This window comes from Phragmites australis, chromosome 15 (assembly GCF_958298935.1).
Source record: "Phragmites australis chromosome 15, lpPhrAust1.1, whole genome shotgun sequence".
NCBI lineage: Eukaryota > Viridiplantae > Streptophyta > Magnoliopsida > Poales > Poaceae > Phragmites > Phragmites australis.
This window is the reverse complement of record NC_084935.1, coordinates 14,508,543-14,652,721: the sequence shown is the minus strand read 5'-3', so window position 1 is coordinate 14,652,721 and position 144,179 is coordinate 14,508,543. Positions and strand designations below refer to the sequence as shown.

General features: G+C 43.9%; 4 protein-coding genes and 1 long non-coding RNA gene across 5 annotated transcripts; 3 read left to right on the top strand and 2 right to left on the bottom strand.

The window, feature by feature from the left end:
- The first annotated feature begins 796 nt into the window (after positions 1-796).
- LOC133893301 (uncharacterized) lies at positions 797-3,567 on the top strand. Its single transcript, XR_009904470.1, has 2 exons — positions 797-993; positions 1,957-3,567. It is a non-coding gene; the product is annotated as an uncharacterized LOC133893301 (long non-coding RNA).
- Positions 3,568-50,808: 47,241 nt separating this feature from the next.
- On the top strand, positions 50,809-52,196 carry LOC133892045 (cis-prenyltransferase 4, chloroplastic-like). The gene is made up of 3 exons (XM_062332784.1): positions 50,809-51,229; positions 51,324-51,391; positions 51,495-52,196. The coding sequence occupies exons 1-3, from the start codon at positions 50,906-50,908 to the stop codon at positions 51,949-51,951; spliced, it is 849 nt and encodes a 282-aa protein (XP_062188768.1). The 5' UTR covers positions 50,809-50,905; the 3' UTR covers positions 51,952-52,196.
- Positions 52,197-52,652: 456 nt separating this feature from the next.
- Positions 52,653-94,083, bottom strand: LOC133893523 (two-component response regulator ORR7-like). The gene is made up of 5 exons (XM_062334552.1): positions 94,014-94,083; positions 93,874-93,916; positions 52,939-53,020; positions 52,789-52,859; positions 52,653-52,683 (listed from the first exon to the last, which is right to left on the bottom strand). Exons 1-5 carry the CDS (start codon positions 94,081-94,083, stop codon positions 52,653-52,655), a joined length of 297 nt encoding a protein of 98 aa, XP_062190536.1.
- A 38,891-nt stretch (positions 94,084-132,974) lies between these two features.
- Positions 132,975-134,236, top strand: LOC133893268 (uncharacterized). The gene has a single exon (XM_062334256.1). It carries the CDS (start codon positions 132,997-132,999, stop codon positions 134,194-134,196), a length of 1,200 nt encoding a protein of 399 aa, XP_062190240.1. The 5' UTR covers positions 132,975-132,996; the 3' UTR covers positions 134,197-134,236.
- A 360-nt stretch (positions 134,237-134,596) lies between these two features.
- LOC133892524 (uncharacterized) lies at positions 134,597-141,651 on the bottom strand. The gene is made up of 3 exons (XM_062333363.1): positions 141,213-141,651; positions 135,858-136,009; positions 134,597-135,091 (listed from the first exon to the last, which is right to left on the bottom strand). Exons 1-3 carry the CDS (start codon positions 141,408-141,410, stop codon positions 134,953-134,955), a joined length of 489 nt encoding a protein of 162 aa, XP_062189347.1. The 5' UTR covers positions 141,411-141,651; the 3' UTR covers positions 134,597-134,952.
- Between the last annotated feature and the right edge of the window lie 2,528 nt (positions 141,652-144,179).

Here is a 144,179-nt window from a genome sequence, read left to right as displayed (position 1 = left end):
GGCAAAAGTCATTTTAAACAGATACCGCTACTTAAAAAAATACTGGTGCTGTTTATGTTGCTAAGTGTTTAACAAAGAGTCAATTGGTCAAGAAGCGTCTCCCCTAGCTATACTAACTCACCATTGCTTGAAATCCTGTATAAGAAGTCAAATGGAGAACAAGCAAGAGCAGAAGCAACTTACAAGCCGGAAAAGTCAATATCCAGTACCCAGATAGACCATAGAATGTACCCTAGGGTCCAGAAGTGTCGGATCTTTCTTTTGTTTGGCAAACTATCATTCTTCTGTAGCGGGTATATTTCATAACCTTTTTTTTTTTTGCAAAATGAAAATAATTGCAGAAGGAGCTTATGTACTGCTGATGTTCAACTGTAGGTTTGCTTTTGCAATCTAGTTGAAATCTACCAATGCACTAAACTATTACATGGAATTGTATTTCTGTAGAAGCAAGATTGATCCGTTAAAATCATATAGCATGCTTGCTACTACTCCATTCCTAACATTAAAATATAAAGTTGGTGTTGGCTCGATACTAATTCAGGTATTAAGGGCCTAAACGGATCCAAGTGTAATACCCGGAATAATTGTTGTCTTTGATTTTTATTCCCTTCAAGTCACAGCGAAAGGAAGAACGAAAGGAAGAAATCACAAAAGAAAGAAAAGAAGAAAAAAAATCAGTTTGGGGATTGTTTGGGCCGCCCATGGGCTGGCCCTAAAGCCTAGCCGCCCCTCCCATGTACCCCATGAAACCCTAGGCAGCCCCTCCTCCCCAAATAGCCCCCCTTCTCACCCTCTCTCCACCCTTGGCCGCCCCCTCCTTCTGTAGGATGCCTGCTGGGCGTTCCCCCCCCCCCTCTCCACCTTGCTGCTGCAAAGAAACAAGAAAGAAGAAGAGAAGAAAGAAGGGAAGGGCAGCAAGGAAAGTAAGGAGAAGAGGGGAAGAGGAGGTTTGAAGCTAGGGATTTTGGGATTTTCTTACTGTGGTTCCCTAAGGTAATAATTTTCTTACCGTTCTTCATGTTTTGATTGATGATTATGGCCAGTAGATCTTGGTTTGAGAGGTTTTGGTTAGGGGAATTTGTGGTTTGGGGTCGAACTGAGTGCTCTGCGCGCAGGTAGATTGAGCAGTGTGCGTATTCTTGATGTTTCAGCGACCTAGATTATTTTTCCTATGGAAGTGATCAACTAGAAAGTTATAGCTAACTTCTAAACCTAGCTACCAGTGAAATGTCAGAATTTTTGTCCAAGTAGATTAGCAGATATGAAGTTTTAAATTTGGCTGTCAGATTCTGGCGAGATTCTGAACAGTAATAGATCTATTCAGTTTTTGGGCATCTTAGAGGCCAAACAAGTTTTTCAGAATAACTAGGAAGTTGTAGAGGATTTGTTAATCTTTCCAATGGTGTGTAGTATGAAAATTTTCGTTTGATATAGCTCCGGTTATGCTATTCTGAATTTTCTGCAATCGATCATTGACAGATTTCAGTATTGAATGTTCAGAGCTCGATTAGGCCATGATAATGATGTTTTCTGTAGATTAAAATTATACAAAAGTTGAAGCTTGTGTTGCGATACATATGTACACAAAGTTTTAGATTTTTTGGGTTTATGGTATGGTAGATATAAAAATGTAAAGCTTGCTGTCTGAGATTTCAGACAGATTCTGAAGTCTGATTTTAGTTGTAGTTTAGGCCACCTTAATGGCAGTATAAAAATATGGTATTTTCATGAAAGTTGTAGGTATTGTTCTGTAGTTTCCAAAAATGTATTTTTTTTTCCTATCATTTCTGTTGTAAATAAAAAGATACGAAAAAGTGAAGCAACATTGTTGCAGTTAAACGAATGTGACGAGTGTCGGTTTGTTCGTTGGATGGGTTGCGGGGTATAGGACTATATTCCTTGCTGTTTGTATTTCATGTGGTATGATGTGGTGTTGATATATGGGCGCTTGAGCAGGTGGTGTTGCACCGATGCATGTATGTCTTGTCTTCATCGTCGGTAAATGCAAGTGAGCGTGGCGGTTGTTGGCACAACTTTAACTTGTTATTTTTGCTACCTCCACTTATAATAATGTAGCACACAAGATTATACTCATTAATTTGGATAATTATACCTACTTGCTCTGGATCTGTGAATTTGGCTTAATCTTTTGGTTATGGTTGATGGAGTCTTATGCAATAGTGATGATGCCTTACCGGTTTAGTCATTTCTAGCACAACCTCATTATATCTAATGGTTAGTTCACTTGAGGATCATGATGTCGGTTATGTAGAAGCTTATAGAAGAGGACATGCTTTGACTTGTAGGTGGGCATTTAATTCTTTTTGGAAGGTTGTTTCATATGTCTAAAACTAGTTGGAATATAACCTTTTGAAACCTTATGCATGTTAAATGATAAGCTAGCAAAAGCATATTTGTTATCTTTCTGTGCCCTACATAAAATTAAACTTGTAATATGTGGTTATGAAATGGGGTAGGCCTTGCTCTTTCAAAGCAAGTTTAATGTTGCTGTATGTGTATGTCCTTGTCATCTGCACTTTAACAGGAAGAAGGAATTATGGATATGTGTGGATGGAAGTGGTTTATATTAATTATGTAGAAAATGCTTTTATGTTGATGTATGTTCACGGTTGTGTACTATGCGATTTATATTTTGGCATTTGAAGTATATCATGTGCATTGCACTGTATTGCATTTCATATGCATTGAAAGTTATGTCGTAAAGATCACGACCGTACCAGTACACATCGTACATTTTCCGAGGAGGGGTGCGATGTAAAAGAAGACATGTCATTGCATTCGTATGCATGTCATATGGATTGATTGTTGGATATATTGAAGTTGCATTGGAGGTCATTATGAGAAGTGACGCTTCTCCATGGATATATTCATTGTGGTATGCCTTGTGAACTTATGAAGGTATTGAAGTCCTACGTGGATTTGCATTGCATAGTATCCATATGCATCATATTGTGTTACAGTAATATTCCATATTCAATTTGGATGTGATGAATGGTATGTAGATGTTTGAGTAATTTTACTAATTGTAGAAGGTATGTGGGTGCGAGTGAGTTATCCTTAAAACTGTCATTTATTATTAGTGTGGCTTGAACTCTATTCATGATGTCTTGGATGATTATATTATCTTACAAGTCCTATTTAACTCTTAGAAGTTGAAATCATTTATTGATGTTGATATCATGCCATATGGTATAGATAGTTTTTTTTTCTATCTTGCTTATGTTATAGTTATGTTTGCTATGAACATGTTTTTATTGATCTCCTTTTAGAAGTAACTATTTAACTTGCTTAAAAATGAGCATGATGAATAATACCATGTCTTTTATACATGTTTAAGTTTTAAAGTGATGCTTTAAATACTGTGGTTTAAATAGCTTGTTAAAGTGATTCGCTTGCTGAGATTACCCAATCTCACTCTTGCAATATTCCTCCCCAGGTTGTTCTACTTGAAGCTAGCATGGAGGGAAGGGATTAGAAGCACGTCTTGCACTTCATGTATTCACTTAATATCACCGAGTTGTAATAATAAATTATGTTTAGTCATTAGAGTCGTGTGTTTGAGGTTTACAGTGTGGTTGTGATATTCTGCATATCTTGCTTATCTGTGTTAATGCTTCCACGATGCTTATTTTCATAGAGGAGATGCTGCCATTTTTTTTATTTATTATGGCAAGTTGTAGGTTGCGTAGCTTAGTGACATCCCAGGATTCTGGCGGCCCTGGGGTGTTACACCAAGTCAGCATACACATCAAGTAAAATCCAGAGCATTATACTTCATAATTGAAATAACAGTAGAGCCAAACAAAGTAGTGGATCGTTTAGAATGCAGGAAATTCACACGAAACATTATTCCAAACAAGCCTTAGTCAAACCTCAATGAGATGTGGACCGAATTACTTACTGAAATCTACTTAAAGCAAGCATTACCTTTAGGCGCTCAGAGAGAAAGACAGGCTAATCTGTTTGTACTTGTGCACTTAGGCAGTAACTTGTTGCGGATGGTCTTGTGGAACAACACCGTGTTGTTTATCTTCTCCTACGCTTCCCTTTTACGTGTAAGTAGAAAAAAAATTAGTACTGACTGAAGAATACCATATATATATATGCACATCCTAAGTGAACATTGTGAAGTTGTGCATGTTGGACTGTAGATGAGACTGACTTCCTCTCATGTATATATGCACAGAAAAAAACATGCTAGAGTAAAATTCCACACCTTCAAATAGCACATTGTTTCTTTCTAACATTTACTTCCTCACATACATCGCGCTTGTTCTCTGCCTCTCACATGTTAAAAGAATGCCTTAACATAGCACATTTGGTTTGCATTGTATCTTCATTGAAGTCACAATGCATTTGACTCGCCGGAAGAATCACAACCTTTAGCATTTTTTTAGGGGCACACAATCTTCAGCATCAGGATTGCCAGTGGGCGTCAATTATATATCCTTCCTATTAATCGAAATATTGAATATCACTTGTTGATCCTACTATAACGGGCTAGGTAGCAATTGTCAGTGCAAAACTGTATCAATCTAAAAGGCAAGAATTGCTGAAGTGTGGGGGAAAAATATCACTTTCAAAAGAAAATTTTCCTTGCAATCTTATCTATTTTTTTCTCCAAAATCATATACAGAGGAAAAAAATTCAAATGAACAGAGTGCACCAGTGCTTCATTCTAAACACACTCAAAGCAAAAAGAAAATTAATTGGTCTCTAGATGTCAATTTCTTCAATCTTTCTCCATAACACCTATGATCCAAGAACAGTCTTAATTATTGCAATAGATGGACTAGCTGTTGTACTCGTTGAACTGTGAAGTTTTGTGTGTCCTTATTAATTTGAATAAAATGAGGCATATATAGAGTGCTTTTCTGTAGGATGGGAAAATAAACTCATATGATGTTATGCAGATTCCTATGAACACTTGAAAATTCTACTGTCTCCTGATTTCAAATCCATTTTCTTCTACATTGACATAGTAAATTAAGCATTAGATGTTCTGTTATGTATTGAGCTAATATATTATCTGTTTATCAGCCCTACAAAATATTGGAATCACAAGTACAAGCACACAAGTACTGGAATGCACATGCAAACAGTCATTTACACGTCCTGTTGGCCACAAACTTGGGTTCAGTTGGTCCACATACTGTGACGGTCATAGTTTTGAGAATTACACTACATGTTTCTTTCAGAATTGCACTAACCCGGAACAGGGAGGAAGAGGAGGGCGACAAAGACGAGAAGAGGTGGCTCTTTAACGGAAGGAGGTCTGATCTAGATGGCAAAGGCTTCGTACAATGAATTATATGCTTTGTTCTCACGAAAATCTACAAGAACTAGATGTGAGGAGTAGAGGAACCCTAGAGGCAGCAGAAGAGGAGGGGAAGAGAACTCACACCATCGCCCGGGAGGTGGATGTGGAGGCTGAGGTGGAGACGCTGTCCGCGGAGGTGGATGCGGAGGCCGAGGTGGATACAGTGGCGTAGGTGGAGGCGTTGTCCGCAGAGGTGGAGATGACAATGGCGGCGACGGTCATGAGTCAAGCGTCGCGGCCGAGGAGATGGTGAGGGTTGCTGGCCTCTGTAGATGGGGCGTGTTTTGCCCATGGAAACCGAGTGGGTCGGGTTGGAGACCCCATGAAGCGGGCTTCCAAATGGGCTGGTTTATTGGCCCATGAAAAAGTTTTATGTGGGCTTCCTTCACGGGAAAAGGCCGGAAACTCGGCCGGGTTGAAAGGATCGAATGGTTCAAGAGGGATTGAATTGGGTTTTAATTCAAAAATTACTTCTACCAATTTCTAGAACAAGTAGCAACCTTATCCTATAAGAAAGATAATGCAATTACACGAACAAACTAGAACAAGACAAACAAAAATAAGCAAATGAAAACACGAAGTAAATGAGGAATTAAAAACTTGCATAAATATAAATGCTTGAAGTATATGCGGGAATGTAAATGAGATGGGCAAGAAGATACTAATTTTTTTCCGAGGTATCGAGGAGTTGACATTCCCCCTAATCTTCGTTAGAGCATCTACCAAGGATATAGCTCCCCTTGAGCCACCAAGACTCAAGTTCTCCCTTATGATTGCCACTTCTCCATCTCTGAATTGACGGACATCAAACTAAGTACATCGCTCTTCTTGGGGCTCTCACAAGAACTCTAAGAGCTCATCAAGATACCTCCAGTCACCAAAGACCGGCTAGGTGTTGCCAACCACCAAGAGTAACAAGCTAATAGCTTCATTTGACTATGGTCAAGCCTAAATTACAGCTAGATGCACACTTGCTACTTCTATGCATTAATGATGTCCTTAATATTCAATTAAGAACTTTAGAATTCACACTAGTGCATTCTCTTGCCTCTTGATGACACACACAGTGTATAGACTCATCTAGGTTCGCAATACATCGGACCATTCGATGTGTAACTTTTCCAAAAGCTAGCCAATACCAACTGTCACGAGCCGTTACTATTTTGAAATACTCCAGCGAAGCCTCTGAAGGTGATATGCCCTAGAGACAATCATAGGGATGATTGTATCGCACATCTATATTCATTTACTTCTGAATAATATGTTATTCCAAGAATGACTATCATTTACATTGATTAGCAAGTATGTGACTTTCTCGTGGAACTCTTTGTTTATATCACGATGTTATTCTAATTTGATCCCTGGTCATATATCATCGTGATGATTTATAAGATTAGCACATATATTGATTGATGATCATGTTTCATAGATCATAGGTATAGAGATACTTAATCAATAATGTGGACATTTATGTTAGAAAATATGATGTTGGATAGACCCACTTTGAGATACTTCTGGGATTGTTATTTATGATGTGCCATCAGTTGTTATCTTAGATGGTGTACTTGTAGGATCCTTATACCTAAGATCACCATTGATTCCCGGAATGTGTAGTGACATACTTTGGGGCTGCAAACGTTATTCTGTAATTAGGTAGTCATAAAGTTAGTTTTTGGGTTTGTTATGAAACATGTCGTGGGGTGTGAGCGATCAAGATGGAATTTGCCCCTCCTTGATAATAGGATAGATATCTCTGGGCCCCTCGAGGTAGTTGGATTGAGAAAGTGCATGGACATGCCAATATGATTAAAGAGTTAATCATGATAAATCCACTATTTGATCGAGTGAATTGTTGAGCTATCACAAAGGTGGCACGTATCTCGCCTTGAGCTTGCATGGTGTCGCGAGGTGAAGGGATCGGTGCATGTGTATATCAAGGTTCAACCGATGTGATCTTTGTGTATAGTCGGGAGTCAACATGTCCTGCTAGTGACCACTATTGAGTTTGGTTTGAAAAGGGTTTCCAAATCATAGCTGTTTGTACATAAACCTAACGGGTCACACACTTAATGAGTTGGAACAAAACATGCAAATTAGATTCGTATATGGGTTTGATTGGATTGTGATCCATGAGGTGTAAGAGTCCTAAAGGGTTTCCAACGTTGGAGTCCATTAGTGAGCTCTATATAAGGAGAGGCGTGGGGTGGGTCGTGCGGAGGTGAGCCACTTCGAAACCCTAGACACAACCCTTCACACGATCTCCTCAAACCTTAACCGCGAGTGCTTTGTTAGCACATCGACGCTTGGCGATTTCGCTTAGTTCGTGTGGATATAGTAGAGACTCTTCTACTATTGCAGTGCTGATCTCCTCGGCGTGAAGATTGCAATGCTTCTGTGCGGCTAGTCGAGGACCTACTCGGCAGGTCAAAGAACTGGTCGAGAAGTACGACCACCTACTCAGAATTGTTCGAGAACGTGACAGACCTGCTCGAGGAACTGGTCGAGAAGCATGACCACCTACTTGGAGCTGATTGAGGAGTGTGACCACCTGCATGGGGCTGGTCACAGATCTAATTGAGAAGTTGCTCGATGAGTTTAATGTACATGATGTTGGATCGGTCTACTCCAACTCTTCTTTCACTGCGCTACACATCAAGTGGTAATGATCTATGATCTCCTACTCGCATAATTTCCTAGGTGAATGTAGTAGAAAATTTTATTTTTAGACTAGCGTAGCCAACCCGTTCCCCAACAGCCTCTTGTTCATACGCTGGACCATCCGACATGCACAACCACGCTAGACCGGCTGATTACATCTTCTCTGGAAAAATTGCTCCGTTGAAGTCACCATGGGTACGCTAGACCATCCGGCGTGTAAAACCACTTCTTCTGTAGAAATTTGAATTATGTAAGGATGCTCTGGCATGTTTCAATCTCAACGTTGGACCATCTGGCCTGTAGACTTGAACCATCTCTTCTATATCAAAACACTTTGGCGAGTACAATTTGCAGAGTGCCAGCCATCTAGCGTTTGCAATCTTTTCTAAACTCGTCCAATTCAAACTGTCTTGAGTTCTATCTTCTCAGCAACTTGTCCCTGGGCTTCTCTGAGCTACCTAGTACTAGAATTTCTCATGTGCACATCCAACCAAGTCTAGACTCAACTAGATCAAGCTACTACTCTTAGCCTATCTTTATAATATGGTCAAAGAACTAAAAAGAGAACCTATGCTACTCTAAGTGTCCTTCATCTCCTTGTGACACTTAGAAGTAGAAGATCCTTAATCTTGATGCTCATATCCTTTGATCATCCATGAAATCAATTTTAGGGACCAAGGTTGCCCAAGTATCATTGTGAATTAAATTTTTGATACCCTTCAAAACAAACTTTTAGTCACAATGATACGGTTGTCATTAATCACTGAAACACTTATCGGTTACCTAGGGGCTTAGATGCTACAATATTCCCCTTTTTGGTGATTGATGACGACACAAATAAGAAGATAAATATATGAATTGCAGTACATCCTATCATACTAGGTAATTAATGGTATATAACGATTAAGCAAGGAAAAGCCTAGCACTACAACAACCTATCATGGTAGATGAAAATGAATTAAACAAGCACGAAAGGGAACACAATGTGATGACAAGCAGAACACATCAATAGAGAGAGGCAAATAGCAGGTCATTACATCAAAATCTAATAAGGTCCAACATTCTGAACCTAACTACCCAAGATCCCCCTGAAACTAAGACTCCCCCTAACTCTAACACTCTCTCCCCCTAGGACTCCAAAACACTTCATGGAACAATCGAGCTCGGTGGCAGCGGCATCGATGATAGGAGAGAGGGATCCTGCTGAAGGCTGAACAGAGAGGGGCAGAGCAGGAATCTCTGTTGACACTGTGTCGGGACAAGGGTCAGAGCTAGAAGTACCATGACCCTGAACTGCCATCTCCTGAATGCTTTGGCTCCGCACTGCTCAAAACGTAGGATCTATCTCATCAAACACAAGCTGCGAGACAGCGGGAGGCACAACTGGCGGCTGCTAAATAGGAACAGTCGGCTGTAGAGAGTCTTCAAAACTAAGAGGCCCAATGGTCAAAGGAGTCATCAACAGAGTAAACACTAGTCCTTGAGAATTCCCGGTAGGCTAAGAGAAGACCCCGGTGGAGAAGAGTGCTGAGAGCGGGAAGCCTGACAACGGAGTACCCAAAAGACCGTTGACACTGCCTGGGAGAGGACTCAGGGCCAAGCAAGTGCTCGAGGTGTAGTTGGCAGTTGAAGTCCTGAAGCCTAAACCAGAGATCACAAACAACTTGAGATGAAACTGAAAATCATGAAGTGCTATTGGAACAAAGGCCTGATCTCATCATCTATCGGAAAGATGCCTCCAAGAAGAGCATGATGTGGGGATGCGGTGTTTGGGTGAACAACCACGTGAAGGTACTTGAAACTCGCCTGAATCCCTAACACTGCCAATATGTTGGTCCTATAGAGTCTGAACTACTCTCCTTGAAACATGAACTAAATGAAATCCCTCTCCTGTGAGATTGAAACTATGGCATAGAAAACTCTGATCCACTCATCAACATATCTGTTCACATCCGTAAGCAAAGCTGATAATCTAGGGAAGGCATCACTGTGTTGTCTCATGTCCACTCCTCATGCAGCCAACTGCATGTAATGTCAGTTGAGCGTCTTGTGCTCATTCAGACTGACCCTCCTCCTCAAGTAAGACATGTGAAATCCCTCCTGTAGAAGATTCCAAAACCTGGGATTTACCCCCTCATCACTCTGCGGGGTAAACCACTCTCCAACTGGTACAAACCTTAGCTTCTTGATCTTTGGTGACTTGAAAGATGTCAAGTCACGCAAACAAACCTTTGTCTATACCTGAGGCTGCTCTGTCTACTCCCCCTGAGTCTACTCCTCCTCCTCTATTGCTGGCTCCTGACAAGCCCGCTTCTGGCTACCTAAACCCGTGGCAGACCGAGTGTGTGGATCGACACGGCTGAGAACTATCTCTAATCTAAAAACCTCGCTGAGTATCAGATGCATCTACATCAGCTATCACTTGATCCCATTCCTTATGTGCCTTTGTCTTCTTTTTCTTATGCTGCTCAACTGCCTTGCCCTTTTCGCAGCACTCATGACCCATCTGTCAGATTGAACGATGATAACAAGATAAGTGAACCCTTCGGGTTTAGGAACAAGACACTAGAGATGATCAATTTGCATGGATGTCTCGATTTGATCAAATCTAGGGCAAGACAATATGTAATCTGAGTAAAAATTTCTCACCACAAAGAAAACCGACGAGGGAACGGTGGTGAGAGAGGAGCACGTTGGCCGAACAACTACAGCGATGGCGAATGGCAGCACTGGACGCTGCAGCGGCGGCGGTGGCAGAGTGCAAGATGGCGCTAGGGCAAAGCGGCTCTAAGCTATTGAGGTGAGCTGCAGTGGAGGTGGCTAATGTGGCGCACTGGGCCACATGGTAGTAGAGGCATGGTGCTGTGGTGAAGTGGTGACGGCGAGGCAAGCCGGTGGGAGGCTCAAGGGTACGGGCGATGGCGTAATAGATCAAGGACGAGAGGGATGCAGTTGAGCCCAAAAGCATATATGATAGGTGGGAGCCTAAAAAAATGTGAGCGCCAGATGATCCGTAGCTAACCATCTGAACACCAGAGAAATATTTCCAGAACGCTTTCCAAACTGAGCTAAATCGGATCTTCAAACACCAAAAGGTCCGGTGAAGAAAACTGTGCATGCATCAAACTATTTACCAAACATATTAGAGGCAACCATTGACTTGAGCGACGAAAGGTCTGGCGAAGAACTCTGAGCAAATGCTAGACCTTTTTCTAGGGATACTGCAGATCTGACAGAGCACTGAGCCCTAGATGATCTGCTGAGAAGAAAGTAGGGAACGCCAGACCATCTGGTGAGAAGAGAAACATTCTGCTGAACTAAAAGCTCTCACTGAGTCCAAACTTCAAATAAACACATAACAAAAATACATGTTTGCCAGTTTGAGTGAACATCTTACCCTCTCAAATACTCATTTTCAAATATTGCCCCAAAAGTCTATACCATATATAATTTTCGAAATAGGCAATAAGAACCAATAAGAAAGAAAGGAAAAAACTCCAAGGAAATGTATGAGACATATTGCCTATGAATTCAAAGATTAAAGCTTTAATTCGCTAGGACATGACTCAATAGGCACTAAGCACAAACATCTTTTTAATCACATTTATAGAGGTGTATGTCCACATTGAGAGCGAACAACAATCTCAAAGAGTGATATTCTCCTTTGTGATATCTCTACCACCAATGCACATGCAATACAAAACAAGTGCATGAAAGTAAACATGAGTGCAAGTTATATGACATGTGAATGCATATCATAAAATAAATCTATCTTGTCATATTACTTTCCTTCTCAAACTTCTTCATGGTGAACCCAACAACATGCCTTGAGTGAAACTAGAGGACCACCAACTCAAGTAAAACCCATGTTCACTACTATCTTGAGAATGTTAGAAAAGCGCCCATCATGAATGCATCTATATGACAAGGCATCATATGACGTTAGAAGCATCTATCACGTTTAACTCACTTCGCAATCTATAAAATGTGGCTTCATCTAGAGGTTTTGTGAAGATATCTGACAATTGATCTTCTGACCTTATACTACCAAGAGAAATATCATTTTTAGCCACATGATCTCTAAGGAAGTGATGACAGATATCAATGTACTTTGTACGAGAGTGTTGAACGAAATTGTTTGCAAGTTTTACGGTACTCTCGTTGTTATAAAGGAGTGGAACCTTCTCTAGATGAACATCAAAGTCTAACAAAGTTTGATTCATATAAATGATTTGAGTACAACATGCTCTGGTGGTTATATATTCGGCTTCCGTGGTGGACAAGGCTACGTAGTTTTGCTTCTTAGAACACCATAAAACTAGGAATCACCCTAGCAAGTGGCACCCACTCGAAGTAATCTTATGATCCACATGACATCCGACAAAGTCCGAATCTGAGTATCAAAAGAGTAAGAAACTATCGCCTTTGGGGTACCACAAGCTTATGTTAGATGTATGCTTTAGGTATCTAAGGATCCTCTTAACAACCCTAAGATGCGACTCCTTAGGATTAGCTCAAAAATGAGCGCACAAGCATACACCAAATATAATATCCGATATATATGTGGTAAGATAAAGAAGTGACCCAATCATAGAACGATAAAAGCTTTTGGTCAACTAGTTTACCCGTTTCATCCATGTCAAGATGTCCATTTGTAGCCATGGGAGTCTTGATTGGCTTGCTGTCATCCATCTTGAATTTTTTGAGAATGTCCTTTGTGTAATTCTCTTAATGGATGAACCTCCCTTCCTTAAATTGCTTGATTTGAAATCCAAGGAAGTAGTTGAACTCATCAATCATTAACATCTCGAACTCCCTAGACATCATGTCACCAAATTCCTTGAAAACTTTTTTTAGTTGAACTAAATATTATATCATCAATATAAATTTAGCATAAGAAAAACTAATTGTCAATGATCTTGTGAAAAATATAGTGTTCATCCTCCCGATCTTGAATCCTTGATTGATGAGGAAGTCGCATAGACATTCATACCAAGCTCTTGGGGCTTGCTTGAGTTCATAAAGTGCCTTGTGCAACCTATAAATATGATTAGGATATCTAGGATCTTCGAAACCGGGGGTTGTTCAATATAAACAAGTTCATTAATGAAGCAATTTAAGAATGCACTCTTCACATCCATTTGATAAAGTTTAATATTAAGATATGAAGCAAACGCAAGAAGGATACGGATGGATTCAAGCCTTACCACGGGAGCAAATGTTTCACCAAAATCCAAACCTTTAACTTATGCAAAACCTTGCGCGACAAGTCTTGCCTTGTTGAGTACCGCCACACCATGTTCATCTTGCTTGTTGCGAAAGACCTACTTGGTTCCAATCACGTTCTTATCATGAGGTCTCTCTTCAAGAATCCATACTTCATTGCGGGTAAAGTTGTTGAGTTCTTCTTACACTGTAATCACCCAATTCGGATCCTTAAGAGTCTCATCTACATGTGTGGGTTCCAGATAAGAAACAAATGAGTATTATTCATAAAATGAAGCATATTGATGAGAGCGCGTTTTTACTCTCTTAGATGGACTCCTAATGATCAAGTCAATGAGGCGATCCTTGGAAATATGCATTTGCTTCACTTGTGGCTCTTGAGGTGTATCTTGAGGTGGTTCAACATCTTGAGCTTGAGCTTGAGTTTCCTCTTGAGAGATATGTACATCATGTGATGGAAGCGGTTGATCATTTTTCCCATCATTTTGATCAACTTGGGGCACCATGAAGGTGTGTGTAGTGGAAGTAGAATGTATATCTTCATCATTCTCCTTCGGCTTGATATCCCCAATTACCATCTTCTTCATCGTGTCTCTCAAGGGTTCATCACCTACATCATCACAAGAAAAAACCTTCTCCTTGGAAGTCATTAGATTCATCAAACTCCACATCACATGTTTCCTCAATAAAACCGGTGGTATTGTTGAATACTCGATATGCTTTGGAGTTAGATGAATAACCAACAAGAAAATCAATATCACAATGATGCTCAAACTTTTCTAGGCATTCTCTTTTTTTGAAGGTAAAGCACTTACACCCTAACACCAGGAAGTATGAGATATTGAGTTTCCTTCCAATAAGAAGCTCATATGGTGTCTTCTTCAATAGTCAGTAGAGATACACTCGATTGGATGCATGACACGCCGTGTTGATTGCTTCCACCTAAAACTTCTTCGGCGTACCATACTCATCTAACATTGCTCTTGCAAGAGTGATCAATGCCTTATTCTTGCTCTCCACCATACTATTTTGTTGAGGGGTGTATATTGATGATAACTCATACTTGATGCCTCTATCATCACGAAATTTTTCAACTTGTGTGTTCTTGAACTCCATCCCGTTGTCCCCTTGAATCTTCACAAGTGTGGCCTCAAACTCATTTTGAGCCCTCTTCGCGAACTTCTTAAAGATCTCAACGGTCTTGCTACTGTCATCTAAAAAGAAAGTCTATGTGTATCTTGTATAATCATCAATAATAACAAGGCAATAGAGATTACCACCAAGACTTTTATAGGTAGTTGGTCTGAAAAGATCTATGTGTAGAAGTTCTAGGGGTTTTGATGTAGACATCATGGACTTGTGTGGATGAGAGCTTGCAACTTGCTTCCCCGCTTGGCAAGCACTACACAACTTGTCCTTCTATAATACCACATCCTTCAAACTAAATATCATTCCATTCTTGATCACCTTCTTTAGTTGGCTCATTCCAATATGTGCAAGTCGACGATGTTAAAGTCAACCCATTAAAGTCTTAGTGAAGAGGCACTTTGTCAAGCTAGCTTTATTAGAGAGAAAATTCACAAGATGGATATGTCCATGTCTAAAGACTTTAAAGATTAGATCATTATGCTTCTTGATAGTTATGACAATATTAACATCACTAAATAAGCATGTGAAGCCTAGATCACATAGTTGAGCTATAGAAAGCAAATTAAAGCTAAGAAACTCTACTAAATGCACATTAGAGATAAAAAGATCATTGGATACTGCTAGAGCGCATGTTCCGTACAAGGCTCAAAGCTTCCCTGGTCTTGGGTTCGGTTGGTGTGTATGTCCCACGGCGAGAGCGGGCGGCCACCAACTAAACGGGTCGGTGTGAGTGGTAGATAAATTTTATATGATTGAAATCTTATAAAAACTTATTTATGTATAATAATATGTGTTTCTTTTCTCTCTTCTCTTCAATCGAACTGTTAAATTAGAGAATATATAGTTGAATCAAAATCTCACAAAAATTGTTTATAGAAATGTCTTATATAGAGTTTGTTCCGCGTGAGCGAACATGCAATGCCCGGCTGGCGCCCCTGCTGCATGCGTCAGCCCATTCTCGCCTCGCATGGCATGTGCAGAGATTCCGGGGGCCAAGATGCGAAGGAGCTGAAAGCAAGTCGCACATGGTGGACCCGGGCTCCCCTTGTTCATGCATTATTCGACATGCATGCCGGCCGGCCGGAGCAGCTTCATTTGCAGTATGGGGGAGTCACACTTGTCCACTCGATTCGACCACTGAGTACGTGTCGGCGTGTTTTTGCACATACGTCCCCTTGCACGGTCAGATAATTAATTTACTTGCAGATGCGTACTCGTGTGACGGGATCGATCTACCATGTTCCGGTGCAGTGGCCGTGGGCCATCGCCAGCGGTTACAACGGTAATGCTATACTCTTTAGTTGTAGCAATTACGGTCTATCATGTGTAGCTCATAAAGAGTGCTACTAGCTATAGGGCAACAACAAGGTTAGTGGTTATGACCGTAACACCAAACTTTTTAGTTCCAGCTATGTGAAGCCAGTAAAGAGTGCTACCAATTATGGGGCAACAGTCAGGTCAGCGGTTACAACCGTAACGTCAAACTCTTTAGTTCCAGCATTACGGCGCACCATGTGAAGCCACTAAAGAGTGCTAGCAACTATGCAGCAACAGCAAGGTCAGCGGTTACAACTGTAACACCAAACTCTTTAGTTCCAGCCATTACGACGCACCATGTGAAGCTAGTAAAGAGTGCTATCAACCACTACCGAAAACGATGTGTATACCGAGTGCCTACATGTATGCCGAGTGCTATATATCGGGCACTCGGCAAACAACCACCTACGCCGAGTGCCAGACGAAAGCACTCGGCAAACAAATAGGCACTCGGTAAACACATCAAAAAACACTCGGCAAACCATAGCACTCGGCAAAATTGAGAACAAACACTCGGCGAATTCGGGCACTCGGCAAACAGAGCGCCACGTGTCCCTCCGTTCGGCGGCTGACGGCGAGTCACCCCTTTGCCGAGTGTCGTCTAACGGACACTCGGCAAACATAAATTTTTGCCGAGTGCTCGATATTAAGCACTCGGCAAACCTTTTATTTATTTATTTCCTTTTTGGTTTCCTTTTGTTCTCTTTTCTTTCTCGTAATAACAACCAACCAAAGGCCGCCACATCGATTCCGATACTACTACAGTATAATTTAAGAATGATATTGTTATAAATTTGGAGTTAGAATTCAGTCGTGCTTGAAGATTGAGATGCAGCAGATGTGGACTCCTGGGAGCGGCCCTTGGAATCAGTTGTGCTCTGTAAGAGAATAACAATTCTTCTTCCTTGCCTTAAAAAAAGGAATTTTCAATGCTTGCCAAGTGGAATAAGCAAAAGCAGATTAGCTTGACACACTAAGCTGCCCTTCTGATCTATGGGTTTTGCTTGGTTCATCGTTAAGTGCATCAGAGGAGGTAGCTGGTAGCATAGTGAGTAGTGGTGGAACAAAAAAGCGACTTCATTTGGTGATTCTTGGATGGATAACATGTTTGCTATGTTCCATCGAAATCTAACTTTATGGACAACTCTTTTTCATAAGAAATTATTTGATGGATATAAGTCAAATTTGATCTGCAAATACATAAAATAACGAACAAAAATGGGTAGAAAAATATGAGACTTGCCATAGTGTCATGATATGATACGTAGAGGCCGAGATAAAAAATTGAGAAGGTTTCGCAAAAGTTGTCACGTACGATGCTTAGAAACCGAAGCATCTCCGAGGAAGAATCGTGATTTCGAGAGGGAACGGATCAGATTTGAACCCGAAGTGACGTTTGAATTATCGTTTGACCTTGAAACTTTTTTTACACTCAACATAGAACATAGCATATTTGATGTTAAAATTTGGCATTTTTCTGGGTCAGTTTGCTATTTTTAATTCATTAAGTGCTTTTCTAGGTTTTTAATGGATATAAGTCAAATTTGATCTGCAAGTATATAAAATAATGAACAAAAATGGGTAGAAAAATCATATTCATGTTTTTGAGTCTATTTTTAGGCCTTAACCAAGAAATGAAAAGAAATTTAAAACATCTGGGCGGCAACACTCGACCAGCAATATTTAGCTTATTGGTTTGTAATTCTAAAAAAAGCAAACGAAGTCAGAAAAACATGAGACTTGCCATAGTGGCATGATATAATACGTAGAGGCTGAGATAAAAATTGAGAAGGTTTCGCAAAAGTTGTCATGTACGATGCTTAGAAATTGAAGCATCTCCCAGGAAGAATTGTAGTTTCGAGAGGGAACGGATTAGGTTTGAACCCGAAGTAACGTTTGAATCGTCGTTTGACCTTGAAACTTTTTCTACACTCAACATACAACATAGCATATTCGATGTTAAAATTTACTATTTTTCTGGGTCCGTTTGCTATTTCTAATTCATTTAGTGAATATGTAGTAAAAAAAAAATTTCAGGTGTTTGCCGAGTGTTTATGCTTTACACTCGGCAAACCACGTGGTTTGCCGAGTTCCTCGATCTCACACTCGGCAAACAACTGGTTTGCCGAGTGTTCTATATTTGACACTCGGCAAAGATATAACACTCGGCAAAGCAGCGAATATAGGGTTTCCCGACCCCGCGCGCGGGGACAGATCGAAAACTGTCCCGCGCGCGACTCCCCTCCTGCCGCCGCCACCTCGGCCCGCCCCCGCCCCCGCCCCGCGTCCGCCGCCGCCTGGGCCCGCCGCCGCCAGCACCGCCGCCTCGCCCCCCCCCCCCCGCCGCCAGCGACGCCGCCCCGCCTCCGCCGCCAGCGCCCCCGCGCCCATCCCACGCCGCGCCCCTCCGCCGCCAGCGCCGCCTCGGCCCGCCGCCGCCCCTCCGCCGCCGCGCGCGTTCGCCGCCTCGGCCCTCGGCCCGCTGGCCCTCCGCCGCGGCCCTCCGCCACGCTGCGCCTGCGGCCCTCCGCCGCCGCTGCCGCGCGCTGCCCGACGCCGCCTCCCCCGCGCCGGCCAGCACCACCCCGCGCCGCCCCCCTCCGACGCCCGGCCCTCTCTTCCGCAGCCGTCCTGTAGCCGTGCTCTCGGCTGCTGCTGGCCAGCCAATCGGAACAGGAGCAGGCAAGAGAAGAAAGGAGAAGAAGAGCAAGGTAACAACCAAAAACGACCCCTTTGGTGAAAACATACTTCTGTGAGATCGTTTATTGCTCAGATACTTCTAAGTTCTAATTTATGATGGAATTTTGTGACTGTATCGGACGAAAGTGAGATAAAAATGCATGGTGCATTTCAATGACTGTTAATTAGTACATGGGAGTCTTAGATTATTCAAGTATTAGATGGTTTTCATGAGTTGCGGCAAAAAGTGGCATCAAAACATTCAGCAGTGATTGGTTCATGAGCTGTGTCATGAAGCAGGAACTTGACCTCGAGGCGCCTCAGTTTACTGTATCTCTCTGATGTGCCATCAATAAAAGCCTCACTTCTGCTAAGATATCTTCCCTTGCTTTTGTCAAAGATTAACACTCCTGTGTAAATATAGGCATTCCCTTATCTCCCTAATTAGTCATTCCAAAATAGGAAGTAATACATAGTAATGGTCCTGTGAGCACAGGTGTAATTTGAATAAGTTATTTAAGCATTTTGGGATTGAAAATTTGAAGTTGAAAATTAGATTTGAAAAAATATAGCACCAAAACTGAGCAATTTAGTAGTATCATTTGTGCTGGTCGGTGTGTAAAACTAAACAAGATGGGGGAACTGAGCAATTTGGTTATATCCTTGTTGCTCCATGGAAATGTTTTCAATAATTACCTAGCAATAGAGTAATGTTTGCTAGATATCGTATAGTTTGCTTTTTCACAGGCTCAGAACTAATTAATCTTTTTGACTTTGTCAGAACATGAACCTTCGAAGAAAATTGTCCAATATGTTCATTAAGGTCGATTATTGAAAGCACCCAGCGTATATTCTTTTAGATGATTTTAAATACAATCTTCTACAGTAGGTCTAGTTTTCTAAGTTTGCCAAAAAATGTACTTCTACCTGTCTATGCAAAGCATTTCATGACAGCAGATACAAATTTATTAATTAATTCGACCTAACCATGGTAGCATAATAGCTATGTTACAAATTTATTAAATTTATTAATTAGTTCGGCAAGTAGTTGGACTGTATATTAATCCATAACCAAATGACCTACAGAATCCATGTGCACGTGTTAAATTAAACAGTAGTTTATGGCGGCTTTTGAGCTAGAAATTTACTTGAAGATATAAAGGTCCATCGAGATTTATGTCCCACTAGCTAAAACAAATAAAGGTTCAGCATGTTGTGCTAAATACTTCTGCTGATGCTTTGACTCTGGCAGTTCTGAGACATAAGTTCACACAACCACTATGCATTACATTAATTTACTTTTTATATATAGCTTTCTTCTTGATGTAAATTGTTGGGTATATATATACTTGAAATAAACTAGGATACACACATACCCCGAAGCGCTTTAGTGCATCGATCATCGCGATATGGTATGAAATGCTCAATAAACATCTATCCTTGCTCGTGGAGTATCAATGTATAGGCCCAGCAGGAGGCATCGAATATTGCAACATTGCAATATGGATGCTGTTTCACAATGGAATATTGCATTTGGGATTATATCTATGTACAGATAATAAGCCACATCTTCTTTGAATTTACCAGTGCCACACCCAAGCGAAACGCCATGCATGCAGAATACATTCCTTCATGTTCACCAAATAAGATTATAAGAATATTAGTGTGACTAGTGCCAGGATGTTTTCATGGGATATGAGACTCTAGAGTGGTTTAATCTTAATCACCATCATTTTACCTTCTTTTATTCAAATGTTTAGCCTAATATATGGATGACAAAAACTGAAACATTACGGCATTCTAAACTTGAGACTAATATATATGGCATTTGTATTCTATCTCATTTACCATATTTCTTCCATTAATCTTTCATGCTTACAATGCTAAATATAGGTGCTGTTTTCCATGGAAATATGAGACTCTAGAGTGGTTTAGTCTTAATCACTATCATTTTACCTTATTTTAATCAAATGTTTAGTCTAACATATGGATGCCAAAAACTGAGATATTATGTCATTTCTAAACCTGAGACTAAAATCTGGTTTGCATGTACAACTACTCTATATTTGCAAATTTTCTTAAATTAGAACAAGCTGTTAATTTAGGGTTTAGGATGTGCATGTCGCGTAACCTATGCGTCTCCCGTTTGAAAGAGTTATGGTTATAAATATGCAAGTCTTTGCATATCTATAACCGTAACTGTTTCGAATTGTCCACATTTTTTGGACAGCCTGAGGATGTGTAGATTGGGTTCGTTTCAATGCTCTACTCCGATCGGAGACAGAGTTTCGGCAGCGTCTCCCCGTTGTTCTCCGGATACACATTGTCTTGGCTTGTTGCCGAGACGTGTATTTGGAGAACAGCGGGGAGGTGCTGCCGAAATTCTGTCTCGGATCGGAGTAGAGCATGGAAACGGCCCAATGTACACATCATCGGGTGGGATTAGGACCTATCTTTACCTATTAGATAGTTTGATGCATGCCGATTCCCTCTTATGGTAAAACACAAATATTTGATGGAAATAATTAATTGTATGTGTATGTTTCCCAATATGTTAGAGGATGGATGATCGTGAGTGGATGTACACTGGCCGCTCTAGTCAGGGTTTTTTGACCGATGAATGGATCCAGAAGACCGATGCATTCTTGGAATTAGCATTTGCTAGGCCAAATGGACCTCGTGGAACTTGGTGCCCCTGCAGTATTTGTGCAAACGCGCGTCAACAAACAAAGGAGGTCATGGGTCAACACCTTTGTAAGAATGGGTTTATGCCACACTATACCCGGTGGACCTACCATGGTGAGTCCGAACGTGCCAGAGAGGAGGTGGTGCGTCAACGCACCAATGACTATGATGTCGGGGTCGGAGACATGCTAGATGACTTCCATGACGCACATTTTAATGAAGCACGTATGGAGGACGTGCCGGAGTGAACCGCAAAGGCCTTTTATGATATGTTGTCTACAGCGCAGCAACCCCTTCACGGGCATTGCAAGGTTTCTCAACTGGATGCCATCGGACGCCTAATGGCTATCAAGTCCCAGTTTAGCTGCAGCCGAGAATCCTTCGATGCAATGCTGACAGTTGTTGGTAGCCTTCTCCCGGAAGGTCACATTCTGCCAAAGAGCATGTACGAGTCGAAGAAAGTCCTCCGTGCACTTAAGATGCCATATGAGCAGATACATGCTTGTCCAAAGGGATGCATCTTATTTAGGAAAGAACACGCGGACGCAAAGTATTGTGTGAAGTGCAATTCCTCTAGGTATCTTGAGGTAGACTCTGGTGATGGTCAGAAGAGGCAGCTCGCAATCCCCGTGAAGATCCTTCGGTATCTTCCATTCGTACCGAGAATCCAACGGCTGTATATGACTGTGGAATCTGCTAAACAGATGACATGGCACAAAGATGGGCGTCGATACAATCCTGACAAGCTGGTACATCCATCAGATGGTGAAGCATGGAAGACGTTCGATCTGATTCATCGTGAAAAAGCTCTAGAGGCTCGTAATGTACGAATTGCGCTCGCAACTGATGGGTTCAATCCATATGGTATGACTTGTGCCTCATACAGTTGTTGGCCCATGTTTGTTATTCCCCTCAATCTCCCCCCCGGCGTCATCTTTCAACGACAGAACATATTCCTGTCGCTGATAATTCCGGGGCCTGAATACCCGGGGAAGAATATGAGTGTGTACATGGAGCCGCTGATGGATGATTTGGTCCGTGCTTGGGAGGATGGGGTCTGGACATACGACCGAGCTACAAAGACAAATTTCAAAATGCATGTTTGGTACCAGTACTCCCTGCATGATCTACCGGCGTATGGGATATTCTGTGGTTGGTGTGTGCATGGGAAGTTCCCATGCCCAGTATGCAGGGCGGCTCTGATGTTCATTTGGTTGACAAAGGGTGGCAAATATTCTTCCTTCGACAAGCATCGACAATTCCTTCCTCTTGACCATCCATTTAGACAAGACGTGAAGAACTTTACGAAAGATGTAGTTGTCGAAGGCTCAGCACCACCTAAGATGACCGGTGCCGCGGTTCGTGCTCAGTTAGACGCTCTCGAGTCCAATGCCCAAGGAGATGGATTTCTGGGATATGGTGAGCAACACGCCTGGACTCACAAGCCATGCTTGTGGAATCTCCCCTACTTCGATGATCTTCTTCTTCCACATAACATTGATGTAATGCACACTGAAAAGAATGTCGCTGAGGCCATTTTTGGCACAATCATGGACATTCCTGAGAAGACGAAGGATAACGTTAAGGCTAGAGTCGATCAAACGAGATTATGCAATAGACCACAGCTAGACATGGCTCCTCCCAAAGGCGGGAAATCGTGGACGAAGCCAAAGGCCAATTTCGTTCTTACAAGGGCCCAAAGGAGGGAAGTACTTGAGTGGTTCCAAACCTTGATGTTCCCTGATGGGTATGCAGCGAACCTGAAGAGGGGAGTGAATTTAGCTACTTTGCGAATCAACGGGCTCAAGAGTCATGACTATCACATATGGCTTGAGCGGCTACTGCCGGTGATGATTCGAGGCTATGTCCCCGAGGATGTTTGGCTAGTGCTTGCGGAGTTGAGCAATTTCTTCCGCCAGCTTTGTGCCAAAGAGTTATCTCATACCGTGGTAGCAGACATGGAAAGACTGGGGCCTGTGTTGCTCTGCAAGTTGGAGAAGATCTTTCCACCCGGCTTCTTTAATCCGATGCAACATATGATTTTGCACCTCCCGTATGAAGCACGAATGGGGGGGCCCGTGCAGGGCCGCTGGTGCTACTCAATTGAGAGATTCCAAAAGATTCTTCGAAATAAATGTAAAAATAAATGCAAAATTGAAGCATCCATAGCTGAGGCATACATCCTGGAGGAGGTGTCAAACTTCACAACAAAATACTATGCTGACAATCTTCCCAGTGTGCATAATCCACCCCCTCGTTACAATGTTGGAAACCCCGAAGATGAATCAAAGCTTAGCATCTTTAGAGGGCAACTTGGCAGTGCAAGTGGTGCGACTAACAAGACCTTGCAACATGAAGAGTGGCGCACTATTATGTTGTATGTCTTGAGCAACCTATCCGAAGTGGAGCCGTACATGCAGTAAGTGCTCAATACATTATTTCTCAACTAGTCACAAGTTTGTGTCCAACTCCGCTTCTTCTCATTGCTATAGGGAATTCAATGAGCAATTCTGGCATGAATCAAGGGAACCTACCCTCGAGGAAGCTTCGGCCCTTCTTAGAGATGGTGTGGGAAATGACATGCCCGATTTCATTTCTTGGTTCAAACAGAAAGTACTTTCTAACTTGGCTATTACACCAACTTGATTTCATTTCTAACTTGATTTCATTTCTTACATGCTACTAATACACCAAGCTATCCCCCTTAAACTTGTAGGGAACAACCGACGAGTCTATGAGTGCCGACTTGAGACAAGTTGCGGATGGTTGTGCCTATAGGGTCAGGTCATTTAAGGCTTACGATGTGAATGGATATCGCTTCCACACAGCAAGCCACGAGCAGAGTCGGCCCAATCGTAGAACAACAAATGCCGGAGTTTTTACTCCAGGCTTAGATGGGGCTGAGTACTACGGAAGAATTGAAGAAATATACGAACTGAATTTTGATGGGAGCAAACCTCTGAATCCCGTCATATTCAAATGCCATTGGTTCGATCCAGAAGTAGTGAGACGGACCCCTAATCTTGGGCTAGTCGAAATTCGACAATCAACCGTCTTACCAGGAGACGATGTCTATATTGTGGCTCAACAGGCCACGCAAGTTTATTATCTCTCGTACCCGTGCAAAACCGTTGAGCGTCTTAAGGGTTGGGATGTTGTGTACAAGGTACCGCCACACGGTAAACTACCAGTCCCAAACAATGAAGATTACAACATAGACCCCAACACATATGATGGAGAATTCTTTCAAGAAGATGGGCTCGCAGGGAATTTTGAGATCGACTTGACGGAAGCTCAGGGCATGGAAGTAGACAATGAAATTGGTGCTGACGAGGACGAAGAAGACGAGGTTGAGAATACAAGGGACTTGGAATTACTTGAGCGGTTACATTTAGACAATGACAGTGATGACGCCATTCCTCCTCCCGAGCATCAGGATGATTATTTCGACACGCGTGATAGTGATGATGAGACTTATGATCCAGCTGATCCCGATGATGATGATTATTTCTAATAACTGTATGTTTATTTGTAATAACTGTATGACTTATTCTTTCTCATAGCATTTTTTTTAGTATGCTTCATTTATTTACATCAAGTTGTAACATCCGTACTAATTGGTTTACTTGTTCTCATAGCATGGTGGGCGGTATGAGGAAGTTAACGTCGCTATACAAAAAGGCGACGGGGAAAGCCACGGATGCAGGTGACGGGTCCGGAAAGAGACCCCGGGGAAGACCTCCAGGAAGGCCGAGAGGCGGAGGCAGGGGTGGAGGAGGTGCTTCTATACCTGCTGTTGAGGAGGAGACTGAGTCGCCTCTAGGTGCGGCTGAGTCTGAGTCTGACTCGCCTATACCTACGGCTGCGACTCAGTCTGGGGATGAGGAGGAGCAGGTAGAGGAGGAGCAGGTTGACCAGGGGGGTGGCTCTAGCTCTACTTCTTCTCGTGTGTGGCTGCGTGGTCCTTCGAGCCTCCCGAGGCGACCGGTGCCAATGGCTAGACGCCCGCTCATTCGACCAGATGGAGAGAAGTAAATGGCTCTCTCTACTCTCATTATTTTTTTGCCTTTGTATCTTCAATATTTCAACACATACTAATAAATTGCCTTTACACTTGTGCAGGAACTGGCTGAGGGTTGGAGAGGGTGACCACTCACGCCATGTAAACGGCATCCTTGGACTTTTGATCAAGGAGAAGTTCCCTGGCATGGTTACTTTGGGCGGAGTAATCGAGCCGGCATACACATGGGCTCACTATGCAGCCGCGCCGGACGCCCGTGACCGGGAGGGAAGGGTGTTTCCCAATAGAGCCGAGCGGGTGAAGGCCGAGCTGTGGGTAAGTTTCGTTCGCACTACATTAGTCAATACTAATCGCATGGAAATTATTTAACTAATGACTGGATCCGTCGCGTCTATATGCAGGATTTTTTTAGATGCGAGCCGGGCTTGGAGGCTAGGGCAGCTGCTGTCATCGACAAAGCTGCCAAGAAACTTGTTAAGGATATGCACTATGAGGCGCGCGTCCAGGCCGTGATCAAATTTCACGCGGAACACCTTGGAGCGAAGGTGACAAAAAAAGACGCTAGGACCATATCTCTGACCCGGGAGCAGTACCTGAAGGTAAAGTACAATAAAGCTTATTGTTCCTTAGATTACTAACACTTAATTTCTTCTTCTTATATATCATGCACTTGATTATTTAGGTGCCTCCGGGGTGGTGCGCCGGAGACCTTCCGTGCTGGTTTGTGATCGTGGACAAGTGGTGCGCTCCCGAGTGGGAGGAGAGTCACAATGCTTGCCGGAAAAGGCGATTGTTGATGCCTGGCGCGCCACACCATCAAGGCAACCTCAGCCTGACTGGTTTCGCGGCTAGATGGGTATGCAATAGCATCTGTTGTTCCCAAGCTCAGTTCTCCTTAATTTCTGTGCGGGCGTCCCCTTTATGAATGTTATTGCTTTTCTGTTGCAGTCGGCAAAAAATGATGGTCAGCCTCTCTCCCAGTTCAAGGCTTATGCTTTGGCCCATAAGTCGAAGGCGATGCACGGGGTTGCTTATGACCCGAATGACCCGGCCTCAGCGTACACCAACGAGAACATCAAGGCTCGCCTGGATGGATACACATCGATGGCAAAGGAGGTCCACGGCCCAGACTTTGATCCGAGCGAGCAGGATCTTGATGGGGAAGTGGTTATGAGGGCGGGAGGAGGCAAGAAACATGGCCGGTTCTGGATTGGCGACGGCACACTCGATACGGCCACCACTCCCTCTCTCTCTCAGCTTAGAGCTCAGAGCACGAGCTCAGGTCCGGGTATACGCCCTCGCCCAGAGCCTACACGGATTGCGATGAACGAAATGCAGGTTAGTTCTGTTTCATTCATCCTCCACTATCTTTACATGCTTTGCATTGGAACGATGATGAGATTGCGATGACATACTGCAGGCCCAGTTGGATGAAGAAAGGAGGCTCCGGCACGAATTAGAGAGATCGTTCGAGGAGAGGATGGCGGCAGAACGATCCCAGTGGTATGCAATGATGACGCCCCTTTATGCTGCAATGGGTCAAACTCCGCCACCGATGCTAACCCCTTCTCGTCCACTTGCTCCACAGGCTCCAAACACTGGCGGCAGAACGATCCCAGTGGTATGCGATGATGACGCCCCTTTATGCTGCAATGGGTCAAACTCCGCCACCGATGCCAACCCCTTCTCGTCCACTTGCTCCACAGGCTCCAAACACTCCTGTGAGTTAGTTTATAACCTTGTAATCACCATTATTACCATTCTTACAACTATAGAGTGTTGTGCTAACTATCTACTTTGTGCAGTATCCATCAGAGGGATCGAATACGCCTGGAGCTGGAGGTTCGCACTTTGGTACTCCACCTCACTTTGGTTTGTTCTCCTCACTTTGAAAACTTACTTTTGTAACCCTATATCCATACTTACCATTTCTGTTTACTTTCAAATGCATACTTCTAAATTAGCGTTTTTGCTCCTTAATTGATGCAGGTTAAGGTGGTAATCAAGTGTTGAGTCCGTTACGGCCTGCTACATTTTCTTTTTGTTTGGACTATGTTTTGCTATCTTGTCACGACAATTTGTCATGTTTGTGTCACTTGCGACGGTTTATGTGATGTTTGTGTAATATGCGATGTTTATGCGACGCTTTATGTGATGTTTGCGTAATATGCGATGTTTATGCGACGCTTTATGTGATGTTTGCGTAATATGCGATGTTTATGTGAAGGTGGTAATCTGTGAAATATATGTATATTGTTTTGAATTGCAGTGACAGTTTTGAATCTGGTATGGATTAATTGTCGACCTGCTAAGTAACAGTTTGCCGAGTGTTACACTCGGCAAACAAGGCTATGCCGAGTGTTACACTCGGCAAAACGGACACGTGTCACAAGGCTGTTCAATCTGGCATTTTGGATGCCACTTTGCCGAGTGTCCACGGTATACACTCGGCAATGCGTGGCACGTGTCGCCAAACTGTGCTATTTGGGTGCTATTCTGTGCTCACTTTGCCGAGTGTATACACGGACACTCGGCAAAGTGTCCTAGTTTTTGCCGAGTGTATCCCTGAGACACTCGGCAAAGTGTCCTCGTGTTTGCCGAGTGTATCCCTGAGACACTCGGCAAAGTGTCCTCGTGTTTGCCGAGTGTATCCCTGAGACACTCGGCAAAGAGGCCGTTAAAGCATTGGCACCGTTAGGTCACTTTTTTTTGCCGAGTGTCGTATTTGGCTCTCGGCAAATAGGTTTGCCGAGTGCACGATATAAAACACTCGGCAAACAGTAGTTTGCCGGCACTGTGTATGCCGACAGTGATATACTGAGTGTAACACTCGGCAACATGTTTGCCGAGTGTTTTAAGGCCTTCGCCGTGTGCCCTAGGCACACGGCAAAGTCTCGAAATCCGGTAGTGAACTACAGGGAAATAGCAAGGTTTACAAATACGTTTGGTGCTTGAAAACCATATAAAAAATCACAATTATGACAAGAACCGAGCAAAATTCGGTGAGAATTTAGACAAATTCATTTGATTAAATTTGTAAATTCAACAAGAATTTGGACCTAATCGACGAACCAGTAAAGATCAGTTTACACCGGTTACCGACAACATTTAACGATTTATCGATTGATTATAACGATAATCGAACTACATAAATTCGAACGAATCTGTCAAAAATCGACTGTATTACAGTGGCAACTGACCACATTATTTGAATTTCAGTGAAGTTTAAGGAAAATAAAAAATTCGTAAAAATCACAAAAAATTCAAAAAATAGGAAAAAAAATATAGCATGAGCTTTGCTATGTTTTGTTTAATGAGAAAAAAATGGCATGACCTTTACTATATTTTAGCCATTTCCAAGAAAATAAATAAATACTAATAGCAATATGAGTATGACCATATAATTGTTTCATCGAACATATTCATATATTACATAAATAGCACCTCAAATTAATAAATATATCGAAAACCACGGTATGCAAATAAAGTAGGTGTAGAAAGTAAATTATCATCACCTTCAGTATCACCAGCGTCTAACGGGTGACGATTAAATTCGGCTGTATTGTACTCAGTGGATATGAGCATTATCCATCGTGTATATAGCAACTCTGTCTTAAACTCTATCGATGCAAAAGTGGTTGATCATTGTCCTTGTAATATGGCATAAAACTCAAGGTCTTACCACTCATAAACCTACTGAATAGGAGGCTTTGACTGAGCATCAGGGATAGGATAGTTATACGGATATGATCCAAAGCTACTCTCCATATCATAGTTGTTGGAATAGCTCGTATTATCTTATGATCTATCATGCCCCCCCCCCCTGTATGACATGCTTTTATGAGGATGAGGCACCATCCTGGTCCTTGTGGCATGTGAAAACTTACTCTCGTGAGTGAATTGCATGGGAGCAATGGCAGAGGATGGACGTGGAGGAGCACCGCCTCCCTGACCGTCATTGCTATCTGTCTTTGATCTTCTGTCATTAGACTCTTGGTAAGTTAGGCTCTTTGAGGCAGTATTCGTGCTCTCATCGCTTGGCACTTGTCTTTTATCCTTACCCTTAATCTTCTTGCTCTTCTTTGGAGGCACAATTTGCTTCTTCCTCTTTCCCATGTGTGTGTCACCTACCACTTCAGCAGCCCACTATGCTAGCGTACATTCCCGAGTCTACCATTGCAAATCAGTTGGGTTCACTATGTCTGTAACTAGGTGAGTTGGCAGAGATATGTCACTGTCTATATCCTCCTCATCAAGCTCTGAGGCAGCATTTGATCTACCGCTCTCCATCCAGTCCTGGAGCGAATTGTTCTCCTCATTCAATGTGAGCTCTATAAGTTGCTACAATGGATCATCATCAACAGTCGACCTGATGCTTGCATCCAAATCATATTGTATTCTTAGGTTGCAGTTTACATATACCAACTTCTAGAGCTTCTTGTAGTTTAACCGGTTGTGAACTTTCGTGTGGATAAATGCAAATGTACTGTAGCTCCTCTCACACCCACTAAATGAAGCGCATTGAGACACTAGGCACCTAGCAAACATCGTTAGTGTAGATGTAAACGATCCGAACATAGACCACCATTGCGCTGCAAGTAGGTAAAGTGATATAACATTTAGAAAAGTAGATAAAGTGATGTAACAGTTAGATATGTCAACGCAATTCATACCGGATAGAGTCCTACCGTCACATGCCATCCGTGAAACAAACGGACCAATGAATGACTGATATTTTTTCCAATATATTTTAACCTCATTAAGTGCTTCCACGGCAGTACCAACATCGGTCATTCTCTCGAATGTCTTCTGAAGATCTTCAAACAAGTTTGAACCCATACCATACATGTAGTGCATGTAGGGACTCAATGCAGTCGCTGCAAGTTGATGATCAAAGTATTAGTACCATAAGTATCAGTACAATAAGAATGCAAGTGGTAAGAGTATATCACCAGCATTCATGTAGGTCCCATTTGTCAGATCATATATTCTATGATCAACAATTGCCATGTACTTTTCAAAGGTATCCCTATCATTGTGATATAACGAATTGTACTCCTGCTTGACAATGGTGTATCTCAGAAGCACCTCGCTCAATGTTAGTGTCTTGTCTTGATCAGCAAATCGGGGGAAGGCATACAACGGCTGAATGGAATCGACAACCATTTTAAGATTCTCCCACCATGTTAAGCTAGATAGGCAACCATGTGCATATCTTCTAATGTTAGAACCAATGTAGTGAGACTGCTACAACTCACTACATGCCATCCATTGCATGAACCTATCCCTTCAGCGTAGAAAGCTTTCAAGAAATAGATAGTTTGTGGCAAATCTTGTGGCATTCCACCTCACCAACTCTTCACCAATCGCGGTCTTCATCATTTCATGGTGCTTTGAATGATTGTACAACCATCGCGATATGGACTTTTCACTTTGAATGACAATGTTGTGGTCTCTAAGTTCAGCAATTGATTTCAACATTAAATTTATCATATGCGCCACATAAGGTTGCCACACGATAACAAGATACTCCATTCTGAGAACCTGACATGCCTTCTTATAGTTGGACCCGTTATCAATCATGATCTGCACAATATTTTGTGGCCCCACATATTGACCACTGATCTTATCTCCTGCATAAATGAATCAACCAAATAAATATGCAACAATTGCAATACTAAGTTACCAACTCAGTAAAACAATTACCTTGTTCAGATACTTGGCACCTTGGCTATAGCCAGTCGCATCTATGGACTTGTGAAAAAACATACGACCTTTTCAATATAAAAGGAAATTAAGAATACTCATGTGTGTCGGTCTAGTCTAAGAATCACACATGATGGTCACACCATATTCTGGCCATTCTAACTTTCACTTGTCAAATATCTTCTTCAATGCACTCTCATTCTTGTTCAGGTACTTACCATCTATATCCTGACCAGTTGGTTATGGGACACCCACTCCTATTATAGAATAGATTGTCATAAGTCAAAAAGAAATAAATATGACAACAATAAAATTCATTACAAATTTTATCACTCACCCTATTTCTGTGTTTCTTTCACTACAACAACAAAGAATGTGCCATCCGCCCTTCTACCAGCAATACCTGCAGTGTGGAAAATTTTGGACCATGCCAAACCAATAGCTGCCATTGCATTCTTTCCCTTCGCACTCCATGATCCGGTGTCAATCCTCTGCTGCACAGGGGCTTCTGCTATAGGAACATTGTAATCCCTAACACTTAGTGTTTCCCTGATTGAAGATACCCTTCTAAGCATCCTCTTTAAAACATTGCCTCCTCTGGCACTTCCACTACCACCTCCATGCTCGTAGGTATCACCTGCCCTCCTCCTGAACTCTTCCTCCTTCCTAGACTGAGCCATGGCACACTGCACCAGTTCCTCTTCTGTCTCATTATTATCGCCTGTCAAATCTATGTTGGCAACTGCCTCTTACCTCCGAAGCCTCTCCTCTCCTCATACCTTCCCTTCATCTTATCTCTTGCGCTATCAAGCTCATGCCTGAAGTAATCATGCACATCTGGAGGCACACTATCGCAACTTATAACATTCGTTTCATGCCCTGCCAAATGTTCTTTCAACCTTGTGGCACCACCACCTTTCTTTTTCTTCTTACAGTAATTGCACCTAAATCCCAGGGCCAAGGTATCCCCATACTGCAACACCACATCTCTATCCACCATCGATTACTGCAAAACAACATATGTCATCTTATTAGCACTCCACAAATTCCAATAGCGAGTAAACATTGAACAAAACAAACTACTAGGTGCTAACCAACGCTTTCAAACACTAACTAACCCTGACAACCTAAAAACAGACCATGCATGTTAACCTAATAAATATGTACTATCATGTTGCTAGTCATGCATAAATGTCTCAAGAAACAATTAAATTCACAAAATTAGCTAGCCTTGCCAGTACAATATATTAATCGAGCGCATTGAGCCAAAAATTGACGGAATCAGGCCAAAAACTGAGCGAATCAAGCAATAAATTGGCTGGCTCGACCAAATCAAGAACTCACCAAATTGTCGACCGCCTAAGTGTGCGTACTGACCAATTTACATGAGAAATCACTATAGTTTAGCCGGTTACTGATCAAATCGCTTCAAAAAATGCTCTGCCTCAGGCGCTACCTTCTGCAGTCGGTAACCGCTTAAATTCGGTAGGTAACCGACCTAAATTGGCCAAGATTTGAGCTGTCTCTGCCGGATTTGCACGGAAAAGTAGTGGATTTGGCCGGGCTGGTGATGGAGGTGCGGAATTTGCTGTGGAACGAAGCGAGGGGAACTGAGCAAAGAGGAGAAGAGCTCCTACCCTTATCCCATTGAGGTGGGCCAAAACAGGTCATTTGTAATGTGCATTCGACCCGTTTTGGCCTTTTTCTAATTTTTGGCCTTTTTATGAACTATCAATGTTTGAGCACATAATCGTGATGAAAATGACATTTTTTTGAATATTTTTCATAGATAGTCTTAGAATTGTCTCTAGTGTTTTATGGAATTATTATTTTTTTCAAATACGATTTGAATTTTTTGACTTCAAATTCGAAAACCGGTCAATTTTGAAAGTCGGTGTGGACCAGTAGGACCGAAAATCACGATAACTGATCGGTAACCGACGAATTTTTTAACCCTGGGAAACAGCTGGCAAGAATTTGGGTCACAACGACCACAGATGTGACACCTGCTTTCGGATGTAAGCGAAGGGCTACTCTCGCTCTCCCTCTCGCCACCTCATTCTAGTTTCCAAGACAAATCATGCACGTAAAACACTTAAAATTCCAAAGGGTTAATTGCAATTTTACAACCTAAAATACCTACTTTTAATATGTCAACAACTAATGCCATGCCAACCCCTACTAGCTCCATTTGGTGGCTAAATGGTGCCATGGGAACCACCATCAGTGCCATTTGGATGGCTAAATGGTGCCACGCCAACCCCACCAGCGCCAATTTTCACATCTAGAAATTCAACTTGCGCCAGATCGGTAGTTTCTAAGAGAAGGAGGTCAAAAGCCACGTAGGATCTGCTAACTTGGCAAGTAATTATGACATAGCATAGTCGGTCACGTCATCAATCGGTGAGAGTTGAAACTTGCAAGTATGACGCATGGATCCATCTTGTCATATCTGTTCATAGTAATAGAAGTGTAGTTTTATGATAAAGTGATGCAAAGTAAGTATGGTTTTGGGAAATATGAGGTGAAAAATGTAGTTTTGTGATAGTTAAACCAGAAGAAGTGTAGTTTTGTGATAAAGTGATACAAATAAGTGTGGTTTTTCTGAAATAGGAGGGGACAGATATAGGTTTGTGATAGTTAAACTAAAAGAAGTGTAGTTTTGTAATATTCACTCTTAATATGTCAACAACTTATGCGTAAATATCTTAAAGTCCTAAGGTTTAGTTATAAAGTTATTGGCCAGATCAGGCCCATCCCAAATCCAGATATGGGCTCTTTTGATGACTCACGGCCCACGTTGGCGCTTGCCTCTCTATCCGAGGCTACTCGAATTTCAAGAGAAAAGTCTATTTAACCTCTTTCAACTATTGCGTAAGTCATATTTCCCTCTTTAAACATGAAAACAGACAACAAACACCCTCAACAATTGAAATTGGATAAATTACCCACTCTGGCTTATTAAAAGGTGGTTTTGCTGTTAGTGGTGCTGACATGGCAGCGGTTCAATCATGTCGTCATGGGATTTTTTTGTTCGGTAAAGGAAACTTTATTGGCTCTCAATATCATATCAAGATGCAGATTAAGAGTACACTCTCGCTCGCTGCATAGTTAAGATGCACACAACTCAACAAAATAAAAAACAAAAGGAAGCAAAAACAATATATTGTAGAGGAGCCTCTATCCGCGGCCTAGACTATCATCCAAATCAGGTAAAAAGCTCCATGACCACATGCACCAAGTGGGCGCACATAGCCGCCATCGTCTCTCAGTCCTCCTGCTGCAATTTTTCACACTGTTTTTATACTATGCGTTTTGACGGAATTAAACCCGCGACCTAGCCTCACGTGTGTACCCACCTAACCACCTCACCCTCGCGTGCCTTCTGAAGGGAGATGGATATTTTATCCTTTTAACCTTTTTACTGAATGTTATAATTATAAATGATGGGTCACAGTTATAACTCGTCACTCATGTTCATTTTATGATAGACACACAAACCAGTTAACCCGGAGTGTCTTTGGTAAAATAGGCATAACTTTTGCATATGGACTTTGATTTTGATGTTTTTTGACACTATGGACATCTATAGAAAAAGTTATATATGTTTCTCCATGACTTTGACATGTTCGGCGAATTTTTTGAGGTCACAAAAGGCTTGGAAGATTGAGTTCTCGCCCATGAAAGTTTCTGCATAGTTTTCAAAACGCGCATTTGTGTTCACAGCTGTCACTGTATACATCAAACTAGAGCATAAATGTACAATGGTTCCTATTCTAGTGCTATTGAGATGAAAAAAAGAATGAGAGAAAAATAAAATAAAAATAAAAAAATATTTTGGCAATATATCATGTATTATTGTTATCAATAATAGGTAGTATTGGCCATTATCATCTTAAGTGCTTCTGGTTGATCTATCCCACAGAAAAGGATCTTGATTTCATTTACGATAACCACTTCCATCTTATTAGTAAAGCTTCGTAATAGTATATGACTACATGCACTTGTTTAACCGGAAGGGCATGCATGCTAATTAGTGATGGGTCACAATTTGACATGTCACCAATAACTGGTATAGGAGACCCATCACTAATGAGTTGGTCATTGGTGACCCGTCACCAATGATTGGTCTAGGATGACCTGTCACAAATGAGTCATCATTGGTGACAGATCAAATTTTGATCCGTCACCAATGACTGGTCTAGGATGACCCGCCAATGATGAGTCGTTATTGGTGACAGGTCATGTTACGACCCATCACTAATTTTGTGTCTCCTTTGTCTTTTTTTCATGTAGTCACAGTTGCTTGTTCATAGTTGGCATTTCGCTATGAAGGAAAGTGCGATATAGAGAGTTGACACAAAATTTTCCTGACTAGGACAAATTCCATTGGAACTCATCGCATTCTTGAGACAGATTAATATGGATAAGACGTTGTATTAACTCATTCCATGCTACTAGTTTAGGTCCAATCAAATCCCTATAGAATGATACATCCGAAGGGAAGGACCATAACACTTTGTCAATTGAGTCATTCTTGTGTCTCGCAATGGAGTATAGGCTTGGGTGCTGCTCACTTAATGATGAGTTTCCTAACCAGCGGTCATCCCAGAACTGGATTTGGGATCCATCCCTTAGGATGAAAGAACCAAAACAAAAAAATGTTGTTTCACTTTCATGAGACCAGCCCAAAAGAGGGAATCACCTGATTTCCAATTGACTTGTGACAAAGGTTTGGAACCTAAATATTTATTTCTCAGCAATTCTTGCTAGATCCCTTCTTCGGTTTCTAGTTTAAAAATCCACTTACAAATCAAAGCCGTATTTTGAACATCTAGGTCTTCAATCCCTAAACCACCTTGATCTTTGGGTTGGCACATGACACTCCATTTCGCGAGACGATACTTTTTTTCAGACTTTCGCTTTGCCAATAGAATCTGGAGCCAAAGCAGTCAAGTTTCTTTAGTACAACTCGTGTTATAAGGAAAAAAGACATCATGTATGTAGAAAGACTACTCAAAATTGAGTTAAGAAGGACTAGCCTGCCTCCCATTAACAGAAGCTTACCTATCTAACTACTTAGTCTCTTTTCGAATATTTCTTCGCCCCCTTTCTAATATGCATTCTTGAGTTTTCTATAATGGATCGGGATTCCTAAATAGTGCATAGGAAACTCACCCATATTACATCCAAAAATGTTGGCATACTATTTGACATTGCCTTCAGCCACACCAAAACAGAACAATACTTTTATGAAAATTTATCTTTAAATCAGAGAGCTTTTCAAAAGCACAGAGTAAGGCCTTCATGTTTCTTGCTTTTTCCAGATCATGGTCCATGAATATATTGTGTCATCGGCATATTGCAATATATATAAACCATCCTTGATGAGGTGTGGCACTAGACCACTTATTTGCCCTTTTTTGGCTCTATCAATGAGGACTACCAACATCTCAGCGATAATGTTAAACAATATCAGAGATAGAGGGTCTCCTTGGCAAAGGTCCTTTTTTGTTTGGAAGTATGGGCCAATATTATCATTGATTTTGACTGATGCACTACCCCAGAGATGAAGGTCTCCATCCATTAGCACCATTTAGGTGGGAAGCCTTTCATCCAAAGGGTCCCTAATAGAAATGACCACTTAACTTTGTCATATGTCTTCTCAAAATCTATTTTAAAGAGGACCCCATTCATCTTTTTCAGTGAAGTTCTTTATTCCGCCCTCTCATAAAATGTAACACCCCAAATTTCAATTTTTGCAATAATTTAAATTTTTTGCTAGAAATTAAATAGGTGGTTGCAATTTTGTTCAATAGGAAAATTAATTTGTCCTAGGATAATGTTTGATGCATTCATGCCATTATAGATGCATTAAGGTTTTTATTGTGTGGAATTTGCTAAGTTTCGCTAGTTGGCGCTCGTTTAAAAACCCTTTGCGAAAATTGATTTAAAATAAAATGGAAACCCCTTTTTGGTTCAAAAGCATAAAAGAAAAACACTTCAAAATAACAAAAACCTTCTCGGGCCGTTTCTTCCTTTAAATCCGGCCCAAACGCACCTCTCTCCCCTTTTCTTTCTCCCTCCGAGCCTTTTTCTTTTTCTTTCTTTTCCCGCCGGCCCGTCCCTCTCTCGGGCCGTGCCTCCCCTTTCCTCCCATGTGGGCCGCCCCGCCCGAGCCGACCTGCTACGCTAGGCCGAGCCGCCCCCTCCTGCCCTCTGTTCCGCTGCCAAGCAGGCCCACCCAAGCCGAGCCGTGCCCATCCGCCCGAGCCGAGCCGCGCCAACTCGCAGGCTCCGCTTCTTCAACCTCTAGCGCGCCCGATCCCCTCCGCCGGCTCACCGCCGAATCGGCGCCTCCCCGCGCCCCGTCCCCTTCCAAAATCGGCTGGATTCAATGCCATAACTCCCCACCGAGTGATTCCGCCCGTTTCCCCCTTCTCTACCTCTCTCTATTGCCCAATCAAAGCAAGGAAACCGACACCATTGAACGCCATGGCCGCCGGCCCCCTCTCTTCAAATTCCGGCCGATGCTCTCCCTATCTCGCGTATTTAAGCCATCCATCATCTCCCTTGCGATGTCCCGCACATTTTGCACCAGTTTCCCCCTCCTTTTCCACTCGGATTCTTCCCCGACGCCGGCTTCTTCTTCACCGCCGGTGAGTGTGCGCCACCGCCACCATTTTCATGCCGCCATGTCGTCTCCGGCCTCTTTAACCACCTTCTCAGCTTCGCAGGAGAACGAGAAGGCTTCTCCGCCGCCCCTCGGCGCCTCTCCGCCGCCGGAGCCTTCTCCCATCGAGCTACGACCCCACCGGCCGCCCTCCTTCGTCGCCGGCCACCACCAAGCTGTGTTCAGCCACCGTGAAGCCTCGATGAGGACCCCCTGCCCCTCCTCTCCATTTTAAGCTTTTTCCCGTCACAAACGGAGCCCGGATGCGCACTTTGCGCATCTCCGGCGAGCCCCGCCGCCATGCGTCGCCGTCGGCTGGTCGCCGCCCGAGCTTGCACCGCCGGCCGAAGCCCTTTTGATTCCTGGCCGTCAGATCCGAGATGAACGATCTGGATTAGAAGCAAAATAACTCTTCGCCCAGCCAATCATATAATTCCACGTGTCGTCTCCATAATCCCAATCAGCCGCAGAGCCATGTCATCGTCCATATCAGCCTGCCATGTCATCCAATCTGCCTATGTGTCAATACCACGTCATCAAAGCCTTTATCCAGTCATTTCCGAATCATAATAAGTCAGGAAAATGGCAACCTTGCACTTTAGCCCCTAGACTTCTCTGTAACCACATAAAAACTCTGTACTTTTATAGAAACCCCTGGATTTGTTTTATAAATAAGATTTTCAGTATAAAAACAATTCGGTAATTCTCTGAAATTCAAGTAAAATTTGTAGAATAGCCCCTATAACTTCAAAAGCTCAATACTTTTTGTTCGTAGCTCCGATTTAGGTGATTTTCACGCTCAGACGATCGTAGTGTCGCGTAGAATCTGTTTATAGGGTTTTTTAATCTAGTTTTAGGAATGTTTGGTGTACTGTTCTTATGTTAGATTGTGTGCTCGTGTAGACGGTTCAGTCCAGGAGTTCGGCAACTTTCAAGAGGAAGATTTTGAAGGACCTGTGCAACACTTCGACGAAGGCAAGTGTCTTGACCATGTTGCAAACCTAGTTTCTACATAAAGCGAGTCTTTGACAAATATGCATGCTGTTTTACAAATGGGTAGTATAGCAAATACTAGTGTTAGATATAGGTGCTTTATCCATACAAGATCATCATGTTTATGCTTAGCCATGCTTTAGATGAACATGTAGCGTGTAGGATGATGAATCTTGAGTTATGAACTAAAAATTGATATAGGAAGAATATCATGGAAACTGATGTTGTTAAGGGAGTTAACAACAGAGATAATTGGGGTTTTGGGCAAGAAAGGGGTACTTTTCCTAGCATGGTTGGTTGTTTGGTAATATACCCTTATGGGGTTATTGGAGTTCTTGCCCAGACCATTTTAAGGACTGGTTCGTGGAGCGAACATCCATGGCAAACAAAGCAACCACGAGACCAATATGGTACGGCTTGGCCTAGTAACTAGATGTTCTCCCAGTGTTGTATGAGCCAATCGGATGTGTAGAGAAGGAAGGATTACTTCCCGATTCTACCCGGCACAAGAGGGGGCTTCTGGGGTGGGGGGTTACTCCACTTATGTACGGCAGTGAAACCTCAGTGGGCGAGTGCATACTGAGAGACTCTCTGGAAAAGCCTCGTAGTGATCTCTTGGCGCACACCCTGGAAATGTGTAAGGTACCATTAGATGCCGGTAACAGAGAAGATCACGACTCGTGGGTAAAGTGCACAAACTCTGCAGAGTGTCAAACTGAATATTCAGCCGTGCTCACGGTTATGAGCAGCATGGACCCTCACATGATTAGTCGGGTGGGTGTTTCTCTTGGTTTGGGAATTGAGTTGAATTCCCGGAGGTTAAAGAAAATCTTTGGGAATTGGGTTGAATTCCCGGAGGTTAAAGAAAATCTTTGGGAATTGGGTTGAATTCCCGGAGGTTAAAGAAAAATCTTTGGTACATATTTTCCGGTTAAAATAAAAATTTGTTTTCCATGGTTCAGGGCTAAAAATTGGCTTTTATGCAAATGAAACCCTAGAGAATAGGAAGCCTTGTATCAAGCCACCATATCGAATTAAATGTTTTCCCCCACTTATTGAGTATTGGAAATACTCACGCTTGCTGTTTCAGAAGGTAAAACCTTTGAAAAATTTCCTGAGGACGACTTCCCCGAGGATGATACCGAGTTCTAGGCTTGTGGAACTCTCGATCGGCTGCCTGTTGGCTTGGAGCTGCGCCGTTCCTTTTCCCGCTATGGTGTTCTTTTCTTTAGACCCGTGTGTGGTCATTTTGTAATAATTTAGTGATGTAATAAGAAGCACTGTGTCTGTTACACTAATGAAGTCGCTATATGTATGAATAATTGATCCTGGCATACATATAGTTTACATCTGGTTTTGGTCTTAAAATCGGGTGTGACATAAAAGCAGTTTGCGGAGGTTAAATTATCTGATCTGCTATGTTATTTATGCGATTTGTGGACACTTTTGTGAAAATATTGAAGCTCACATTCAACAAACATATTGGCCTATATTGTTGGATGCGACATGCTTCTTTGATATTTGGAAGTAGGGTGATTAATTACTCTGAAGTTTATACTATGAAGTGGTAGAGTACCAGAGTGCAGATAATGGAATAATGTCATTAGATCCTCCTTGATGACATCCCATAATTGCAGAAATTAGAAAAGAAAAAGTATAACAAACTTCCACACTTATAGTCTTTACCAAAAAAAAAGTTCATGTTTTGACATGACTACTTTAAAAGACTCAAATACCACCATAAATTCATCTCTACAGAGAAGGGAACCGTTAACTCGATTCTTGTTTATTGAAGGGGTATGCTGCATGTTCCTCAACTTGACGATCTTTCCTAAAGTAAACTTTAGGTATACCATGCCAACACTATAAACAGAAGCATGAGACCCATTCCCCATTAAGACGGAAGAATCCCGAGTGACCTGATAAGAAGAGAACATTGAAATATTAGCATAAATGTGTACATTAGCCTAATATCAATCCACCAACTTGTAGAGTGGTTCACTAAAAGAACAATAGGTAAATTATCATACCCAGTAGCTCCATGTCCAGTGTTGCCAATGGTTACATTGATAGACTTGGTGTTCTTTCCTCATCTTTGTTCATCTTTTTCTTTTTGAAGTTGGTGATGTGTTTGTTCTTGTTATTTTTCCCTTTGAACTTACTGTTAGAGGACAACTGCACCATATTTGTGCTAGACTGTTCATCGCCTTCTTTGTTATGCACATTCTTAGCCCGAACTTTCTCCTCAACATCAAGAGACGCGATCAGACTCTCAATATAGATTTCTTGTCTCTTGTGTTTTAGAGTAGTGGAAAAAATCCTCCACGAGGGAGGCAATTTGACAATGATACCCCCAGCCACAAACTTGTCAAATAATACACATTTTAGGAGTTCAAGTTACATTACAGTAAACTAAATCTCATGAGCTTGCTTGACTACAGACCGATTATCAACCATCTTGTAGTTATGATATTGCTCCATGACATACAATTCACTGGCTGTATCTGACGCACCAAATTTTGCATTCAATGTGTCTCATAACTTATTTGTGTCCTTTATGTGTATGTATACATCACGGAGCGCTAAGAACGCATCCCACAAAGAGTGTGTTGGCTTCCTCGAACTTCTTCTCCTCATAAGAAAAAAGAGTTCCTTCAGACTTGCCAGACGCAACCTAGTAGCAGTTCCAAGTCATAAGCCACATAGTAGCTTTGACCTGTCATCTATTAAAGTGCACACCGGTAAACTTATTCGGTCTTAGTACATCAGTAAAACTAGCCAACGTTAAATCAAAGTGACTACAATAAGGTTTTCAGATTGTAGGATAATTGTGCACTTTTAGATTTAATTTAATTTCTAAATATAACATGAACATAAACATAACAGCTATTATCATTATACTACAAGAGTATATCCTAGACATATATCTCTCTAATATATTCCAGAACGAAAGCACTAAGAAAACAGACATGCTAAACATGACGGATTACAGTGAACGTACCCGTCGACAGTGTGAGATGTAGAGGCTCCCGTGATGGCGATGCAGCAGACGACGATGAATGAGACATAGAGGAAGTAGACCGTGATGATGTAGAGGAAGTTGATCATGAATAGTCGTGGCGAGCGCTTTCCAGAAACCTTATTTACCTTCTTCCGGTGCAAGGGCGATAGGTTCTAGAGACCTGCTTTCTCGTTTGTCAGTGCACGCCGGTACGGCTGGACGGAGTATACTACGTATGGAGGCGCAACAGAGAGAGGCAAAACGCTAATTGCGTATATGCTTTATTGCAGCCGGCAGATATATAGAGAGAGAATTGTGTGGTTGAGATACGTCACGATCAAACTCGGTTACGTGCCACGATCGAATTCTTAACTGACATGATTTCATATATATGTGTGTTTGTCTATGCAACAAAAAGAATAAAACTGCAAAAAGAAGACGCACCTACGTAAGCAACTAGATCTGATTTCGACAGACCATTCATGCAGGTGCCATGCGCACTTCGTCTGCGCCCCCACCCCCACCCCCACCATGGCCCAGCATGGTGAGCAGGCAAGCGCACATGTATTCTGCTAGTCCTCTCATACACATATGGTAAATGGGTGGATGACACAATTTATTATAAGTTGGTCTTCCCCATCTCTAGTAAGGTGGGACTAAAAGCTATATCTCTATCTTTATTTAATTAGGCCTTTAAAATTTATTTAGAATTACATAAATATAATAGGCGAAGCTGATATATTCTAACATCGTAGAGATCTTACATGGCCAACAGGTCGTCCCACCGCGTTGCAGCTTGGTCTTCTGCTCCTTTTTCTTTCCTCTTCTCCAAATCAAGGTCATAATAGAGCTACCACACGTCGTCTTCTGCAAATAAGCTAACGATGGAGCGCTTTGAAGCTAACCTGGATGATCCCCAAAACAATTAAGAAACTGGAACAGAAATGAAGAGCAGCAAGATGCCCAAATCGAGCCCACATATATGGCTTTTGTGCCCGATGTGTGACATGCACAGAACGTGGCTTTCAAATGCAGCGTTTGGGTGGCCGGTGGTTTGCTAACCGCATGTCACTGTCTGGTCAATTTTGCCGCTTCCCTGCCATGGAGGAGGAAAAAGATGAGATAGGGCTGACAGGTGGAACCCACCACATTTTCGTTATCCCATCAACTTATCCCATGAGCTCGCTGAGACGAAATCTCATATGCTGGGCAGCGAACACCGCTGGTGCATACAAACAAGAGAAGAAAAAACACTTGGAAATCATTGATAAACTTGACAAAATATCTAATACACAGGGGTTGATGGATCAAGAAATAGAGAAAACAATCATGCTAATGAGAGGTTTGTTAAACTCCTCCGTGAAGAGATAAAATGGTACAAAGAGCGAAAGTGATTGATACTCTTCAGGGTGATAGTAATACGAAATATTTCTCATTGATAGCAAATGGCAAGCATAGGAACAAGATGAAGGTACAATTGTGGGGGAGTGGCAAATTAAATCCTACATTACAACGTATTACAAAGAATTGTTTGGTCTACCGGAGAACAGCCACTTCTCAATGATTACATCATAAAGAGAGGACATCCCTCAGGCGACAGAGGCCGAACATTACATACTATATTCCCCATTCACTGAAAAGAAAGTGTGAGATGTGATTTTCCAAATGGAGCATAATAAAACATTGGGCCCAGATGGCTTCTTAGCAAAGTTCTACCAGGCATAAATATGTGAACCATATTTGTGGCAATGTTAATGGAGATAGGGCTACTATTTGGTACTCACGGTTATGTCATATAAATTTTGGTTGTAAGTTGTATGTCTTGGCTTTTCAGCTTGAATTTTATTCTAATTTTTTTTTCATTATCAAAGGTTCTAAGTGCTTAAGTTGTGTGCAATCTAAGCAACCTCATAAGCCTCACAAGGCAGCCGTGGATAGAAATTTGGCACATTGGATCTCATACATTCTGACCTATACAAAATGAATGGTGTGTTGACGAATGGTGAACAAAGATATTTCATGACTTTAATTGATGATACATTTAGATTTTGTTATGTGTATTTGTTGAAATCTAAAGATGAGTCTCTAGACTACTCTAAAGTCTATAAGGCCAAAGTTAAAAATCAATTGAAAAGAAAATCAAAAGACTTAGGTTGGATCGTGGTGGAGAGTATTTTTTAATGATTTTGACTTATTCTATAAGGAATATGGAATTATTCATGAGAGAATGCCTCACTATTTTCCCCAATCAAACTTAATAAGGAAGAATCGCATCCTGACTGACTTGGTTAATGCCATATTGGACACTGCAGGATTATCTAAGGCATGGTGAGGGGAGCCTTATTGACTTCGTGTCATGTTCTAAACAGAGTTCCTACTAAGAATAAGGAGGAAAACTCATATGAAGAATGAGAAGAGAGAAAACATCACTTTCTTATTTGCGTATTTGAGAATGCTTGGTAAAAGTCAATATACCAATAACTAAAAAGCACAAGTTAAGACCTAAAATAGTGGATTATGTCTTTCTGGGATATGCTCATCGTAACATTGCGTATAAGTTTTTAGTAGTTAAATCTGAGGTACTTGACATGCTTGTCAATACAATTATGGAGTCTAGAGATGCTACTTTCTTTGAGAATATTTTTTCAATGAAGGATATATATAACACTTCTGGTAAAACCTCTAAAATAATTCATGAACCTACCACACCACTTGAGTATTCTAAACAAACATATGAGCTAGTTCCTGAGGATGATGACAGTGAGGCTCTAATGAGGAGTAAGAAATAGAGGATAATGAAATCCTTTGGTAACGATTTTACTGTGTACCTTGTGAATGACACTCCCTATTTCAGAAGCATATGTATCTCCAGATGCAGGCTATTGGAAGGAGACAGTTTGTAGCGAGATGGATTCCATTGTCACTAATGGGACTTAAAATCATTGATTGACCTTATAGTTGTAAACCTATAGGTTATAAGTGGGTGTTTAAAAAGAAGCTTAAATATGATAGTACTATTAAAAAGTATAATGCTCACTTATGGCCAAGGGTTATACCTAAAAAGAAGGTGAATATTTCTTTGATACTTATTCATATATCGCTAGGTTGATCACGATAAGAGTTCTACTTTTCTTGACTACCTCATATGGTTTTTTCGTTCATCAGATGGATGTTAAGACAATTTTTCTTAATGAAGAGTAGGATGAGGAAATCTATATGGATCGGCCTGATGGGTTTATAGTAGAATGCCAAGAGGACAAGGTATGTAAGCTATTGAAATCTTTGTATGGCCTCAAACAATCTCCTAAGCAATGGTATGAAAAGTTCGATAGAACTTTAACATCTGCGGGCTTTGCAGTCAATAAAGCTGATAAATATGTGTATTATCATCATAGTGGGGGTGAGGGAGTTATTTTGTGCATGTATGTTGGTGACATATTGATTTTTTAGACAAATTTTGATGTGATTAATCAGATTAAGTTATATTTGTCTAAAAAATTTGATATGAAAGATCTGGGAGAGGCTGATGTGATCTTAAACATCAATTTGATCAGAGGTGAGAATGTGATTACACTTTTGCAATCCCATTATGTTGAAAAGATCTTGAGCCGTTTTGGCTACATGGATAACAAGATCACTTCAACATATTATAATCCTAGCTTAATACTTTGAAAGAATAAAATAATTGTTAGGGATCAACTGAGATACTCCTAGATAATCGGATCACTCATGTAACTAGCTAGTGCTACAAGGTATGATATCTTATTTGCCGTGAACAAATTGAGCCGGTTTACTTGTAACCCGGGTGATGATAATTAGTGTACGCTTGAGCGAGTCATGCGTTATCTACTAGGTACTATGAATTATGAACTTCATTATACTGGGTACACATTAGTACTAGAGGGTTATAGTGATTCAAACTAGATATCCGATGTTGATGAGATCAAGGTCATAAGTGGATATGTATTCACTCTTAGCAGTGCTACTATCTCATGAAGGTCTTGCAAACAGACCATATTGACGGGGTCAACTATGGAAGAAGTACTTAGTGTTAGACACAACCACTGTTGAGGTAGAATGACTGCTTGAGCTCTTGATGGATTTATGAGTGGTTGAAAAACTGAAACCGGCTATCCTTATGAACTGTAATAATTAAATGGTTAATGTCAAAGTGATCAGTTCTAAAGATAACATGAAATCCTCAATACATGTAAAGATACGATTGAAATCTATCAGAAAACTGAGAAAATCCAGAGTAATAGCCTTGGATTATATCCAAACAGCTAAGAACTTGGCATATCAATTTACAAAAGGACTATCATGTAATGTGATAGATAATGCATCAAAGGAGATATGTATGAGACCCATGTGAGTTATACCATAGTGGTAACCCACCCTATATGATTGAAGGTCCCCTGAATTAGGATCTAAAAAGAACAAACTATTGGTTTAACTGAAGGAGAGTACAACACAACCCACTCGAGTGAAGATGCAATACTCTTGGAATATGTAAGGCAGGTTGGTTATTGCCTTAATGTATTCTGTTGGCTTTAATTAGAGAAGATGCTATCCTATAAGATATTATTGAAAGAACACACCTATATAAGTTTGATTGCTAGTCGCAATCTGTGAGCCTTGTGTGATCTCAAACTAATGAAGATATCAGAGTATGACTTATATGCTCCACCTGACGGGTAGCCTACTAAAAGCTAAGTATCAGTTATGACTTTAAGTGAAAATTATTTGCATAAAACTTGAAATTTAAGTCATAGTCTATTGTCCAAGTTGTGAATAAGTATACTGTAATGCTCTAGGTGGATATTCAACCCTAAGAGGTCTCTATCAAAACACCGATATATCAAATAACATTGAGAGAAGACAAATTACCGTGGGACTTTGAGATCTGATGGATGATTATTAGAATATATGTGCTTGTCTTATTATATTTATGTAATTCCAAATAAATCTCAAAGACCCAACTAAGTAGAGGTGGGATTACGGTGCATCTTGTAGTCTCATCTTGTTAGTGGAGGTGGAGGGAGACCAACTTATAAGTAATTATCCCCTCTGCCCACTTGCATGTGTGGATGAGAGGACTGAAAGAACACACATGTGCGCTCGCCTTCCTCATATCGTTGGCACCTGCGTGAATGGTTTGACAAAATCGGATCCAGTTACTTGCATAGGTGCAACCTCCTTTTATATTTTTATTCATTTTGCTCCATGAATATATATATATATATATATATATATATATATATATATATATATATATATATATACACATATGGAAATCGTGTCAATTAAAAATCCGATCGTGACGCATTTCAACCGCTCAATTCTCTATATATATCTATTAGTCGCCGCCACAAAGCATATACGCAATTAGGGTTTGCCTCTCTCTCTCTGCTACACCTCCATACACAGTCTACTCCATTCTACTATGTCGGTGTACTCCAACGTATGGGAGAGCAGGTCTTCAGAACCCGTTGCTCTTAGGATCCTGCATCGGGAGAGGACGAATAAGATTTTTAGGAAGCGTTCATTGCGACTGCTCACGATCTGCTTCCTCTACATCATCACGGTCTACTTCCTCTACATTCCCTTCATCGTCGTATATTCCATCACATCATGGGGGTCTCTGTATCTCATGCTACTGACGGGTACTGTCGGTGACACAGGAACCAGGGGTCCCTAAGTCCTGAGGCCAGAACAGCAGAGTGCCATGTGGCGCCCTCCCTTGGGGGATATCTCCCCGAGGTCTGAGAAGACCAAGTTCCAGGAGAGGGTGCTCGGGGTCATGAACAGTGGTCCCCGAGTACCCGAGTTCCCCGATGACCCGAGAAGACCAAGTACCGGGAAGAGGGTGCTCGGGGCCATGCCCAGTGGTCCCCGAGCACCCAAGTTACCCGATAACAAGAAAAGCCAAGTTCCGGGAGAGAGTGCTCGAGGCTGCAAACAGTGGCCCCCGAGCACCCGAGTCCCCCGAGGACCCAAGAAAAACCAAGTTACGGGAGAGAGTGCTCGGGGCCGTGAACAGTGGCCCCCGAGCACTCGGTTCCCCGAGGACTAAGAGAGGGCATATCCGGGAGAGAGTGCTCGGGGCTACGAATAGTAGCCCCCGAGCACTCACAGTTCTCCGAGGACCTGAGAAGTTCTTCACCGGTGGTCCCCACAGAGACTCAGTGGTGAGGTGTCAACTGGTGAGAGGCCCGATGCTGCATTTAAAGAGGGCGCATGGCCTGTCACTTCAAACCACTCCCTCCCACGCCTACTGTCAGTCCCTGCCACGGCCTGGCAGGGAGGTGTGGGGACACTTAATACACGGGTCCCATCGCGCGTCATCCGGCGCGCCTCGGGATAGCGTCGCAGAGCTCGAGGCACCCCGCCTGCCGCCCTGCTGTGTCAGGCTTGCTCTGACCGGGCGGGCACGCCGGGCTGCTCGGTGGCTGCCCGGTGGGCCCTCCCCACGGTGCCCGTTGAAAAGCGGCATGATGACGAATAAGACTGGACGAGGGCGCATTTTCAACCCTCCCCGTCACCTCGCGCAGCAGCCCATGATGGTTGCTTTCCATTTATAGCGCCTTGGAACTCATGCCATCCTTTCTAGGCACGCTACCATCCCGACAGGTACATAAGGCGGGGCAGGCTCCCCGGAAGACAGAGGACAAGTCTAGGAGCCTTGATGAACACCGAAGCACGGAACACATCAACGAGTCCCGAAGAACAAGGAGCACGAAGCTCTAGACTTAAACAAATATTCTTGTAACGCAGCAGATCCTCCGAGACACATTCTCAGAGCATTTATAGCATACACACAGGAGTAGGGTGTTACGCTCAGTGTGGCCCGAACCTGTCTAAAAATCGCCTAAGCATTTACTCTTTCCTGCATCTGATCATTCCACCTCCACCTGCATCTCATTTACTCCTATTTATTTCACCTATGAAGCGGGTTCAGAATTATCCCTCCGGTCGAATCTCAAAGGGGTCCTTCCGGATCCCTGCTTGAGGAGTTCACCCTCCGACAGGTACATTTACTATGATTCGTCATGTTTAGCATATTTGTTTTCTTGCTGCTTTTCTCTTGAAATATATTAGAGAGATGTATGTCTAGGATAGACTCGTACTGTATGATAATGATAATCGATTTATTCATGTTCAAATTATATTTAGAAACTAAATTAATTTTAAAAATGTGTATTTATCCAACACATGATTGCAACCTCGTGCCATTCTTCTGCGACAACGGCACTGTCATGTCACCGCTCTGCACCAGGAACCACACCAACCCGTCCTTTATCCTCTTTCTTTTCGACGAATCTCTTTCGTCCTCTCCAACGGAGAGTTCGCTGGCAATCTCCACCACGACTACAACACGCCCAAGGTGTTTGATAAAATGCCTCATCTCGGAAGAAGTTCTGTTCGTACCTGCCCCAGCAGGGGAGTACATTCACGTGCCCGTCCGCGTTGCTTTCACCTCGCTGAACATCTGGCAGCGTTCCTCCAGCTGCCTGCACTACCACTGCTGCATGAGCAAATGAGCACCAGCGCCTGCCGGCCGTCGTCCTGCAATACCGCACAACTTTCGCTAAACCCGCCGAGGCCCTGCTAATCCTTCCAGGCCGCACTCACAACCGAGCGGAGTACCTGCGAGGAGAGAAAAGGGAGAGCTATGGGAGGCTGGAGGCAGCCCTTGAGGAACATGGGTCGAGCTGACCGGATGAGAAGGAAGATGATGACAAGGGATGACAGTTTGTTCCAGAATGACATGTGGGCCTTAGTGGAACCTTTATTTATACGATGACTATCATGTGGGGCCCTGGAGTGACATGAGTGATGAGATGGCAAATTGGTGACATGGATGTCACGTTGATGCGAAGTCAGCAAAACTGGGGTGGTTTTGCTCTCAAAGGGGCTAAGTGAACGGTTTTAAGAGGTGGAGGGTGTTGGACATTTGGCATTGGAGTTGAAAAGAGAAATTCGAACTCTGGCATGAGTTGAAGGAGGTAAAAATAGATCCTTTTCATTTCCCAATCGCTAGCTAGCTAGTTGGTCTTAGGAGCTTCACTGCTTCATGTGGGGGGCTTTACTGTTTCAGTGTGAAGGATGTAGATGTCTAGGATTCTTAGTCCGCCCACTGTGAAGCCTAATCTCCCACCACCCACTCATCTCACTATACAACTCAATTTTATTATTCGGTCTAGGTAGGGTACAATATCGCCCGAAGTTTATTTTCAGGATTTAGAATTTACTAACTGCTTGTACTAAAAGACATCATTTTTTTGGTTACTACATGGAGCAGCTAGCTGGATATGTTTTCATGCACAATACATGTACTATTTCTTTTGTAGAGTATGGCGTCTACTATTTTGTATACGCGTCTGTTCTGTTAGTGATCCCATCTTTGTTGTGGATCGAGGTCCCTTCTCGATTTTCAACGGAGGAATCAATAGGCTACTCTTAGTTATATTACAGGCATCTAAACGACACTACACAAAGCTCGAAGCTGGCAGAAGCAATGGATTGGATGACCAACTATCGTTGTTTATTTACTGGAAACAAGTACTACATCCATTGCAAATATAAGTCCATCACTGACATTGATACATCAATAATGGAACTAGAATCAAATCCTAATGAGCTAGGTTTTTCTTTCTCCTCCCTCACCTCTCTCTTCTTCCTCACCTCCTCTTCCTCCCTCCACCCTTCCATTTTCAATGGAGTTGTAGCTAGTAGGGGGCTAGAGCCCCCAGCCCCCCTCCTCTTGCTGGATACTATCACTAATATGCTATTTTGACTAACAATATCTATAAAAATAAATTATTTTAAAAAAGAGTTATATGTTATGATAGTATTTTTTATAATAAATCTTAGTAACATTAGCCTTATGTTGTTTATTTTTATGATTTCTTTATTGATGTTCAAAGCTAAAGGTTTCACTTATGATGAATCTAAATGGACTTATATTTAGGATGGAATGAAGTAGTCTACATTGTTTAATGAGTTTCAGAAATGTCGTGTTCTGGTTGGCTATCGTGAGATGTTAAGGATTGAAGCTCCTCGATTATGGTTTCTTTTTCTGTCCCTTGTCTCTTGGTGGTCACTTACCAACGTGAATCACATGGCAGTCACTTGGCGATCAAAGATGCCGCAGATTCACACAGGCATAGTCTCTAATAGCTTGCGCAGGAGCGGATTCAGCTCAAAAAATAAGCGGAGGCGTAATAGTGATTAGTCTTTTGTAATTTTATATAAAAAAGACTAAAATCACTGAAGTTTATTGAAAAACAAAAATTTAAGCAGGGGCCTGTGGCCCCGCTCCCTCTGTGCTGGTCCGCCCATGAGCTTGGACTACGTAGAGCGAAGCAGATCAAATGGCCAGAAATTTCGGGTGTTAGAGGGAGAGAAAACACTCGGTTGTTGTGTAGCAAAGCTGTAGCCACGATCTCGGCTCCCATGATGCTCTCGCGCTTCCTGTCTGCTACTGCTCGCCGCACGAGCCTCTCGCCTCGCTGCCTGCACTCTGCTGGCACCGGCGCCGTCGACGCTTCTTACCAGGCGCTCGTCGAGAGCGGGCTCCGGCCGGAGTCTCTGCCGCGGCACGTGGCGGTGGTCACGGACGGGAACAGGCGGTGGGCGCAGGCTCGGGGGTTGCCGACGGCGGAGGGCCACGAGGCCGGGCGCCGCGCGCTGGAGCAGACGGTGTGGCTCTCGCGCGCCTGGGGCATCCGCGCGCTCACCGTGTTCGCCTTCTCCCAGGAGAACTTCGGGCGCCCAAAGGCAAGGTCACTTCATTCCCCCCCTGACCAGCTTGCATTCGATCGTGCCGAGCTTGTGCTCGATTACACCGTTCTTGCTTTCTTTGAACCTGCAGACGGAGGTAGACTACTTGATGGGCATGATCGAGCGGACGATCCGTGATAACGTCGACGAGTACATGAGGTGAGCACTTAATCGTACCGCAAATCAGTGGCACTTACACACCACAAGATTACATGTGAACTGCGCAAAATGTACAGCAAGTGGTTCTATTTGTTGTGTGCAGGGAAGGAATTCGGGTGCACGTCATCGGCGACTCCTCAAGACGGCCAGTTTCTCTGCAGAACACCGCTAGGGAAGCCGAGGAGGCGACAAGGAACAACTCGCGGCTCCACCTGATGCTGGCGACCTGCTACAGCGGGCGATGGGAGATAGTGCAGGCGTGCCGAGAGCTCGCCCGGGAGGTCCAGGGCAATCTCCTCAGGCCGGAGGACATCGACGAGTCGCTGCTCGCCAGCAAGCTCGAGACTAGCGTCGCGGCCGGGGAGTTCTCTTGCCCTGACCTGCTCATCAGAACCAGCGGCGAGCTTAGGCTGAGCAACTTCATGCTGTGGCAGTCCGCGTACTCGGAGCTCTTCTTCACCGACACGCTGTGGCCGGATTTTGGGGAGGCTGAGTACCTCCAGGCATTGAGATCCTTCCACAGCAGAGAACGCCGGTTTGGGCAAAGAAAACTACATTGAGAATGGCAGTGCCTCTTGTGTGCTTGTTAGAGTTACAGGATGTCTGTAGTCTGCACAACAAAATTCTGCCGTCACATGTTTGTGCCGTGTACACGATTGATTCTCTGGCATTGGGCATGCATTACAGTTAATGATTAGGCCCAGTCGGAAATTATCCATATTGGGCAGTTTCTATCTCTTTCCTCCCCAGGGGGGGTGGGCATCAGTTTCTGACTTGTGTTTTGAATTTGGTGACGGAACTTTGTAGGAGCTTGCAGTTCTCTCGTTAATTCTTGCTTACACATACAGTAGTGCATTGTAGATTTCATGAAGTCAAGGAAATTGTTGATGACAAGATACATGAGTCAATCAATCACACTTCAATAAATAAGAAAACAGGGTCAGCCAATGTAATTTTCCTTCGGACAGTATAACTCACGCACTGGTTACACATCTTGAGAACCACGCTAAAAGCCCCAAAAGACCACTGAAGGAAGCTGAGGAGCGAGCCACATTACATTAAAGCTTCTCCTACCAATTGATATTCTTTAAAAAAATCTTAGATTACTCTATGCCTACATATACTGGAGCTGTAAAACACTACTAAAAGTTCGACAAACAGCACTGCAGTAGCTAGCAGTGATCAGTCATTTCAGTGATCTTTTTCACTGCAGCATCCGGGTGGTTATGCGGGAGAGGTCTGCCGGCCTTGCGGGCTTGAGCTAGAAGTCCTCCGCGCCTTCTTCCAAGCACCTGAAATGGATGTTACAATCACACATCGTTATGATCTTGCAACAATTGACATTTGTCGGGATTCAGGGAAGACTGACAATCGCATCGGTTGGTTCGGAAGCAGGCCTGCTGATCCTTGTGGGTACGTTCTCGGAGGACATGATCACCACGGGGTTCTGCTTGAGCTCAGACCACTCCTGCTCAGTAATAGTATATTAGAACATGCCATTTGCGAGTTGCTGACGCACGAATCAGAACATGCCATTGTTTGCTTACCTTGACCTTCCTGGGCAGGTCGTAGCCAGTCATCTCCGGCATCCAATAGTCCGTGATGATCATGCTCACATTCGGCTCCAAAATCCCGAAAAAGGTTGTAGCCAAGGTTCAGGGAAGAGCATACCCCAATTGTAGTATATTTTTGTTTGGACAATCACTGAATGAACCTAGTTAGAGAGAATACATACTGTTGACGATTTGTAAACAGCTGATCTAACAAATTTATTGAAAAAATAGAGGATGCATTGAGTAGATGAATAATAAGAGAATAATGAGAGTTTTTATATAGGTTCGGGCCTCCTTGAGGATAATATCATATGTCATGTTTGTCTGGTATGGATCTAAGCCAGTTACAAAGGAGGTATGTAGCTAATTTAGATGAATCTAAACCTAGTTGGTGATTTTCTTGCTCGGTTTCGTATGTTTCTAATTTGTCGAAAGGTTTGAGCGAATCCTTCGACTTCTCTCAGCCCTTGTTCGACTTGTCTTGGCTTGTTTTTACATGGATCTCCCCTCCACAGGCCCCTGGCTCCATATATATATACACGGGGTCATTGTGTGACCTCTGAACTCCTTTTTGAGTAGGATTCTGTTGGGGAAAATCTTACTCTCCGTCCGACGGATTTTTTTGAAAGAACCACCACGGCGGAGATTTCACATGGTGATGAAAGAATTTTTCCTTCTTTTCTGGCAAAAGATCGTGATGACATTTGGAAACTGAGTGTCTTTGTTGGTGTAGTGCGCCAGCTCTCCTGGTATTTTGTGCCAACAGCCCCCACATGCATCGAAAGAGATTCTGAACAGGAAATGTGATGGGACCCTGGCACAGAAGATCATAACTATGAGTGGGACTCGGAACCGCCGCAGTGGCTAGTCGAAGAATCACTGAGTCTTCTTACGCTTTCTTCTGTATCATGTTCTTGGAAATAGGAACTTATTCTTTTGTTAGTAAAAAATAAGAAAGAATGTAAATAAAAATGGTGAAACTTCTTGGGAACTCGATACCGAGGAGATACCGACAACCTAACATGTCTAGTGCTACTCGCTTCCTCCTTCGGTTAGGCAAGGATGACTTCGTTACTAATCAGAGAGCTTAATCAGGTCACCCCTAGATCCGACGTGAGTGGGAGGCGTCGTAGCCCCCGGGCACTCGAGGACACGATAGTGAACCTTTGTCATATCCCGCGACGTCGTAACTTAGAACATAGTCTCCACATGAAGGAAATCGCTTTGGCACACGCACAATATGTTGTCGTTAGCTCTTGATATATTGTATTCATCCAGCCTCGACTGATTATCTAGAAAGAAAACTCAGATATGTAGTTAAAGATAAAAAAACTATCGACTGACCATTATAAATTAGCCGACCAGGGTAAGAAAAAAGAATTGAATACTCATACTTCCCTCTGGTCATAGAAACTCTTGTTTCCTGAAGTCAATTCATGTGTGACCTTGCCCAGGATTATTCGGGTCCACGCAATTGGTAAAGATACCCGGATTGCGGCTTATCACCGGTGTACCTGTCTCATAGGTGCCAGTCGTTTAGTTTAGGGAAGACAAAAAAGAACACAAAGAGATTTGAGCGACCTTACAGGAAATATGAACATTACTAGTATAAACTTACTCTTAGTACTTACACATAAAACTTTTGGAGTTGGTTCCTTGCTTTAAAACTTTTCCCTGCAATCGGTAATAAATAACTTGGTAGATTTTTTAGACTTGTAGGAATTTAAACACTTTTCGCATTTGACGGGAATACTTTGTGGTGGATGCGTTCAATAGATATCGTGATCTCCTTACTTATTCTTCCTTCGATCAGTTCGGGATGTGTTAATCACTAGTCGGAGCACTTATTATGACCATCCTTAGGTTCGTTTGAGTGGGAGGCATCGTAGCGCCTGGTGTAGCGAATATGACCCTTTTAGGGCATGTATGTGATTTTGATGATTAATGACAATATAGTCAATGGGACTAACATGTTTGTCAAGTATATGCCTTAGGATGTCTCATGGATGCAATACATGAAGAAGCCACTGAAGCCGAACTCAAGAATGATTAAATTGGACGAGTTCAGAAGAAAGTGAACTCACCGAATGGTCTAGTGCTCAGAAAGAAGAACTCACCAGATGGTTCGGTGCTCAGTGAAGTGTTTGACTCGGAGATGAAAAGTGAATACCTCACCAGATAATCCAGTGCTCTGATTAGTGCATACACTGGAGCATTTTGTCTCAGAAGAGGTTCTGTAGTTCAACACACCGGATGGTTCAGTATTAAGATGAAGTGCACATCGGAGCATTTTTTTTAGGAGCAAGTTCTTCAGTGTAGAAGAGTTTTGAACTCACAGAATGGTCTAGCGATAAAGAGAAGAATACACTAGAGGCTTCACCGGAGGATTTTCCAAAAGGTTTTTCAAGGTGTGAGAAGTTGTACACACCGGATGGTCCATTAATCAGAAGATTACACACACTGGATAATAAATAGTCAAGAAGTGGATTGGTCAGGCTTAAGTATACACACCAGATGGTCCCGTGATGGAGTTGAAGGTTACACCAAAATATCCAATGTTCACAAATGGTTTTGAATGGAGTTCCAATGGGTAATTTGTACTCTGTACACACCGGATGGTCCAGTGTTGGTACCGCTGTTGACACCGGATCATCCAGTGTTCACAGTTTGTTGGAGTCGTTGGAGCAACGGCTAGTTCACAGGGTTGAAGCTATAAATACCCTCACTCGATCATTTGAGCGTGCTAGAGTCCAGGGAAGCTCATAGACACTTGAGAAGATATCCAAGCCACCAAAGTGATTAAAGTGATCATCCAAGATAATTCAGCACAAGATTATGGAGTGATTAGTGCTAATAGGCTTAGGAAGAGTTGTTGCTTGGTGTTGCTGCCTAGATAGGGGATCAAGGAGTGACTCACCAACACCTTGGGCCTTGGTGGCTCAATTGTTAACCCTCCAACTTGGTGTGGAGTGGCGGCAAGTTTCTTGTACGGGGACACGAAGATCTTTACTTTGGTGGCTCAAGATCCGTAGTGAAGATGGTGACAAGGAACCGGAAAAGAGGCTTGTGGTGAGACCTTAACTTGGTGGCTTGGTGGCTCTATCCACTTGAGGTCCTAGTGGCTCAAGGGTCATGAACGGGTACCGTCCGGGAGCTATAGCCTAGGTAGCTACTCCAACGTGGATTAGGGGTAACGTTTATGCCATCGATACCACGGGATAAAAATCCCTTGTGCCGAGTTTGCTCTTTCTACTATCTTTACATTTCCGTATTTACTTCTTGCAATATATCCTTGTGTATTTACCTTCATAGAGTAGTTTGCTAGAATTGTCTATACGTTGCAAACCTTCGAATGGTAGAGTAGACACACTAGATGAACTTAGAGCACATTTAGATAAAAATTGATATAGGTTTATCTTGTGAAGTTTTTGGAGCCGATTAGTTTTAAGTGTCCTAATTCACCCCTCAACTAAGGATGTCACCGATCCTTTCACCCGGTCACTCGTGGAATGTGATAATGAACCTTTTTCGCTAGAATTGTCGCTGGAGAGTTCTTCATCAAAGTGCACCCAATCAATCACCGGTTCATCAGTGGACAGGGTAAAGTTGTCGTAGAACCCATCGTTTGAAAAACCGGTCCTCGGCATAGGCGTAGTTGATGACATGTTGCATGAAGAATTTTCAACACCTATTGTTATGATCCCCACGTACGGCGCCTGCTATCAATGATTTGTTAACTGTTGGGGGAAAATAAACCAGCCTGAGGATAATGGTTGAAAATTACTATCCAGGTTCCTACGGAGCCTTGATCTCTGGACCCTCAGCTAAAGGCTCGACCTCCAAAGTCATCAGGTCCCTCCACGGTGCCTCTTCGTACCAGCGAAGCCTTCCCTTGGCTTAGCCGACTCGTTCTCCCAAAGGCTTAGCCTCCCAAAACCCGGCCTTCCAAAGCCCCCCCCCCTCGAGACCAAGGTCTCCCGAAGCCTCGGCCTCCTGAAGCCCCAGCCTTTCGGAATCCTGCTTCTCGAAGCCTTCACCTCCCAGAGACATGCCGCCCAAGGCCCCCATCTCCAGTTGCTCGGGCTGGCTTCCCAGAGGCTACAGGGTGAGAGTAGACCTTAGGAAAGATCTGCCGGAAGGGAAGTACCGGTCATGCTTTGCCTGCAAGGAAGTAACTGGCATTAAATGCCTAGGCTGATGGACGCCGCTCTGACACTCCGGCGTAATGGAGGCTATCCTGACACCCCTGACAGTGCAGCGCCGAGCCGCATTTGGCGACCAGCTCTCCGCCTTCAGGGGCAGGCACCACGATAGTTACTACGGTAGATATTTGTCTCCGAGATAGGGTAGAAAGTAGTTATCCGGGATAAGGCCCAGTAATTCAGTCAGGTCCTAGATATTTGTACATTATGATAACTTGTACACCAAGCTAGATATGGCCCTATAAATAGGGAGCCATGGTCGCCTGGGAGGACGGGCAAGACAGCAGAAGGACACAGAGGTGAAAACACACCAAGTCACACTGTGATACTCCTCCCAAATCGATCCATTTACTCTACCATCAATACATTCGTGGTGTTCCTTCCTCTTAAACTTCGTCTCCAAGCTTGAGTCTCCTCCTTAAAAGAAACTCTTACTGTACTTGCTGGGGCAAGATGAACTCTTGCTCCAATAGCGCGCCGACCGTGGGGATTCAAACACAGAAGTGCTAAAAGAGGTAGGAATCCACCAGGAAAACCACCAAAGTGATAGCCAAAACCGCCATACCCATCGTTGCAAGCATGCAACCATATGCATAGCTGTCTCAGCCATATGCACCGTATGCATGCTCTAGCCCCACTGCCGTGTGGGATGGTGCTCCTCCGACCTTGGGCAACCCAGGACCCTGGGTCGGTACATGAACTCCAGATGGTGCGGAGGCCTTTCAACCTCCGCACGACGAAGACCTCACCGCCTCAGGAGAGGACGTGGCCGAAGCCACAGCCAAGCAGGCCGCTTTCCAATGGTTCTAGGCGGTCTAACCCAGGAGTGTTCTCACTTGGGCTTCGTCCCCAGGTATCCCCTTCAACCACACCTGGGATACCCCGAGCAAGCCAACATCTTCGAAAAGTCTATCCACCCAGTGCCCTCCTTGGGTCCCTCAGGCGAAAGAGGGTTCCAAGGAGACGGAGGGCTCCGGGGTGCGCAGACCCCGCCAGCGTCTTCGACGCCACCCTCGCTATGCCAACCGCGCGCAGGGAACCCCAAGCCAACCTCGTCCGAGCAGGCATAGTCAGAACCACTTTGGCTCCAAAAGCTGGTTCACCAGGTAACCTCGATGGTCTCCCAAAGGGGAAGGAGATCCTGGGGAAACCACAGGCTCCGGGACAGACCGCCTTCGGTAGCGACCCCAACAACAACTCCAAGCTCTGGTGCCCTCGGAGGCACACAGGTGCATCCTGCACGGACCAGAGAGCGGCCACAACACCAACGACTGTCGCACCCTCATGACCTTGCGGGAGAAATACCTCAGAAGGCAAGCAGAATACCTGGCCACGGAAGGAGCTGGCGAAGGACGACACAGGGTTCGGAGGCCTGGGGCAAACTCTCAGGCAAATTCCCGACCCCTCAACCCTGCACTGTCACTACCGACCCTACTACCAACGGTACCATATCCAGCAACAAGAACTGAGTCGGGGACACGCTGTCGCCAGGCTCCGGACGGAATACCTCCAAAGTCAGGCAGCGGCTAAGGGCCGAGGCGGTCGAGAAACGCCTCTCCCGACTAACCTTAGACTAAACCTCCAACATCCGTTGCCAGGCTTTGGACAGATTACTTCTGGGGCCGAGCAACGACTAAGAGCTGAGGGGGTCAAGCACCGCATCTCTTGGTCTAGCCACAGGCTTCGAGACCTCCAAGCCTCACAATAGAGGCCTTATTCCTACAAATGTATGCCCACTGTTAACTATCAGTAGTTTACCTAGTGATCCATCTTTCATACGGTAAGATTAGAGTATGTTGGAGGCCTCCAACCTTATTGTTAGAAGTCTTTTGGAATAGATAGCCACCAGGTAGAAACAATAGAACTTAAGTTACATCCTCATTTAGCATGAATTGTTATATAACCTATCTATGTTTTATACTACAACTAGCTTCTTATTGCTAACAGTAGACTACAAAACTTAGCTAGTATAACCATGCAAAATCCCTACACTCCCGCAGACGCATCGTGCCTAGGTTGCCTGGGGGGTAGGTTTGCCCAGGTTTCCTGGAAGGCATTGTGCGGCCTCGAAAGTGTAGTTGCCACGTATCAAGGGATTTTCTTGATAGACTGTGTTGCGGCGCCACCCGTAGGACATCTTCGGGTTGTGTGATAAGCCCACGTACCGCGGACGTAGGATGCCTAGGTCACCTGGAAGGCAAGACTGCCTAGATTTCCTGGAAGGTATCGCGTAGTCTCGGTAGATTGTGAGGCTCACACACCGCGGGCGCTGCTTATGCCTAGGTCACCTGGAAGGCAGATTATGCCCTGGGTGCCCTGGAAGGCATTTGCATAGCCTCGGGTGTCGAAGCCACGCCCCGGGGGATGTCCTCGGTGGCGGAGTTGCGGTGCTCTAAGGAATTGTGAGGAACCGTCCAAATAGTATTCTAATTAATCATTAAGTTGACCATTTACTTAATCATGACTTCAACGATTAATCAGAATACCGCTCTAGTAGTCCCCGCTCGTGTTTTGTGCTCAGGATCGGAACACATGCCTTACCAATATATAGCATCACAACAAAGCTTAAGAAAGAGCGAGTAATTAAATATTATATTACAAGTCTTTAAACATGCAGTTGTTTTCACAATTTACATCAAAAGGAAAAAACCACTACGCAGCGGAAGAAAACTATACAACAAAAGGATATGGAGCCACATGCCCTTAGGCTCCATAACAAAACACTGAGTTCGGAGTAGAGTGTGCTACTCCTACCCACCACCCTGATCGGCAGGCCCAAAGTAGCCGAACACCGCCTCTTCCTCGCCGACCTGTGAAACCTGCATCAACTTAAGGGCAGCACCTTGAGTACGAAGGTACTCGCAAGTCTTACACAGTATAGAGCACATATATATAGCTCGACTCCAAGGATCATGCATTAGCTAGTAGCAAGGATTAAACATGCGGTTAAGTGAATTAAAGCGGTAAGCAACCTAGACATATGTGTGTGCAACTAACTTAACCAACATATATGAAACTACCCTGCACCACCAATTGAACATTAGTAATTGTAATCAACATGTGTATCAAAAGTATAACAAGTACTAACTCTGACCACTCCCACATAGCCACCATGTCCATACCACCACCACAAACCCGAACCACAAATCCACAACGAACCTCTACGACCGATAGGGATGAAACAATAGCATGCTCATGACCGAGAGCGCGGAAGTTCGAAATATTTATACACCTTACAGGGGGATACTCTTGAACCCACACGACACGAGGACCATATGGCTTGTGCCACCCGCTAAAGCCCCAACCGGGTACTTGTGACAACCTTTCCCAACCAGCCCCAACCGTGTGGGGCATGCATCGCTTAGCGTGGTGATACTAGAACTACTCCCGGAGCAAACTAGTACCGCTTACAAGCCCACCCGCTGACACCATCGATGTTCACGCCCACAAAGCCACAACTGCGAAGGTATTCAGCTCGCCTTACCATTAGATCGGCATGTGGTGAGTAAGGTAAGTGCTAAAACCAACGGTACCGACAGACGGCCTTAAACGATGCAAGCGGTCTATGGTGCTTGGGTTTCCTCTCCCGACCTACCCCCAGGACTTTTCTCTGAGGTAGACGACACCCCTAACACCGCCCACATCTCGTCTCATACTCACCACTCACCAACCATCTCACCATCAGCATGTATTTGTAATCAATAGTAATCCCTATACTCGCGAACAATGGAAAACACTATCGTTCGACTTCTACCGAAAGACCTAAGCATTGCTAAGCATGTATATCGTACTCGTACCTAGACATAACATCATCTCTAGGCTACAAGGAAATTACTTGAACAATTGACCAAGGTAGAAAGATGCAATCGGTATAGGTTCTACCCAAGGGTACCTGACACATGCATACATACATAAGCATATTCATCAATTGAGACTTGCAAATTTGACATGGGTGAAATATGTTAGTTGCTTGCCTTGCTGCCCTGGACCAGAAAGGTGGGGCGTGTCGGGATCGAACTGGGCCTCCGGGATTGTCGGATCGGCGTTCTCTAAAAAAACTAACGCATGCAATGCCTGAGTATGGATGAAATGCAACAATGCATGCCATAAGATGCGTAAAACATGAATTGTCCAAGTGGTTTCATAATTTTCGGAGATGGTATTGATTATCGGTGATTTAAATAAGCAGAAACACATTTAATTAACTCATCAATTATCAAAAGTATTTTATGTATTTCCAACACTTTTAACACATAGTTCATACTCATACGAAGCTAACGCAACTGGTCTCACATTGTTTGGAGTTCGGAGGAATTAATTATGAACTTTACAAGCCTCAGCTCGCCTGATGAATAGTAACTACAAAATTCTGCGGAACCGTCGCATTTTTCTGGACTATCCGCACATTTTCGTGGATACTCCGCACTGCGGAACCTCAAAAAAATTGTCCAGAGGTTCCAGACTTTCCAGAACTTGCCCTATTTGGGGTAAAACTTTGCCAAATCGATTTGCGATCTTCTCCAATCCAAAGGGGGATACGTTTGCGAGAGTTTAGAGAGTCTAGAACTCACTTAACCACCTAGCAACTCAATTCCCAAATCAAATCTCATCTAAAATCCTCTATTTTCTTCTAAACTTCAAGAACACTCCAACTTCGCCAAAAATCGCTCCAACTCGAAAACGATCTAACCAAAATGTGAACACACGCCATGGATGCCTAGTAGACTCACCCAAGGTGCTTTTGCCCCACTTGGTGACCTTCAGAAAGAAGCGGAAAGCTCGGGACGGAGAAGAATAGCTGGAGCTCCAAAGTTTCAACCTAAAAACCAAAAGAGGTCAAAACCGCCTCGAATCTTTCGGGGAGGCAAAAACAAATTGGATGGATAAGTAACCCTCGAGCGTGTGGTCGCGTGGGTACCACACACGTACCTCGGCTTCGCTTCTTTAGGCGGGAAACCAAAGGGAAAGGGGGAGAACTTGAGAGAGAGAGAGAGAGAGAGAGAGAGAGAGAGAGAGGGAGGACAACTTCACTTTTGCCTCTCATTTGTGTTGGCCGGTTGGATGAGGGAGTGGAGCACGTGTGGGAGGGAAAGAGAGAGAGGGGATGCTACCCTTAGAGAAAGAGAGGGAGATCTTTACCACTGTAAAGGGCCCACATGTAAGTGATCAATTCCAATTTTGCTTCTAATTCTTTTATCTCTCTCAAGTTCCCTTCTCCCACCTCATTAATCCAATCCATAGTGAGGTGCGCTAGTGTGCTAAAAACTTGAGAATTTTTTTTATGTCGCGATTACAATCCCTAGTAGCATCTGATCCTATATTCGCAATTCATATTTCAATCTAGCGATCGGAAGGGATCCAAATTCAAATATGAAGCTATTGATGCATGTTTAATATTAAGCATGCAATTACGGATTTCGGGACATGACAGGAATGAGGTCGCAAGGAATCCTCGTTGCACGACATGCCTACACACCGTGGGCGTAGCATGCTTAGGTCACCTAGAAGGCAAGACTGCCTAGGTTTCCTGGAAGGTATTGTGTAGCCTCTATAGTGTGTAGATGCTGGTTATCAAGGGACATCCTTGGTAATGTAGTTGCGGCGTCCCCAGGGGATTTCTCCGGAGGCGTGACAAGCCCACACGCCAGTAAGCATTGCTTGCCTAACCCCAAGGTCATCTGAAAAGGTTTTCGGAGGGTAGGCTTTGCCCTGGTAGGAAGTGGAGCCCACACACCGCGGGCGTAGCATGCCTAGGTCACCTGGAAGGCAAGACTGCCTAGGTTTCCTGGAAGGTATTGTGTAGCCTCGATAGTGTGTGAACGCCGCATATCAGGGGACTACCCTGATGTGAGGATGCGGTGCTCTGAGGAATGCTGTCGCAAGGAATCCTCTCTGCACGACATGCTTATGTACCGCAGGCGCAGCATGCCTAGGTCTCCACTAAGGCATCAAGCCTAGGTTTCCTCGAAGGTATTGCATAGCTTCGGTCATATAAATGCCACGCGCCAGGGCACATCCTTGGTGGATAGTGTTGCGATGCACCCCGGGTGTTTCCTCAGGAGCACGACAAGCCTATACACCACGGGCGTAGCATGCCTAGGTCACCTAGAAGGCAAGACTGCCTAGGTTTCCTGGAAGGTATTGCGTAACTCCGATAGTGTGTAGGGCCTTTGACATTAATACATGCCAAGGAGTCTTACAAAACCTCCAGCAAAAATGGAGAACCTTACAAAACCTTCGACAAAAATGGAGATTCTAACAAAACCTTCGACAAAAACAGAGAGTCTTACAAAACCTCCGGCAAAAACAGAGAGTCTTACAAAACCTCCGGCCAAAAACTCCGCTGGGCGGAAAGGTTCTGAAAGGACCTAACGAGAAGAGTACCCTGGCATCTTGAAGACAAATGCCTCCGTGCCGAAGGGATACAAAACCCGCTGGCCTCCAAAGGGCACAACACATAGATGAAAGGGGTATAAAAATCCCCCTCCCTACAGGAAAAGGTTTGACCCGCGTGACTCAAACACGTATGGTAAAAGGTAAAATCATTACCCTACCATCTCCTTTAATGACACTTTTCATACGTCATTTTATGAGTGTTATGCTAACATTTAATAAAAGCCCATGCTGTGTGGCACGAGAAACATAGTGGAACCCTCGACTATCAATTGCAGAGGTCACAAATTCATTACAGCGAGCCGGGCAGCGACTAAGGGCTGAGGGGGTCGCGGACCACCTCTTTAGCCCAGCCTTCGGCTTCACCTCCGACACGCCGTCGCCGGGCTCCAGACGGAGTACCTCTGGAGCCGGGCAGTGGCTAAGGGCCAAGGGGGTCACGAACCACCTCTCCCTCCTAGCCTTTGGCTTCTCCTCGGACATGCCGTTGCCAGGCTCTGGCTAGAGTACCTCTAGAGCCGAGCAGCGGCTAAGGGCCTAGGGGGTCATGGACCACCTCTATCTCCTGGCCTTCGGCTTTGTCTCTGACACGCCATCTCCAGGCTCCAGACGGAGTACCTCTGGAGCCGGGCAGCGGCTAAGGGCCGAGGGGGTCACGGACCACCTCTCCCGCCTGGCCCTCAGCTTTGCCTCCGACACGCTATCGCCAGGCTCTGGACGGAGTACCTCCAGAGCCGAGCAGCGGCTAAGGGCTGAGGGAGTCGTGGACCACCTCTGATGCCCAGCCTTCGGCTTCGCCTCCGACACGCCATCACTAAGCTCTGGACATAGTAGCTCCAGAGCTGGGCAGCGGCTAAGGGCTGAGGGGTTCACAGACCACCTCTCCCACCCAGCCTTCGGCTTCGCCTCCTACACACCATCGCCAGGCTCCGGACGGAGTAGCTCTGGAGCCAGGTAGCGGCTAAAGGTCGTGGGGGGTCGTAGGCCACCTCTCCCACCTAGCCTTCGGCTTCGCCTCTGACACCCCGTAGCCTTTGACCTGGGCAGTCGCTAAGGAACCCGAAGGGTCAAGGGCCACCTCCAAAGCTTGTCTCCAAAGGTCCCAGATGGACTTCACTGAGTCAGAAATCTGGAACAAATTGGGAAGAAGGCCCTACCAGTGCCAAACCCGAGGAGTACGCAATAACCAGGAACGATGAGGTCGCCACTGCTTCACCCGGACCTCCTTAGTTACCCTACATATCTACCACCATCAGATTCCCGAGGCCACCTCTCCCCAGAAGGAACGAAACCAGCGACAATCTATGCGAAGGCTCGGTACCTCTGTCATCCAGAAAAACTAGCCATCGCCTACGAAGGGGACGAAGAAGCATGGCTCAAAGGCAGGAAGGCACACACACACATACGGTCACACATTCGAAAGATCCCCTTGCACTCCGATACAAAAGGAGACACGATCGTCCCTGAAGGTCCATATTATATTATTAAACAAGTAGTGACAGTACAGAAATTGCCACGAAGAAGATAGACCCCGACGGAGCAAAACAGGGTGAGAAAGAGTACAAGGTGACTAAGTCAAGCCATGAGCCCACAGCAAGGCCATGGTCAACCATGACACAGGGATGCCTCACAACTCAACCAAGTACTCCCTCCTGGAGACCGCCTTCACCTCCTACGGGTCCGGGCAGGGGCCACGCATTGGACAACATATGCGCCTCATCTACGGCCTGCCACTGCGGAAGCCGATATAGTAGCCGGCTCCCGAGCTATCGAAAGACAAAGAAGAGTCCGAGGAGGTCACCGATAGGGCCTTCTCCCTCGCCTTCCTAGCTTCCTCCTTCACCGTCGCCTCCGCAAACGCCTGCTCGCTCTCCCCTCGCAGGAGATCCCAGTCGATATTCTCATCGTTATCGGAGATATCGATGATCTTAACGGGCATGGCCTCCCCAGCCAAAGGTCGGGCCAGAGCGGCAGGCAGCCGTCTCCCCTGCAGAGATGGAAGTGGTGTGGCCACTGGCACCTATGCTGACGATCGAAATGGTCGGGCTCCCGAAGAAGCCATCGAGATCATCGACATCTCCGAAGAGGATAAGGAGGAAGACGATGCCATACTCAAGTTAGGGTTCACTACTCGCTCGTAGGACTGAGGAGAATCCAACCAAGTGACATCAGCTTTATACCCAGGCCAAGCAGCAACGTAAGCCCGGAAGATGAAGCGGAACCAGCACCGCGGTGTCCCCCATTGAATGCCTGAGGGGATCATGGCCATGCCCTGGTCGTCCCGCCAGCACGTGGCAGCGTTCCACGACGAATGCCTCATTTTCTCGCACGGACGTCCTGTCACATTAATAACCCCGACAACTTTCGGCGTGTGATAGGGGCATGGGCACAAGACCCTAAACGACCCCCCGCATTGTCCAGTCAGAATGCGGTAGTGGCACGTCTCATCCTGCCAGGCAAACACGTAGGGTCCACCAATCCTACACGTAACCTCTACTCTGGCGACCTCAAAAGGCAGGAAGAACCATATCGAAGGAATCCGGATAACCTGTATCGGTCTCAGCATGGACCCCGGAGTACACCACATCCATCGACGTCCCTCTGGCCCGGGGTCCCAACATCGTGCATGCCAGCTCCAACAAGCCCCGGGGTAGATCACCACCACCAGTACGCCATCAGCCTTGGGCCTCGCCATCGACACCCACGGTTCCCCAACAAAAAAACTTCTTAAGGATAGGGAATTGCCATCGGGCATCTTTGATACTATACCAGGCTAGGTTTGGTTTTCCTATGCATCCTCTCCCCCCTCCGAAACATCGGGGCTCGAGAATGAGGGGTTACTATTGGGGCATAATAAACCAGGCTAAGGATAATGGTTGAAAATTAGTATCCAGGTCCCTCCGGAGCCTTGATCTCCGGACCCTCAGCTAAAGGCTCGACCTCCGAAGTCATCAGGTCCCTTCGTGGTGCCTCTTCGTACCTGTGAAGCCTTCCCTTGGCTTAGCCGGCTCGGCCTCCTGAAGGCTCAGCCTCCCAAAACCCAGCCTCCCAAAGCCCCCCCCCCACCCGAGACCGAGGTCTTCCGAAGCATCGGTCTCTTGAAGCCCCGGCCTTCCGGAGATTCACCTCCCAGATATTTGTACATTATGATAACTTGTACACCAAGGTACACATGGCCCTATAAATAGGGAGCCATGGTCACCTGGGAGGACGGGCAAGACAGCAGAAGGACACAGAGGTGAAAACACACCAAGTCACACTGTGATACTCCTCCCAGATCGATCCATTTACTCTACCATCAATACATTCGTGGTGTTCCTTCCTCTTAAACTTCATGTCCAAGCTTGAGTCTCCTACTTAGAAGAAACTCTCACCGTACTTGCTGGGGCAAGACAAACTCTTGCTCCAACATTAATTGAGTGATCTAATGAACTTGTTGAAGAAATAGGGGATGCTTTGAATAGACGGATCACAGGAGAATACACGGGTGTTTTTATATAGGTTTGGGCCTCCTTGTTTATAGAAACCCTATGTCATGTTTGTTTGGTATTGATCTGAGCCAGTTATAAAGGGGGTATGTGTAACACCCTAAATCTCAATTTTTTTGCAATAATTTAAAATTTTTCTAGAAATTAATTAGGTGGTTGCAATTTTGTTGAATAGGAAAAGTTAATTTCTAAATTTAATTGGCCTAGGTTAAATGTTTGTTGCATTCATGTCGTTGTAGATGCATTAAGGTTTTATTGTGTGGAAAAAGTTTGCTAAAATTCGCTTGTTTAAAACTCCCGTTTGAAATTGTGTTGAAAATCAAATTGGAAAAGGTTTTGGAAATTAGAAATTTCATTTTGGGCTGATTCTCTCTCCCTCGGCCCATCTCCCCTCCCCTTTCCCCTTCCCGCGCGGGCCTCCTTTCTTCCGCGCCAGCCCGCAAGGCCAGCCAACCTCCCAGCCCGCTTAGCCGGCCCCCTCTCCCACCTCTCTCACCACTGTGTGGGCCCGACTGAGCCGAGCCGCGCCGATGGAGCCGCCCGCCCGCCGAGCCGGCTCCTCATCTCCTTCCTCCCGCCGTCGGCACCCGAGCGCCCAAATCACTGGCCGTTTCAAATCAGCCCCACAAGCCTTTATTCGAGAATTAAAGCCCGCCACCGCGATCCTCTCCCTTCCTCTCCCCATTTCCGCCTATTTTCCCTTGTATTGCTCACTATTCCGTTGAAAACAGAAGCTTTTGTGGCAATTGGGGCCGCCGGCCAATCTTCTCAAATCCGGCCGTCTCCCTCCCCCTCTCGGCTATTTAAGCCCTCCACCAACTCCCTTGCGTCGTTCCGCACCCGAAGAACCCGTTTCTCCCCTCTCTTGCGCTCGGATTTGCCCCGGTCGCCGCCTCCGCCGTTGCCGCCGGTAAGAAGCTCGACCGCCGCCCTATTTCTACATGGCCAAGCCTCAATTGATCTCGTTCTTTGCTCAATCAGTGTCGCAGGGCCTCGATCAACGTCCCCTGTCGCTTTTTGGAGCTCTCCGCTGCCGACGAACCTACTGTGAGACTCCCCGTCCTCTCCTCTCTCTATTGCGCTAAGCACCATTGAAAACTGTGGCCGGATACGCATTTTGCGCATCTCCAGTGAGCTCACCATCGTCTTCACCGCCGCAGGCCACCGTCCACTCCATCCCGTGCTGCCGGCCACTGCCCCATTCAATCTCGGCCATCCGATCCCTTGTAAACGGTCGAGATTATATACCCCTTAGATTTTGATGTTCGGTCCTCCATGGACCCGTGGACCGGCCATAAAGCCGTGGTCCACGGGGCTCATGGACATATGCCGCGAGTTTTTCTATTGCAAAACAATTTGGCAATTGCGTCATAATTCAACTTTTTTATATAAAATCAATTCGGGTTTCTCTGGAAAATAAAGTAAAATTTGCAGAATAGTCCATATAACTTCAAAAGCTCAATACTTTTTGCTCATAGCTCCGTTTTGGGAGATTTTCACGTCCAAATGTTTGTAGTGATGTGTAGAATCTTCTTGTAGGGTTTTTTTTTCTAGTTTCAGTAATGTTTGGTGTACTGTTCTTAGGTTCTCCTTTGTGTGTGCTTTTCCGGTATGTTGATTAGGAGCTGAGCAGTTTGCAGTCTTCAAGACCAAGCATTTGAAGATTTTGAGTAGCACCCTGTCGAAGGCAAGTGCCCTTGAGCATTTCTTTACCCTATTTTAGGATTTGCAGGTGTAGTTTTATCCTTCATTATGCATGCTTGTCTAAATATGAAACTCCATGTTAGGGTTTACTAGTTTCCCTTGAATATTCCCTGTCGCCGTTGTTTATCCATAATATGGAATGGGTAGATATGCTAGTGCAGTCAGGGTTGGGGAAAAATGTTAATCTTGACTAATGAATCATGGAACAAGAATAGGGAAAGGGTAAATTTTTATAGCAACATGGTATAGGGATCCTAGCAGGATAGATGGTTTGAGGTGGCGCCTATGGTATGCTTGTGTTTGTTCCTGTGTGGGTTCCTATGGACCGGCTCTTGAACATGTAACCAAGTTAGATTCACACAACCACAAGGCCTAAATGGGTATGGCCTGGCCAATTAATTAGCCACCCCTATGGTTCTGTGGGCACCGTTGGACGGTTATGTGGCACAAGAGGGGGCCTCTGTAGCGATGGAATCATCTGTTAGCGGTGAAACCTCAGTGGGTGCCTGCAGGTTAGTGGGAGCTTTGTAAAGGCCTTGTAGTAAAACCCTGACTCCACACCCCGGAAGTTTGAAGCAACACAGGAATCATGACTTGTGGGGAAAGCTGTGCAAACTCTGCAGAGTATAAACTGATTAATCAGCCGTGCTCACGGTCAATAACGAATTTGGACTTCTTCAGGATTAGTTGGAATCAGGGTTTGGTCAGGTTGGTTAGGTAGCCAGGTAATGGGATTACCTGGTGAGTCTTGGTAGTCGGATGAAATCCGATGAGTCAATCCTATTGTCATAGTTATGTCTTCACTTAGTAAATAGGATACCTATTGTTGTATTCATAGGTTCATGTTGCTTAGTGCAGATAGCCTGTGTCTAAACTCCTCCTTGACTTAAACCACATATCATGTTTCTCTCCACTTGCGGAGTACAATCTTTGTACTCACACTTGTTGCTCCCCTCCCTTGCATTCTACCGCTGTTGAGAAGCTAGCACTGAAGCTGCTACCTTCAACGAGGACGACTTCGACCCAGAGCTACTTTTCTAGGCTGGCGTGCCCCAGTCGACGCCTGTGGAAGATGGAGTCCCTGCTGGCGTTGAAGACCTCTTCTTAGTTCCGCTGTGTTTTTCTTCTAGACCCTCAAGTCTTTTTGTAATAGTTTATTATCGTTGTAATCTTGGCACTGTGATGATACACTAATGAAGTAAGCACATGTATGAAACTTGATCCTGTCATACATGTGTTATGCCCGGTTTTTTCTGTTGAAAACTGGGTGTTACAATATGTAGCTAGCTTAGATGGATCTAAACCTAGTCGGTGACTTCCTTGCTCGGTTTCAGGTGTCTTCTTGGTTGTCAAAAGGTTTAAGCGAATCCTTCAACATCTCTTAGCCCTTGTTTGACTTGGCTTTGTCTTTCCATGGATCTCCCCTCTACAAGGTCCCTTGGACTCCTTTCCGAGTAGGATTCTGTCATACTTAAACTTAGGGATAAACTTTCTTGTTTAAGGGATATCCTAGAACCTGTAGGCGGTTTCCATGCATCTAGAGATTTCCCTCCCACAGAAGAAATATACTCGACAACATAGGAAACCCTAGGGTATCTAGATACGGTAGTTTTATACTACTCATCGTTAAGCCACCCATCAATACGTGAAATGAGGCTGTGACATATCAAGAACCTTAGCTCAGCCGAGAAATACTTGTCAACAACCTGCCTCTCTAAGTGATACAATAGTTTTATACTACTCATCATCCCATACAGAGCCCAATATCTCCGATTTTTTTAATATTACATTTTTGTACGGATATTACAGAAATAATACCGAAAATGAGGACATTTCAAAAGTAATAACTATTCACCCTACCGTATGGAGAAATATTGTTTTCACCGTACCGTATGGCAAAAATAGTATTTTCATCATACGGTTTGGTAAAAATTAGTTGTCGCCAAATCGTACGGTGAAAAATAAATGTCATCAATTGGGAGGCCAAAATATCCTGCAGCATGGACCCTCCCTCCTGCGTGGGCCTGTGAGCCCTATCTCCTGCGTCGTAATGGCCAAAATTTTTTGTTCTGTCAACGAAATATTGTATCACTTTTTTATTTTGCGATTGAACTTATTTCTAAAACGGAATGGAAAGATGTAAAATAAATCATAGAATCGCTTATCCGATAATGGGAGGTACCTAATAGATGTTACATGGTAGGCTACAGTAGTAGTTGTAAATCATAAGTTGCATAGAACCCGGTACAAAGGTTACATAAGCTGATGAACATTACATGTGACATGGGGTTTTCGTCGTAGCACGAATAGACCCTAACAATAAAGAGGTGCCGAGAATAAACATTGGCTTGTACGGTATGCCTAAAGAGTAATCTAATAGCGTGCCGCTACTAAACCAAAGATGCCTTAGGGAATGGAAATAGGCCGGGGTACAATAGATGTTCTCTACTGAGTGCACCTAGGATATTTGCCCTTTCTTTGGGCATCGGGTCTCGCCACCTTAGCACGACGTGCCCTCTCCCGCTTTCTTTCCCTCTCTGCTTCACTTGCTTGAGCCACGGCGTGCTCCTTCGCTACGTTCCTGATGCGCTCGTCCTCCTGCCCTTCATCCATAGTTCATCCTGATGTCTCTTGTACTTTCAATGTTGGTAAGCTTCCCTCCTCCACCGCATCTCCATGTCCACCCACCGCATCTGGTCCTCACAGAAGCACATCAGTGGTTTGACCACTTGGGGGATGAAAATCCCCCAATGTTTCTTGGGTGGGCTTGGTGGAGACGAGGAAGACATTTCAGTTGAGGGAGCTGAAGAAGGAGTGGTCTATCCATGGATGATGGAGGGGTTATTTATAATGGATGGGGGCTGGCGCATGGATTGAGTGCAAGGGCTTAGCGGGGGGGGGGGGGTGGGGGTGGAGCATAGGATGCTTTGTGAAACCTGGAAAAGTTGTGGCACTGATGCGTGGTAGAGATTCCCTTTGGTAGCTCTTGCTTGGTGTGGTCATTTCATTCTGCAAAAGTTGGGCTAGTAGTTATTGTTTCCTCTGCAAGCAAGGCTGGAAATCCAAAGAAATCATTGTCCTTATAAATAACATCTTGGTAGATTGGTAAATCCCAGCCATTTTATTCAAGAAAGTAAAGTACATCAAATCAAGGGCCATCGTAAGCATTTGTTGCCTGTTTGTGGCTACAGTACCTAAGGCAATATGCACTGTCTCGTACCCTCCTCGTACGCTAGTGAGCTTATCAATGCTGCAGTGTGTTGAGGTGACCCCATGCTGTCAACATTTCAGAATGACGTAACCTGTCGCTGCAACCTTTTTAGAGCGATGTGACCGTACGGTGCTAATTTGACAAAGTCGCTAAAGTAGTGCATCCAATGCATGCACTTTCTCCAAATTACATGCCTGCACTTGGTCCATACACCATCAGGACTTGTTGTATATAAATAGAACACAATCGATTTTCCACTCAAACATCTCGTGACTGTGACCCGCATCAAGAGAATGGCGTATCCTCATCGTCTTGATGGCCCCATCGATCCACCAACTCCACACCCCCATCTAGATGTCCAAGGCAGAGATTTGTACAGAAACCACAATGCTCTTCTTTGCCTCGTTTTGGCTGCCATGTAGACATGGAGATGATGTTGTTGTCCAAGTTTATGAGCATTTCAGTGACGCAGGCCGTCGCTTCTTCCGTTGTGCACATTTCAGAGTACGAAGAAATAGTACACACATTATTTCCTATTTTCTCAAAACCATTTGCTTATCTCATATTTCATTTTTTCTAGACGGATGATTGTGGGTTTCAGTACTTGATTGACCCACTGATCGATCCACACATTCAAAAATACATCTGTCACCTGCACGTTGTTATCGAGGAACTACAGGAACAATTGCGCCAAGAGAGATGCAGCAACGTCATAGGACGTTATATCCCATCTCGCATGGCAGGTTGGAGGAACAACTGGGAGTAATTAGGATGTGTTCTAGCGGTCTACCGAGGATTTAATTTCGTATTTGATCTGTACCGTGTTCTTTGTAATTGAATAAATTGTATCCCTGTGTCGTGTTGTCATCACATGATTCATTCTAGAGCTACAATTAATGTTAGTCCCCTACCTACATTGTTGTTTCAAGAATACGTAACACTTGGTACAAATATACATCATGAAAGAAACATGTAAGTCATATATGCAATGGTAAAATCCACCATACTAACACAGTAGAATACGATAGCAGAATAAGGTAGTAGCATCAAAAGGTAGTAACATCAGAGTAACTAAACTACTCTGTAAACTAGTGGTCTGAACTAATGAAATGAAAAGTGATCAAATGAAAATTATTAATCATAAAAGCAACACAGACTATTCCTGACCCCTACCCCGACCCCTTTCCTATGCCCTACCTCTGGCACGCTTGCGCCTAGGTGCTGACGCTGGAACGTTGGTCTCGTCCTCCTCCCGAGGATGCTCGTAGGTGGAAGGTGTGTACCAATCTGGCATGTGGCGCTCACGTCTAGGCAATTGGGGCTCATAAATGCCTTCTGTCTCCTGCTGCGTAGTCTGAGTGGGAGGTGGGGCACCATACAACTATGATTAGGCCAGCACTTCTGAGCCCCCTACATAGTCAAAGAAGGGGTTCCCACTAGAGTGCGGTGTACCCCCGAAAACCTGGATGGTTGTATCGATGCGGATCAAACCTGCATTTATATCGTGCACAAACAACAGAGTATTGGTGGAGAAAGTAATGAATCTAATATTATGGAAAAAAGAGCCATGACATACCTAGCGTGGGAATACACACAGGCGTGGCAAAACCAGAGCCTCCTGCATGCACAAGATGCGAAGGCTGAGGAGTATCGTAGCCATGCCTGGTCCAGCCATGGCCTCCTGTGAACTATGGGGCAAGCCATCCAGAGCCTCCGACGAAGTGGGGGCTGGCCCATCCAGATCTCCTGTGAACTGGGGGCTGGCCCATCCAGATCTCCTAGGAATTGCGGTGCAACCCATACAGATCTCCTGGGAATTGCGGTCCAGCCATGGCCTCCTGCCTGCAAAATTAGTAAAATCGATATCATATGGACCGTTACGCATTTAACTATTTGCATAGGAAACTATAATATTCCTAGCATAAATGTGCAACAATATTACAAAGAAAAAAATTACAAACAAAATATTTAATTTTTAATGAAATAAAATATTCTTAGACTAAATTAAAAATTCTTATAGTAATAAAATTACCTGATCCAGGGGCGGAGGCTGAGGACTAGCATATTGCTGGTGGTCGAAGGAGGGAGGAGGTCGTGGGGGCCGCTGAGTGCGACGCGCGGCCGAAGGGTCACGTACAATAACGTTGGGCTGCCGACGAGATGTGCACTCCACAATACGTCGGGCCTTCGTGGAAAAGGCATGAGAACACTTCAATGACATCATCAATTGCCATTGCAAATGAACCTTGCTTGCGTAGCCTCGTAGCTAAACTCGTCACCTCCTCGTCAATCTCTCTCACGATGTCGGACTGCGGTACACGACTAGTCATTAGAAATAACCATAATGTGAATGTTGAAAGCTGTAAGGATTTGAAGATTCCATGTACCGCAACGTGTAGCGCAACTCCTGCGTGTCCTGGGTACAGGGCAGCAATGCTAGCAGAGGAACGAAAGGGGGGGGGGGGGGGAGGGTCCACGACACGAATAAGACATGTGCGAGTTCGTGTACTGTACCACAGCAGGTATTGCTAATAACTTTAGTCGTCGTAGTAAGGGGCACCAAACTCGATCATGGCCGCAAGTGCATCACCCCACTACTGCACCTAGGGTTGCATCCTGATGGTCTGGTCAGCCTTGCTCCTTGGTGGTCCCTTAGTTGACAACCTACAATGGAAGCAAGAACACGGTCTCCTAGGGGGACCAGGACCTCTTTGCGCCATCCAAATTGGCGCATCACATGGTGCATGGCTTAGTCTTCGACGAATACGTCGAACACCAGTTTCTTCCTGGTCAGCCAAAATGCCGAGTCCTTGAAGCACAATTCGGAGATCCCACAGCCAGCGGATCACCGTAGCACGAAGTCGGCAGTGTACGGCTCCCAAACGACCATATCAGCCCTCAGGTGGTCGAACTACTCAGTGAAAGCCTCATACACTGAACGAACCTGAACTCCTGCCCACTGCGGTTGCAAAATTATAGTTCTTCTATGTTAGGTTATCAATTTTACAATGCTAAAATTTAAACAGTACTATAAATGGCGTACCCATCGGCGTGTCCACAGTGATCCCATAGTAGGCTTGTCAATGTCATCGCCAGCATACATCTCTGAGGTGCAATGCATAGGCACCACGAGTGGTCATCCTACCTGAAAGCGCTCGAACGACCACAACTGAAGCAGAAGAGGCATACCCGTCAAGTGGGAAGCGTTGCGTGTCCTCACGCAGGCGTCGCACGACGTGCGGTAGGTGGCACAAAGAACCGCCAAACCCCAAGACACCTGAGGCACGTCGATGGCTGCCGTGTCAGCAGTAGCCCGGGCATAGGCTATCCAACGTGTGTCCACAGTATTGCCATGGTTGGAGGTGAACATCACCCAACTGAACAACCATAGTAGGTAAGCCTCCAGGTGTCGAGCAACCTGATACTCCGTGGGATCCTCGGTCATCCTTTCCACCTGCATAATTCGATTGATTGTTAATACCGATAATAAATGGACAAAGGACATGCAATATGAAATTAGAGAAGCATAAATTACTAACTCTGAACTGCTCCAACCACTGCTTCTTGGGGCCATGCTTCTGATGCTCCTCAATGAGCGACACGTTTAGTGGCTCATGTAGAACTCCCTGAAACCTCTCAAACAAGTGCTGCTTCCAACCAACTGGAGTGACTGAGGGACCGATCAGTTCACCAGAAATTGGCAACCCGGTCAGCATGGAGATGTCCTGCAATGTGGCTGCCATCTCCCCAAACGGCATGTGGAACGTGTGTTTCTCTGGCCTCCATCGATCCACGAAAGCCGAAATAAGGGGAAGGTCATATGGAAACTAACATGATGGCTCCATCTGGCCCTCGTCCTCCTGACCCTTACCCACTTGATGCGGACCCATGTCCTCATCTATGGCCTGAAGCATCCGTGCAAGAGGAAGAAGTCCTGCGCGACCCAACCTGTAAATACATGACTTGATTAGTTACAAAAAATTAAATCACCTGTGTAAATTGAACCATATGTACGTATTAAACCATCTGTACAACCTGCTGAACTAGTCCGGGTGCAGTCGCCAAGCTGTCTTTGGTGCACAAATACGTAAAACAGGAATACTTAAAGCGTCATGCGTGGCGTGTAAGAAGCCACGGTGACGTGCGTTCACAAAACGGTTGAGAAGCTCGTACGGTGCCTCCATCTCAACAAAAACAAACCAATATAAAACACATAATTTTTGTAAATTGATGATCACATAATTAATATGTCAACAACATAAACATACACAAACTACTTTACAAGACAGAGAGAACATAAATAATACATAAATGAAAACACTTAGTTTTTACATCAAGAATATAGAAAATTACACAAATAATAACACTTCGTTTTTACCTCTACCTGCTAGGGTTAGGGTGATCGATCAAGGTAGTGGCGGGGGTTGTTGCTGTTGCCATGGTAGACTTGGATGGATCCCGACAACTCCTCCATTGGCTCACACACCAGGCATACACTACCCTCCAGGCGTTCCCCCACTGACGTTCCCCCACCGGCCACGATCTAGACCGATCATAGTAACCTCTTTTCTTTTTCTCCCTCATTGTTAGGCTCATAGTAACACTAATTAGGACACAACAATTTAACTGAGTTTATTGTACGTTAGGCTCAATTCATATCATCCTATCATGTAGGTGTTGAAACCGATCGTATGGCTCAAAGAGGTAATCCCTGCTATATGTGGTACTGTACCTTTGGTGCAATCTACTCTAGATGGAAGGAATTTTGTGAAGCTATCTATCTCTTTTGACATACGTTCAAGGGGAGAAAGTAGTGGGGATATCACTATTAGGACTTGTGACAATGCATCACCGATTTCGTTGCATTTTGAAAAAACCGCCGTTGGAGGGTGCTTAAAAGTGCTCGAGGAGCATGGGTTTTTTTGCCTGACTACAACTATTTTTGAATAAAAACACTTGAGGAGGGACTAAGAGGATTTAGCTTTGATCAATGAGAGGCTTGCTCAGTTCAATGAATATGATATGGTACAGTAATATGTTATCCGATTATTTTGGTATACATGACTATTAGCGTGTATTATTTTCATAATTTTATTTTCTTTTCTTATAGGATATTTTTGGTGATACCTTTTTCGGCAATTAGCTTTCATGCTATCTTAGATCAAGCCATGGAGCATCTTGGGTTAAGCTTTTATGGACCCGGAGTGGACTTCACTGCTGAAGACAACTACCAGACTGATATAAGGTTTCATTTAAGTGGAAATGAATCAGCTAATAAGACATTGTTTACTGTCTATGGCAAAGCATCGGGTCGTCCATGTGAAGCGAAAGAGAGTACACTAATTCATGCGCTAATGTATGTCGATAAAGTACTAGGATACAATATTCTAGATTTCAACTATGTTAAATATTAGAGGTTACGTGCTTCGGCAAGTGCTCAAGTGTAATAATGTATGGATATTTGGATAAGTATGTAATGTTTGCATAACTATATTGTATGACCGATTTAAGTTAAATTCAAGTTTCTGGATGTATAACTATGTTCTTGAAGTACTCCCTGTTCTATTCTGTTGAATGGGATCTATTGAAGAACTCTCTGTTTGTATACATGCCTCTGATCTGAAATTCGATCTCTTCTTGTAGAAGTCATTAGTTACGGGTCTTAGTTTTCACTCATCACTAATGTGTCATTAGTGATGGGTGTTCTTATCACCCATAATTAATGTTAAATCATTAGTGATAGGTGTCTGTAGCACCTGTCACTAATATTAAATCATTAGTGACGGGTGTCCTTATAACCCGTCACTAAATGTAGCCTTGGAGGTTCACTATCGGGGCCACTCATTACTGACGGGTTGTGATTAGTGATGTGTGTCCTTATCACCTGTCACTAATGAGTGATGTTTACTGTTATTTTCTTCACCGAGCAGCATGACCAAACAGTGTCTGTTCGCTGCGGCTGCTCAGCAAAGGAGCAATTTTTTTGGCAATTCTGTTGAGGCCAAATCAGATCTCGGTGATTTGAAGTTGGTGTCTGTCCTTGGACTTTAAAGGTTTGCCTCCTCCCTCTCCTCCTCCTCTTGCTCATATATGCATGGTGGATTCTAGGGTTTGAGTTGGAATCAACAATTTTGCTCATTCTCCCAGATCTTGATATATGTGGATTGTTCCCCTTAGTGTACATGCATGTGTAACCTACGTCTCCCGTTCGGGAGTTTTTTATTATAAATATGACTTGGTAACTCGTCATGTGGCCCGAGTAGTAGGTTTCTGTGCTCTTGTATGGTTCTAGAGATAATTTTGGTGGCGTCTCCTTGTTGTTCTCTGGATACACACCATCTCGACTCATTGTCGAGATGTGTATTTGGAGAACGGCGGGGAGGTGCTGCCAAAATTTTCTCCAGAATAGTATAAGAGCATAGAAACCTACTCGGGCCACATATCAGGACCTATCTTTGCCAACTAGAAATTAGCTAGGATCCTTCGCCATAGATAATATGTATCATACTTGGGATGTTAATTGTTGGCTTGAATATCACTAGAACACACGTGCACACTTAATTTAGTTAAATTGAGTTATAACTTTTATACTTATTCTACCTTCTCCATCATTTCTATTTAGAATTAATATTTTTTTCAATTTGTAGATGGTGGACCGAAGTTGGATGTACCTTGATTGCCATACTTGTAACGAGTACATAAGTAGGGTGAAGACTTTCTTGATTGTCACGGTGGCAGATATGGAAGGTCGGGGTAAAACGACAATGTGGTGTCCTTGATGTGATTGCAAGAATGAGAAGAAGTTCCCAAAACCTAACAATGTGTACAATTAATTGTTACGGCGTGGATTCAAAGAGAGATATCACATTTGGAACAAACATGGTGTGGAAGGCCTTAACGAAGGGGAAATGGATCAGGTCCTCTCGGACGGCAGTACGGATCAAGGACTCCCGCCAGACGGTGATATGGATGATTATCTCAGGGATGCAAACATATTAGGATTCAATGATGACTACATGGATTTCGTGGAGAATGTGGATCAAATGGTGTGTGATGCTGAGGGGCACAATGAGTATAGTGATGGTGAGTTTGCCAAATTGAGGGAACTCATGCGAGACTTGAAGACACCATTTTATCCTGGCTGTAACAAGAAAAACACGTTGTTGTTTGCGGTGCTTATGCATTTGCAATTGAAGGCAACCCATCATTGGTCTGATAGGATTTTCAAAGCATTGTTGCATCTGCTAAAGGACATGCTACCAGAGGGGAACAAGGTACCCAAGACCGTCTACGATGCGAAGAAGATAATTTGTCCTTTGGGATTTGTTGGGGGTCATTATCAAGGACCCCCGATGGCCGCTTGGCTTAGCCAGGTCAGCCTCCCAAAAGGCTTGGCCTCTCGAAGCCTCAGCTTTCTAAAGCCCTGGCTTTCCGGAGCCTTGCCTCCCAAAGGCTCCGCCTTCCGAAGCCCCGGCCTTCCGAAGGCTAGGTCTCCAAGGCCTTGGCTTCCCAAAGCCCCGACCTGCCAAAGTCACACCTCCCAGAGATTCAGCCTCCGGGAGGCTCGGCCTCCTACTGCCCGGGCCGGCTTCACGGAGGTTACTGGGTGAGTCATCAGGCCTCAAGAAAAATTTGCCAAAACGGAAGCACCGATCGTATTTTGCCTGTGAGTAGGTGACCGGCATTAAATGCCTAAGCTAGTGGACACTGCTCTGACACCCCGGTATGATGGTGCCTGCCCTGACACCCCTGACAGTGCGGCGTCGGGCCGCAGTTGGCAACCGGCTCACCCCCTTCAGGGGGTAGGCACCACGATAACTACTACGGTGGATATTTATCTCCCGACAGGATAGAAGGTAGTTATCCAGGATAAGGCCCAGTAATTTGGCTAGATCCCGGATATTTGTATATTATGATAACTTGTACGCCAAGCTACGCATGGCCCTATAAATAGGAGGCCATGGTCCTTTGGGAAAGGGACGGACATAGTGGGAAAGAACGAGCAAAACAGCGAATGCTGTGATACTCCTCCCAGAGTATCCTAGTGCACGACCAAAAACAGGATATGACTAACGAAGCAAATCACACCTGGTTCCCCCGAACCTCTTACAGGAGGACTCGTAGCATCCTCAACATCCGAGTCAACAATACCGAAGTCGAAGTCCACAAAGGCCACGCCTTTCCGTTGGCTCTGGCCGTGACCCGCAATATCTAGGGAGGCCCGGTCCTTCCCCCAGTCATCTCCGCCACCCTGGCCCTCACCTCCGAACTGATCCTTCTTGCTCCCAACCTGTCTCAGGCGCTTTTTGCGAACCAGGGGCACCTCTGGTGATTCGGCCGTCGAACCAGTATGCGAGCCTCTGGATGTTGAAGGTCGCCAGGCCTGGAGCATCCTCGCACAAACGGGGGGGGGGGGCCTGCATGAGCTTGTTTTCCTGCAGCCCTAGGCTCTGGAGGATCCTTCCATGCCAGATCCCCCACGCCAAGGTAAAAGCAGACACGGTTGTACCGCTCCCAGCTCCATGCCAGGGCCACCCGTTGCTCCTGCTTTGCGAGAGTAGGGGCCCAGGATCACCTGTGTGATCTCCTTTGCACGCTCCAGCGGGAGGCAGCTCTCTGGAAGAAAAAAGATGGCTCACATCGGCAGATCAAGAACAAAACTACAAAGGGAACTCACCAGTACTGACGGGCGGGCCGGAATACACCTTCGGCCACTCTTCTGCACCTTGCTCAAAAACGCAGTTCTAGCCCGTTTGAAGGGGCCGGATGCGCAACATGGTGAACTCCTCCACGAGGTCCCGCATGCTCGTCTTTTCGGCCACCCTCCGGAGAAGGGCCAACTGTGAGGTGAACTAGTCATTTGTCATCCCTGTCTCTAGCTCCGGAACATAAGTGATATCCTGGTTCATGAAGCGAAGGGGCGATGTAGGGCCGACGCTGTAGTAATGCCACCGCTGCAACCAGCCGGTATACCACCAGTCGTTAATGTCCTTCGCCGGGAAGGCATCGCGATACTGCGGCCGTATCTAGAAGTTGATACTCCCGAAGCTAAGGGGCCTCGTCGTCCCCTCGACCTTGATCAACTTTGGCTGGCAACTGGCAAAGTGGAGGACCGCGAAGAAATCTACCCTCCCTTCACACCCCTCCACCCACATGGCCCACTCAAAGGTGGCTAGGTGGGCAATGGCGTTGGCGTGGTGCTGCGGAAGCTCCACGTAGAAGTGGAGGAGCACCTATTCAAGCAATGGCATCGAGGGAAAACCCAGGCCTGCATCAAAGAAGGCTTCAAACACCACGAACTCATGAGCCAAGGGCTTCTGGACCTTCTCGCCCAGCGAAGGCCGAGCGACAGCTCAGGAGGGAATCTTCCCCTCCCTAACCATCCGGTCGAGCTCCTCATCACTGATGACAGACACTCCCAGCGCGGTGGTTTGCAGGGAGTGCCTTTTGCTGGCATGCCGGAGCTCCACTCCTGGTGGTGGCCCCATCAGCAGCGGGAAAGCCAGTGCCACCTGAGGGTCCCTCGCCACGGCTACTCCGTCCATCTCCCCTGCCGCCCGAGTTTCGACTTCACTCGGGGTACTCAAGTCGGCCATATGAACCGCAAGAGTATGGCAAAAGGCGCTGGATCACGAGAGAGAGAAAAGTAGGGATCAAAGGACAACTTGCATGAAGCAAAAGGCGCCGAAGACAAGGTAGATGAGAATGAGGAGTCGGTGAAAGGGTCTCTTTGGGCAATCCCCCTCCTGCTACAAATAGGGAGTAACTTGCCCCCTCCAGGCGGCGGGCGCACACGCCATCCTTTTGCCTGCTAGGCCGAAATCATGGGGTGAAAAATCGACTCCCTTGACCCCCCCAATGACAAGACGACACGGGTCCCACGCCCCGCCTGACAGGGCAGGACTACACCTCTTCCGAGGGCGCATTCAATGCCCCCTGTCGCCAACATCATCCAACATGCCGTTTTGTCCCCGTTTGAAGCGTTTGTTCTAGAACAAAAAGGAGTCCCAATTGTTGCGGTGGCACAAGGAGGGTCGTAAGAACAACGCAATGATACAGCACCCCTCAGATTTAGCTCAGTGGCGAACCATTGATTCCATATTTGGGTGGTTCGCTGAAGAATTAAGAAATATTAGGTTTGCTATGAGTACAGATGGCATGAATCCATTCGGTAACATGAGTACCTCATATAGCGCTTGGCCTATTGTACTGTCTATGTACAACCTTCCACCTTGTCTTTGTAAAAAGCGAAAATACATTATGTTGTTGAGCTTAATTCCCAGTCCGAGGCAACCTGGCAATGACATCGATGTGTACCTCAGGCCTTTGGTGGATGATCTTAAAGCACTCTGGTCTGAAGGCGTTGAGGTTTGGGGTTAGTACAAGCGAGAATACTTCACCCTACATGCCATGTTGTTCGTCACCATCAATGATCTGCTAGCACTTCGTAACTTGTCAGGGCAAAGTAAAAGAAAAGGTGAATCATGCCCCCAATGCTTAGATGACACTGAGAGTATGTGGTTGAATGAGTCAAAGAAAATAATGTACATGTGGCATCGATGTTTCCTTCCAAGGAACCACTGGTACCAGAAAATGAAGTCTCAATTTGACGGCACAAGGGAGAAAGCATCATCTCCAAGGCATTTCTGCGGGCAAGATGTCTATGATAAGGTTAAGGATATCAATGTTGTCCTTGACAAGTGAAAATGATCCTCCACGAGTGATGAAAATGGAATGTGGAACAAGAAATCAATTCTCTGGGAGCTTGATTATTGGAAATACTTAGACGTTCGTCACTGTATTGACCTCATGCACGTAGAGAAGAATATCTGTGATAGTCTTCTCGGTACAATGCTCAACATGAAGGGGAAAACAAAAGATCATGAAAATGCACGAGCTGACCTTGAAGAAATGGGCTTAAGGCTGGAGCTTCGTGTCAAGGATATGGATAAAGGGAAATTCCAACCCCCATCTTGCATCACCCTATCCAAGAAGGAGAAAAAAGAATTTTGCGAGTTCTTGCATGGTGTGAAAGTTCCCTCTGGTTACTCGTCCAACATTAGAAGACTTGTTTCAGTGAAAGAGCTGAAAATGATTGCCGGCATGAAAACTCATGATTGCCATATGATGTTGACGCAGATGATTGCGGTTGGAATTAGAAACATGTTGCCAATTGGTGTTCGAGAGGCTATCATGAGCCTATGCTTTTTTTCAATGCAATTGGTCAGAAGGTACTCGATCTAGAAGCGCTAGGCGAGCTTAAAAAAAGATGCTTTGAGACTCTATGTCTTCTCGAGATGTATTTCATACCATCCTTTTTCGATATTATGGTCCATCTCACAGCTCACCTTGTGAAGGAGATTTATTTTCTTGGCCCTGTTTTCTTGGATCAGATATATCCATATGAGCGATTCATGGGTGTTCTTAAGTCATACGTAAGGAATCGAGCTTTACCTGAGCGGTGCATTGCGCAGGGTTACTCTACAGAGGAGGTAGTGGAGTGGTGCGTTAATTACACGAACCCAGATAACCCAATTGGTGTGCCTCATTCTCGCCACGAGGGTAGGCTCGCAGGGCAAGGAATTCTAGGGAAACATGCAATTACTCCTGAGCTGAAGGCATACGAGCAAGCTCATTTCCTTGTGTTGCAACAAATGAGCGAAGTGTTCCCATATATCGACAAGCACAATTAGTTGCTTATTCAGGAGAATCCAGGGCAGACCGAAGCTTGGCTTGTGAAGCAACATATGCAAAGGTTCAACACTTGGTTTCAAGATCGAATCAATCAATCGAGTACTCATACAAGTGATTTGATAAGGAAACTAGCAACAGGCCCTAAATACACAATTACAACATATAAAGGGGACGATATAAATGGTTACACATTTTACATGGTTGCCCAAGATAGCACATACCAGAATAGCAGTGTCCGTATAGATGATCATGATAACAACATGCACAGGAGCACATACTACGGTCAGATAGAGGCCATCTAGGAACTAGATTACTTGGGATTTATGATACCTATGCTTCAGTGCTGTTGAGTACACGGGACAAAGGGCGTTACGAAAGACAAGTACGGATTCACTAGTATAAATCTCAAACTTGTCGGATATAAGGACGAACCTTTCATACTCGCTAAACAAGTTGCCCATGTGTTTTATGTGACTGACACGGAAAATAAGAAACTTCATGTGGTTCTCATCGGGAAAAGATAGATTGTCGGAGTTGAAAACATGGTTGATGAGGACGAGTACAATCAATTTGATGAAATCCCCCCTTTTGCTACTGCAATCATGCCACAGGTTGCACAGAACGAGAAGACTCCATACCTATGTTCCGAACATAACAAAGGAATCCATGTCAAGAAAGCACGAAATCGGTGAGTACATGAATCAATGTAACCTCAAATTAATTTGTAATATTTGTAATGTTTAGTGAAGTCTGAACTTCAATGTAACCTCAAATTTGTAATATTCAGTTAAGTTTGAATTTTAATGTAACCTCAAATTTATAATATATGTGATATTCAGTTAAGTCTGAAGTTCAATGTGTTGGGGCAAGAGTTCGTCTTGCCCCAGCAAGTACGGAGAGAGTTTCTTCTAAGGAGGAGACTCAAGCTTGGAGACAAAGTTTAATAGGAAGGAACACCATGAATATATTGATGATAGAAAATATAGATCAATGTGGGAGGAGTATCACAGCGTGAATTGGTGTTTTTCCACCTCTGTGTCTTTTTGCTGTCTAGCTCGTGTCTTTCCTAGGCGACCATGGCCCCCTATTTATAGGGTCATGCGTAGCTTGGCGTACAAGTTATCATAATGTACAAATATCTATGACCTGACTGAATTACTGGACCTTATCCTGGATAACTACTTTCTACCATATCTGGAAGACAAATATTCACAGTAGTAACTATCGTGGTGCCTACCCCCTGAAGACGGTGAGCCAGTCGCCAATTACGGCCCGGCGCCGCACTATCAAGGGTGTTAGGGTAGCCTCCATTACACTGAAGTATCAGAGCGGCGTCCATCAGCCTAGGCATTTAATGCTAGTCACTTCCTTGCAGACAAAGTATGACCGGTGCTCCCCTTCTGGCAAATCTTTCCTAAGGCATGCCGACTCACCTTGTAGCCTCTGAGAAGTTGACCTGAGCAGCTGGAGATAGGGGCCTCGGGAGGCATGGCTCCTGGAGGTGAAGGCTTCAGGAGACCGGGGCTTCGGGGGACTGAGGCTTTGGGAGACTGAGGTCTTGAGGGGCCGGGCTTCGAGAGGCCGGGTTTTGGGAGGCTGAGCCTTCGGGAGGCCGGGCCGGTTAAGCCAAGGGAAGGCTTCACGGGTACGAAGAGGTACCACGAAGGGACCTGATGACTTCAGAGATCGAGCCTTTTGCTGAGGGTCCAAAGATCAAGGCTCGGGAGGGACCTGGATAGTAATCTTTAACCATATCCTCAGGCTGGTTTATTTTCCCCCAACACAATGTAACCTCAAATTTGTGATATATTTGTAGGAGGAGATGACTGCCAAATCCTTACTTTGCTTCAGGATGCAGCCAGTATAAAGGTAACTCCCCTAGAGGGATGAGGTCATTAGTGACGGGTGATAAGGTCACGTGTTAGTAAAGAGGTCATTAGTGATGGGTGAATTTACCACCCAACACTAATTAACATGTCCCAGTGACGGGGTGGCAAATTGACCAGTCACTGTGACCCGATCATTAGTGACGGGTGGTAAGTTCACCCGTCACTGTGATCCAAAACATTAGTGACGGGTGGTAAGTTCACCCGTCACTAATGGTATGATTATAAATAGCGGGCCCGGGAGCCCTAGCCTCAATTTTGCCTAAGTCCCACCGCGCCCGTCGCCCATTCCTCTTATTTACACATCCTCCTCGATGCCGCTGCACCCACCTCCCTGCTCCTCTAATCCAGCATTGTCTATGGCCGCCAACACCAAGGACCTGGCATCATCGTCCTCAGTGCCAGCCCTCGACAACAACTACATCAATTGGGAACTGTTGATGGTGGAGGTGGAGGAGGAGGATGAGAAGGAGAAATCGATTGCCAAGATGAGGCGATCGCTTGCGCCATCCATGAGGCGGAACTCATCAGCGCAGTTGAGGAAATGGCAGAGGCCATCATCAGTGATGAGGACATTGCACACCTCTTGGCGGAGGAGTTGGAGATGGGCAGCGACTCCGACACTGACAACGGCGACGAGGAGGAGGAGGAGCAGGAGGAGGATGAGGAGATGGGTGGCGACTCCGACACCGACGACGAGGAGGAGGAGGAGGAGGAGGAGATGGGCAATGACTCCGACATGACCGACAACAACGAGGAGGAGGAGGATGAGGATGAGGAGATGAGCGGTGACTCCGATATGACCGACAATGACAGGAGGAGGAGGATGAGGAGATGTGCGACTCTGACATGACCGATGACTAGGAGGAGGAGGAGGAGATGGCCATCGCCAGTGGCGACTCCGACGATGACACTGATGAACTGTAGTTCATTACTTACCTAGGTTTATGGTGGTAATCCAAATTTAGCAATTTGGATTTAGCACCCTTCTTTTGTAGTCTGGATGGGTATTTTTTTTATGTAATCCGAACCTACTTTTGTAGTGATGAACTTACTTATCCTCAAATTTGTAATATGTTAAGTCTCAATTTCAATGTATCTGGATGTCCCTACAATGTGATTATGTAATTTGCGGTTGCATATCTTAAAATGAATGGTGATTATGGTATGAATGTATCTGGATGTGTCTTATTTGCAGGAGAAGACGGCTGCCAAATCCTGACTTTGCTTCAGGATGCAGCCAGTATACAGGTAAAACCCTTAGAGTGATGAGCACATTAGTGACGGGTGATAAGATCACACGTCAATAAAGAGGTCATTAGTGACGGGTGAATTTACCACCATTCACTAATTAACAAGTCTCAGTGACAGGGTGGCAAATCCACCCATCACTGTGACCCGATCATTAGTGACGGGTGGTAAGTTCACCCGTCACTGTGATCTGAACATTAGTGACGGGTGGTAAATTCACCCGTCACTATAATCTGAACATTAGTGACGGGTGATAAATTTACCCGTCACTAATGATATGTTTATAAATGGCGGTCCCAAGAAACCTAGCCTCCAATTTTGCCTAAGTCCTCTCGGTCGTCCCTGAGGCCGCCGCTGTCTCCCTGCCGTCCCCATCCCTCTCCCCGATGCTGTCTTCCCCTGCGACCTCGTCCCCGACTACCCCGACGCCGAGGAGCCCACATCGTCATCGCCTCCTCCTCGACGAGCACCCTGACGCCGAGGAGCCCGCGCCACCGTGCTCTGTGCTGCCATCATCCTCATCCGTCGAGGTAGGCCTCCCGCCGTCCCCTCCTCACCGATGCCTGCCGCCATCATCCTCATCCACCATTGTGAGTTACTTCTGTTCATTGCCATACTTTGTGTGCTGGGGGTGAATGCAAATGGTATGTTGGATTATATTACTCGATGATGACAACGGCTAAGTGAGGTTGTGTGTGATAGTGTAGTCTGCTTAGGTGCGCTGTTGTCTTACCCATTTAACACTCAGCGTAATCTACCTTGGTGATTGTAAGTCCAAGTCTACCAACTTGTGTGGTTAGCAAAAATATTGGAGCTCTAGGACCCTTTGGAGAATGCAAATGTAGGTGACTATACTTTATCCAAAAGGGTTCCTATTATTGTATAAATGCACTTTAGAAAACAGTTGCAGTCTAAACACAAAAGGAATTGAAATTGAAATTGATTACTACTACTATTTGCTACTGTTTCAGTTAAGCTTAAGTTTCAGTTAAGCTATTGTTTGCTACTATTTTAGTTAAGTTTAAATTTCAGTTAAGCTACTATTTGCTTGTCCTTCTTCTTTCATCTATACCTGTTTTTGAGCATACTTGAGTGTTTTTTGGTCTGAAGTGATGCATATGCTTAAATGTAGTTGTAAGCAGCCAAACTAATATGACCGGTTCATATGCTTCCAATAGTAATCATATGCAACTTCTAGTCCTATTTACCTATATGCAAGTTCTAGTCATTTTATTCTTGTTTATATGTATGCATATTGCTTTGATGATGACATTTAGGAATGAAATCTAAATTTGTAAGAAAATCCCAAAAATGAATTTAGGTTGTGTAACCTATTACGTCGTCTCCTGTTCGAGAGTGTTTGATTATAAATATGACTTGGCAACTCGTCATATTAAGAAGAAGACGCTCCCAAATTGTCCACGTACTTTGGACAGTTCGTGGATATGTGGCCCAAGTAGTAGGTTTCGGTGCTCTTGTATGGTTCTAGAGAGAATTTCGGTCGCATCTCCCTGTTGTTCTTCGGATACATGCCCTCTCGGCTCGTTGTCCAAATTTGGAGAACAGCGGGGAGGTGCTGCCGAAATTTTCTCCAGAACCGTACAAGAGCATGGAAACCTACTCAGGCCATATATCCTCGAATGGGATTAGGACCTATCTTTGCCTATTAGAAATTAGCTAGGATCCTTCACTTTAGATTAGAAATACATCATATTTTCATAAATTCGCATAAAAGTGAATATAATTACTAAGACTTATACAATTATATCTACGTATTCGTATCTACTAGATGTCTACCAACGAGTCATCGGGATCCTCTGAAGAAGCACAAGCTCCTAGTCAGACATCTGCGTAACCAGGTCCCAGTGGAGCAACAGTACAAAAGCCAAGGGCACAAGCAAAGTGGCTGATTGAAAAGATTACGTCACGAAAATCAATGATGACGGTGTGCCTATGGAGAAGAAGGCCCTGCAGATGTTGCAGAAGCTCACAGTTCTTAATGCTCGGGAGAGGGTTCCATTGACCCTTCTAAAGTTTGATAACCTCACTGTGGATCAAAAGAATGCTTGTTCAATGATGGTGCCAATATGTTTCTGGAGTTCCCATAGAACATGAAGGCGAAGGCTTGCAGGCTTCTATGAAAATGATCGTCAAACTTTGGAGAAGCCACAAGACCAAGCTTGTGAACGAGTATATGGCAAAAGAGTTGGAGCCCTTCAACAAGTACCCATATATTAAAAGAGAGGATTGGGAAGCTTTTGTGGTGTTAAAGAGCTCTGAGACGTTTCAAAATGAGAATTCAGCAAAGAAGCAGCTTCAGACAAAGAACAAGCAGAATCACAACCTGAGCACAGGCGGGTACGTGGGGAAAAGGGATAAATGCAGGCGGAGATGCAAAGCTAGCCAACGAAGGCCACGAGAATCCTTGGTTTCAATTCCTAGGACGATCACAATCATATCCGCGCGAGGAGTACGCTGTCAGATAGTGGAGAAATCACCTTCAAACCAGTGAAACCGAGTCAGTTGCTCAAAAGGTGAAAGAAATAGCTACCCACTCCTTCGAAGGTTCATTCACTGGGGTCAGGGAACATGATGTGCTCTCCACTACGCTGGGAAATCCTAAGCACCCAGGTCGCGTTTGAGGCGTGTCCAGTTCCCAGGGCTGGAAATTAGGCTTCCCCGAACACGTTGGGATTTATAAGAAGAAGAAGATGTCGGTTCCAATAGATGTGGAAGCATTGACCCAGTCAATCAGGGAGATCATTTATCAAGACGTCCTGCAAAGGTTTGCAACACAGGGAGTCATAATTCCTAGCGCACCAGTGGGTAGTAGCCTCCAGGGAGGTTGAACAACCTGCCTTCTCTCCATCTGTGGAGCCCGATACCATAGACCTTCTCGATGGGCCCACACCGTGCTTGCTAGTGATAAGACCTAGAGGCTACTATATTGAGGTTGCAAAAGGCCAGGTGCATCCAAATGTCCAGGTGTTACATACGGTTCCGATACGTCCTAGCTATGTCGTGGTCTTCGTAGATTTTGTACATACCAATGCCGTAACACAGATTTGCCCATCCCCCCAACGATGAGATACAAAAGTTGAGTCAAGCTCGTATTCAAAGGATCTAATGGAAGTGAGGGGACATCGTAGTGCACATGGAACCATCTAGGAGCAATCCGCCTGGACATTTAAGTTCCCTACCCCAACCTCAGCCTTCAGATGCGCTAGTTGTGTCGCCTTGGGACACTCCGCCATCTACAGTTAAGCAACCTGAGGGTAGCCTAGATAAGAAGAAGAAGCCTTTGCCACTCTGCCATCTACAGCTAAGCAACCTGAGGGTAGCCCAGAGAAGAAGAAGAAGTCCAGGCCAGGGTCCAAGAAGCAACTGCTGAAGAAATCTAAGTCCTCTGGTAAGGACTCATTCGTCGAGAAGTGCCAGATAGGGTAAGCTTGGACTAAGGCAAACCCAAAATTCAAGCTTGGGAAGCCCTTGCTGTCGGCAGATCCACTTTGGTGGGTGGGACAACCTTGTGTTGAGTTGCATAATTTCTATCTGCAAGGTTGTAGAGAGAAGAAGATTTCCATTGTCTTATGTTACCAAAATCGTCACTTTTTGACTAGGGACTTCTACTTCCTCGTGGGCTTCAACGACTTATACGACCTCTTTAACCTCGATGGCCTGGACATAGGGTTATTGCGATGCTTTACATTGTAAGCCCTTTCAAACTAGATGTTCATTAATTATTACCACTAAATTCTCTAATCTAACTAATTTCTTATCTGTAGACACTTGATACAAGAAACGAGGAAGAAGGAGCCCTTCGGATTCCTTGACCCCCAAAATATGTCGATTTCTATGATGCAACAACAAAGGTTTGTTGTGGAATATGTGGCAAGGGCAATGAGCCACTTTTTGAAGAGGGACTACCTGATGGCCATCCACAACACGGGTGACCATTGGATCTTACTAGTCATTGCCCCCAAGTGGAACTTGGTCTGGTACCTCGATTCATCAAGATCAGTGCTGGGACCTAACGGCGAACTGGGACAACGTGACTATACTGTCGTCAAACAAATCCTCAACAAGTAAGCTCTTTATGACTTAGGTTACATATTGAACTTTTCAAACTTACACCAAATGTTGACTATTGGATCCCTCTTCGTATGTAGGGCTTTTGACATGTATATGTATTGTGATCCAAAGTACGATCCGATGGAGCCCCACACACTGACACATAAGACCGCCTTCACGGTAAGTGCCAGCAGATATATTTGCAAATACTCTACTACTACATTTTTTCCTTTCGAACTGACAGTTTTTTCCCTCTCCAGTGCCACCACCAACCACCGGGCAACTGCTGCGGATTCTACATTGCGCGTCACATGCAACTATTCATGGCAGCAAAGGATATGAAATCCTCATATGTAAGATAATTGCATAGTCTTTTCATTGTTGCTTTTATTCATTACAAATATCTGATGATAAAATGATTTTGCTCACGCTAATTGCATACTTTTTCCATAACTACTTTCATTAAGCAGGAATTCGGCGTACCGGATGGCAACATCAATGAGTTTGCACTCTCCAACATTCGAGCACGGATCGCCTCATTCTTAATTACCGAAGTCATCTCTTTGAAAGGCGGGTTCTATTGTAGGGAGGCAGGGCTCTGACTTATGTAATTTTTGGTTGCACTTTCGACTTATGTAATTTGTAACTATCTTGATGTGGACTTGCGCTATTGTACATTTTGAGGACTTTTGATTATGTAATTTGTGGTTGCATATCTCGTGACTTTGTCCCTACAATGTGGGTCATATATGGATGTCCCTACAATGTGATTCACTAATTTGTGGTTTCATATCTTCAAATGAATGGTGATTATGGAATGAATGTATATCGATGTGTCTTATTTGCATGAGAAGACGGCTGACAAATCATGACATTGCTTTAGGATGTAGCTAGGAAACAGGTAAATCCCTTCGAGGGATGAGAACATTAGTGACGGGTGGTAAATTCACCCATCACTGATGATCGAGTCCCAGTGACGAGTAGCTTTCCAACCTGTCTCTGGGACTCCGTCATTAGTGATGGGTGGTAAATACATTCATCACTAATGACTCATAACCAGTGACGAGTGGTAACACCCCGTCGCTGATGACTCGATCACCAGTGACGGGTTGTAGCTACCAGTCACTGGTTCTAGATAATTAGTGACGGGTGGTAAATACACCCGTCACTAATGACTTGGTCACCAGAGACGGGTTGTTGTTACCACCCGTCACTAATGACAAAGTCCCAGAGACGGGTTCGAAACCAACCCATCACTAATGAATCGGTCACCAGTGACGGGTTATGGTTAGAACCCGTCACTAATTACCGAGTACTAGAGATGGATTGGAAAGCTAACTGTCACTGGGGATCGATGATTAGTGACAGGTGGTACATACACCCATCACTAATGACGGTCATAGTGACGGGTAACATGACTTCTCAGGCCATAGGAGACACATTTTAGTGACAGGTCTCAATTATGACCCGTCACTGATGACTGTCATTAGTGACAGGTCCCAACTCATCACTAATGTTTTATCATTAGTGACACAATAAGAGTGACGGGTGTGGTAACCGTCACTAATAATGGTTATCATCCGTCACTAATATGTTGTTCTAGCGTAGTGCTTGAACCATAATCCCAAGGGGAGTCATGGTTCTCCATAACTTGCATCCTCACTTTGTCAGGCAAGTTCCATTCATCTGAAATGACAGTATTAGAGCAGTTATTGTCTTCATCATCCTCATCATCACCATCATCTTCATCTACATTTACAGATTCTAACAAAGCTTCTTGCTCATGAATTGTGTTACGGTCTACATTCTCGAGCTCCACAATGATTTCTTCAATTTCCTTCCCTGTACCAACCTGACCCTCCTCAACCTCTGCCGCCCACCTATGCACAAGAACCTCTGCCCCAGTCGTCTGCATTTGTTCAACTTCCTTCATCGACACTGCATGCCCACGTGTATCCTCTTCTTCCGGTGGAGGTGCTGCACTGCTACTATCATCCGTTTCTCTTGGACATGGTTGCACCATAATATTGAACTCAGTCCGACGCCGCCTGAACCACTCCAACTATTTCAACCACATGTCCGTCCGATGCACCAACTTTAACTCCCAACAAACTGGATTTAACGTACGAGTCCACATGCATTGCACCGTAATAGAATAAATTTGATGGTCAAGCTAAAAGTATTAGGTGAATCACATTTTCATCTCCTTTATCCTTATACCCTGCAAACAACTAGTTCTAAGTTACAAATAATTCAATAAATATCGTACTTTAGTGTAACGCATAATAATACAATCTTACAATATAATCTTACATACATCATCTTAACTAGAGTACCGATATCTAATTTTTGCACATACATAAATTTTATTGTTTTAACCTAATGCTACAATAATTAATACAAAGATTTCTATCTAAAATGAACATTTACAAACGGCACATTATTTTGCTAGTCTCTAGGTCAATCTAAATGCAAATAGATTGATAGACATACACACAATAAAAGAAAAAAAATTACCTTAACACTTCTTCTTCCTCCTCCTCCACCTTCTTCTCCTACCTCCTCCATTCTTCCTCCTCTCTTCTTCCTCCTCTCTTCTTCCTCTTTTCTCTTCTTTCTTCTATTCTCTGCCCGCATGCTCCTCTCTGCGCGGTCGAGGAGAACAGAGACGATGCGGATTGAAATGAGATAGCGCGGCGTGCGGGCGTAGGGCCGCGGTTATATCCGTATTTTTTGCCGTCCGTTCGGCAAAAATACAGTTTTTGCCGTACGGTTCGGCGAAAACTAATTTTCGCCAAACCGTACGGTGAAAACTGCCTCGTAACAGCAGCCATGCACTCCTATGCTGTCGCCGACGCCACATCAGCAATTTTCACCATACTATCGGAGAAAATAGTATTTTTTTCCGTACGGTAAGATGAAAACAAGATTTCACTATACGGTAGGGTAAATAAGTATTATTTTTAAAATTTTCTCGTTTTCGGAACTATTTTAGAAATATCCATACAAAAATATAATATTAAAAAATTTCCAATATCTCCGGTGCCCTCCTTCCACTATCCACCACGGTGACTGCACTAAGAGGGTCACAAAGTTACTAAATGTAATGCGTATTTTGTTATTCTTTTATTTTTCAAATAGGCATAGAGACATGGAGTATAGGTGAGACCTGTGCACTTGGACCGCCAGAGGAGAGCGGTGATGACATCACGGTCGACGGAGCTGTCATCCACCACCATTACGTATAGCACTGCCTCGTCCACCGGCATACCCCCATCACCTCATGCTTCGTCGCTTCCATTGATATGACTTGGAATCTCCTCCGCCGGGCGGCGTTATTTATACATAAAGATCGGGAAAGGAGGTGCGCTATGGCAATTCAATGGCCGGTGCGGATACGATTGTGCGCGATGCAGTGAATCTCCCCGCGGCCGTGGCGTGGAGCTGCTGACCTGCACGTCGATGATTAGTATCCTACCCACAAGTACTTACAACCCGATTGCTATCCCACTTTCTAATCCAAAGTGTAGCTACTTGCTACCTATTTTTTTCTTTCATATTATCTATTGATAGTGAAAAAGCTTATATACAGGAGTACAAGTAAATATTTAATGGGTAGTTCTTGATCACTACTTAATTTTTTCTTAACTTAATTAGGTGAAAATGAATCTTTAGTTTATTTTTTGAGTTTTACCCAACAAAATACAAAACATGCATCCCTACGTACATCTTCAATGATTGGTCTATAGTGCAATTAAAGTTTTAATTTAGTCCACCCACCTATGTTATTTTTGCAACCAATCATCGTATACATTTTTGTCTTGTATTTAATGCATTATGCATTATAGTCTATCTACTGATTAAAAATTAGTTTTTCTCTCTTCTTCACCTCTCTCCTCTGCCTAGACAAAAATCTAACATACCAGGCCAACAGAAGTACCTTTCCAGTGTGATTCCGAATCACAACACCTATCCCGCCTTACCGTTATGTTTTAAAAAAGCTCCATTGACATTGATTTTGATCCAACCCTTCTCTAGTGGCCTCCATGCTAACCTCTTCATCTAAGCAACAAATGGCAGAGACCTTGATCCACCAACTAGTCCCTTCCCCTTGCAGTCCACCAGATTTTGTTGTCGGACCGCACACAGTGTGTGTAACACCGTGATTTTCAGAATTTACAAATTTTTAAAAAATTTCAAGATTATTGAATAGCTTCAACAGTAGTATAGGTTTAAAACCTATTTTCTTAATCAATCAATCAATATAAGTTATTATTTTGTGTACATTGAATGCTGAGTTTTGTTAGGAGCTAGGTAAATTCATTAAAAAAAATTCTTTTTCTTTCTCTTTGGTGTTTCGAGTGAAAAAGATTTTGAAAAGATTTTTACAAAACTCAGTAGTGAATAAGTTAAGGATCTTAATGGCTAGAATTCAAAATCCTTAAATCCATCATCAATTCAATCCTTGATCATATCTAATCCTTCACCAGATCAATTCAAATCTTATCCAAATTCTTGTTTAAAGCCAATCTCTACTCTTTCTCAAATTCTACCCAAAATCTAAATTCAAATTCCTTATCTAGTCATATTCTTGTTCAACCTTATCTTTTAGTTTCTCTCAAATTCAATCCAAGTTCAATTCAAATTCAAATCCTATTCAAATTTCTCTGTAAAAGTTTTTTTTCTAAATCCTAGATATACCTAAAGTGTCTTTAGGCTCAATTTTGCTCAAGTCCAAACCCTTAGACAAGTCTTCTAGATGGCCCAACAAAGGATTCACGAAATCTGAAAATTTTCGCGGAGTCCTGGACAGCCTCATCTTCGCATGATGTTTTGGAGTTCAAAACGATCTCAAATGCAAATTTTGACAATACCAAAGTTGTAGGTCTCGTCGAGAGCTTCGATTTCAACCTATGAAAGTCCTCTTTTGGATAATGTAGCTAGGAGTTATGGCCCCCGAAATCAGTGCTGCACAGAGAAGTCCGAGTTCAAACAGTTTATCTTGTGGTATATTTTTGAAATTCAAGATGGCATTTTCAGAAGTTCCAATGACTACTAAAGTTGTAGATCGTTTTGAGTACTACAATTTAGAATCAAGAAACGTCCAATTTAGAGCCCGGACGATGGAGATATCATCCTTAGAATACAGAGCTGCGAAAAAGGAAATCGTAACCGATTCGAACTCGAATCCGATTCGTGTTCGGTTTGGACTCCACCTCAACCAGCCACCCATAGCCCTATAAATATGAGTTGCATGCCCTCTCCTACCCCTATTCCACGCCCCCAAGCCCTAGAAGTCGCTGCTGCCATGTCCGTGCGTCGCCAGAGCACCGCAGTTCGCCAGAGCCGCCGCTGCCGCCGCCCGTGATGCGTTACGTCGTCTTCTCCGCAAATCCTCCTTTCTCGACCATCAAAGCAATATGAGGACTCCTTCTTCCCATCCCTTACTATTTTTTTAGCATCATACTAAGTCCCTAGCCAAGCTCTAGCCCCGGCCAAAACTCAATCTATGCCGCCACGGTTGTCACCGTCGCGGACAGCCGCGAGACAGCCACATTGTAGCCGATTGGCATCAATGTTCCCGACCGACCAGAGGTTAAATCACCAAGCCCTTTCACCAGTTCATGTCCCATGATATTCCCCACCCCCTCACCAACCAGGTTGGCCATTAGAGCAGCCAAACCGTCAAAATCAAGGTCGATATACCCGCTGTCCGGTTTCTAGTTGCGTTCTACGTGCGCACCGGATTTGCATTCGCGTTCCCCGTCAATCCGAAAGCCGTATGGATGCACCAACCACATCACGGCGTGTCCCATGGAGTCTTCTACGTGACCCTAGGAGCCCATACCCGTTTGTGCAGCGACACGACCAGGACGTCATTGCCAACCACAGCACGTCGCAGCCATCACTCGTCTCATCTCTACTGATCGTTCTTCATCTCAGTGGATAATCTACCCAAAACCCATGCCATAGCATTGTGTTCTCGGGATATATGAACGTCTATGTTCAAACGGTTCCTCAAATTTCATAGCCAATCTCCTGGAACGCGAGTGTCTTCATTTCTGCATCTGTTCATGGTCACCACAAAACCTAGCAGCAGTCATCGCTGTTTTGCCGCTACCTCGAATTACCCCTTCCAAAACCAACCAAAACGCTGAATTAGTCTTTCCGCGTTCTACGCCATGCTTCCCTCGTTTCACTGAAACACCACTGAAGGCGACATTGGTGTTTGTGGCCACGCGCCCGATCGTCATCTCCGACGAAACCCGAACCACCACCGCTACATAGGGTGACCAATAGTATCCTTAACCTAGAAGCGCAACCTTCGCCCTTTTTGATCCATCATAGGTGATTGAGACTAGACCTCAGCGTATCCCTTCTTTAATCCAAGATGTTACTTGCATAGCATGCCAAGTCAGCGCCACATCATTCTACTTTGCCTACAACGAAGTCCAGTCTGCCCTACACTTCTTGAATCTTGCGCAATAAGGTTGTCAAGCCTGACACAGTGATTGTGCAATAAAACCTTTCCCAAAGGAAGATAGTTCCAGAAAATCAGCATTTTCTTTTCAGTCTAATCCATCTCCCGAAAGCTCATTACCTTTTCATCTTAACTCCAATTTAGGCGATTCTTGCATCTAAATGTTCTAAAATCATCCGTATCCAACCATAGTGTTTTTAATAATGTTTGGTATGTTATTCGTAGTGTTTTCCTTTGTGTTGTTTATCGGTAGTTCTCGCAATTAGTCGATAACGTTCCGGAGCAGTTCGAGAGACTTCAAAACCAAGATTTCAACAACACTGAGCAGCATTAGGTAAAAGGCAAGTGTCCTTGATCATCTTGAACCTATGATTTAAACGGTTTTATTTTACAAAACTGCATGCAGTGTCTGTCAATATGATGGGTAGTCACCTATGTTAGGGTTTTCCCTAGATTTTCCGTTATCATCCCTTGGAACCTATATGGTTTATGGTTAGGTATCTTTGGTGGGTAGATTGCTTAGCCGTGCTTTTGGGATACTAGGAAGTTTCATAATCTTGACTAATGAACATATGCAATAATAGTGGTTAATTTGTTAATGGTCTAGCAACATGGAACCTTAGGTCTTGAGCAAAGTTGGGTCAGTGATGATGAAGTTATGATGTTGATTTAGTGTTTGCTCAAGTAACCTAAGTAAGGATCGGTTCGTGGAGCGACATCCCAAGAAATATCGTACCAACCACGAGACCTGGTATGGGACAGACTTAGTCTATTAATTAGTGGATTCCAGTTTTTGTGTGTGCCAAACAGAAGAGTGGATATGTGAGGACGGCAAAGGCCAAAACTATTTGGTTAGTGGTATGAGATGTGTAGTGGAAGGGAATGGTGAAAACTTTCTGGAGCTATAAGGCGCAAAAGGGGGCTTCTGGGTGGTGTGAATATCACTTTGACGGTGGTGAAACCTAGCGGGCATGCACATACTAGATGAAACTTTGTAACAACTTTGAAATGACTTTCCGGGCGACACACCACTGGCGTGTGTTAAGTGTCTAGCTAACACAGCAACATGAAAATCACGACTCGTGGGGAAAGCTGGACAACCTATGCAGAGTGTAAAAACTGTTATAACAGTCGTGATCACGGTTATGAGAGACTTGGATCCTCACATGATTAGTGGGTTATGGTTATGAGTTTGGTTGTGGTTGTGGTTATGGTTCTGGTACAGGGAGTACTAGATGGTTGTGGTACATGGAGTACTAGATGGTTGTAGTTTAGTTTATAGTACAAGGAGTACTAGACGGTTATGGTGTGCAAGGTGGGGAGCCTTGTATGCTGGGCGTTGGACTGTATGTGTTACATCCACTTAATAATTGCTTAATATTTTTAAGTCCAAATCTGTTTTTATTACTCGTATTTACGCAAATATACCATGTGTTAGCCTATTCTAGATATAAGCCTGCATATCATTATCTTTCCCACACTTGCTGAGCGCATCATGTGCTCACACTTGCTATATTCCATATGCCATGCGACATGTGTGCTGCTGCTCAGTGAGTGAAGATGTTGAAGACTATCAAGATGAGGTTATGACGTTCTAGGTGCGTGTCTCCCGGTCGGTTGCCTGCGGTGTTGTTGGGCACCAGTGCTTCTGTTCCGCTGCAGATATCTTCATAGAAGACAATATATGTCAATTGCTGTAAGAGTTTAACATTATTTAATAAAAGTATTGCTTTTGTTACTTCACCTGTGACGTCCTTATGTGTGTTGAATATCCTGGGCATACATAAGCTGCATCTGATTTTGACGGTTAAAACCGGGTGTGACAGTGTGTCCCAATAGTTCTCAAAGAACTTAATCGAGCCGAGCGTTGAACTTTTTGGTCGAAGTGGGTAAGTTCATTGTGGACAAACCACGCACGCCAAAAGATTCAATATCTATCATATGGGGAACTGATAGATTGAGTCCTGATCAACGGAACTGATAGATTGAGTAACCATTTTGGACCAAAGTTAGAAAGAACATGCTCCAGCGGGATATCCCATACTGCATGCATGGCACCTCACAGATTTGCTACATGGACACAACGCATAATGGCATGATAGATATCCTCTGCTTCCATTCCACAAATATCATAGGTGCCCATCCGTTCAATCCCCCGATGCTTCTTATTCAATTTTGTGGCCATTCCATTATGAACCAATTTCCACACAAAAACCTTGACTTTTTGCAGTACCGGTAGCGACCAAAATTTCTTCCAAATTGGTCTTGTACCATCCGGCCACTTACTGGATGTTGTCATGCCCAACTCAAGATCATAACATTCTATTCCCAGTCTGTATGCACTCCGAACAAAGAAGCAATCCGATTTCTCTATGTGCCATGCAACAAAATTATTTTGTCATCTTTTGGGAAGCCCGATTTTTAGTATCTCTTCCAGATCATGATCATGAAAGAACCTTGTCAACACCTCCTCCTTCCAGCAATTACCATTATGTTCAATGCCGATGATGCGCAGGAGGTGGAGACAATGGCATGTAGGGAGGGCCTGGCGCTTGCATGTGAATGGGCCCCCATTCAAGCAACTCTAGAGTCGGGTTGCACCTTGGTGATTCAATATCTATCATCAGGGAAGAACCAGAGGCAATCTTTCTTCTTTATCGTCCAAGAGGCATTGGAAGTGTCAATACAGCTTCCTAAGGTCCTTGTGAAGCATATAAAGAGGGAGCATAATTTGGTAGCGCACGAGCTCGCCAAGCTAGCGAAAATTCTATGTCATAGTGCAGTATGGCATGACCGATCATCGGCATGTGTCGAGCTCATGATTGTAATCCAACTATGAGTAATTAATAAAGTGCCCTCTTTATCCAAAAAAAACCCTTATATCTGACATGTATTATTTATGGAGACGCTCTCAGAGCATCTTCATTTCATACATGGATGTACACATCGATACACTAGCCGCATTGTGTACTTGCATACCGTTGTCTGCTAGGTTGATGCTGGTGGGCATGGAGGATCATAGCATCGATTTTGAAGGGCCCACAAGGACCTTCCCACTCCTTGCTTGAAAGAGCATTGAGGTTCCGAGAACACGCCACTCTTGCATGGACAATGCTAATTTAATTGCTCCAAGATTTGTAGTCTAAAATGCCTAGGGGGCTTGGCATTTCGGATCTATAATGTTTCGATAGGGGGTCTCAGGTTGAGCTATCCTGATTGCAATATGGGCCAATTGCATCTACAATCCTATGAAGCCGATGTGATATAGATTCTTAAATCTTGAAGGACGCAATCCTAAAGGTTGGTTGCATAGGATTGTACAATGTCAAAAGAGGCAATAGTAAACCTCTAGAGAACTCCAAAGGCTTCATGAATGATATATTTCCCATGGTAGGACTTAGATATTTTCATGGAAGAGTGCAGAGTTTTTGATCAATGGCTAGGGTGGTGACAAGTGTCAAACATCCAAAGGTCACCTAGGCCTATAAATAGAGGTGCCATGCATCTTGTCATAATATACCAAGGAGCATGGTAGTAAGAGCTAGTAGATTGTAAGAGAGTAAGAGAGATGATGAGTGCTAGTTTAGCCACCAATTAAAGAGTGTTATATACTTTGTGTAATATTTTGGTGTTGTAATAAAGTAGTGTTTGTTTATAAGTGAAAGTCTTTCGATAGGTTGGTATCTTTTGAGTGCTTAGTGTGCATTGCTAAGTTGTGATCCATTGAAGGTTGGCTCTGTCACCAAGGATCACAATGGTCTGGGCTTCATCGAAGCTAGGCTCTGTGCCACCTGGAAGCCAGCTTCATCTATTGGTAGGCTCTACCACCTAGAAGTGAGAACGTGCCTCTTGCGTCGAAAGGACCCAGTGTACAAAGTAACTAGAAATTAAAAAGGTCTAACCGACCTGTGTGAGTTGGTCTAGCATAGGTTAGATCCTCTCAGAAGTGGGCTTAGGGCCACCCCATTTCCAACATACAAGATTTACTATCTATAACTCATGCGTTGCCACGTGGATTTGAATTGAATTTTAAACATAATCATTTAAACCGCATTTCCTTGCTATTTTGTTTATGAAACCTAACATGGTTGTTCTAGAAATGAGATACTTTTACTTGTTGTTGGTTGGACGCGAATGTTTAATTTCATCAGCAAGATGCAATAGGATTTAATTGTGATGGCTATTCATACTGTCAACTTGCTATACCAAGCCAATCTCACATTTCATTATTTAACCCACGTCTAGCAAAAAAATTTGCATTATGTCACAAATATCATATCCATGATTTCAACTTTTATACTTACATATTACGAAAGAAGTTATGCAAGGAGAAATCTTCGAGGCAAGGTGTGATCTAAACATGATTGCATTTTCGGAGTTTGGAAAAACATAATTCAAGATTAGTCGACCTTGATGAATATGCTTAGTCAGTAGGGAAATAACAATATGGAATTGGGAATTCAAAAACCAAAATCGTTAGGAAACATAATGAAAGTGTTTTAGGTATCAATGTAGGTTTAACATAAAGTTCAAGCTACTAATATAACTGGGATAATAGCATCCTATGTGATAAAATAGCATATGTGAAGGTACAAATCTATTCAGTTGGCATACTTCTATCTCCAAAACTTTCACCTAGCAAAAACATTGCATAATTTGATTGACTCAGCACAATTTGTGGCACCAGTCATCTTATTTTGTACAGAACCAAAGTGAGCAAATAGCCAATATATATTTCAGCGCAAAGCGGAGTTAATATTACAACTATCAGACAATGGGGCAAGCTCTTTTCATTTTTTTCAGAACCATATTATTTGTAAGACATTGGATATGGTCAGCTCAAATCAGAATGCATGGAGGAAAAAATGCCTCATGGTCACCATTATGTATTGCAGGCATATTTGATCCAAATAGCATAAGCAACTGAAAACCTAAACTAAAATGCTAGAGCTTGCTCCCATTCACAAAACCCTTCAAAGTTTTCATGTGCTATTGCTCCTTCCACAAATAGCTCACATAAAACTAATGCATCATGCAGACACAACAGAACTTAGGAACTTAGGAATCACAATGGAAAGAAGTAACTGATTTCATGAAAAGAACACATTTGTGGATGGAAACACTTATATGGAACATGATTGTGACACAATAGGAACATGAAGAATGGCTACATCATAAAAGTAATTTCCGATGTGTCTTCTCCTCATACATGTTTTTGCAGTTCTGAATTCTCATAAGTCGCATGTGTCCTCCAGTAAATGCTGGTTCCCATTCAAGCATCTACACATGAATCCAATGAAGCACTCATTACCTCGCTAAATGTTGAGCATCATAGTTTGAAGCTCACACAGAGAAAATGACTTGATTTGAAGCTTTGAAGTTGATCTTCCTCCATGATAGGTAAGTACTCACACCGAGTATCATATTTCCATTATATTTCAAGCTGAAGTCACCCTTACCCTGAGGAAGTAGCAATCGGCTGCCGATTCAGGGTTTCATTACATGCGTGTGCCTCCATTGTAGCTGGATTGCTGGAGAACTTCCACACAACTGCACTTGACTCTAGGAACACGCCTTGTTGATATCAGCAGATGGCGTCTACTTACCTACTTCACCAATGCTTATCTAGTATGTATACATACATGACAATTCAACATAGGTAAAATCTAAAAACTGCACATGCATGCTTTAGTCTTATGACATGTACACATATTTTTCTCCTAACAGTATACAAAATTACTCGCAAGTTTGAACCAATTTGCTTTTTTTGAAATTTGCTTGCAGCAAAATTGTTCACAAATTGTTCTAATTTTTTATTGAAAATATGCAGCAGCTAAATTTGATATTGTCTTCGAATTGTTCTAATTTGCTCACAAATTTTGTTGAACATCTGATCTGAATTGTTTTAACCTGTTTCTTAAATTGCTCATGGATTGATTCTAATTTGCTTACGATTTTTTGTAAAGTTGCTTACATAACTGCATTTAAAAGCAAACGAACAGATGGATTTTTATCAAATGCTTTCTCTATTTTTTGCCAGACATTGAAATGGGTCACAAATAAGTGTTGCAAGTCTAGATAAAAAAAAGTGCAACAATAGAATAAAATGCTCATGTTCAAACAATTTTTTTACCAAAAAATAGATATGCAAAAGCATGCGCATGCAATTTTTTGATACATCCTTCAACATATCCATCTCACAAACCTCAAGACACAAGATTTCTTGTGGACCAGTCACCTGGAATCTCCAACAAAAAGGGTCTTGAAACTCACATTCCACATACCTATGAGGTACGAACCACCTTCAAAGACTATTTGGATCGATGAACCCGATCCCTGAGCCAACCACATGAATGGGCTAGTGATTAGACACATCCAAAAGGGCCCTAAATGATTTGCTCATCCAAACCAGAATCCTTGACCTTGAATTCTAGTGGTAGTGGACAAGCTAAACATAATGGATTCCCCTAAAAAGAGCTATACATTGCTAATGTATGATACCCACTCATAACTCATTTGGTTGGATTGGTGGCAAGAATAAGTTGGGGTGAGTATTTTAGAGTCTGTTGGTCCCAGCTTCAATACCAGTTGAGAAGCTAAACAATGCGGCTTTGTTTGGCTAAGACTTGATTAATTGGAGTGAACAAGAATTTACTTCCTCCAATCACAAAATACTTATGGTTTTGCACATACACTGGGACAAACTTTTTTTTTTACTTAGACTATTAATATATTTTTAAACATTTAAGTCAAGAGAAAGAAGTAACACATGAGTGATTTCCATACTCCCTAATTTACAAGATTAAGGACATCATTAGTTCTAGTAGAGTATCTAGTGTGCATCCATCCATCTCTTTGGCTTAGATTACATCAAGTTAGCTTCTTAGCTTGTTACTCTTGATGATTGGTGTCACTTAGATGCCTTGGTGGCGTTTGATCTTGGTGACCTTTATGGTGGAATGATTGTTAAAGTCCCAACACGATGATGTACCGGTTGAGAGTCCGCTGATCCGGAGTGGAGAATGACTACTAATGCATCTAAAATACACATCATATTTCTTGGTGATTTCATGAATATCTTTGATAATTATTGCTTGGCTAACCCCTGATTCACTGTGATTTGCACGAGATTTGTTTCTCTTTTTAAATCCATAGGAAAAGGGGAAAATCTACAAAATCCTTGCAGATGGATGTGATGATCTCGTGAAAATGAAGCCAACCATACCAGTCGTGCCTCAGATGGATGCGATGATCTACGGGTCCTAACTTTGGTGCTCAAATTATGGTATCGTATTAGATAGAAACTCTAGGTGGTGTTTGGTTCGGCCTCTTTATGCGTAATCAGGTCACAGCGCTAACAAATTCCTTTAAATGTGTTTGTTTCAGTCGCGCCGCAATGGGATTACATGGTATCTAATAATGGGCCTACGCAATCCTAATTCCCGTCCTCTACCACCGTAAATAGATAACCATGGCCAACCCTAGGCCATGGCGAAAGGGGAAATGGCCTAGGGCCCATGAAGGTTAGGGGCCCTAACCCAAGTCCGCATAGAGTATAGGGCCTACATATTAGATGACGTATGGGCTAGCCATTATTAGATGAAGGCCCAAAGGTACGCCAGGAAGGATGAAGGCCCAGCTCTAGTGTAGGGTCCTGATTAATTAAGACTCGGTGCCCCTTCTCCTTTCTTTCTGTTGATCGCTCGTTCCTGGTGCCCTAACCCCTATATTCCTCTTCTCTCTTTACCGAAGCATACGCTGCCACTGCCACCTCGCAACCTTCCTCTCATGAATCATGTTGCCACCATTAGTGGTGAAGAAGACTTCAATTTTATGGATTCTCAACCTACCCAACTTCAATTACTTCACTTTGCATATTTCTACTTCAATTTCACTCATCTTTTTTAGAAAATGGAAACTTAAATTTCACTCAACTAGCCTCTGCATATAAGTTACTACTCCTTCATTTTCCTTACCTCGTGGCTCTGTTATCTAAATTGCCACTCACACAAAACCTGCCGCCCTATGCTGCTTGTAACCTCGATTTTTCTTGTTTTTATGATTGCCATCGATGGAGAGCAGAGCCGTGGGGGTGATAATTTGAGAGCCTCGTGGCTTCATTCGCTTGTTTCTCTATTTTCAGGAATTTTTCCACATATCATGCAGGTGAGTTCCTCTCAACTTTCCAGGTGCTTGTGTTCATTCTAAACTATTTGTATGGTTATTTATACTACCTTTTGGTAAGATGTCACATAGAAATTATTTGTCTGCAAGTGAAGTAGAGTTTTTATTTGTGTGTGTGGGGGGGGGTGGTAGATGGGCTGATAGAATCCTCAAAGGGAGATTAACAAACTATTTATGATGATCAACAAGGTCAGAAACCGACAATTTGGTTCCTTATACTTTAGGTAATATATGGTGACCCTCCCTTATCATGCTTTCGCTATTGCAATCTTGTCAAATGTTTTCTAGTAGTCTACTATGTATTGTTTATCTGACTTAATGTGTGGTTATTGATGCAAATTATTATACACTTTCAGCGTCAACTACTCTCAATATATGGTGGAATTATCAAAATAACTATAGATTATTACCACTAATATTCATGATTTTGTGATATAGTGCTTATGAATTGGTTTTGTAGGAAATAAGACTCAAAACAGTGAAATATGACATGTGCTGACACGAAGCCTAGTTCTCCATCTAAGACGGGCCGGAACACTGGCCCATCATCTCCCTGATGTCCATGAAGCGCAGCATGCAAGGCCCAACCTCACTTCAAGATTTTCTTGAAGAACTTGGAGACCAGCAGCCGCAACCCCTACTAGGTGAACTCTATGAACATGACAACTCCTCTGTATGTGGCGAAGGAGGGATGTTGCCACTTGCTAGCCTCCAAGGCAAAATCACCCTTGGATCGATATACTCCATGTCCTCCAGTGCCTAAATCCTCTCCACCGTCATCTCTAAGGGATTCCATCCATCCGCCATGGCTCTCATTTGGTTGCTAAGGGTTTTCTTGAATTTTTTTAGATGTGGAAGGAAGGAGGAAAGCTCGGAGATCGTGAGAAAGAAGATGAAGAGCTCATGAATGAAGGGAAATAGATTGAGGCCGACGTGTCTATCCCTTATTAAGGGGAATAGGGAATCTTACTATTCTGATTTTGTCGCCCTTGATCTCACAATGTGTTCTTTTCCTGCCCAACGGATTGATCATAAAAAGGTCTCTTTTTCAAACCGTCAAGTGTGATTTCTCAACATGTTTTGATGTGACAACTCCTCTCACAACTCGTGTGCATTAGTGCAATATTCCCTGACAAAACACATGAAAATAGAATGGCCTTTTGAAGAGTTTTTACTTGGAAATAATTCCCCAGTAAATCAAATCTTAAAGAATTTTATTAAGGTTTTTCCCTTATACCATGACTGTTATGCCTAGTCCTAGTCCTTCCCAACTACCAGTGACACGACACGGTTAAGAGTCATTCCCAGGTATATAAAATTCTTTTCTAGTTGGATTTCCGACTAGGAGGTTCATTCTTGAGCACAGTTGGGGGAGGGGTGGGGGGCTAGCTAACAAGTATTGTATACGGGTACTACCAGAAATATGGTGATGATGGGTAGTATAAAATCATTGTATATCAGTATCTTATACTATTCAGATCCCCTAGGGTTTCCTGTATTTTCGGGGCATACATATGTGTCTAGGAAAGGAATCCCTAGACGTATTAAAACTACTCAGAGGTACCAGGGTATCTCACAAATATGAAAGTTTATCTCTAAGGATAATAGAATCCTACTTAGAAAGGAGTCCAAAGGCCACACAGCAGCACCATATATATATGGAGCCAAGGACCCTACGGAGGACATGTCCAACAAACAAGACACATGCCCTATTTCTCAAGCGTACAGAAGCCTTAAACCCCCGAGCCTTCTGCACCCATGATCTACATCGACATCTTGCTGAAACTACACACAAGGAGCCCTCGACTAGGTTTAGATCCATCTAGCCTACCCAATACCCCCCCCCCCCTCTTTGTAATCTATCTCGAAGATCAATAGATGGTCACATGGCGTAGGGCTATTATCTTTGGGAGGCCTGCACCTCTATAAATCTTTGTGTTTTAGCATATGATGCGGCTACAGGGACTCCACTACACCCTTCATGCATTCATAAGATCAGCGATTCACAAGTTGTCAACAGCTAGCGCTGTTCGCTTTTCAGATTTTTGAATGCCTCATTTGCCTCTTTTGACTATTCAAACTTGTCATGTTGTCGTAGTAGCTTGGAGAACACCATGCACCCGGTTAGTATCTGAACTTCTCGCATTGAACTGGGGGTTGCATTTCTTCAATGAATTTGATCTTCTCGAGATTGACTTCAATCCCACGGTATGACACCAGGTAATCGAGTAGCTTCCCCGCATTGACTCCAAACTCGCAGTTCTCTGGGTTCAGCATGACTCTATTCTTGAGCGGGTTGTTGAACGTCTCTTGTAGGTCGGAGATGAGATCTTCCTTCTTTTTGGTTTTAACAATGAGATCATAGACGTAGGCCTTGACATCCCAGCTGATCTAGTGATGGAGCGTTAACTGCATTCCTCGTTGATATGTGGCACAATCATTCTTCAGTCTGAAATGCATCTTGACATACAATAGACTCCACATGGATTGATAAAGGAGGTTTTCTCCTCATCTTCTAGATGCATGCTAATCTAGTGATAACTGGAGTATGTATCGAGAAGGCATAGATAGTCACAACCAAAGGTGGAATTAACTATTTGGTCTATTCGTGGTAGAGGGAAAGCGTCCTTAGGACAGGCTTTGTTGAGATCGGTGAAGTCAACACACATTCGCTTATTTGATTTTTTACCATGACAGTGTTTGCGAGCCATTCGGGATGATTCACTTCTTGAATAAATCCTACCTTGGTGAGCCTTTTCATTTCCTCTTTGATGGCTTCTTTCCAGACAGGCGCAAACCGCCAGAGTTTCTGCTTGACTGGGTTTGCGTTGGGCTAGATAGCTAGTTTGTTCTCAATCGCTTCCCTAAAGATATCGGGCATGTCAGACGGTTGCCATGCTGTAACACCCAAAATTTCAATTTTTGCAATAATTTAAAATTTTGCTAGAATTTAAATAGGTGTTGCAATTTTGTTCAATAGAGAAATTAATTTCTAAATTTAATTTGGCATAGATTGTTTTTGTTTGATGCATTCATGCCGTTGTAGATGCAATAGGGTTTTTATACGTGAAAAAGTTTGCAAAAATTTACTAGAAGTCGCTAGTTCAAACCCCATTTTTGAAATTATTTGAAATCTAAAATAGAAAAGGCTTTTGAAAATGAAAAATGGCTTTTGGGCCATATTCCTTCTCTCCCGGCCCATTTCCTCTCCTCCCCTTCTCTTTTGTCCCTCCAGTGGGCTGCGCCCCTTCTTTCCCCGCGCCGGCCCAAGCCGTCGAGCCGGCCTCCCGTACCCACCGAGCCGCCCGCTCCCTGCCTGTCTCGCCCAAGCCGAGTCGCCCGCGCATGAGCCGGCTCCTCTTCCCTAACCTCCCATCGCCCGACTCAATCGGCTCCCAAAATCTCCCGCGCCCGATCAAATCCCGCCTCCCCGCGCCATAAATCGCTAATCAATCCCCACCATCGTGATCGCCGGCCCATATTCCCTCCTCCCTGGCCGTTTCCCCCTTCATTCTCATCTCTTTAATTTGTAAACTGATGCTTTTAATGGAAATCATGGCGCTGGCCGAATCCTCTCAAATCCGGCCGCCCCTCTCCCTCCCTCGGTTATTTAAGCCTCTCATCATCTCCCTTGTGAGGTTCCGCACCCAAACCATCCATTTCCTCTGTGATTTGCGCACGGATTTGAGCTCGAAACCATCGCCACCATTGTCGCTGGTAAGAAGCTCTCCACCGCCTATTTTCTCCATGGTTGGACCTCTTTTGACCTCGGTTATCCCTTCATCGGTGTCGCAGTACCTCAAGCATCACTTGTGGACGCCTCTTAGAGCTCCTTCCGTCACCGGACGCCGTCCCCACTGAGACCGAGCATCACTGCCTACTGTTCTCTGTCGCCAGCCGCCTTCGGAGCTCCTCCATCACCGTGAGACCCGTTGTGAGAACCCCTTTCACCTCCTCTCTCTTTTGCGCCAAGCACCATCAAGAACTATGGCCGGATGCGCGGTTTCGCGCATCTCCAGCGAGCTCCGGCCGCCCACCGCCGTCGGCCACCGCCTCCCCGTCCCGTGCTGCCTGCTGCCATCCCATTTAAACCCTGGGCACCCGATTCAAATCCAACGGATTGAATTAGACCGAGCTTACCCCTTTGAGCCTCGGTCCACCGTGAACCGTGGACCAGCCATAAGGCCATGGTCCACGAGGCCCATAAGCCTATTCCATGGATTTTCCAGTAGAAAAATAATTCAGAAATTTTTTATGACATCATAAATCCACTTTTTCAGTATAAAATCAATTCGGTATTTCTCTGAAAATCAAGTAAAATTTGCAGTTTAGCCCTGGAACTTCAAAAGCTCAATACTTTTTGCTCGTAGCTCCGATTTGGGTGATTTTCGTGCCCAAATGTTCATAGCGATGTGTAGAATTTTTTATAGGGTTTTAGATTTAGCACTGTTTGGTGTACTGTCCTTAGAGGTTTCTTTTGTGTGCTTTTCCAGTCTGTCATTTTAGGAGCTGAGCAGTTCGGAAATCTTCAAGATCCAGCTTTCAAAGATTTTGAGCAACCCTCCGTCGAAGGCAAGTGTCCTTGAGCATTTTTGCCCTGTTTTAGGATTCATGTGTAGATCATTATCCTTCTATTGCATGCTTGACTAAATGGAATCCCACATTAGGGTTTACTAGTTTTGAATGATAATTCCTTGTCGCCGTTGTTTCATCATGAGATATAATGGGTAGTTTGTGCTAGTGTAGTCATGGTTGGGAAGATGTTAACATTGATTAATGATTATGGAACAAGAATCGGGAAGGGTAATTTTGTAAAAACATGGTATAGGGATCCCAACAGAATAGTTGTTGATGTTGGTGAGAGAATGCACGTGTGCCGGTAGTGCACATTTGGTTGTGGTTGTTCCTGTGTGGGGTCCTAAGGACAGATTCTTGAACATGTAACCAAGTTAGTTTCGCACAACCATGAGGCCTAAATGGGTACGGCCTGGCCAACTAATTAGCCACCCCTCTAGTTCAGTGGGCACCGTTGGACGGTTAAGTGGCACAAGAGGGGGCCTCTGCAGCGATGGAATAGTCTGCTAGCGGTGAAACCTCAGTGGGTGCCTGTAGGTTAGTGGGAGCTTTGTAAAGGCCTTGTAGTGAGACCCTGACTCCACACTCTGGAAGTGTGAAGCAACACGGGAATCACGACTTGTGAGGAAAGCTGTGCAAACTCTGTAGAGTATAAAACTAATTGATCAGCTATGCTCACAGTCAAGAGAGAACTTGGACTTCTTCCGGATTAGTTGGAATCAGGGTTTGGTATGGTAGGTTGGGTAGCTGAGTAATGGAATTACCTGGTGAGTCTTGGTAACCAGATGGAATCTGATGAGTCAATCCTTTTGTCATAGTTGTGTCTTCACCTAGTAAATAGGATGCTTGATGTTGTGGTCATAGGCCATAGTTGCTTAGTGCAGTTAACTTGTGCCTATCATTTACTTGACTTGAGCCCCATAGCATGTCTTCCCTACACTTGCGGAGTACAATTTTTGTACGCACACCCGTTCCCCCCCCCCCCTCCCCCTTCTTTTTCCTCTTTTGCTGATCAGAAGCCGTCGTAGAACACATATCGGTCGTTTCCGCCTTCTTCCCTGCGCCCGCGTCTTTCGTCTATGAGACGGTCATTGCTGCCACCGCCACCGTGTCCAAGAAGAACTCTTGCCACTGCCCTAGAGTCCTAGCAAGCTATGAAGCCCTTGACTCTCCTATATAGGTCCCCGCCCCCTTCCTGATCCCATCTCGTCCACAAAATCGCCGAAACCCAAGCCAACTCACTAAGTTCCAAGCTCTGCCACCGCCATAGTCGCCGCCCTCGGTCTAGCACATCGTAGAGCTGCTCCAGTGCTGCTCTTCCCAGCCCGAGGCACCCCCGAGCTCCACCGTCGACTTCCAAAGCTCATCCTACCATCACCTCGGTTCCCCGACCGTCGGAGACCCTTCCTTGTCGAGCTCCCGAGCTCCTCCACATACCCGTTTGTCACTGACCCTCTTCCCGAGCCTCGCTGACTATGCTCAGCCCTCAATTGAGTTCCATGTGTCCTTCTCTCCATGACCCGCTGCTCACCGTCGCGTCTCGTGGCCGCCGATGAGGTTCCAACGAATCTCCGGTATGTGCGTCGTCGTGTCCCACTAGATCACCGCCGTCACGATCCCCTCCGGTCACCCAACCTTCCTCAGCCATCTGTTTAAGATTGTGTGGCAATGATTAGATCAAGCAGATACCCCTTTGCCGGCTAGTAAGAAGTCGCCACATGTCACCCTTAATCCCAATCAGCAGCTTTGCCTCATTAGCATGCCATGTGTCAGTCACCTCAGTGCCACATCAGCAGTAGCGATGACATGTCAGCACAGTCAATGCTTGCATAGTTAAATAGGATTTACAGTATAAAAATAATTCTGATAATCCTAATAATTAATGTAGTTTTACATAAAAGCCCCTATTTAGTAAAAGCTTCATAACTTTTTCGTTGTAGCTCCATTTTAAGCTATTCTTCTATCATTAGTTTCATTTTTCAGAGTCTATCTTTCTAGATAGATTTTGTCTTGTTGTTATTTTGTTTTGTGTACTATTCTTAGTGTGTTTTATTTGTATGCTTTGCCAGTAATTGTGCGATTAGACGATAATGTCCCGGATTAGTTTGAGGAATGTCAAGACTAGGAGCTAGAGTACACTGAGCAGCTGCAAGGAGAAGGCAAGTGTCCTTGATCATCTTGAACCTATGTGTTAAATGTTTTGTTTTACAAAATTGCATGCAATGTCTATCAACTTGATGGGTAGTCACCTATGTTAGGGTTTACCTAGTTCTTCTTTTACATTCCATGAAGGCTAAGTGGTAGTTGATATGAGTCTCTTGGGTAGAATTGCTTAGCCATGCTTTTGGGATGTCAGGGAAGTGTCATATACATGTTTAGTGAACATATGCAATAGTGATGATGAACTTGTTTTAGTAACATCGAACCCTAGGACTTGGGCCAGGAGTTGGTTTAATAATGGTGGTTCTTGTGGTTATCTTGTGGATATGTTCCAAGAAAAGGTGTTAAGATTTGTTGGTTATTTCCCTGTTGGATAACCTTTGCCCAAGTGTCACATATAAGGACCGATTTGTGGAACGACAACCCAAAAAATACCATACCAAACACGAGGCCGATATGGGTAAGGCTTAGCATATCAGTTAGACACCTAGCTGGCATTCGTTGGAGTACCAGAACCTAATTGATGGGTCATGCTTCATAGTGATTCTCCTGACGGAACACCACAGGCATGTGTTAAGTGTCTTGCAAACATGGCAACATGGGTATCACGACTCGTGGCTAAAAGTTGGACAACCTCTATAGAGTGTGAAACTGTTATAACAACCATGCACACGGTTATGGGAGACTTGGATCCTCACATGATTAGTTGGTCATGGTAATGGTTTGGCTATAGGTTAGTGATACGGGTGATGGTTGGATGGTTATGATTTGTAAGGTGGTTAGCCTTGGGTAATGTCTAGTTGTTGGGTTGTTGGGTTATATTCACTTAATAAATGCTTAATGCTTTTGAATTACAGTACTATTTTCTTTACTCCCATTTACGCAATTATACCATGTGTTAGCCTATTCTTATTGTAATCCTACATATCATTATCTTTCCCACACATGTTGAGTACTCTATGTGCTCACCGTTGCAATCTCCCACAATACATATGTTGCTCAGTGGAAGACTTTGAAGTCTTTCAAGATAACAACCTGTTGTACTACGAACGTGTCTTCCGGTTGGTGCCTATGGAGTTGCTTTGTTGCCAATGCTTCTGTTCCACTGCCGTCATTTACTTGTTGTCGTTTAGCTAATAGGTTGTTTAGGTGAAGTCTTTAATGTAAGAGTTAAACGGTTATAAGTTAAAAGTATTATTTTTGTTACTTCACCTGTGATGTCCTTATATGTGTTGAACTTCTTGGGCACACATAAACCGTACTTGGTTTTGTCCGTTAAAACTGGGTGTGACAGAGGTGGTATCAGAGCCATACTGACTGTAGGACCGCAAGCCTAGATAGAATGGTCATGTCGTAAGATCATATTTTAAAAGCCTATTTTGAAATACTCATCCCCATGCTTTTCTGACCTCTCAGTTTCTCTTTCCACTTACCTACAGACGCTTCTACCTCGAATGAAGATTCTGATGATGAAGTTGAAGACCCGTCGCTACAAGGAAGAATCATCTACCATAACACTGAAGACATGAAGATCTACCTCCGCACTTCTCCCAGTTTTAGTTTTTTTAGTCATAGGAGGATTTTCCCCTATCTTTCGGAAACGTTAGAGTGATGTTAGTAGTGTGTGCTGTGTTGCGTGCCTTATGTTATTTGGATTTTCTGTCTGAGTGTTGATGTGTGTTGTGGGATGCTTTAGCATCTAGTACACAGCCACATTTCCTATAGGTTTACTATCCCTATAGTTAATAGTATAGTTGGATTTTCTCCCTCTAGTCCTTTCTCTTCTTGCCCCAACCTTCCTCCTCAATCCTGATTAGATGGTGAACACAAGAAGGAGCAACAGTGGCAACAATGAGGTAGACAACAACAACACCAGAACCCACCGACACCTCTTCTAATGACTGTGGAACAACAATAAAAACTTAGATCTTGCAGGCCTTAACCCAAATTGTGGTGCATATGCAGCAGCAACAACCAGTTTATGTTCCCCCACCTCGTCAGCTGCCATCAAGATTTGGAGAATTCAAGAGAACTCATAACCCAGTTTTTAGTCATGCAGTGGAGCCTATGAATGCAGATGTTTGGCTGAAGGACATAGAAAGGAAGCTGCAGGTTGCATAGTGCGATGACAGAGAGATAGTATTGTATGCTTTGAACCAACTTGTCGGTCAAGCTTTGGACTGGTGGGAAGCATACTGCGCTGCACATGACAACCCAATAGCTATCACATTGACAAAGTTCAAATCCTTTTTCTGCACTCATTATGTGTCATTAGGAGATGTTCGTCTAAAGAAGAAGGAATTCATGAGCTTGAAGCAAGGATCAATGACTGTAAGGGAGTATGTGACCAGGTTTACCTAGTTATCTAGGTATGCTCCAAATGAGGTGGATATAGATGAGAAGAAGCAAAAACACTTTCTGGAAGGTTTGAACGATGATATTGAATATGCCTTACTTCCTCAAGAGTTCCCTACCAAGCAATGTTAAACAAAGCTTTAGTGGTTGAACACAAGCGTCGTCAACTAGATAAGAAGAAGAGGAAGATGTATTTCCAAGGATAAGGAAGCAACACACGTCCCCGTGTGGCAACTCAAACTCCCCCACAAGACACTATGTTCCGTACCAATAATCAGTACAGGCCTCAATCTTAAGCCCCTGTTCAGTGCTCCAACTATCAAACACCTTGTTCAACTCCACCATCTACTCCTCAGGTCAAGAACAGCCCCACTACTCCCGCCTCGATCAAAGGATGTTTTAATTGTGGATTGCTAGGACACTATGTGAATCGGTGCCTAAGAAGAATCTAAATCAATCCAACACCAACACCCCGAAGTCCATTCAGTTTCAATCATAGGCACGTAATGGAAATCAGACCCCTGTTCAGAACAACCGTGGACAGCAAAACTTCATTCAAGGGAAGGTCAATCATGTCACTGAAGAAGAAGCTCAAGATATTCAGGATGTGGTGTATGGTATGTTCCTCATCAACTCTCAGCCTGCATCAGTTTTGTTTGATTCGGGAGCTGCGCATTCTTTGATAACTACCCAGTATGTTGCGAAGCACGGTTTACCTATGATGAAACAACCTGCTTATTAGCTCTCCTGGAGGATAATTGAAAGCACAATATATGTGTCATCGGATGAAACTTAAAATAAAGGGGGTAGGCTTTCCAGCAAATTTTTTAGTCATGGAATCTAAGGCATAGATATTATCCTTAGAGTCAATTGGTTATCCAAATTTGATGGAGTAATTGAGTGTGCCGGAAGAGCAGTCCAGCTACTAGTGGAGATGGAACCAAAGTTGAGTTCGTAGCTACTATCCCAGTAACAGAAGATTATTCTCTCAATTTACTTGAAGAAAACCCCATTGATCAGATTAGAGTGGTTCATGAATTTCCCGATGTTTTCCCCATTGCATTGCCAGGTATGCCACTAGATTAAGAAATTGAGTTTGTCATTGAATTGGTACTCGGTATGGCCCCTATAACTAAAAGGCCATATAGAATGTCTGCTAATGACCTAGCTGAGTTAAAGAAGAAAATCCAAGAATAGTTAGGTGAAGGTTTTATTAGACCAAGTGCGTCACCTTGGGGAGCCCCAATTCCTTTCGTGGATAAGAAGGATGGTACTCAAAGAATGTGTGTGGACTACATAGCGCTCAATGATGTGACCATTAAGAACAAGTACCTGTTACCCCGGATTGAGGATTTGCTTGATCGGATGAGAGGAGCCCGAATGTTCTCCAAGATTGATCTCAGGTCTGGATATTATCAGTTGAAGATTCGATCGTCAGATGTACCCAAGACTGCCTTCAGTACTTGATATGGACTATATGAGGATACTATTATGTCTTTTGGATTGACCAATTCCCCAGCCTATTTCATGAATCTCATGAATAAGGTATTTATGGATTATCTGGATAAGTTTGTAGTGGTGTTCATTGATGATATTCTAATTTTCTCTAGGAGTGAAGAAGAACACAAAGAACATTTGAGGATTGTGCTACAGACACTCAGAGAGCATCAGCTATATGCCAAGCTTAGCAAGTGCGATTTTTGGTTCACGTCGCTTTTCTCAGCCATATCATAATAGCTGGAGGTGTAGCAGTAGATCCAAGCAAAGTGAAGGATGTGTTGAATTGGTTATCGCCTACCAATGTGTCAGAGATCCAAAGTTTCCTCGGTTTAGCAGGATATTATCACCGCTTCATAGAAGGATTCTCTAAGATAGCTCAACCATTACCTCTTTGCTACAGAAAATGTGGTTTTTAAATGGAGCCCAGCTTGTCAAGCAAGTTTTGAAGAATTGAAGAGGAGATTGACTACAGCCTCACTGCTAGTTCTACCAGACATCAGCAAGAACTTTGATATCTACTGTGATGCTTCGCGACAAGGATTTGGATGTGCTCTTATGCAAGAAGGTCAAGTCATAGCTTATGCGTCAAGGTAGTTAAGGAAGCATGAGGAGCATTACCCAACGCATGACCTGGAATTAGCAGCAGTGGTTCATACATTGAAAATTTGGAGATACTACCTTATTGGAAAACAATGTGAGATATACACAGATCACAAGAGTTTGAAATATATATTCACACAACCGGATGTAAACCTTTGTCAGCACCGATGGCTAGAGTTAATCAAGGACTATGATGTGGGAATCCATTATCACCCAAGAAAGGCTAATGTGGTAGCTAATGCTTTGAGTCGAAAGAGTTATTGTAACTCGATGATGGTTCAACATAATCAACCCGAGTTATGGAAAGAGTTTGAGAAACTAAACCTTGGTTTTGTGGCAGATGTAGAAGCAACTACCATGGAAGTTGATTGCACATTAGAGCAAGATATTCGTAAAGGTCAACTACAGAAAACAAACAAGGTGTTGTGTGGTGCAAAAAAGAGAATATGTGTGCCCAATCAGAAGGCCATTAAAGAATTAGTTTTAAGGGAAGCCCAAGATTCAGCATATTCTATTCACCCCGGAAGCACAAAGATGTATCAAGATCTCAAGGATCGTTATTGGTGGTATGGAATGAAAAGAGATGTGGCAAAATACGTAGTCTTATGTGATACTTGCCAAAAGGTCAAAGCAGAACATCAGAGACCATCAGGATTGCTACAGCCCTTGAAGGTACCTAAGTGGATATGGGAGAAAATCAGTATGGATTTCATTGTCGGACGTCACACCCTGATTTTCAGGTTTCTCAAATTTCTAAAACTTTCCAAGACTAGATAATATATTAAATAATTAGAAAAAGGAAAAGACTATTTTCTAAATTCAAAATATAATTTTGAATTAGGATTATTTATTGTTTGAATGAATTCATGCTGAAAATAGGTATATAGGTTTTATTTTGATATTGTTGGATTTTATTTGAGCTCCTTTGGACTTATTTAAATTCAATTGTATTATATCTAAATTTCAAAATCTTTTCATCAGATCAAAATATTTTTATTTGGCTCTTATTATATTTCCTTCTTTTCTTTGAAATTCCTAAAACTCTAAAGCCTAGTTGGACCCAAACCTCTTCTCTAACCCAATCCAGTTCAAGCCTAGCCCATTTCGGCTCTCATTTCTTTTCCGGCCTTCCTTTTCTCTCCTACCTAGGCCAAGCCCATTCAGCCAGTCCCTCTCCCACTTCCCTCTTCCTCACCCGAGTGTGGGCTGTGCCAGCCCGTGCTACTACCCGCTCCTGAAGACGCCCCGACGTCTTGCCATTTTCACCGAGCGCCTCTGCCGTGTGGGGCCCAACCGTCAGAGCCGTCTTCTCCGACTCGGACACGTCAGGTCACTGCCATATCCGAGTCCAACTCAAAGTTCCGCCGCTGCTGTAGAGTCCCTGGCCTCCCCGAGAGTCCCGAACCTACCTATATATGTGTCCGTTCCTCCTCATGCTTCCCATCACCAAATTCGTTGAGTTCCATCACGAATCCGTAGAGATTCGTCTGCCATCGCCGCCATTAGTGCCACCTTAATCAAACTTGCCACCTTGTCATACCAGTCCATCCTAGCCCTCCCGAAGCCGCCATCGAACGCGCCTGCTTCCGCCAGGGCTCCTCCCGCCATTGCCTTCCTCTCTGGGCCATCGGGGACCCCGCTTCAATGCAATCCCGAGTGCTTCGTTGCCCCCTTCCGACGCCGAGCTATCTCCCTAGCCGATCCACCCGAGGTAAGGCCTCAAACGGATTTCCCGCGGCCATATCCATCTATTCTGCTGCTCGCCATCACTATCTGAGGTCAGCGACGTGTTTCCGGTGACCTCTCTAGTCGAGCGCCACCGCGACTCGCCTTGGTGCCCTCATACTCTCTTGCCCAGCCGGCCAAACCATCCCAAACCATTAGATCTAAAGTACACAACCCAGATTAGATCTAAAACATGTGCGCCATGCAAGCCATGTCATCACCACGTGTGCACAACACAAGTGTAACACCCTAATTTTCAGATTTCTCAAATTTCTAAAATTTTCCAAGATTATTGAATAGCTTCACTAGTAGTATAGGTTTAAAACCTATTTTCTTAATCAATCAATCAGTATAGGTTATTATTTTGTGTGCATTGCATGCTGAGTTTTGTTAGGAGCCAGGTAAATGCATTAGAGTTCTTTTTCTTTTCTTTTTCTTTGGTGTTTTGAGTAAAAAAGATTTTGAAAAGGTTTTTACAAAACTCAGTAGTAAATAAGTTAAGGATCTTAATGGTTGGAATTCAAAATCTTTGAATTCATCATCTATTCAGTCCTTGATTATACCTGATCCTTCTCCAGGTCAATTCAAATCTTATCCAAATCCTTGTTTAAAGTCAATCTCTCCTCTTTCTCAAATTTTACCCAAATCCAAATTCAAATTCCTTATCTACTCCTATTCTTGTTCAACCTCAATTTTTTGTTTCTCTAAATTCACTCCAAACTCAATTCAAATTCAAATCCTATTCAAATTTCTCAGAAAAAGTTTCTTTTCTAAACCCTAAATATACATAAAATGTCTTTGGGCTCAATCTTGCTCAAGTCTAAACCCTTAGCCAAGTCTTCTAGATGGCCCAACAAAGGATCCACGAAATCTGTAAATTTTCGCGGAGTCCTGGACAGTCTCATCTTCGCATGACATTTCGGAGTTTAAAACGGCCTCAAATGTAAATCTTGACAATACTAAAGTTGTAGGTCTCGTCGAGAGCTTCGATTTGAACCTATGGAAGTCATCTTTTGGATAATGGAGCTAGGAGTTATGGCCCCCGAAATCAGTACTGCACAAAGAAGTCCGAGTTCAAATAGTTTATCTTGTGGCGCGTTTTTCGAAATCAAGATGGCATTTTCAGAAGTTCCAATGACTACCAAAGTTGTATACATTTTCGAGTAGTATAATTTAGAATCAAGAAACGTCCAATTTAGAGTCCGGACGACAGAGATATCATCCTCGCAATACAGAGCTGTGAAAAAGTAAACCGTAACCGACTCGAACTCGAATCCAATTCGTGTTCAGTTTGGAATCCACCTCATCTAGCCACCCCTAGCCCTATATAATTGAGTTGCACGCCCTCTCCTACCTCTATTTCATGCCCCCAAGTCCTAGAAGTCGCTCCTGCCCTGTCCGTGCATCATCGGAGCCGCCGTCGCCGCCGCCCGTGATGCGCTACGTCGTCTTCTCCGCGAATTCTTCTTCCTCGGCCACCAAAGCAACGTGAGAACCCCTTCTTCTCCTCTCTTACTACTGTTTTAGCATCATACTAAGTCCCTAGCTAAGCCCTAGCCACGGCTAAAGTCCGATCTAAGCAGCCACGGTCGTCGCCGTCGCGGACAGCCGTGAGACAGCCGCGCTGTAGCTGATTGGCATCGATGTTCCCGACCGACCAGAGGTCAAATCACCAAGCTCTTTCACCGGTGCATATCCCATGATATTCCCCACGCCCTCACCAACCAGTTTGGCTAGTAGATTAGCCAAACTATCGAAATCAAGGTCGACATACCTGCTGCCCGGTTTCTGGACGTGTTCTGCACGCGCACTGGATTTGCATTCGCGTCCTCCGTCAATCCGAAAGCCGTATGGATGCACCAACTGTGTCACGGCGTGTCCCATGGAGTCTTCTACGTTACCCTAGGAGCCCATCCCCGTTTGTGCAGCGACATGACCAGGACGCCATTGCCAACCACAGCACATCGCAGCCATCACCCGTCTCATCTATGTTGATCGTTCTTCCTCTCAATGGATGATCTACCAAAACCCATGCCATAGCATTGTGTTCCCGGGTTATATGAACATCCTTGTTCAAACGGTTCCTCAAAATTCATAGCCAATCTCCTAGAACGTGAGCGTCTTCGTTCTTGCATCTGTTCGCGATCACCACCAAACCTAGAAGCAGTCATCGCTGTTTTGCCGCTACCTCGGATGACCCCTTCCAAAACCAACCATACCACTGAGTTAGTCTTTACGCATTCGACGCCATGCTTCCCTCGTTTCACTGAAACACCACTGAAACCGACATCGATGTTTGTGGTCACATGCCCGATCGCCATCTCCGATGAAACCCGAACCACCACTGCTACATAGAGTGACCAGTAGTATCCTTAACCTAGAAGCGCAACGTTCAGCCTTTTTGATCCATCATAGGTGGTCGATACTAGATATCAGCGTATCATTTCTTTAATCCAAGATGGTACTTGTATAGCATGCCAAGTCAGCGCCACATCATTCTCCTTAGCCTAGTCAGCGAAGTCTAGTCTACCCTAAACTTCTTGAATCTTGCACAATAATGTTGTCAAGCCTGATACAGTGATTGTGCAATAAAGTCTAATCCCATAGGAAGATAGTTCCGGAAAATCAGCATTTCCTTTTCAGTCCAATCCATCTCCCAAAAGCCCATTCTTTTTTCATCTTAACTCCGATTTAGGCGATTCTTACATCTAAATGTTTCTAAAATCATCCCTATCCAGCCATAGTATTTTTAAAGTGTTTTGATGATGTTTGGTATGTTGTTCTTAGTGTTTTTCTTTGTGTTGTTTGTCGGTAGTTCTCGCGATTAGTCGATAATGTTCCGGAGCAGTTCGAGTGACTTCAAGACCAAGATTTCGACAACACTGAGCAGCATTGGGTAAAAGGCAAGTGTCCTTGATCATATTGAACCTATGTTTTTAAATATTTTGTTTTACAAAATTGCATGCAGTGTCAATATGATGGGTAATCACCTATGTTAGGGTTTTCCCTAGATTTTCCCTTATCATCCCTTGGAACCTAGATGGTTTAAGGTTAGGTGTCCTTTATGGGTAGATTGCTTAGCCATGCTTTTGGGATGTTAAGAAGTGTCATAATTTTGACTAATGAACATATACAACATTGATGGTTAATTTGTTAATGGTCTAGCAATATGGAACCTTAGGCCTTGAGCAAAGTGGTGTTGATGGTTGTCATGGTTATGATGTTGGTTTAGTGTTTGCTCAAGTAACCTAAGTAAGGACCGGTTCGTGGAGCGACAACCCAAGAAGTAATGTACCAACCACGAGGCTGATATGGGTAAGATGTGACATACTGATTAGAGTCTGTCCAGTGTGCGTTGGGTCAGCACAAAAGAGGGCTTCTGGGTAGGAGCTTTGCTTGCGTAAAGCCTGACGGTGAAACCTAGTGGGCAGACATGCACTGGATTAGTCTCTGGTTAGTGAAAAGTGTCATACAGTGATTCTTGGCGGCACACCACTGGCGTGTGTTAAGTGTTTCGCGAACATGGCAACATGGAATTCACTGACTCGTGGGGAAAGCTGGGCAACCTCTGCAGAGTGTAAAACTGTTATAACAGCCGTGCTCACAGATATGAGAGACTTGGATCCTCACATGATTAGTTGGTTGTGGTTATGAGTTTGGTTGTGGTTATGGTTCTGGTACAGGGAGTACTAGATGGTTGTGATTATGGTTCTGGTACAGGGATTACTAGATGGTAGTGGTTTTGGTTATAGTACAGGAAGTACTAGACGGTTATGGTATGCAAGGTGGGGAGTCTTGTATGCTGCGTATTGGACTGTATGGGTTACAATCACTTAATAATTGCTTAATGCTTTTGAGTCCAAATGTTTTTTCATTACTCGCATTTACGCAAAAGAAATACCATGTGTTAGCCTATTCTTGATATAAGCCTGCATATCATTACTTTTCCCCACTTGCTGAGTACTCTATGTGCTCACACTTGTTATTTTCCCTACACCATGCGATATGTATGCTGCTGCTCAGTGAGTGAAGATGTTGAAGACTATCAAGACGAGGTTGTGATGTTCTAGGCGCGTGTCTCCCGGTCAGTTGCCTGTGGTGTTGTTGGGCACCAGTGCTTCTGTTCCGCTGCAGATATCTTCATAGAAGACAATATATGTCAATTGCTGTAAGAGTTTCATGTTAATTTAATAGAAGTATTGATTTTGTTACTTCACCTGTGACGTCCATATGTGTGTTGAACATCCTGAGCACACATAAGTCGCATCTGGTTTTAGCCGTTAAAACCGGGTGTGACAGCAAACCAGCCGAGACCAGTCAGCCTCAGGCATACACATAGACCCCTAGCTAGTTAAATAATTAGATCTAGGTCATGAGTTTTACAATAAACACCCTAGAGTCGTAAATAATTAAGTTTAGCCGTTGAGTTCTTGTAGTAAACCAGTTAGAATTTTTAAATATTAGTTTTATGTCATGTATTTTTATAGAAAACTCCACGGACTTTAGTAAATTAGGTTTTTATTTTAACCCTAACCTTTTTGCAAAAAAAACCATGCTTAGTAAAAGTTTCATAACTTTTTTGTCGTAGCTCCGTTTTAAGCGATTCTTGCGCCGTTAGATTTGTTTCTCCGAGCTCTATCTTTCTAGATAGGTTTTGTCTTGTTGTTCTTTTGTTTTGTGCTCTATTCTCAGTGTGTTTGTTTGTGTGCTTTACCGGTAATTGTGTGATTAGACAACAACGTCTCGGATCAACTTGAAGAACATTAAGACCAAGAGCAAGAGTACACTGAGCAGTAGCAAGGAGAAAGCAAGTATCCTTGATTATCTTGAACCTATGATTTAAACAGTTTTTTTTTACAAAATTGCATGCAGTGTGTGTCAATATGATGGGTAGTCACCTATGTTAGGGTTTTCCCTAGATTTTCCCTTATCATCCATTGGAACCTAGATGGTTTATGGTTAAGTATCCTTGGTGGGTAGATTGCTTAGCTATGCTTTTGGGATACTGGGAAGTGTCATAATCTTGACTAATGAACATATACAAAATGGTGGTTAACTTGTTAATGGTTTAGCAACATGGAACCTGAGGCCTTGAGCATAGGGATGTTGGTGATAGTGGTCATGGTTATGTGGTTGGCTTAGTGTTTGCTCAAGTGACCTAATTAAGGATCGGTTCGTGAAACAACAACCCGAGAAGTTCCGTACAAACACGAGACTAATATGGGTAGGCTTAGCCGATTAATCAGGGTTTTTCCAGTGTTGTGTGGACCAGATGGGAGGCGTGGATGAGGGAAGTTAATTCTCAGAAACCACTGGGCACAAGAGGGGGCTTCTAGGTGGCAGCACCTGGCGGTGAAACCTGGAGTGTTAGTGACACATACTGGGAGGATTCTTTGTAAAGGCTTCGTAGTGATCTCCTGGTAACACACCACTAGCATGTGAATAGTGCTTGGCTGGCATTGCAACACGGAGACTTTAGTCATCTGCTTGCAGGTCATGACTCGTGGGAAAGTTGTACAGCCTCCACAGAGTGTAAAATTTGTTAAACGGCCATGCTCGTGATCATGAGAGACTTGGATCCTCATATGATTAGTTGGTTTTGGTTATGGGTTTGGTTATGATCATGGTTTTGATACAGTACGGGGAGTACTAGTTGGTTATGTTTACAAGGTGGGCAACCTTGTATGGGTTGTTTGGGTTACATTCACTTAATAACTGCTTAATGCTTTTGAGTCCAAATATCTTTTCTTTACTCGCATTTACACAAATATATCATGTGTTAGCCTATTCTTGTTATAAGCCTGCATATAATTTTTTTTTACACTTGCTGAGTACTCCATGTGCTCACCATTGCTATCTCTTATAATACATATGTTGCTCAGTGAAGGACTTTGAAGATTTTCAAGATGACCTGGTGTTCTCGGAGTGTGTCTTCCGGTCGGTGCATATGGAGTGCTTGGTCGCCGATGCTTTCGTCCCGCTACCATCGTTTAGCTGCTTTAGTTTGGCTAATAGAGTTGGTTAGGTGAAGTCTTTAATGTAAGAATTTAACGGTTGTAAGTTAAAGTATTGCTTTTGTTACTTCACCTCTGATGTCCTTATGTGTGATGAACTTCCTAGGCACATATAAGCCGCACTTGGTTTTGTCCGTTAAAATCGGGTGTGAGATCGAATTACCCCGTACACAAGGAGGATATGATTCTATATGGGTTATAGTTGATCGTTTGACTAAAGTTCCTCATTTTAGGTTAAGACTACATATAGTGGAGCCAGACTAGTAGAGATGTATATGTCAAGAATAGTATGTTTGCACGGACTACCGAAGAAGATTGTTTCGGATAGAGGAACTTAGTTTACTTCAAGGTTTTTGCAGAAGCTACACGAGTCTATGGACACGAAGCTGAATTTCAGTTCTACCTATCATCCTCAAATAGATGGTCAGACTGAGAGAGTAAATCAGATACTCGAGGATATGTTAAGAGCATGTGCTCTGAAGTTTCGTAAAAGTTGGGATAAGAGTCTATCATATGCAAAGTTCTCGTACAACAACAGTTATCAAGCAAGTCTCCAAATGTCTCCATTTGAAGCTCTGTATGGAAGAAAGTGTAGAACACCACTGTTCTGGAATGAGACCGGAGAAAGTCAAATTTTTGGTCTAGAACTTCTACAAGATGCAGAAAAGTAAGTTTAGATAATTCAAGAGAATCTAAGTATTGCACAATCGAGGCAGAAAAGTTATGCTGATAACAGACATAGAGAATTGGTTTTTGAAATTGGAGATTTCGTCTATCTCAAGGTTTCACCCATAAGAGGTCTTCATAGATTTAAGGTCAAAGGGAAGTTATCACCAAGATTCATTGGACCTTTCAAGATACTGGATAAAAGAGGAGAAGTAGCTTATCAGTTGGAGTTACTGCCTCAGCTGGCAGATGTGCATGATGTCTTTCATATATCTCAGTTGAAGAAGTGTCTTCGAGTGCCCAAAGAACAGTTGCCAATGGAAGAGTTGGACGTTTAAGAAGATTTCTCCTATACAGAGTACCAGTGAAGATTGTTGAAAGATCAGAAAGGGTTACTAGAACCAAAGTGATACCAATGTGCAAAGTGCAGTGGAGTCACCACTCAGAGGATGAAGTAACATGGGAAAGAGAAGAAGATATGAAGTCAGAGTTTCCTCATCTTTTCTCCAATCCATCCAAAGCTCGACGGCGAGATTCATTCCAAGGGGGTACATTTGTAACACCCTAATTTTCAAATTTATCAATTTCTTAAAATTTTCTAGAATTAATTAGGGTTTAAACAAATAGAATAGGAAAAAACCTATTTTCTAAAACCAATTCCAATTTTGACAGAGGATATATTTTGTTTGAACACATTCCTGCTGGAAATAGCATGTAGAGTTTATTTGGTTTTTATTGGCTTTTATTTGGAATTGTTTTGCTCTAGAATAGCAATAGAAAAGGAAAATAGAAGTAAAATAGAAAAGGATTGTAAATATAAAAGGAAAAAACCCAAAACCTATACCTAACACGGCCCAACCCTCTCTCCCTCCCTCCCCTCTCTCTGGCCCAACCTGCCAGCCGACCCAGCCTTCCCTCCTCTCCTCCCTTTCCCTTCCCGCCTGGGCCATGCCCTAGCCGACCCACTCCCCAACCCAGCTCATCTCTACGCTAGCCCACTCAGCCGCCTGCCAAACGTGCCCCGATCGTTTCTGCCTTCTTCTCCGCGCCCACGCCTTTCGTCTTCGAGTCAAACGCCGTCGCTGCCACCGTGTATGAGACGAACTCCCGCCGCCACCCTATAGTCCTAGTGCGCCATGAAGCCCTTGATCCGCCTATATAGGTCCATTTTAAGCAATTCTTGCACCATTAGATTCGTTTTTCAAAGCTCTATCCTTCTAGATAGGTTTTCTCTTGTTGTTATTTTGTTTTGTGTACTGTTATTAGTGTGTTTTATTAGTGTGCTTTGTCAGTAATTGTGCGATTAGATGACAACATCCCAGATCAGTTTGAGGAACGTCAAGACTAGGAGCTAGAGTACACTGAGCAGCTGCAAGGAGAAGGCAAGTGTCCTTGATCATCTTGAACCTATATTTTAAATGTTTTATTTACAAAATTGCATGCAATGTCTGTCAACTTGATAGGTAGTCACCTATGTTAGGGTTTACCTAGTTTTTCTTTACATTCCTTGAAGCCTAAGTGGTAGTTGATATGAATCTCTTGGGTAGAATTGCTTAGCCATACTTTTGGGATGTTGGGGAAGTGTCATATACATTTTTAGTGGATATATAAAATGGTGATGATGAACTTTTTTTAGTAACATGGAACCCTAGGACTTGGGCAAGGAGTTGGTTTGATAATGGTGGTTCATGTGGCTAGCTTGTGGATACGTTCCAAGAAAAGGTCTTAGATTTTGTTGGTTATTTCCCTGTTGGATAGTCTTTTCCTAAGTGTCACATATAAGGACCGGTTCGTGGAGTGACAACCCAAGAAATACTGTACCAAACACGAGGCCGATATGGGTGAGACTTAGCATATCAGTTAGACATATGGCTGGCATTCGTTGGAGTACCAGGACCTAATTGATAGGCCATGCTTCGTAGTGATTCCCCTGGTGGCACACCACTGGCATGTGTTAAGTGTCTTGCAAACACGGCAACATGGGTATCACGACTCATGGCTAAAAGTCAGACAATCTCTACAGAGTGTAAAATTGTTATAATAGCCATGCCTACGGTTATGGGAGACTTGGATCCTCACATGATTAGTTGGTCATGGTAATGGTTTGGCTATAGGTTAGTGATACGGGTGATGGTTTGTAAGGTGGTTAGCCTTGGGTAATGTCTAGTTGTTGGGTTATATTCACTTAATAACTGCTTAATGATTTTGAATTACATTACTATTTTTTTACTCATATTTACATAAATATACCATGTGTTAGTCTATTCTTGTTGTAATCCTACATATCATTATCTTTCCCACACTTGCTAAGTACTCCATGTGCTCACCCTTGCAATCTCCCACAATACATATGTTGCTTAGTGGAAGACTTTGAAGTCTTTCAAGACGACAACTTGGTGTACTAGGAGCATGTCTTCCGGTCGGTGCCTGTGGAGTTGCTTGATCGCCAATGCTTTTGTTCCGCTGTCATTGTTTTGTTGTTGTCATTTAGCTAATAGGTTGTTTAGGTGAAGTCTTTAATGTAAGAGTTAAATGGTTGTAAGTTAAAAGTATTGCTTTTTCTACTTCACCTATAATGTCCTTGTGTGTGTTGAACTTCCTGGGAACACATAAGCTCCACTTGGTTTTGTCCGTTAAAACTGGGTGTGACACTGTGGGACTTTACGACCGGTTTAGTTCTCGAGTTTTTCATCTCTTTGTCATGTTGATGCTGTGTGGCCATGTCCCGACTTTGTTTGTCGTAGCGTAGGCCCATTTTTAGGTAGCCCCGAACAGTTATAACTCCCTCACTTCCTAGGATCTTCACACACTAATAAGCATAATACATGACATCCATGAATTCTATGGGAGTGGGTCTTCCCAAGATAGTGTTATATGCCATCTCAAAGTCGATCACGTCGAATAGAGGGCCTGTTTGGCACAACTCTAGCTCCAAGATCCATCCTGGATCTGGAGTTTTTTTTTATAAAATAAAGTGGTTTAAACTTTTATTTTAAATCCAAAATAAAAACCACATAGCTCAATTAAATACCCTCAATCCACCCATGTCTCCAGATCCAAGAATTCTTAGAGCTAGGTTTGACCAGCTCCAAGAAATCTTGGATCTGGAGCATTGCCAAATGGGGCCAAAATCTTTTACGTCCGAAAATTGTCATACTTCTCGAAGATAATGGGGAGAGATATCTAGATAATGGGAGTGGCCAAATATTCGGGTACTATGCTATGGAAGGCTCGCATAATTGGCTTGATGGCCGATCAGGAGGCCTGCATTGCTTTGAGTGAGCTATCGATGAGGATGTTCGTGGAACTCCCTCCGCCGATGAATACTCGGGTGACCCTATAGTTATTTATTATAGACTTGACCACTATTGGGAACTAGCCTAGCCATACAAAGTTCTGAGGGCAATCATCTTGGTCGAAGGAGATCTCGACATTTGACCACTTAATGGCCTAACGACCCTTGGGGATGGCAGTTAAGAATTCTTGGGCCACTGTCTTGTACTGCCTCTTGGACTCGTAGGAGGCATTACAACTAAAAATGTGGTTGATTGTTCTCTCGTTCGGCTAAAAAGATATTAGGTCCGTATTGTCCTCATTGCAGCTGGAGCTAGAGTCCCTACTTTGGGCCGTGACCTGGGTCTTCTTTCCTTTGGCAGCTTTCTCGACCTCCACCTTGACCATCTTCTTCCAGAGGTGGCACACTGGTTTGTCCATCTGGTGGAGGTCGCACCAAGGCTTACTATCGTGCTCCCTGGAGCCTGGTGTGAAGCTCTTGCCCCGGGAAGAACCGGAACGCTTGTCAGGACAGGTGTCAGGCAGATCTACAAAAACTTCATCAAATTTAGTTTTCTTGTCCTTACCTCCCTTGGTGCTTTCCTTGTGCTTGCTCTTGACCTTTTTGTTGTCAAGCCTGGGTTGTGGACGCTTGATCCCTTGAGTCTTCTACTTGATGCAGAGGAGTGTGTCTTTGGCTCTGGTAGACTTATCGATGATCTGCATGAGCTCTTTGACCATTTTGGGCTCCTTTCTAGCAATGTCTTCAACACACTACTTGCTCTTAACCCCTTGAGTGAATGTTGGATGACATCATAGTCGCTGATCTTGGGGACGATGCATGAACTCATGCAAGGTTTCATTCTTCATCTGCTCGCAATGGGGGAGGTAATTTTTCATGCCAGGGTGAACGTACGTACACTGGAAGTTAGCTTAGAACATGTCACAAAGCTGCTCCCACGAGTAGATTATTAGATTATCCCCTGCGATAGATTGGTTAACCATGTCCTGGTTGTCCCTTCAAGGACTATGGAGAGGTAATTTGGTATTACCTTTTCATGGCCACCAGCTACTTCGATGGCCGTGGTATAGATCTGGAGGAACTCAACGGGATTCGTGCTCCCATTGTACTTCTCAATCAATCCAAGGTGGTACCTTGGCAGCCACTTTACATTCCGTAGATCTAGAGAGCATGCCAGGCACCCGTTGATGGCACCCTGCTTGGTTCCGGTAGACTCAAGTGTTTTTCCATGGGGGTCAGGTATTGACCCCAATTTGAATGGTGTCGAGATGTCCTCCAATCAGATTACCAAGGGGCAGATGATGCTACCTCGAAGATCCTTAGATGTCTCCACCGGCTGTAGATGACCTTGGGCAAGTCGTTGATCGAATGACCTTTGACTAGCGAGGCTTAACAGCAATTATTGGCTTGGTTGTCATCCTAGGAAGTCTTGTTCTAGGGATTATGCCTCTCTGAATCTGATAAGTTTTGTGATGGGGCATTGTGTGATCTCCCCCAATTAGAGTTGCTTCTGACTAGAGCTTGATGGAAATTCTTGGCCGGGATAAGAACCTCTTTCATCATATCGATCGCTGAATTCATCCAGTCCTTACCGATTGCGGTTATCAGATCTATAGTTGGAGGATGAAAGAGGGCCTCATGTAGAAGGAGATGATGCGTGTTTGCCCGATCTTCCGAAAGGTAATATGATAAGTCAATTGGTGGAGCTTCGACGGTGATGATCCAAAGGCTCCGAACAAAACAGATCGAGAACCCTCACAACCATTACTCTGTGGTCATCAACCATGCGAAGATGCGATTGACCTCGCTAAGAAGGTTTTTCCTGCAAACAAATCGAGAACACAAGCAAGAACAGGTATATGCAATCTGAATATTGCTATTTACCAATGAAGTACTCGAGTTTGGGGTTCAACAAATCGATAAATGGCGAAACTGTCTAAAACAGAATAATCTAAGCTAAACCCGAGTCTAAACTATGACGGCTACCATATATTTATAGGGGGACATGAGGGGGTCAACCTAGGGTTGTGCAGCTGTGGAAAGAGGCGTGCACAACCTAGACTTCGACCTCAACACGATTACAAAACCCGACAGGGTCCAGAACGGTGACGCAGCACCTTATTCCTTCAACTCTGACTAAACTATAAGGAATATTTGGTCTAGCATAGATCCATTGGAAAGGGCTCAATATAAGCTTTCCAACAAGTCCAAGAACGCCTATAACGGACTTCGTATGAGAGAGTTATGACCGTTTTACTGACGTGATGTCCTAGGACTCCGAGTAGACTTTGGAGTTTGACTAGGACTCGACTTTGACTCCGAGTAGACTTGACCTTCGAGTGATGACGTCCAGGAGGGGTTGCGATGCTTCTCCCATATTCCTAAAAATAACACAAAAACTTAGGCTAAGATAGATTCATCTAGGCTAGCGACGCACCCCCTTGTAACAGCTCCAGATCAATACAAGACAAACATAATGTATGGTTATTATCCTAAGGAAGGTCCAAACCTTTCTAAAAACCATCTATATATTCTTTTGATTCATCTACTCAAGGCATCTCCATCTATTCTACAAATTCATAAGATCGATGGTTCACCAATCATCAATAATTTCCATTCTATAAAACCTTCCACAGAGACACGGATGGTGGAGCTGCTACCTCTAGCCATGACATGGTACTAGGGCTGGACAAAAAGCTCGAGCTCATGGAGGCTCGGCTCAGCTCGGCTTAGCTCGTTGTCCAAACGAGCCGAGCCCGAACCACCTTACTGGCTCATTTTTTAATTGAGGAAAGCCCGAGCTAGTTCGTGAACCAGACCAAACCCGTGCACCCCTGGCCTGGCCCAGCTGTCCAGCACTCCAGCTTTGGGCCTCCAGCACCGGAGCTCGTAGATGGAGTAGACGAGGAACTTATTAGAGAGGAGGAAAAATCCTAGCTGCTTAGGGTCAGCCCACGCGATGAGGGAAGATACCATGGCACCGGAGATGATGATCTAGACTGCGCCGGACTGGGAGAAACTGAACTTCTCGAACATGATGGATGAGCGTCGGTCCTCCTGGAAGGACTCCGTCTTGATCTCCCCTACCACGGGGAAGGCGAGGGCTCCCGTACCTCCAGCCTAGCCCTTGAGGGGCTATCCTTTGGGGACCGCCGTACCCCGGAGACCATGGACAAGTTTGACAACACACCATGGAAGTCGGCATAGCGTTTCTGGAATCGGGTGTAGCAACGGGAGAACCAAACAGCGCTGAGCTGGCGAAGCATGGCATTGGGGGTGAGCGCGTCGTCCCAAAGCACTCACATTGAGGTCAGGGCAGGTCCAGTGGCCCAGCGCCAGACACCCGGAGATGTTGGCCCGCTTGTACGTCTGCCCCGTGCACAGCGTTACTAGATCCACCATGGGCTCTAGCGAGACCAGGCAGATGAACACTGTCGGTACCACCTCGTCCCCAGTGGTTTCCAGGTCATCCATCATATTCCTCAGCTCCACCAGTTGCATCCCCGCATCCCCCGCCGCCGCATCCCCAGGCTCCGGGGCGCCGTCGAGGATGTCGTCCCTGCTCCCAACAAGTCTGGTAGGCTCATGAGCCCTCGCGAGCCAGCTCGAGCCAGCAAACGAGCCAAGCCAAACCAGCATTTTAGCTCGGTTCATAAACCAAATAGAGCCTAGCTAAGCCTACAGTTCACATAGCTTCTACGGGCCGAGCCTCAGCCCTACATGGTACACTGAAGAGCCATGCATCGGTAGAGCAGAACATGGGAGCAGATCAGTAAGGGAGATGTTGGATGTAGGAGAGGATACATGTGTCACTGGAGGCCATGACGATAGGCAGTTGATGAGGCAAGGCGCAAACTAGAGATGGTGAAGTTGTGACCGCTGGGAGTGACAAGGATCACTTACGAGAGCCATACAGACCGGCCGGATGGGACACGGGAGCCAGGCTTATGCCGTGTACCTCATGGTCGCTACATGTGGCTAGCAAGAAGCTACATTTGACGCAATTCGTTAGGGAATTTGAGAAGTAGACAAAAAGAGTTGTTGCTACCCAGCATGATGTCGTGGCGCCGTTAGATAGATGGAGAGACAAGGCATAGACAACAAAACCACGACCTATCACGATGACAAGGGACACCGATGAAGGCATGGGTCGGCATACGTTATATAAAGGTTTTGAGATGATTTTTAATTACATCATAGCTATATTAACTCTAGCCCGCGCAAATTTATGCCGGCCACCTTAATAGTATTTTCGTAAACTTAAAGTATTTAGCAGTGGGCATGCTGCTTTTCACTTTCCAATCGCTTTTCACGAACGAACAGTAGGCAGGGACCGCGTTCCGAGCGTTGCATGGCGGTGGCCAGTGTTACAGATTTCGGACCAGATTTCCAAACGCGTTCTACAATCCGAACTCGGATCCCTGATCCGTTCCGAACTCGGATTCCTGCCGTAACCAAGTTCGAGTGGCACTCGGTAACCGAGTGCCGAGTCGTCGTCGGCTCCACGGCCTATAATAACGAACCACCCATCATCCAATGCCACAACAAACCGAAGCAGCAGCAGCAAGCCAGCAACCTCCCTTCCGATCCTGCAGCCATGGGCTCAGCCACAGCGTCCAACGCTAAGCACTTCGCCCTGCGCAGCATCGCACCGGCGGCGGTGCTCATCGTCCTCATGCTGCTCTTCGTCGCCGGCGCAATTGTGACGCTTCATCACAAGGACAACACGTCGATACGGGGCGTCCTTGTAAACGATCAGGCGACCATGCCGCGACCGCGTAAAATACTGCGCGTCGAGGAGGAGCCGGCGAAAGAACCCAGCAACAACGGCTGCACGAACCAACGCCTGCCGTCAGGCAGTGAGCCGTTGCCTAGAGGCATCGTCCATGAAACGACCAACCTGGAGATGGAAACGTCGCTGGGCGGGGACCCCGAGCACCGGAAGAAGCAGCAGGAAGCCACGCCGGCGCCAAAGTCAAAGAGCATCCTGGCGATCCCTGTGGGAATCAAGAACAAGGCAGTCGTCGACAGGCTCGTGTCCAAGTTCCCCGCCACCGACTTCGCCGTGATGCTGTTCCACTACGACGGCGCAGTGGAGCAGTGGGGGGACCTCGAATGGTCCGGCCGCGCGGTGCACGTGGCGGCGCGGGGGCAGACCAAGTGGTGGTTCGCCAAGCGGTTCCTGCACCCGGACGTAGTGGCAGAGTACGAGTACGTGTTCCTGTGGGACGAGGACATCGAGGTCGACGCCTTCGACCCCGTCAGGTACCTCGACGTCGTGAGGAGGGAGGGCCTCGAGGTGTCGCAGCCGGCGCTCGACCGCCGCTCGGAGATCCACCACGCCATCACGGCGCGCGCGCTGGCGCCGACGGAGGACGGCGTGCACCGCCGCGTGCTGGGGACGCGGTGCGACGGCGACAGCACGGGGCCGCCGTGCGCGGGGTGGGTAGAGGTGATGGTGCCCGTGTTCTCGCGGGCGGCGTGGCGGTGCGCGTGGCACATGGCGCAGAACGACCTCATCCACGGCTGGGGGCTCGACTACATGCTCGGATACTGCGCGCAGGGCGACCGCACGCGCAACGTCGGCGTCGTCGACAGCGAGTACGTGCTACACCGCGGCGTCCCCATGCTCGGCGATAGAGACAAGGCGACGCCGTCGGCAGGACGGGCCGCGGTGAGGTGGCGGTCCTTCAAGGAGATGCAGATATTCAACAGGAGGTGGGAGGAGGCTGCCGCCGAGGACAAATCCTGGACGGATCCTTACGCCGCACAGCCGCCAACGGCGAGCTCCAGATAACCGGCGCGCGCGATCGTCGCCCGAGATCAAACGTCGGAGATGCAACGTATAGATGATTGATTGATAAGTGCAACATACATGCATGTTCACAGGTTTAGTCTAGAGAGCTTAGGTACAAGCTACGACTGAATATGATGTAATTACGCCGGTTTGGCTTTGTATGTTAACATGAATTTGTGAAAAAAATCAAACTTTGTAATGAGTGCCTACAACGGTGTACTATTATCTGGGTGCAGTTTGCAGCGTCACAAAGGATGACTATCTGCCTACTGCTGATCAAGGGACTTGCTTCTAAATGTTTGTTTCCTAACAAAGGAATCAAGTGACGTGGGCCATTGTCTCATTCAGATCAGAAACAATTCATACCATCTTAGCAATTTTACTGGGTGAAAACCAAAACTCTTGCAGAAATTAAAGTCACTTTGTGTGTGTCACACAAAGATGATCTTCCAGTAATTTCTGGGTTTCATTCTACCAGACACCAAAGAACATTTGCTACACACTTTTCTCATCCACATACTGGCGTGTTTATTGTAGTTACAGACTACACTTCCAGTGAACTCTAACGGAAGCTGCAACAACAAACACACAGCAATCTGCAGGCAAACCTTGTATGCTAGTGACATTTACAGTTCTTTCTACACCTATACAGATATTACAGGTGACACACTATGTTGTGTTTGCAAACATCCGCTGGTTCCATGTCGCTCTTGCAGAGGTTTGAAGCGAGCATCAGCGTCATTCTCGCAGTGGGCCTCAGATGTCTGCATTGATTCCAAATATGCGGACCTTGTGCATGTTTGGTAGCTTGGCTACAACCAGCACCAGAACTGCCACCGTGTTTAGGAAAAGCATTGGCTGCTTGTAGTCAGTCAAGTGTGATGCAATCAGATACCTGGAAGAAATCAAATTGGTTTCAAAAACATGATGGTATCAATGCCACACAAAAAATCATCAAAATTGACTACAAGCCAAGCATCATAAATTAGTCGAAAGTGTAACTAATATATTAATACTAGGAAAGGAATTGAATAATTAACATGATCACACCAAAGGAACATAGGAGGACCAAAAAGCGACTAACCTAGAAAAAAATCAATTTCCTTCTTCTCATGAGATGCTTGATCATGGCAACTATTTTAACTTAATTTATAACTAACAAAGTAACAATGCAGAAAGCAAGTGCAACCAAACTCCCTAACACTCAGGGTTGACTGGATAACTTAGCTGAAGTGTTTTAGAATTTAGACACTTCTATTTTTCTTCTTCTATATACACTCTTTTTGTTCTCCAATTTAATAATATATAATGCATACATTAGGATCATTTCCCAGATTTTTTTTCCTCTCCAAAAAAGGTGGCATGAGAATAACTATGTTCTTGCATGTTCTGTCCATTCTCTTATGTGTCAGACTTTCCATTGGGATAACTAGACTAATGCACAACCAAGTTTGAAAGATAGTCTGATGGACATGCAGATATATGCTTTTGCAAATGAATAATATTCCCACCCAAAAAGTACTGATTTGTTAGGCACCAAAATGCAATATGATTGTACTAGCAATGCTAATCAATATGATAGTGATTAGCGAAAGCTTCGTTTCCAAGTCTGTAAAGTAATTTTTGCAATGTAAAATCCAGTAGAATGAGATGGAACTTACAGCACCACAGGTACCACGGTTAAAAACTTTCTGTTCCGAGTAAGCTGCTGGCCATTGTCAATTTGCTCCCACCATGTCAATCTGTTGTAGATGCCTTGGTCATCAGCCGCAAATGGAGTTCCTTTCTTCCAGTGGAAGAAGTGGTAGGTGATCTGAAAATAGAACATTTCTAGTGGGTTAACTGAACATCAAATTCAAATTCTTTTACTTCAATCTGTCTACCAAAACAAGGCTCATGCATTTACTTAAGAAAAAAGCAAAAGATATTGGAAAGATCTAAAACATGACCATATGCCATCAAATTGGGCTAATAACAGTACGAATTGCTGATGGTATGAAATCCCTCCAAGTGAAAAGACATTTGTTCTAACACATGCCTGGCCCAGCAAGGCACACGCTGTCTTAATCCCAATATGACAACAGCCAACCCATAATCTACAAAGTGCATATTTCAGGCCACCAAGACATCTGCAAGTCCATATTTCAGTTACAGCACATTACATAAGTCAAGCGCTTGACAATGTGAACTTTTTTTCCAGAGCAAAGTCCATCAACTGGCTGTTTTTGACCGTATACATAGATTGACTTTTGAAGGGCCAATGCTCGGATCGCAACAGATTCTGCATAAACTAAGAAATGGTCTCGGTCAAGGATGGCATGCTTGTTTTGACTTCTGTGCAGAGCCATTTCCAACACACAGTAAGTGGGGAATCTATAACATATATTATCGAGCCAAGAATCGCCGGCCTCCCAGGCCCCTAGGATACTGTAGCTACTGTTCGCGCATTCCTTCCCATTGGATCCGAACACCGACTTCAATGCGTGCCACGTGTCCTCGAGGCCGAACCTTCCCAACCAACGAAACCCCCGGTCACATACACTCCCCGGCTCCCACATCCTTGCCTCCGTGCACTCCCATACCCATTCTCTCCCCTCTCCGCCGCCACCGACGAACCCCCCCAGAACCCCTCGGACGCTACCCTCACCAGCGTCCGCCTCTCGTAGGGAGCCCCGCCAAGCTCTCCCTCCTTTCCGCCGCCACCTGCGAGCCGCCGGACCCCTCGGACGCCTCCTCCTGCAACATTGATCCTCACCAACCTCCGCCTCTCCCAGTGAGCCCCGCCAACCATCCACCGGACCCCTCGGACGCTTTATCCCGCAAAGCTGTCCTAACCAAGCTCCGCCTCTACCAGCGAACCCCGCCAATCCGCCCCGCGAAAGCCACCTCTCCAAGCTGCTCTTCTCCATCGATCGATTTAAGGTAGAGCTTCCCCTCTGTGCTTCCAACAGGACAAACCAAAAAGAAAGAAGCTATTGTGTTGCTTCATCCCTCAGATATCAAGTGCTTCATCCCTCATATTCAAGTACTTCATCTGATCTACTTGAAACATTAATCGCTGCTCCCTTTTTTTTTGGTATTATGTTTTATCATTCACATAATTCCTCCTCGAGTATCCCTGTCAACGATGATGATGTTATGTTGAATCATTTTATTTAAAAAAAAGGCTCTTGGGTTAATGTTAACTAACACTAATGAATGCTTAAGCTTCCTGATTTTTAATAGTACATTCCTGATCCTCATTACGTTTATATGACACTCTTCAGAACATTACAACCTAAAAAAAATAGTACATTCCTGATCCTCATTACGTTTATATGACACTCTTCAGAACATTACAACCTAAAAAATAAAATAAAATTGCTGCTTTCCTGTATACTCATATTACTTAGATATGGCAACATTCCCCATGTATATGAACATGTATTTTTAGCACCACATCTGTAGAGAAACTGCTTGGTTTCCACTGAAGTGATTTTCTATAAAGCTGTATGAATTTGTAGTGAACAGTTTTCCCTTAACTTATATCATAGCATCATACCGAGGAAGGTGTCTACAATTAAAATATTCACTCCACATTGGCAGTGCTGATCTGAAGCTCAGCAAGATTAAGCTCACGGGAATAGTCATATGCTCTTCAGACATAGGATCAGGGATCTACCCATTTACTGTACTCGAACCATAAATTGTTGTCTCCTGAGTTCTTTTATCTGTTTTTATCATTTTCAAAATTTTCCCTCCTAATGTGTACCTCTCATAAATGATACAGTTTACTCATTTTTAAAGCATATTACCTTTGTCTAAAATTTGTCGTCATTACGTTTATACGACACTCTTCAGAACATTACAACCTAAAAAAAATGTTGCTTTCCTGTACACTCATATTATTTAGATATGGCAATATTCCCCATGCATATGAACATGTATTTTTAGCACGACATCTGTAGAGAACCTGCTTGTTTCCACTAAAGTGATTTTCTATGAAGTTGTATGAATTTGTAGTCTTTGCTCTTTCTCTTTCATCTACTTATTTCAATGCAATACAGAGAATCAGTTGAAGTTGTCCTTTGGAATCGTCAAGCAGCTGAATTCCCAGTTGAACAAATCATTAAACAAAGTAAAGAAAAACCAATTATATTGTTGCTTCTTGGCATCACTGCCAAATCACGTGAAGGTAAATCAACAATCTTCAGATTTCCTTTATTCTGTGTTACACCTAAATATGCAGTTCTTTGATTTCTGACTAAAATAATAATAATTGCTCCTAACATTCCTTTGATCTTCAATATATATATAAGGTCACTCAGCTGAATAGTGTATTTGATTGCCAGGACAATTATAGATACAGGGCAGTGCCACATGTCAATACCATATCAACCCTGTAATCCCAGAAGAAATAATTTTACAAAACAAGTACGCCTACATTGACCCTAGCTATTTCTAATGCCTTCAGATTATATTTCTCTAAAAAAACACAAATTGTTAACTAATCTTCAAAATCTTATACAGATTTGCACGACTCCCTCATCAAGTAGCATGGTCTGGTTCAAACCTAACAGCTCTAGATATTATAATGACGTCAGTTATTAGCGAAAATAACCGATCCACATCAGATTTATGTATGCACTTAAACATTTTCAATTTTCGTTTAGTACATAACCATTTTTCACATAATTATGCATATTCAAAATTATGAAACATTATTGTCCATTCAACAAACAGGGTAACATATATCAGCTCGACGTTGTATTCAAAATGCTTTCACCGAATCAGCCATGGTGGTATTTAGGATGTACATCATGCAGAAAAAGAGTATTCCCAGAAGGAGATGCATACAGATGTCCCAAATGCTCTGGAAACAACGCTGAACCTATGTATGTTTTCTTTAACAAATGTCTATAATACACTTTACGCACGTATATTATTTTTAGTCACAACAATACTTTCTACATTAATCAACAGGTATCGGATCACGATCATTACAGCAAACCCAGATAATATCATGCAAGACAATGCACCTACCATTGAGATCCTTTTCTTTGGAAACATTGGTGAAGAACTCACAAGAATCACTGCACTTCACCTAGCAGCGATATCATAAGCAAACAATGGCTCAATCCCCTCAGAATTACACGTCTATATAATCATAAATATACCTTAAGAATCAGTGTTCCATTCTCATCCATGCAAAGAGATAATATATCATTCCAAGTAAAAAGCATTGTTGCTATGAGTGATCCTATCGTCATTCCTCCACCTATATACTCTGCACCTTCAGGTACATGACTATAACCCACAATGTAATTCTCCTCATTAGCTTAAGTTTTGAAAACAAAAAAAAATCACCAATGAAATATTCAACTGTACAGAGCCACATGAGCATCAAAGCACTCATATCCAAGATATCACAACGAATTTACCATGCTCATCTTCTGATGTAACAACTAGACACAAGGACAAGGTAAACTTACTACTCTTTTACTATGCATTACCATCTAAACACAAAACTAACTGCAGAGGTTTTTTTTATCTTCTTATCAAAAACTAACTCCTTTATCACTATGTTTCAACGTTTTTAAACAAAATATTTACATCTAAATTACCAGTAAACAGATTTACATAAGCACTGTTCCATAACTTATTCTTTAACATCATATCTTCATCTCAAAAAAAATACCAAACATCAAGTAACATAAAAGCCAAAATTATTAATACAATCATTGTACTACAGGAGACTACAGAGCAAGAAAACAATGCTAAAACACCTTTGCCTTCACCTGGACGTTTAGCAACAATGGCACCAGTAAGTTCCTTCCCTAACAGCACAGACATTTGCATAGATTCTTGATAATCCAATAAGCATCAATATTCCTCTCTATGTTTTTCTCAATTACAAGTCTCCAATAAACACAAGTGCACCAAGCAAAAGAATAGGCCATCCAGAAGATCCAGTTTCATCAGATTCTGAAACTACACCAAGGTAACCATAAACTCTAAACAGATTTTACATGCAATACCCCCATATATACTTAATGATATTCTTGCCATTTGTTTCTTTTTTTTTCTTATACAGTACATTTGCTACTCACAAAGATAAAAGTTCCGCCAAAAGAAGGCTCCTGAGAGACTGAATACTACCAATCATCAGAGAAATACTTGAACCATCTACAACGTAGCCATAGTTCTTTTTGTAATCAAAATACTACTCGTTGTGTGTTATCAAACTTATATTTTACCTATGTGTAATCTCAAGCTTGCTACTCCCTGAACTTTATCTAAATCAGTACTCGCTGTGTGTTATCAAACTAATATTTTACCTATGTGTAATCTCAAACTTACTACTCCTTGAACTTTATCTAAAACCTAGGTAGCACAATTTCACAAATATTATCTTCCAATGTGCATTTCTACCTCAGCTTCAAAAATTATTTTTCATGCAAATCATGAGTTGGCGCAGCGTTTATATACTACGTACTAATCTTTCAGCTTGTAAAATCTAGTGAAAAAGCATCTTCTATGACATTGCTTTGTGCGTAAGAATACATGGGCATAGACTGGGGGAATAATTAAACTGCAGAAGCCGTCTCAGCCAAATCCTGCACAGATTCCACCTTCCCGGCATGGCATATACAAGATTCGAAGAACATTAACCCTTTCGCTAAGCACGTACATGCAGAGCAAAAATATGCTCAAATATTTGACCCGCCGGGATCAAACAGTCCAGCCCGAGCTTGAACGGCCAGGGACAGCTGGAGAGACGGAAGAGTTCCCAAATTGAGCAGATCGACATTGGATGAGCTAACTTATGAGTTCAAGAAAGAATCCGCAGGTACGGAAGATGGAAGCAACCCAATTTGAGAAATAAAGCGACGAAACGGCCACCAAATTCAGTGGAACATGGAACAGAGAGCACCCCAAATCAAGATTTGATCGCCAAGCAAGGGCCCGTAACTAAACCCCCTGCGCAAGGAAGGCCAAGAAGAGAGAGGAGAGGGGAAAAGTGGGCGAGAACGTACGGCGAAGTGCGCGAGGCTGACGACGGTCCAGGCGGCCCCCGGGGAGCACCCGGAGAAGGAGAGGACGAGGAGCCAGGCGAAGAAGAGGAGCAGGATGTAGGTGGTCCAGACGCCCGGGTACATGAACCACTCTGTGTTCTTGTTCACGTCCACCGGCGGCGCCGCCTCCACGTAGTACGACGACCCCCTACGCACCATCTTTCTCCACGGCCTGGTCAACGGACGGCGGCAGGTTTCGTCGGATCTTGGGGGTTTTGCGGTGGCCGGTGGGTGCACGGGTGGATCAGGCGGTGGCGTGCCGTGCCGTGCCGCGTGCGTGCGTGCGTAGGATGTGAGCGAACAATGCGGTGGTGCAGTGGCGTTGGCGTCTGATTTTGGTTGGATTGGGTGCGGACCGCGGAGTGGTGCTGAGCTGCTCGCTCGTGATACCGCTGTGTGATCCAATGAGGAATATCTCAACTCTTCTGAATTGTTCTACGAGCCAACATGGCTGCTTTAGGGCCACATCACGTGCAAACAGGGGTCAAACTTAAAAAAGTGGTTTAAAGATCTGGGGGCTGTTTAGTTATTGGCTAAAGGGAGCTAAATCAAAAAATTTGGTCATACTTTGAAATTTTAGCCTCAATTTGATTTGAGATAAAAATTTAGTCATGCTTCGAAAACATTTGATCGGTCAAATTTCTTCTATATAATGTTTTTAGGCAAATCTTAGTGGCCAATCGTCTGCTAAAAAATTTGACCGGCTAAATTTTGATTTTGTCTCAAACCAAATGTCATTTTAACAACCAAAATTTGAGCTCTAATTTAGCCTCTGACCAAATTTTGACTTAGCCTGTTCGGGCAAAAACCAAACAGCCCCTTGGAGCCAATATTGATTTTGATTTTGCCCTTTCCCCTCCAACATATGCCAACTATCACTAACCGAAGTCATTATGAAGATTTTCTTTATTTTCAAGTACAACTTATCTCAGAGTTCAATCTGAAACTCAAAGTCAAACCAACACATGTGAAACATCTTAAGGCTCATTGAGACCTTAATCGCTAGTCATATCTTTCTTGCAACTAAACTAAAATAATGCTAGATTTATGGACGTCGGTTCCTCCCACAACTCTGGCTTCTGCTTCATTTATTTGTGTGAAATGTTGTTCTCATCACATCATTAATTGACTCTCGATGTATCTGCTGCTTAATCTTTTGTGCCTTGTCTTCAAGTTGATCTTCAGAGCTGGCCAAGATGATAACGATGCAGCAATACGCTGTCTGATCTGGTCAACTTCTCCGCCATGGTGTGACTAGCTTTTTTTTTTTATTTTCCTAAGGAAATTGGATGAGCTCAATAAAGGAGAAAAAGAGTGATGTGACATGCTTCTTTGCCAATACTGTCTACATTTTCTAATCAAACGGCTCATGTTTCTTTGGTAAAGTTGAACGCTAAGACTGCCCATTTTAAAGTGTGTTCCGTTACTTTTCTGATTATGCTATGGTTTCTATTTTTGATTCAGGCCTCTATTTTTACCTTGCATGCATTATTCAGATTTGTCCAATATTCTTCCATGTGCTCTTCTAACTTTTCCCTTTCTTTCAACCAGGGGAACCTAATTTACTTCTTTGGTATGAGGAATAGAGTTGGTTGATTCATCACCACCTCAAGGCTTGCAAACATATGGTTAGTCTAATCATGAGCGATATGTATCATCACACCAAAATTTATAGTACGATGAATCATCCTATATAAGATGAGTTGATCCCTGGAACCAAACACCTTACACATAAACCACACCAATTAACATGCTGGTAATTAACAATCCTACATGTCGTTTTATACTAACATTTTGGCTCCGTACACTGTGCACCCTAGTGGAAATTTTAACTTTAGGATAACTTCAATAGGTTAATGGTATATGAATTTTTGATTTTTGAAAATTCATCAGAAGAAAAGGGGGAGAAAATCAATAAAATAATTGATGCCAAGTCACCCCGGCCAAAATAGACAAAGAAAACCGACAATGTTTCAAAGGGGTCGAAAACATGGATGAGATGTCTTGCGTCCATCCCTTAGTTGATCGAATCTGAGACTATATGAGCGAATAAAAGATTTGAGATTGTGATTCGTTGCTCGTATAAAGTTAATTTTGTGACACTGACACGTAGAGCCGCCTGCATGAGCGGACGTAGGAGGCTATATTCGTTGAACCAAGCTACGAGCGTACATTTGTATCTGTCGCGTCAAACTGTAACAGTACATACGAGCAACTAAACGAGTGGTGGCGTGCCGTGCCGCGTGCGTGCGTGCGTGCGTGGTATGTGAGCCAACAATGCGGTGGTGCATTGGCGTCTGGTTTTGGTTGGGTTGGGTGTGGACCGCGGAGTGGTGCTCAGTTGCTCGCTCATAATACTGTTGTCCGATCCAATGGGGAATATCTCAACTCTTCGTGGATTGTTCCACGAGCCAACATGGCTGCTTTAGGTCTCCATCGTGTGCAAAGAGGGGTTAAGCTTAAAAAAAAGTGGTTTAAAGACCTAGAGGCTGTTTGGTTACGGGCTAAATAAGATAAGCTAAATTTTGGTTGTGTCTTGAAACTTTAGTCTCTGTTTGGTTTGATGCTAAAATTTGATCATGCTAAAAAAAAGTTTAGTTGACTAAAATTTATCTATAGTGTTTCTAGGCAAAATCTCGAGCGGTCAAATCATCCACTAAAATTTTTAACTGACCAAATTTTGATTTGATCTCAAACCAAATGCTATTTTAGACACTGGCACATAGATCCGCCTGCATGCGCGAATGCAGGATGCTGCATCTGTTAAGCTAAACTACGAACGTACATTTATATTCTTCGTACAAAACTAAAACAATACATATAAGCAACTAAACACAGTTTAGCTTTAAAATATAAATATCCACTAGACCAAATTACTCTCGTACGGACACCTCATCACACTTCACGTCGCCCCGGCCAAAGCGGCGC

Coding starts and splice junctions, on each gene's coding strand:
- LOC133892045 (XM_062332784.1), top strand. CDS start 50,906: ATGATGCTCTCGCGCTTCCTGTCTGCTACTGCTCGCCGCACGAGCCTC. Junction 51,230..51,323: donor AGAACTTCGGGCGCCCAAAG/GCAAGGTCACTT, acceptor TTGAACCTGCAG/ACGGAGGTAGACTACTTGAT. Junction 51,392..51,494: donor AACGTCGACGAGTACATGAG/GTGAGCACTTAA, acceptor TGTTGTGTGCAG/GGAAGGAATTCGGGTGCACG.
- LOC133893523 (XM_062334552.1), bottom strand. CDS start 94,083: ATGGTGGTGGATGACAGCTCCGTCGACCGTGATGTCATCACCGCTCTC. Junction 52,860..52,938: donor ACCTGCCCAGGAAGGTCAAG/GTAAGCAAACAA, acceptor ATTACTGAGCAG/GAGTGGTCTGAGCTCAAGCA. Junction 52,684..52,788: donor GTACCCACAAGGATCAGCAG/GCCTGCTTCCGA, acceptor CATCCATTTCAG/GTGCTTGGAAGAAGGCGCGG.
- LOC133893268 (XM_062334256.1), top strand. CDS start 132,997: ATGGGCTCAGCCACAGCGTCCAACGCTAAGCACTTCGCCCTGCGCAGC.
- LOC133892524 (XM_062333363.1), bottom strand. CDS start 141,410: ATGGTGCGTAGGGGGTCGTCGTACTACGTGGAGGCGGCGCCGCCGGTG. Junction 136,010..141,212: donor TCAGCCTCGCGCACTTCGCC/GTACGTTCTCGC, acceptor TTCTATTTTCAG/ATCACCTACCACTTCTTCCA. Junction 135,092..135,857: donor ACCGTGGTACCTGTGGTGCT/GTAAGTTCCATC, acceptor GATTTCTTCCAG/GTATCTGATTGCATCACACT.